This window comes from Rattus norvegicus, chromosome X, assembly GCF_021556685.1.
Source record: "Rattus norvegicus strain SHRSP/BbbUtx chromosome X, alternate assembly SHRSP_T2T, whole genome shotgun sequence".
In the NCBI taxonomy this organism is placed as follows: domain Eukaryota; kingdom Metazoa; phylum Chordata; class Mammalia; order Rodentia; family Muridae; genus Rattus; species Rattus norvegicus.
The window spans coordinates 28,455,014-28,560,265 of record NC_141554.1 but is presented as its reverse complement, the minus strand read 5'-3'; the positions used below and the strand labels follow the sequence as shown (position 1 = coordinate 28,560,265).

Genomic DNA, 105,252 nt, shown 5'->3' with positions numbered 1-105,252 from the left:
AATAATAATATTATTACTAATGGCCGGGCAGTGATGGCACATGCATTTAATCCCAGCACTAGGGAGGCAGAGGCAGGCTACTCAGTGAGTTCTTGTCTCAAAAATTATGGGCAGACCTGGTGGCATACACCTTTAATCCCAGTACTCAGGAGGCAAAGGTAGGTAAATTTCTGTGAGTCCAAGGCTATCCTGGTCTACAGAGCTAGTTCCAGGATAGACAGAACTAACTAAACTCCATTTCAAAAACTCAATACTACTACTACTACTACTACTACTACTAATAATAATAATAATAATAATAATAATAATGTAACGTCATAGAGCTGGACAGGAGACAATGAATAAAAGTAAGGTTGGTAAGTTTGCTGTTCCTCATTTTGCTTTTCAACCCGAGGGACATCTCTGTAAAGAGTAAATAACTGATCAAGCTTTTGTCTTGGCACCACCCAGCCTTCCTAATGTCCTTAGCCCAGACATACCATGGGGCAAAAGGAAACTGAGCACTCTTTTACGCCAGTGATGTCGAATCCATTAATTTGTATTTGTGAAAGTCATACTATGCAGCAGGAACTTTTATGAGCATATGGAAATACAAAGGGATGCCTTCCTGGAATAGGTATTTACTCACTGGGACCTGCCAAGTACCTCACGGCCCTGACCCTTGATTTTCTTGTTCATAAAATGAAATTAAGTAATCCTTTCATTACTTAGGAATATTAGAGATAATGGTGTCTACCTTTCTTTAAGAGCCAAGTGCTGGAGAGTAGTATTCTCCCCATCTTGCAGATGAGACGAATGAAGTGGGAGAGCCAGAATTCAAACCTACAATTGTTTGATTCCAGTAAATTCTGCCTGTGAAAGTCTCAGATGAAACTCAGATGTGAAAGTTACTTCCTACACAGAAAAGTGTTTAGGAAACAAGTTCCTTTTCCAAGCTTCAAGTCTCGTTGAGGAACAATCAGAAACTGGGCATTGTGGGCTTCAGAATTTGGAAGCAACAGGCATCTGGCCTTGTGGTGAAAGCTGATGTGGCCTCACTCAGCCATCTGGGAGAGAAAGGCTGGTATAGAATGTATGCAGAGCAACAATGCAAGGTCTTAGCGAAGTTCCCAAGCACACCCTTGTCTCTTTTGTAGATGAACTGCAAGAAAATGATACAGCTTTGGTGGTAGGGATAAAACCCAGTGCCCTAAACATAGAGCTTCATAGCCTCTAAATGGGTGCTCTGCTACTGAGCTCTAGTCCCAAACCCTATGGCTCTTTTTAATTTTGGTTTGTAAAATTCCAAAATAGATACAGGTTGTCTTTGTCATTGGGTTTTTTTTTTTTTTTCAGAGCTGGGGACCGAACCCAGGGCCTTGTGCTTCCTAGGCAAGTGCTCTACCACTGAGCTAAATCCTCAACCTTGTCTTTTGTCATTGTTTGTTTGGCCTTTGTTTGCTTGTCTGTTTGGCATGAGGTTTCACTTGTTATGTGGCCAAGGATGACTTTAAACCCCTGGTCCTCCTGTCTCTACTTCTCAAGAACTGGGCTTACAGGCAGAAGTCTCCATTCCCAACTCTCAAATAGCTCTGGAATCCATCTCCTTCCCACCTCTACCACCCTCCTCTACATCACGTGTGAATCATTTACTATCCCTTTACCATGGATTTTAAAAAGTTTTTATTATTATCATTTTTTATGTGTATGGATATTTTGCCTGAATGTAGGTTTGTGGTTTTGGAGGACACTGAATCCCCTAGAAATAGAGTACCATACAGTTGTGAGACACTGAGTGCATACTAGGAATTGAACCTGAGTCCTCTACAAGAGCAGCCAGTGTGCTTAACTGACGAACCTTTCTGGCTTCTTTTCTTTTCTTTTCTTTTCTTTTCTTTTCTTTTCTTTTTCCTTCGGAGCTGGGGACCAAACCCAGGCCCTTGCGCATGCTAGGCAAGTGCTCTACCACTGAGCTAAATCCCCAACCCCCCCCCCTTTTTTTTAAGATGGTGTATCGCTATTATGTTGATCAGGCTGGTCTTGAACTTGTGTACTCAAGCAATTCAACTATCTTGGTATTTTGAGTAGGTAGGGCTATAGATATGTACTACCACATCCAGATTCTACCCTGAACTATTTTAAGGATCCTAACCAGATATATGTGATAGTGAAAGAGTCAGAGAGAGACATACTCAGAGAGAAATATAGGTGTAGAGCAATGTGCATAATACAGATACTTAACTATAAAGTCATGGGTTAGAGAGATGGCTCAGCGGTTAAGAACTCTGATTGCTCTTCCAGAGGTCCTGAGTTCAAATCCCAGCAGCCACATGGTAGTTCACAACCATCTGTAATGGGATCTGATGCCCTCTTCTGGTGTAGCTGAAGACAGCAACAGTGTACTCACATACAAATAAATCTTTTAAAACCGAAAAAAAACAAAAAAAAAAACAAAAAACCTAAAAAAACATACAATTAAAATAATAATTCAAAATGAATTTTAACAGTAGATTATAAATTGATTAAAATATGAATTAAAATCCATATCCCACACTGATATAAATGGCGAATGTTAGAGAAAAGGGAAAGTTTGTTTATTGTTATTTTGGTTTTTTGAGACAGGGTCTCGTGTAACCCAGGTTGGTCTTGAACTCCCGATCCTCCTGCCTCCACCTCCCGAATTCTGGGATTATTATGTGCCATTACACCCATCTGAGAACATTTAGAATTCTAAACAAAAAATATAGAAGAAATAATTGAGTTAGGAAATTGTCAACACTGAAACTTTTTCCAAATAAGATGACACTATTAACATAGATGTATAACCTGAATGCCCAAATCTTAATCTTTCTCTTTTGAGGGGAGAAAATGAGACAGGGTCTCACCCTGTGCTAAACTGTCCTAGAATTCACAGTATTCCTCCTGCCTCATTCTACAAACTTCTGGGATTAAATTTGTGAGACACCATGCCCTATCCAAGCCCTGATTTCCATTTTTTTTTTTACCGGAATCTTTGTTTAAAAAAAAAACAACATAAAACAAAAAACAAACTTAATCTACTCGTTCTTGGCTGTGGCAGGGGAATTATAAGATTATCTAAGGCCAGGTGGTAGTGCACACCTTTAATTCCATCTCTCAGGAGGCCGAGGCAGAAAGTCTCTCCCTGAGTCTGAAGCCAGCACTACAAAGTCAGTTCCAGGACAACCAGGGCTACATAGAGAAACCCTGTCTCAAAAAAAAATTAATAAAAATAAAAAAATAAAACAAAAAATCAAAAACAACCCCCTCCAAAACAAAACCAAAACAAAAACAAAAAGTGGTGCTCAGTCAAAGGACAGGGGAGCTACTTAGAGTCTTATCTAGAGGCCAAATCTGGGCCATTTTATGTTCACTGATTTTTTTTTCTGTTCGTTGTTTGTTTGTTTTTACAGTATTTGGGATTGAGCCTAAGACCAGACAAGCACTCCTATCACTAAATTTTATTCCTAGTTTATCTTCTATATCATTTCCTTATTTGTTTGTTCTGAGACCAGGTTTCTCTGGGTGGCCCTAGTTGTCCTGGAACTCACATCGTAGACCAGATCCAACCTGCCTCTGTCTCCTGAGTGCAGGGTTTTACAGGTATGCACCACCACCACTAACACCATGCAGTTTTATGCCTTTTGATTTTTAAGACCAGGTTTCAGAGCTAGGCACCTTCTCTGTGAGCTCAAGGCCATTCTGGTCTACAAAGCAAGTTTCAGACCTTGTCTCAAAGGTTTTTTAAAGGGGCAGGGAGGCTGGGGAGATGATTTAGTGGTTAAGAATGCTGGCTGCTGGGGTTGGGGATTTGGCTCAGTGGCAGAGCGCTTGCCTAGGAAGCGCAAGGCCCTGGGTTCCGTCCCCAGCTCCGGAAAAAAAAAAAAAAAAAAAGAACCAAGAATGCTGGCTGCTCTTCCACAGACCCAGATTCAATTCCCCATGTGGCAGCTCATAATTGTTTGTAATTCCAGTTTCAGAGGATCCAATGCCATCTTCTGGCCACAGGTGCACATGTGTACAGACATACATGAAGGCAAGCCACCCCTACACATAAAATAAATTAATAAAAATAATTAAAGACAGGGTCTCAGTTGCTCAGGCTTGTCTTGAACTCACTCTACAATTCAGTAGCCCAAAGTTGAACTTGTGGTCCTCCTTCCTCGTCCTCCAGAGCAGGATTACAGGCTTGTGTCACCATGCTCAGCTAACTCTGGGGCATTTTGGATATTAAAATATTGGTGTTAGTAGAGCCAGGTATGGTGGTATATGATTATTCCCAGAACTTGAGAAATTGAGACAAGAGATCATAAGTTAGAGGCCAGCCTAGGCTACATCCTGAGACCCAATCTGAGAAATTGAGAGGAGAGGAGAAGGGATGGAAGGGGAGGAGACAGGAAGAAAGAAAGAAGAGAGCTTGGGGAAAGGGAAGGAGGGAAGGACTTGAAGGAAGGAGGGAGAAGGAGAAAAGAGAAGAGAGAAAAATATTTGCATCATTAAAAAGAGGCAGTTTGCATTAGGATAACAAGAAAATGCCATAATGTTACACCAGAAATTGGTAGGTTCCCACTAAGTACTGTAGTAGTGCCTTAGTAGTAAAAGTTTGCTTTAAGAAAGATGGGTGAGAGGGTTGGGGATTTAGCTCAGTGGTAGAGCGCTTGCCTAGGAAGCACAAGGCCCTGGGTTCGGTCCCCAGCTCCGGAAAAAAAAAGAACCAAAAAAAAAAAAAAAAAAAGAAAGATGGGTGAGAGTTTAAGCATAGTGGGTAAGAGTGCTTGTTTCTAAGCGTCCCAACCTGAGTTTCATCCCTAGAACCCACATGAAGGAAGGAAAAGGCCAAGTCCCACAAATTGTTCTTGGAACACCACATGTGTGCCATTGTTCCCTCTACCCACACACACATCATGCACACAAAACACAAATGAATACATAATTTTTTTAAATTAAAGAGACCTGGGGGTTACTAGACAGTGCTGGTGCATGCCTTTAATCCCAACACTCAGGAGGCAGAGGTAAGCAGATCTCTTGAGTTTGAGGCAGAGCCTGGTCAACAGAGAGAGGTCCAGGGCAGATAGATAGGTAGGGCTACACAAAGAAACCCTGTCTCAAAAGAAGGAGGAGGAGGGGAGAGGAGGAGGAAGAAGATGAGGCAGAGGGGCTGGGGAAAAATTGCTGAGGAAATGAATCGTATGGCACAGTGCTTCCCATGGAAGCAAGAGGACCTGAGTTTTATTTGCAGCATCCACGTAAAAAACCAAACATATTGGTTCATGCCAATAATCACAACACTGAGGCAGCGACAGGAGGATTCTTAGAACTGATGGATAGGTATAGTGAAAAACCCTATTCCCAAAATAAGATGGAGAGCAATTGGGGAAGATACATGACATCAACCTCTGCTCTCTCTACACACACCTACACACACACACACACACACACACACACACACACACACACACACACACACACATCCTGTGGCTCACTGTTCATACATCCTAGGAAATATTTTCCTACACTCTGCCATTCTGGTACTACAAGACAGGTGTGGTCCAAGTCTCTCACCCTACAGTTGACAGCAGAAGTTGGCCACCCTCCCCATGACGTTGATTAATTTTGGTTTGGTTCAATTTGGGGCTTTTTGAGCAGGGTCTTATGTGTATCTCAAACTTGCTTTGTAACTCAGGTTGCCTTTGAACTCCTAATCTCCCAACAGAAGGGGCCACAGGGGCAGGGCTTTCCAGGCCTATATCACATTGTGATACCACATGACCTCGACACCAGACAGAGCATAATGTTCACCCTACTGAGTTTTCAGCCTTGTTTGGTCTCTCCCTCCTTTCTCTTTATTCCTCCCTTGCAGAATGAGAATGTTTATTCTTTACTGCTTTGGAACTCTGTAACTTTTTAAAATTTGTATTAAGTGTGTGGGGGGGGGCATTGAGATTGGGACTTTGGAGATCTTGGCTAGGGCTGCTGTGAAAGATTCCTACCTTTTGCACTTATTTCTGTAGGTAGCTGAGAACACATGACTGTGAAGTCTGCAATGAAGTAGGCTTTTCACATGCATTAGCAATTGTCCTGCAAAACTTTTATCTCTGTTCTAGAGGTCAAAAACTAGGCTCTAAACATTCAGGTGAATTGCCAAAGAAGCACTTGGTCAGTGCCAATCTCTAGCTGAAAGTAGAAAAAGAGGGCTGAGACCAAGGATAACCTAGCTTAGTCCACCAAGGAAGAAACCAAAACATGCTGAGAGGACTCCCACATCTGGGCTCTTAACTCAAGTCTAAGTCATAGAGAAACAGCAAATGCTTCCATGGCTTTAGCTGCTGCTCTTGCTAGCTGTCTTCCTTGGTTAGCCTTTCAGTGTGCTTTGCCAGGAAGAAAACAAAGGTACTGATTCAAGAAGTGTAGGGTCATATAAACCGTTCCTTTTTTAGAGACCTTTCAGATTGTAGGAAAGCAGCAAAACTATCAACTGAACACTATGTGTAGGGACACTGCTGACTCTAAGAGCCATTGCTCTGCCTTGTCATTCTTCCCGTGCTAGGTTGAAACCCAGGGCATAATTATTGGTGCTAGAAATGAGTCCATTTTACAGAGAAGCAGCTTGGGGCAGTCAAAATGGGTTTGGGCTACAAGTCAAGAAAACCTAATCGTGACTTGCTGTGTGGCCTCTTTCCTCATAAATGAGAGATGGCTATTAGTTACTTAATATCCTAAGAATACATAGAGCTCATACAAAGTATCTAGATCTGAGCCTTTCTGGCCCATGTCACCTCCCTGCCCTCAAAAGCAAAAATATGGCCAGCCACTTCATGGAGGGTCAGTAGCAGAGGTTTCAAGACAAAACCAGGCCAGTCACAGGAAGAGGGAGAACAGAGGCCACACATTCTCCAAATATCCAACTTCTACAAAGATGATGAGAGAATTGACTTGCTGAATACCTGCTTCACCCTAGCTGCTTGGCGTTCATTACTACACAGTCATCACGATTCCATGCAACTGTTTAGACAGCCTGGCAGAATTGAAGATATTCTTTTTCTAAGGGAGTGTATTTTTAATTATGTATATGTGTGTATCCATACATGAATGTGTGCAAGCTTCATGGAGAAAGCATAACAACACATGGCCATCCCAAGTGGTAAACTGAAGTAACAAACAGTTGGAGGATGATCCCCTGAAACTCTTGTGCCTAAGTAAAACCTACAGGATGTGAACTGGATCAACCCCAGAGCCCACACTCCTGCCACCATCATACAGGAAACATATGAAACAGGAAAACCCTCACCATCATCTACCCTCCTACCTAACCAAAGCATCTTGCCCACACAGTTGCCTGAATTACCGTTAGAACCTCCCCGGACTAGGATCTCTCCATGGGCTCCATGGCAGTGAAGGGATCATAAGTAGGAGGCAGAGGCCAGAGGTGAGCACAAGGTCTTTTATGAGGCATCAAATATACATTCTTATATACAAGGAGGGAAAAAGACAATGTCTGAACCCCAGCTCCTCTCCATAAGTCCCTCCCACCAACACCCTCCCACAACCCCAAGCCCCAGGGACCCTTTGACATAGAGGGTCCATCTGTCTGTCTGTATTGCAGCCCATACTGGACAGGGGAGAGAAAGGCAGGGACTGTGAAAGGAGCTGAATGTAGGGCAAGAAGAGGAGCTGGGACTTGTAAAAAATATATTTATAATAAATAAACAGGGTGCAGAAGGGCTGGCGAGGCAGTGGAGATTTTGATGAACAAGAGGGGCTTGGGCATTCTGGCTCGCAGCCCCTGCTCTGATGGCTTCAATCTCTGCCTCAGGAAGGACATCTTGGGCTCAGGGTGGTCCTCTGGGAGTCTTTCCCCAGGGCTGATGCTGGGTGCCCTGCCCCAGTGAGATATGTGTGGGTGGTATCTGTAAAGTGCATTGTCTTCAGTTGAAGGTGGGAAAAGAAGGAAGGGGGGGCATGCAATATGGGTGAGGGAGGGCAGTACCCTTCTCATCCCAGACCTGAGCCCCCCCCTCCCCCGCCTCCAAAGTAAAAACCTGTCTGGACTTTGATCAGGATAAGAACATTGCAGGGCAAGGCAAGTTCCTGAAGCCAAAGAGGTCTGGGCTGGGGCCTATTAGGAGAGAGGGCACAGACTGGCTCAAGAGAGGAAGCACTGCCCTCATTGGGGGCCAGCACAAGCGGGGTTCCACCCACGGAGTGCACTGACTGACGGTCTATGTGTCCTCCAGCAGGCAGAAAGACACATGGAGGTGTGTGGCTAGGCCCTGAGGTCAGAGGGCTGAGCCAGCTGAGGTTTGGCCACAGCTCTACAGAGCTCTCTCCTAGCCCCACACAGCCAGAGGAGCTCTGGGGAAAGCCTTCACCTCTGCAGCTCCAGAAGCCTGCCTTCTCCATCAGCTTGCAAGGAAGCTCACATTTGTCCAGAGGTCTGAGGTCACCAACTAGACCTCCAGGGACAAGAAAGAGGAGAGGAAGACAGGAACGGGAGGACGAGGGCTGCTGAGAGGCCCTTACCGCTTCCCAGCACTGCAGTGCCCTATGCTCAGGCTGCGAGTGGCAAGGGCCCTCCAATCTGAAAGGAGACCCCATGGCAACTGCTGGGGGTTGGAAGAAGGGTCTGGAGATATGGAGGAAGTGGGAAGAAGGACACTGCTGAGTGTATATATATTTTGAAAAAAACGAGGAAGAAGTGAGGGGCAAGGTCCCTCTCCTGTGGATTTCCCCAGACTATCCTGTTCCCCAGTACACTCATCCCATTCCTCAGACCACAGTGCTGATCCGGCTTGGCTTGGCCTTGGGGTTTGCACTGGGTGGATTAGCCGTGCCAGGGGGCCCAGAGGCGTGCAGTGGGCCATGGGGGGAGGTGGGTGGTAGGGGTGAATGTGGAGTGTGAGGTGAGGGTGGGGGCAGGGGCGGGTAGGAGGGGTGAGGTGGGATGGGTGAGTGTGGGGACAGTGGTGATTGGGGGTGGTGAGGGTGGGAGTAGGATCCCCCTGGTGGCCGGGACCCAGGGCCCCCAGCTGCACCTGCTGCTGGCATCATCTGTGGGTGGTGACTGAAGATGAAGTGCTTGGGGCCCTGTTTATGGGCAGGAGGGTGCTGTGGAGCAGGACTGTACAGGGGTAACGGGGATGTGGGCTGGTGCAAGGGGTGGCGGCCATGTGGAGCAAACTGAGGGTGTCCTCCAGCCCCTCGTCTTGGGGCTCTGCCTGGCCGGCCCAAGGTATAATGCTGGGGTCCTGGAACTGGGCCATGGGCATGGAAGTGTCGATGTGGCCCCACAGGTGGGGCTGAGGCAGGTGGTGGTGGAATGGAGCCCAGCTGGGGCAGGGGTGGAGGCTGCTGAGGGGGTGGAGGCAGAGGGGGTTGCTGGGGTGGGAGGTAGGGTGGTGGGGCAGGGCCCGGTCCTTGGCAATACTGGGCATGCAGGGCCTGGAGCTTGGACTGCCCATCAGGTAGCACCCCCAGGCCACCATGGCTGTGACCATGGTGGTGGTGGTGATGGTGGTGGTGGGTGGAGGAAGCAGATGAAGACGAGGCAGAGGCCTGGCCTGTTGGCGGTGGTGGCATCTGGAAGGGCCCTTTGCCTCTCTTGCTTCCAAATAGGGAGCCCAGGAAAGATGAGGAGTTGGAGACTGGCCTCTGGCTCTTGTACTCCTCTGGCGGCGGGGGTGGGGGCGGAGGTGGCATCCTCTGGTGAGGGCGTGGACTGCTAATAACAGACCCCTGAAAGGGGGGAGGGGGGGAAGTCAGGCCAGTCTAAATATCCTAAACCCCCAACCCGAAATTCCACCCCTGTCCCTGAAGCTGTAGCAACAGGGATTCCAAAGTACAGTGGAAACCAAACAGCAGTCCTGTGTTTGTGGCCAGCTCTGCTCCCAAGTTCTGCTGCCACATCCACTAGCTCAGTTGAACCTCAGAGGGCAGAGGAAAAATCAGTAGGACTTCCTTCGCATGGCCATTTCTCAGGCCAAGAAAATGTTAGGCCTAGAAAGGCAGAGTGACTGGCTCAGGGTCAAAAAAGCAGGATCTGGAGGTTAAAGTTTCTTGAGGCCCAAATCCAAGGGCATCCCTATTTGGAGTTGGCCCTGGGGTTGAGAAGGGGCATGGGAGAGTGGAAGACAGACTGAGAGACAGGCAGAGTGAGGACAGACAGAGTTGAGGACAGATGGAGAAAGTGGTTGGCTGGGAGAGGCAGCCATATGGTTCCCAGCACGGAAGAGGGGTAGACAACAGGTCCCCCTCCTCCTCTGGGGCTCTATGGCCAGGGCAGGGCTCATGCAGAAATGAGTGGGGCAGGAGCTGACACTTACTTCGATGGTGCTGTCCAGCGATCCCACGCTGTTACGCCGCCCCCGCTTCCCTGCACCCACAAGCAAGGAGCCCAGCGTCAGAGCAGCAACCCTCCCTCCCCACCCTGCTGGGCTCCAGAGCTGGGCACCAGGCCTAGGTCCCTCCCAGGGACAGACACCCCATTGCCCCCTTCCCCCATTGAAGAGGGGGAGGTAGGGAGGAAGAGAGGTTGAGAAGGAGGAAAGAAAGGAGGAAAAGATGGAGGAGAGGCAGTAAAGGAGAGACAGAAGAGGGAAGAGGAGAGGGGCTAAGTTTGTGGCCCCACTTTATACTTCCTGGCAGAAACCCTGGGCCCCACCTGTTCTGACCTGGCTACCAGGCCCCCTGTGGCATAGTGTGTGTGTGTGTGTGTGTGTGTGTGTGTGTGTGTGTGTGTGTGTGTGTGTGTGTGTGCTGGAGGAAGGCTGACAGCCAGTGAGAGGAGGCAAAGAGGACACCTGGTCCCGCATCTCCCCAGCCAGGACAGGGGTCCAGAACACTTACCTGCATCAGAGAGGTCTCGCAGGGAACTACTGAGTGCACCCCGCTTGAGCCCATCGCCTGCCCCATAAGTGTCCTCCAGACTACTGCGGGCCAGAGTCCCATTCACTGAGTCCTTGGCTCCTCCAGGTTGTGAGGCATTAGGCCGCATCATACCTTTCTGCTTCTCCAGCTCCGCTGGTTAGCAGTGAAGAAAATGGGCAAAGGTCAAGATGAGCATTAAGAAAGAGCCCACCTGATTGACTACAGCCTTCCTCTTTTTTTTTCCCCTTCCTTCTTCTGGTCCCCAGGCTTCCTGCCCACTTCTACCCCCTAGTAGTAATTGTTTCCCCCAAACAGCAACTCTAGCTTTAAAGGTCCTTAGGTGCCTAGCCCAACCTATGCTACCTACTCCTTCTTTGTGCTCCCTCCCTATGAGTGTAAGTGCCCCCTCCCTGCTCCCTCTCCATCTTCTTAACCTTCATTTTTTTACCCTTTTGTGTTGCTTTGCAACACATGGCTCACAGTAAGGATGGGAAGGCCCTTCTAGCCTATGGCAAAAGACAGTTCTTTTAAAGTTCACTCAGTTCTCACATGCCTTGCTTCAGAGCACAGGAGCTCTTGGAAGAACAAGGACATGAAACTGAATGGGAGCAAACCCTCTAGCGAACGCTGGGCAGTATGCTGGGAACAGCGTATGCTTGATCCCTCTCATTTCACATTCTGAACATCATCTACATTGTGCAGAAGAAACTGAGAATCTAAGAAGTCACAGTTTGCTCAGGGCCAGAATGTTGAAATTTGTGAAGCGAACATTCTAGAAGCAGATCTATTCTATTCTCCTGGTTCCCCTATACCCCCAGTGAGGTCAGGGAAACTGGTTTATCTGGCCTCTTGTTCTCTTGATATGGTTAACCATTTACATTTCCCCAGGGGATCTAGAATCCACTGAACTGATAGTCTGCCTTGCTGAAGACCTATCAAGGAACTGACTACGGCTTCTCTTTCTCTCTGCCTTCTTTCTCCTTGATGCCATGTTACTTAATTGGGACTGCTTAGTTTAGAGAAGAAAAGAGAAAAGAAGAGAAGACCTGGAAAGCATCAGGAAGAATGAGATATAATTACTATTTTCCATTGTATATGATGAAGCTAACTTGGTGCATTGCCTAGGGATTAACCTGGATCTCAGCTCAGGCACTGATATTGGGGAGAGAGAGGAGACAGGGAATGGTATTTATTGAACACCATGGGTGCACTGGGGACACTTTGGCATCTCTCTTCTCTTCTCTTCCATTACCTTCCCTTCCCTCTTTTCCATTCCTTCATCTTCAAGTTCTCTCTCTCTTCTCCTCTTCCTTCTTCCTCTCTCTTTATGACAGAGACTCAAAACATAGTCAAGGCTTGCCCGTGAACTTGAAATCTTCCTGCCTCAGCTTCCCTAGTGCTGGAATTATGGGTGTGCAAGGACTGTGCCTGGCTCCTTGTCAAACTCTGTGAAGATTTCTTTATCCCTGTTTCATCTAAACAAAGGTTCAGAGGGCCACAGAACTCACTTGTTTGCCCAATAACAAGCAGCATACATGAAATCTGAAGCTACAGTCCTATCTCCTATGCCCTGAATCTTCTCTCTGATACCGTTCAATAGAAGAAAGAATTGGCTCATGGTTTAAGGATGGGTTTGGAGGCACAGCATAGACTTTCAATGACTAGAATAATAATCTGAAGTTAGGAAGTAATCACCTTCTTGTCACTGAAAGCATTCAGACAGAAACTGAAGGGTTCCTGAAATAAGGGTAGGAAGGTTGGGCAAGCTAGCCCTCAATTCTATGGTTCTCAGAAGACAGGATTCTTGGTGTCTGTGAGGCACTATATCAGGAGAGGGGAAGTTGTAGCTACTCACATTCCACACGGTACTTCTCCATCTCCTGCACCTCAGCAATGGACTCCCGCAGGTCAGAGGTAAAGCGTAGCCTGTCTTGGAGACTAGGAGCATTAAAGATAATGAGAACTTTTCGTTCCCCTCCAGGTACCGCAGATAGTAACTTGATTCCAAACTGATAATCTGTGACAATGAGAAGGGACAGAAGAAGTTGGATATTTCTGTCAACTTTGAAGCAAGGTGGATAAGACAAGAAACTGAGAGATGATACAATCCTCCTACACACACACACACACACACACACACACACACACACACACACACACTGCTGCCAACCATCTCTGAGACACAGACACACTGTTTGGCTAGGCTAATCTCAAACTCCTGTGCTTAAGCAACTTTTTTGTCTCTGCCTCTCAAATGCTGTCCTACAGGCACACATCACGCTGTCCAATTGGAGATGATTTCTGTAGCACCCAACTCTGAAACGCCTTTTCTGTGCTCAAGCATCTTCAGTGGTTTCCCTTTGTCCCCAAACTCCTGGTAGCCATGGCAACCTTATTCCTTATACTCCAAGATGTAAAGGCAAATTCTGAACTGCTTTCTAGAAACCTTTTCCATTGTCTCTCTGTCTCTCACAGTGACTCTGCTCTCTTGAATTATACCCAATCATGCTCTTCTCAATACATGACTTCCAAGCACAGTGTGACTGCGACCTCTTCTGCCTACTAAGGAACACACAAACATTGTTCTGTGTTTTCCAGGAGTCACACCCAAATCATACTCCATTCTAATCTTCCTTTCATCCTCAAACCGGTAGATCCTTTGGGGACCTTCCCCCAACTATAGAGGACTTCAGTGGCTGGAAGCTAGTATAGCTGAAGGGTGAGTATGGGCTCTGATAACCCCGTCCCCCCCTGGGATGCATGCTAGGGTTCAAGAGGGAACTCACATGAATTCTGGAAGAGCTGCATATGCATTTCCACCAGGGGAAAGGACTGACGGAAGCTGTATGTCACCAAGATCTTCTTCTTCTGGAAAATTTTGGTGACCTTTGGCAAACAAGGGTGGGAAAAAGATAAGAGGCAAGGTTTAGGGTGGGGGATTTCCAAATAATACCCATTTCTAGTAACCATCTTCCCCACCTATTCCCAGTAACAGGCATATGCACATGAGCACATATACCCACAAGGAAGAACTGAAACTTTAGGAGTGGAGAGGTGGGAGAGAATGCAAGTTTGTGATATCATGACCATGCACAACAAGCATTTGCAACTCTTTTTCCCGACCCCCCCCCCCCAGGACCAAACCCTGGGCCTTTCACTTGCTAGGCAAGCGCTCTACCACTGAGCTAAATCCTCAACCCCAGCATTTGCAACTCTTAAAGGAACTAAATGTTGTTCCCTCCAGGAAGCCTGTCCTAATACCTCACATAGATTTCTGTCTCCATCTTCTGAGCTTCCAAGGTGTTGCTCTCATACCTCTTCCCTTGTCAGATTTAAATATGTGATTGCCCCTGCTAGCCTGGAGGGCAGGGGGTTTGGTGGGTCTAGTTTTCAGGTTTTCTCTCTTACCCCAACTCCCACCATCCAAAACTAGCTTATAATGACAACCTCTGCAGCGCCCCTGAACAAGGTTAACGATCTCTCAATGACCAAAAGTCTTTATCAAGTATGTAGAGATTTTAGATTCATCCCTAACTTAAGTTGGACAATCTACAAATGGCTATTTTATTCCATGTATTTTGTTTGCTGGGGAATGAAACCTGGGTCCAGACAATTGCTCTATCATTAAGCTACAGCCTCATCCACTACAAATGGCTCTTCAAAGGTTTGGTTTAGATTGGTTCCAGTGGTGTGGTGTGGGTGGTTGAGACTAGACCTCTGTCATGTAGTCCACTCTGATTTCAACATTCTGTTCCTTTTGCCTCCACCTCCCAAATGCTTATAGGAGTTTATCAGCACACCATGTTGCAAAACGCATTTTAGGCCATTTGTTTGTGAGTCCTTGAATACAAAGGCTTATGGATATATCTCCATGTACTCGGTGCCTAGAACAGAGCTAGATAAACAGGGGTGTTGGTACATGAAGGGCATCTAACAGGGACTCAGCATCCGAGTGGGCCAGGCACACCTGGTTTGAGATGGAATCATCTCTTCCTCACCCTCTTCTCTCTTATAGTGCTGGGAATGGAACCCAGATCCTTGCAAGTGCTAAGTAAGCACTCTACTGCTGAACTGCATTGTCAGGCACTGACTTCCTGTTTCATCCTCTTGACAACTCTAGGAGATAAGGGTTAGCACCATTTCATGAAGCAAGACACTAAGGTTTGCAGAGGGTGTTGGAGGTATGTTGTCTAAACTCATGATTCTCAACTAGAGATGATTTTGAGCTGCTTCCATAGGATACAGAACAACATCTGGAGAAGACATTGCTTTCTTTACTTTTGTTCCTTCCACCTTTTCTTCCCTGAAGATGTTCCTTCCCCTCCCACCCTTCCCCTTCTATTTCTTTTTCTGCTTTTCTCTAGAGAACACATTTTTGGTTGAAGGTTTGCTGCTCCCTTCTAGTAGGTATCCCACGGTGCTGCTAAACATACTACGATACACAAGACAGACCCTTGCAAGAAAGAATTGCCTTGCCTCAAAATAACAACAGTAGTGACAAGACAGAGAAATGCTAATGTGAAGATGAAAATACCAAGAAGGAACAAGACTGCTGGTCTCAGGAGTACTGTCTCGGAGCAGAGGGAGAATATTTGCTCTTTGTGACCCCAAGAAACAGTGGAGAATGTAAAGTAAGACCGAACCACATCAGGAGGCAGATTCGAACCAGGTGTATTGGCACACACCTGTAATTCTAGCTAAGAGGCAGAGGCAGGTAGATTTCTGTGAGTTTGAGGCTAGCCTGGTGCACATAGTAAATTACAGGACAGCCAGAGCTATTCAGTGAGACTCTTTATTTTAAAAACAAAACAAAAAGCAGTCCCCCCCCCCAAAAAAAAAAACCAGATTCAAGCAGTTGGGGCTAAGCCATCTTGGAGAGTAGCTCTTGCCTAGGGAATCCTGAAAAATCCCTTTTGATATGTAGAATCCAACAAATTCTATCACTAAAAGGTGGGTATCTCTGTACCAGTGGTGTGCTTCATTTTAATCACTTCCAACATCAAGAAAACTGAGAGGTTCCCAGAGCCACAGATTCACAACTGTGCTACGGTGCAGTGGGCAGGGACATTTCCTACCACTTCCCAGATTACATATCTATTATTAGCCCCCTACTAATGTCCCTGTGTGGTTCTCACTACATCAAAATGAAGGAAACGGAGGGACAGAGACCTTACTGGAGACCATGCAGATGGCATGCTGGAGCACTGTACCAAGCACACTGCACACAACACAGTTTGCACTAGACCCAGCAGCTCTGCTATCTCCCTCCCATTTCCTTCTGCACAATGCCCATACCACAAGGAGGTCATTGAAGAGGAAGACCTCCCGCTGATGCAGCCCCAGCCTTTGGGGGCGATTTGGATCTGGCACCTCATAGAGCTGGCAGCAGCAAACCAGTCGACGGTGAGGGAGCGACAGGACCTGGACAGGTGTGGAAAAGTGGTGGTCAGTAAGGCCACCCCATCAGTTTCAGGCCTCTGGTACCTTAACAAGGCATATCTGTCACTCTGACACAAAGAATATAAACAACTAAGTCCTTTAAGCTTTTCTGCTACCTTGTCTTTGTCCCTCTAGAACCTTCTTGTCTGAAATGTCTTTCTTGCCCAGGCCAGCTAAATTTTGTCCTCTTTCACACCACAATTCCCAAGTTATTTTCCAAGAAGCCTTTCTGACTTCCTTTGACTTAAAATGGCCTCTCCCTGCTTTCTGTTCCTCTAAATTAGACTAGGAGGCAGAAGTTTTATTTGTGTCTTTGTCTGGGAACCTCACTAATCTTTGAGTACCCCTAAAGACAGCAAAATGTTGGGATCACTGGTAAGACAGTCATAAATGTTTGCTGGCAATAGGGTATCTTCTTAGCTATTACAGCTTGGCTCTCTTTACCTAGATAAAAAGAAAATATTCATACCACACCTCTGATGGTCGGAATGGTTTGCAATAAACTAAAGGCACTTATGTAAATCTATACCATGATTCCTAAGGAATTATCATATTTCCCACTTTATTTTATAGGTAAGGGGAATCTGGGGCTTAGGAGGCCAGTGACTTACCACACAAGGATGCCTCCTATCACCCCAGTCACTTACCGGTTTCTTGCCAACAATCATGCGCTCCACAGCCTGCACCTGGGACACATGGTCATCGTTGGTCCTTAGTTCACGACCTTGGATGCGCTGGTAGATGCCTACTAGGAGGTCTCGGGGGATGTCTTCACCATTGTCAACTCCTACATGGAAAGTATTACAAAGGAATATGTCACATCAATACAGAGGGTTGGCAGTAGAGGGTTCTCCATAATACCCCACGCCCAGGCATAGGGACAGGAAGATGCCTTTCAACAAAACAGCCCATTGCTTTTTTTAGCCAGGGTTGGGATTTTATCTAAATGATTTATAACACACTGTAATTAAGACATCCAGGTACTACTTTTTATCTTTCTTTTGCTCCTCTGAATTGGGAATATTACTTTCAAACGATATATAGAGTAAGAGTCTGCGCCAGTTGGCATGTCTACTGATGTCCGTTTCAGAAATGAATCTAGCAAGAGCGTTAGGTATTCAATCGCATCAACTCCTTTCCAAAACATATATCCTAAGGGATTATTCAGATATATTTGTGAGATTGATGTCAAAGAATGTTCACCAAGTGGTATTTATGGAGAAATTCCTAAACAGCTTAATTTCTAACAATAGAGAAATAGCTAGGTAAAGTTTATTTGTAAACTTGATGTTTACCAAAATATTTCAAGAGTGTGAGAAAATTCTTGTAGCAAGTTAAGTGAAAAGAGGAAGATAATAAACTACTTGAGAGCCAGAGAGATGACTGAGCAGGTAAGGGTGCCTGCTGCCAAGTCTGACTGCTTGTGTTCCGTTTCCAGAATCTACGTGGTGGAAGAAGAGCACCAGTTCTTGCAAGTTGTCCTCTGACCTCCACACGAACAATTATGGCAATGTGCATGCCCACATCTCCAGCATCCGCACACCCCCCTCACACACAAATAAACAAGCAAATAGATGTAATAAAAGAATCATTTTGGCACTGCTCAGCATTAAACTTGGGGCCTCAGCATGGCATTATTCCTAAAATAAACATGTATTACTTTCATTTATTTGTTTGCTTATTTGCTTATTTATCAATAACTAAAGGAAATATATAGTCATGTATGTACACACACACACACACACACACACACACACACACACACACACACACAATCATCCCTCCAAGACAGATTAATAAAATGAAATTGCCAGATGGTGACACATGCCTTTAATACCAGCACTTTCGAGGCAGAGGCAGGCAGATCTCTGAGTTAGTCTACAGAGCAAGTTCTAGGATAACCCCTATCTTGAAAAACAAACAAACAAACAAACAAAAAACAACCCTATCCCTCTATATCCCTGGGAGACTGGTTCTAAGATCTTCCATCAGTACCCAAATCCAAAGATGCTCATGTCTCATGTATAAAATAGTATAGTTAAGAATGGTAAGTGGTCTATTATAGCCAAGTGGTAAGGTGTTGGTCTCAAAAAAATGGGGGAATATCTTCATATAGCCTACACACATTTTCCCATTACTTTAACTCATCCGTATATTACTTATAATACCTACTGCAATGTTAATGCAATGTAAATGGTGGTCTTACTGTATTATTTAGAAAATAATGACAAGAAAAGGGGTTGTACATGTTCAGTACCGACCCAAGTTGGGTTTTTTTCTCAGAACTTTTCAATTCACAGTTGGTTGAATTCTTGGATGCAGAGCCCACAGATATGGAGGACTGACTGTATATATGGTGAGCATATGTATATGGATGAATGAATGATGCCAAGAATACAGGAAATAGGTCTGAGTGCCCTCTGATAAAATTCCCCTTCTTAAGTCTACCATCTTTCTCCATTCTTGACTGTGTGCTAAATGCAATTTTCTCAGTCTTCTCTTTAAGGCCTCTGCTAGGAAAAAAAATAACCTCTCCTTTGGAAATACTATACTTCTTCCCTGGACAAGTGCTAAAGACCCATTCTTCTCCCTGTTATCTTTTTCACCTTAGCTTCCAGACAGCTTAACTACCTACATTACAACAGTCAACAACTTTTTGTTCTCTGCATCTCTACTTCCCCTTTTCACTTCTTTCGAAATAATCACAATGTCTGTGCCATTTTAAGTAGGCTGCTTTTTTGGTGAGAGCTAGGGCTTGTCAACAATACAATAAAGCAAGAGAAAAGATCAGAGTGATGCCGTTTATCTGACATTGGAGGATCTCAGATAGTGGATCTATTTGACCTTCCCAAGGATTCATCTACCCCATCTCAGTTGTTTCTCTAAAGAACTTCACATTTTCGTCTCCCTGGGCCTTTGTTGTTCTTTCCACTAAGTGAGTTCTCCTCAATTTTCAGTTTCTCACCTCAAAGTCTCACCTTAAAGAACAAGCCCTGCAGGAAGTCAGTAGGAGATGATTGTTCCTTCCTCTGGGCTCTGGTTGTTTTTTGGCCTCTTTGACATCACTGTTTACTTTCTGTCTTACCTTGGTTATCTAGGCTCTACATTTCAATGTCTCTAGCAAGCAGGAAGCACTCAGAACAGAGATTATGGCAGCCTCCCCCCATTGTCCTTCGTACTCATTTTACTTGGTACACATATTATCCAGTGAGAGTCCACTGGCTGAGTGGTTGGTTGGCTAAATGAATAAACAAATGGAGAAAACGGTATCTAAAGTAATCAAATGAGTTTTTATGAGTATAAACAGGAAAGACAAGGGGAGAGATAATAAGGAATGGATGAAGGAATAACTGAGTGAGTCAAACGGTTTAAAAGCCAGGCAGTTTGGCTTTGTTTTGTTTTGTTTTGTTTTGTGAGACAGTCACATTCTATGGCCTGAGTCAATACTTAGTAAATAGTTGATGTGAGGGTCAGTTCACGGAGAGATAACTATTTTTCTTTGCAGTGCTGGAAATCAAACTCAGAGCCTTGCACATGCTAGATAAGCACTCGGCTGCTGAGTTACCTATACAGCCTGGGAAATGACTTTTGATAAATTTGAGTGAATTAATAAGTGATTGCCTTGGGGAAGTCTAGCCATGAGCTAGAGTGGCAGCATAGAAGAAGGCTAATTTATAAGGCCATCTGGGATCCCTCTCACCCCACTCCCATCCCCACTGTCTTTCCTTTTCTCAGATGATGTGCAAGAAAAATAGATGGGAAATTCTGGTCACCTCTCAGGTTCTTAATGAAGTCATCCAGCTTCATCTTGCGTTCAGCCTTGACACTGGGGCTGTACATATCGGTATTGAGGAGGATGATGGCAAAAGCAAGGATGAAGATAGTGTCTGGGTTCCGGAACTGTCGTACGAGGGCAGGGTTACAGACACAGTACCGCTGGCTGTGAAACAAGAAGGGTCAAGTCCAGACTCAGGTGCCAGCAATTTCCACATACCCACCCAGGTTGCCATCACAAACCTTCCCTTCAAGAATCACTCCCTTAGCATCTGAAGTCTGTCCTTTTCATTTTCTCCAACACCACCAGGAAAAATCATAACCACTACCTTCTTGGAACTTTTCCAGGAGTCGTATGTACATTGTTTTACGCAATTCATCACAGTACTGCATGAATGGTTTTTGCCCACTTCTTTCTGCTTGTAGTGCTAAGGACTGAGCCTTGGGCCTTGAGTGACCTAAGCTCTACCACTGACTCACACACACCTCCAACTCCCAAGCAGTCCCATTTTACACAGGATATAATGAAGGCTTGAAGTGGTAAGGTAACGTGCCCAGGCAACAGAGCTGGTGAATGGGAAAGCCAGGATGAAAACGATCATCTGGCCTCAAGGCAAATCTTCCTCCACCTCTCCTGAGAAAAGCTCCAAAAGGGTGGAGCAAGATTTAGATCCAGCTTTTTCTGATCTTCAAAGCATTTAGAGCTGAGCACAGATAACATGGAGTTAGTTCAGCTAACTTACTCTAACACCCCTGAATTTCAGATTTGTCATCTGCCAAATGCAAATGCCAGTAGAAGAATCCACCTCACAGAATGGTAGCCTTTCTTTCTTCAGTACTGGGCACTGAAACCAGAGGCTCATAGTCATAATAACCAACAAATGCTCTATCAGTGACTTACACACTCAGACTCATGACTGCTATCATTTATTGCTGATCTTGTCACTTATTACTATGCCTATATCTCAATGCTGGAGCTAGCTATGTCATATTCACTGACTCTGAACCTTACAAATGCCTCTTAAGATGGTATTTATCATTTCTGAACTTTTGTTTGTTTGGTTAGGTTTTGGGTTTTTGTTGTTGTTGTTGCTGTTGTTTTTGTTTTTTGTTTTTGTTTTGTTTTGTTTTTGTTTTTTTGGAGACAGGATCTCTTAGTGTCTAGGCTGTCCTGGAACTTACTATATAGACCAGGCTGTCCTTGAACTCAGAGATCTACCTGCCTCTTCCTCATCACACCAGACTTTTGTTTCTGTTTTATGGTGAGAAAATTATAATGCTCAGAGTGTAGCTTCTTGTGGAAATAGGGCCCCAAAGTGGAAAGGGGCAGCTTCAGGAGTGGGAAGCAGGCACACCTGAAAGCTTCAATGAGTCGCTCCACTTTCTGGGCCTCACCCTGAACTCGGATATGGGATTGGAACTTCCTGAGTGCATCGTCCAAATCCATAGAGGAGAAGTCCATCTCATCCACCACACAGCTGAAGGGTAAAGAAGCAGGGTGGGTGGTGGCAGTCTTCATTTCTCTACACAAACCACTGACTCACCCACTTGCACAAGCAGCCCAACACTCCCACTGACAGACTCCCATACTTTGGACCTACGACCACAAGTATAACATCTGAAGACAAAATGTTTGAAACTCAAGTAAGAAAACCAAAGGCACATGGACACTAAGAGTGTTTTCCCTTAATCTATTCATTTCAGTGATGGGAAACTAAGACCCAAAGCAAGCTATTAGATGAACGTGCCCTGCCCAGAGCCACCCTTAGGAGACTTTAGGAATAGGGTCAAGAAAAGTAAGACCCTTTTGGAGCAGAGGGGTATGGGAACGGGAAATATCTACTCATCTTGTTTTGAAAAGTTCATCTGAGCCGAAAAGACAGACTGCCCCCTTCCCCCCTCCTGCCTTCCTTTTTCCAGGAATCCCTGGCCCGCCTGCCCCATGCTGGGGTCCTCACTCCAACACATCTCTGTTGAACTGCTTCTGTCGATTCCCCAGGAATTCCCCTATCATCTGCCGACTCAGGCCTTTCCGCTCCAGGATGAAGTGAGCCACCCCCACAGGAGTGTCTGACAGGAAGCCTCGCTCGATCAAATACTGGATACCCTTCTCTGGCTTCCTGCAGAAAGAGAGGAGGTAGATGAGATAGTCGTTCCTCTGGAACTGCACGTGGTTCTATTTCTAGAACTGATTCTAGAGAACCAAGGATGGATCATGTGGTCAATTCCTTCAGGGTACAGAAGAAAACATCAGAGCACAAGAAGCAACTACTTTCCCATTCCATAGAATTTCCCAATTCCAAGGTATCACTAATTTCCTCTTTTATCTGACCCATATCACAGTTAGGAAAACAAAAATCAACATCTAAATGAAAGGATGCTCTCTGCCAGGAATTATTATAGGCCCAGTAATCATCAGAGTCTTGAGAGGGTGCCTGAATTCTAGACCAAGACTGCTTCCCTGAGTCACAGACCCTCAAGGCAGGGAAGAAGTAAAAAGGTTACTGTGTTAGATCTCCTACACCCTACCCAGCCTCCGAGGACTGTTTCTACAGAGGAGGCACCTCCAATGTTTTCGGAGAGTGGGGCCAAACTCTTCGTTGGAATTGTCCCATATGCAGAACTTGAATGCCTTAGGCGGGCGTCCATAAAACTAAAATTTGCAAGTTTGGATTTTGATGTTCTAGGAGTCTCTGACCAATCACTTTAAAACTGCATGATTTTGGACAACCTCTTTCATTTCTCCGGGTCTCAGTTCTTTATCTCTAAAATAAGAATATTACTATGAACCTCGATGAAGTTATTGTGAAAATTAAATATAGGTGGCAGTGTTTAACAGACTATAAAGATGCGAAGAATTACATTAAATGCCTTCCATTATATCTAATGTTTTCTAATTGTATTTTATGTTTTCTAATTATTTTCTAATCAAATGCCACACTCTCATCCCCATTCCTAAGTACCTGGCACAGAACCAGGCACCTAGAAAGAGTTTAGTCACCGTTAGTCACACCAGCCTGCCACCAAATACACAACCTACTTATGGAAAGATTAAAAAAAACTGAAGCCCAAAGAAGGAACACAAATTACTTAAGACTAGACAATGAGTGAGCCAAGGCAGACAGGGTCTTGGTCTAGGGTTCATTATATTCCGAATTGCCTACCCCTCTACAAGGGGGGAATAGGGAGGACAATTCCTGGAAGCCATCTTGCTCAAAATTATACAAACAGGTACTGAAAGCACTAGGACCTGAACTCAGGCATATTGGGAGCCTCTCTGTTTTGTAACCCTGTTTTGTGTGTGTGTGGTTTTTTTTTGGGGGGGGGGTGTTTCCTTCTTTGTGTCTTACTTTGGTGAGTTGTCTTTTGAAATAGGGTCTTTGTAGCCTAGACTGGCCTGATGGTCACAACAGAGCCCTGGTTATCTTCTAACTTGTGGCAATCCCTTTCACTCAAGCCTACAGAGTGCTAAGATTTACAAGTGTGAGTCACTGCATCCATCTTCTGCTGTCCTTCTCATCCCTGGACATCAGGGGAGAAATACCATTTCATCAAATGCCAGGATGGCTGACCCAAGGTCACTGCTTGGAGCTAGCCTTTAAAACAAGGTGCCCATGCAGAGTGGGAAGTGGCGATAAAGCTAGAACTGAGAGCACATACTTATTGAAGAGGTTGAGGCCAATTCTGTAATGCCTTCTTTGTACCACGTCATTGTTGAAGGCTGGCGAGTCCCAGCTGTGCCTTGTCTCCCGCTGGTAAGTCTGCTTGCACAGGCCAGTGGCTGGAGGTTCCCTCAGGCTATCCCGAGAGGAGGAGCCAGAGCTGCAGTTGATGGTCTCATTAGAGTTGCTGGAGCTCTCAAGGCTCTCATTGTCTCCACCATCAGAGTTCTCACCTGCTGCCTCACACTTTCCCAACCTCCGACCTCCAGCCACACCACTGGGCCCAGTACCACTATTGGGGGCTGGTGGCAGGGGCCCTGGTGGGGCTGGAGCTGGACCCTCAGGGGCAGGGTAGTGGCGGTGTGGGATTGGGGCCCTGCCTGGTGGCCCCTTGTGCTTCAGGGTCCCATGGGGGCTGCAGCCATCAGCCTCATACACCAGCTGGCGGTGGACAGAGCCGCGATCTGAGCGGTCACTCAGGTCTACAGAACTGTCACTGGGAGGCTCAATGGTGAGGAGGGGGAGGTGTGCAGCCCGGAGCCGGAAATCCCGGCACTCCAAGCACCCAGGACCCCTTCGAGTGCCTTCCTCACGGCTACCATCTTCCCGGGTCCCTGGTGGCATTGGTGGAGGAACTGGTGGGAGGGGAGCTGGTGCCCAGAACTCAGGGCGGCCTTGGGGTGGGGGCTCTGTGCTGGGCAGTCGCTCAGGTGATGGAGGAGGAACTGGGTCATCCAAGTAGAGGGGGAGGTCACTGAAGGATGTGGCTGAGCTGTCTTCTTGCTGTTCCTTTGATTCCCGCTTCTCCAGTTGGGCTGACCCTGGCTCCTCAGACATAGGCCCTGATGGGTGGCAGTTCAAGGCCTCATCAATGGATTCAGCCAGAGACTTTACCTGTACACAGTGGAAGGTGAAAAGAAAAGGGAAACACCCAAGTTAATCAAGATGAAAAAAAAAAAGAAATGTAAATAAGAAATACCCAAGTTAATAAAGATGAAAAAATAAATAAAAAAAGAAAAGAAAAGGGAATCATAAAGGGAGGAATGGTACAAGGGTCAAAAGGTGAGAAGAAAGGAAGGGAAGGCAGGGCAAGCTTCCTGGTGTGTCAGCCAAGAAAGCAGATCCTTTGCCATAGGTTCTTTATTTTAAATGTTTAAAATACATACTTGTTTAGTGTGTGTATGTGTGGTGTGTGTGTGTGTGGGGGTGTGGTGTGTGTGTGTGTGGTGTGTGTGTGTGTGTGTGTGTGTTTTGCCTGCATATGTCTGTGCATCACATGTGTTTCTGGTGCTAGGGGAGGCCATCAAATCCCCTGGAACTAGAGTCACAGAGGGTCATGAGCCACCATGTGGGTGCTGGGAACCAAACCCAGGTCTGCCACCTCTCCAGCTACACACACACACACACACACACACACACACACACACACACACACACACCACACACACACCACACACACACATTTTTATTGAAAATAAAATTTTTCATATAATGTTTGGATCATAGTTTCCCCCAATTCCTCCCAGATCCCTCCTACCTACCCAACCCCCCCATGTCTTCTTTCTCTCTTTAGAAAAAAAAGTAGAAAAATAATTTTAAAAGGACAAAGAAGCACATGCAGAGACATCTAATAAAAATCCATAAAACACAAAATTGGAAACTGTAATACACAAGCGAAAGACCAGTAAGACAAAAAATTTTTTTCAAACAAAGCAGTATGAGATAAAAAGTCTACAAAATACCATTGAGTTCATTGTGTGTTGTCCAATCAGTTCCTTATTTGAAATTTTATTATTTTAAAAGGTTGCAAAGAATCCCATAGGTTCTTACTAGTTTATAAAATAACTCCCAGAGAGTCACTATGAGTTCACAGAGTCTAGGACTAACATTGACAAAATGCCTTCTTGGGCACTCCAGTATCCTTGTCTCCGTATCAAATACTCCCTCCTCCCTGATTCAAGCCACACTCTTATCTCTGTCATATAGGCTCAGTTCCCATCCAGGGAAAACCCCAAATCTCAGCTTCCTCCCAGAGCTCTCTGTGTGAAACTCTCTTAGGAAATCCATCATATTTACTCTTGAGAAAATGAACACCTAGTAACTCTGTCTCCAGGTGTACTCAGCTTCCAAACTGGCCCCCAGTGATCTCTTCCTCCTGGTATTCATAATCTTAGATATCACATTGTGCTAGAGTTGTGTGGCCCACAACACACCGTAGAAATGAAGGCATATGATTCTGGAATGACACTGGCAAGTACCACAAATTCTGTCTTCTATGCTCTTAGACCTGTACTCTTTCAGACTCTTCATCGAAGGGGAGCCACACTGTGGACAGTCCTGAGAGAGACTGCCAACAAAGAGGTATTTGAGCACAGAAACAGACCTGTTAGCCCCAGTCCAGTCTTCTGAGACTGGGTCCTACACAGATTAATGGCAGCCTCCTGAGAGACAATCATCCAGCCATACCCCTCTCAGCTTCCTGGCTCTCAGAAACTGCATAAGATAATAAATGTTTGTTGTTGGGGTTGGGGATTTAGCTCAGTGGTAGAGCACTTGCCTAGCAAGCGCAAGGCCCTGGGTTCGGTCCCCAGCTCCGAAAAAAAGAAAAAGAAAAAAAAATGTTTGTTGCTGTGTGTGGTGACATACCTGTAATTATAGTACCCCAAAAGCTAAGCCAGGAGTTCCTCAAGCTCAAGGCCAGCCTGGGCTACGCAATGCTACTCTGTTCAGGAGAAAAATAAAGAGATCGTCTGTTGTTTAAGCTCAGTTCTAATCTCAGGTTCTTTGTTTTAAAGTCTGTTATTACTGTATGTGTGAGTACATGATGTATGGGTGTAGGTACAGAAGCCACAGCATGTGTGTTGAGTTAGAGGACAACTTTGTGGCACTTATTCCTCTCTTTCCACCTTTCCATAGGTTCCAGGGATTAAATTCAGGTCTCTAAGCTTGCACACCAAATGCCTTTACCCACTGAGCCAACTCACTGAATCTCTTTGACTTGTACTCTGATCCCTAAGGTCAAACTTAAATTACTAAATTTTAGGGTAGTTTGCTGTACATACATTCCCCCCCCCCCCCAATCTGTCTTAGATATAGCACTGAGTGCTAGGATCAGGCCTGGTTCTTCTCCCTTTTCCATCACATGGTATTTTCCTGTTCTCTATTCTTCCCTGGAGGGATAGGTGCGAGCCCAGTTTCTATTTTAGATCAGTTACCGCTCAACATAGAAAAGATGCTTAATTATCACATGATGCAGACCTTCCCTTCATCTTTCCTTCCCTCCATTTTACTAGCCTCAGCAAGTGTAGACCAATGATAGGGTCACATAAGAGAGTTTAGATCACAGGGATATCTTCTTTTATAAAACTTCATTCATTCAACAAGTTCTACCAAGTACCTCCTTGGCTCTAGGAGAAAAAAAATAACAACTAACTTAGCAGCTACCACATACCAGGTACTTTCGTGTATGTCACCTAATTGAAATGCATCCAACCGCTCTGAAAACAACACTAAAAAGAAAGCTTCACCTCCATTTTACTGATCAAAAAGTGAAACCATTTGCCCGAGATCACATAGCTGGGAAATGGCACAACTGGGGTTGTCACACAGGGAGCCATGTTGAAATCTCCCCAGTTTAGAATGACCTCTCATCCCTCTCACTGCCATGTCCAGTCCCATCATTCCATGTTTTAGTGATGCAATCACAGTGCCTGGGCAAACAATGCACTTTTCAACGTCTCTGACTAGCAACATCTTTTATGTCCCATAAGGCCTACTTACAATGCTATTTTCTCCAAGAAACTGATCTGGTCTTCCCAGAATCCCTTCTGGTTCTGAGAACACTCTATTTTAGGAGATGACCATGCACCTATATGCTTCTATTGTCTACCAGACTGGGAGAGCCTTAAGAATATGTACCAGATCACATGCCTCAGCCTCAGTCTCCTCCTTTATAAAATGGGGACAGAATCTCCACACCACAGATCTACTGTGAAGTATACATAATACCTGGCAGGCACCCAACAAGGGCTCGTTATGTTAGTAAAGGCTTTACTTGATATATATCTAGTTTCAAAAAGTAATGCCTTTTTGTTTTCTTATTTGTTCTATATATTCGTATTTTTAGTTTTATTGCTTTATTTAGAGTGTGCGTATGTGCATGTGTGCATATGTATGCATGCACATGTGCTTGTATGTGACAGTGCATATGTGCAGGTGAGAGGTAAACTTTCAAGAATCTTTTCTTGGGGCTGGAGAGTTGCCTCAGCGGTTGCCTTAGTTACTTTTCTAGCCCAAAGTTTCAAAGTCCTTCCACAATCCTCCCCCAAACATGGTCAGGTCTGTCACAGCAATATCCCATGAACCTTGTACCAATTTCTGTTTTAGTTAGAGTTTCTATTGCTGTGATAAAACACCATGACCAGAAGCAATTTGTGGAGGAAAGGGTTTACTTCAGCTTACAGCTTGTAGTCAGTCGATCATCCAGGGGAAGTCAGACAGGCTAGAAACTCAAGGCAGAGACCTGGAGACACAAACTGATGCAGAGGCCACTGAGGGGTGCTGCTTACTGGCTTGCTCCCCACGGCTTCCTCAGCCTGCTTTTTTATAGCACCCAGGAGCACCAGTCCATGAATGACACCACCCACAATGAGCTGAGCCTCCCACATCACTCACCAACTGAAAAACTGAACCATAAGCTTGCCCACAGGCTGGTATGACATGGCCATTTTTCTCAACTGAGGTTTCCTCTTCTAAAATGACTATCTGTGTCGAGTTCATGTAAAACTAGCAACACAACCATTAAGAGCACTTGTTACTCTTACAGAGGACCTAAGCTCATTTCCCAGCACCCACATTCATAAAGTTCCATGGAATCAGATACCCGCTTTTGAATGCAACAGGTATGAGGTGTGCACATGGTACACAAACATACATGTAGGCAAAACACCCAAACATATAAAATAAAATAAGTAAATGTTTTTATAAATAAGTTTTGGGGGACTGGAGGAATGGCACAATGGTTAAGAATATATACTGCAAGAGGACCTGAGTTTGGTTCCCAGCAGCTATGCCAGATGAGTCACAAATGCCTTTAACGCTAGCTCCAGGGGACCTGACATCCTATTCTGACCTCCTTATGCACCTGTACACACATGGCACACACACAGAGATACACAGACATAAAAATAAAATATTTAAAATAAAGAATCTGTTCTCTCTCCTTCCATAGCATGGGTTCTGGGGAATCAAACTTAGGTCATTAAATCTGGCGGCAAGTGTCTTCAACCACTGAGCCACCTTACTGGCCCTATGGCACCCATGTTCTAATATGCTTATTTTAGCAATGTAATTTTTTAAAACAGTGCTGGAGATGAAGCGCACAGTGTGGCACATGTTAAGCAAGTGCTCTACTACTGAGGTACATCCCTGTCTTTGGGGATTTTATTGGTTGGTTGGTTGGTTGGTGTTATTTGCCACAGGTGTTCCCAATCCTCCTGCCTCAGTCTCTCCAGTGCTTCAGTTACAAGTATACGCTCAGCTGTAATTTTTTCTCGTGTTAACAGTTCTCTCTCACCACTCTCCAAGTCTCAGCTCAAATCACTGCTATTTGTTGCTGTTAAGTGCTTAATAGTGCAAACACTTGCAGTTTGGAAAATAGATAAAAAGCAGTAGAAGCAGCCAGAGCCCAGGAATGGAGAAGAAAAGCCCCTTTCAGGGCTCCTGACCTGTTTGGAGAAGGAGTCCTCGAGCTCTGTGATGTCATTAGAAAACTCTCCAGATGTGGTGACTGAACTTCCACCACCATCGATGCCCCCACCACAGGAGCCTCCATAGGGGAGGCCCCGTTCAAGCCGGTGGCTCCGGGCTCCAGCCATTGCACCCTCATCCAATGAGGCAGGCTTGCCTTCGAAGTATGCAGGGTTCTGTGCTTTCTCGTACTCCTCAAAGGAGAACTGCATCCGCATGTTGGACAAGATGATGCGGCGGGACATGCGGCTCTCTGAAGCCGAGCTGCGCAGTCGCTCAAAGTTCTTATTCATACGATACTGGCGAAAGGCTGTCTGGATGGTCCTGGCAGCCCTGCGGCTCAGGAAGGAGCCCCCATACTTCCTCTCCAGCATTTCCACCTGTCAGAGGAACAAGTTCAGAAAGTTGCCAGAGCCTCAACCATATCCCAGTCAAGTCACAACCAATTGCTGGAAGTCATGACAGTCTCTGTGCCCAGTGTTTTCTCACTTCTAATCCTGACATGTATATAAGGGGGTGGAATATGTATATTTAAAATCAGAAAACACTTAGAAAAAACAAGAAAGAAAGAAAGAAAGAAAGAAAGAAAGGGAGAAAAGAAGAAAGGAAGAAAGAAAGAAAGAGAGAAAAGAAGAAAGGAAGGAAGGAAGGAAGGAAGGAAGAAAGAAAGAAAGAAAGAAAGAAAGAAAGAAAGAAAGAAAGGGAGAAAAGAAGAAAGGAAGAAAGGAACAGTAAATGAAGAGAAGGAAGCTGAAGGAACAAAGAGAATCAGAATAACAGAAAAGCAGGAAGGAAGGAAAGAAGGGAGGGGGTGAGGGAGGAGTCACCTACAGTCCGAACATCTAGGCACAGCCATAATTAATGTGTTGATAACTGCCCTTCCAAGTCCTATTTTTCTTAAATCTTGTATAATGTCCTCCCCTCCCTCCCCCTCTTCCCTTTTCTCTCTTTCACACCCCAAGGCAGTGTATTGCATCATACTGTGAAACTGTCAAGTAATGTGTGTGCCTGCCCCCTTAGATTGCATGTCGTTGAAGGCTGGATGCAGGTCTCATTCCTCTTCTGGATCCCATTATCTGAGCTCGATAATGTTTGCTGAGTGAATAGGGGGCTCAGTGCATGTGCAGTGAATGTGTGAATCGCCTGTACAATGAGAGGCCCTGGAGCCTGTCTTCTCCAGTTCCAGCCTTACAGTCCCTCCCGGAATACCACCCTCAAGTGCCACACCCCAACCTCCCTCCTTTGGCTCTCTGTATCCCACGTATCCCACTCCCACTTTCAACCAGAGCCATCTCTTCTGCACCTTCTTGTCCTGTAGGTCTGTGGAGAGTTCATAGCTGTCTGACAGGGCCTTGGAGCGCTTTATCTCCTCCTCCTCCTGCTTCCTCAGGGCGACACTGGCTGGCTGGAGGCGAGCCCTCTGAGACCAAGGTAGGCCCACGCCAGCAGGGGGGCCCCCCATGTGGCTGCTGGTTGGGGGCAGTTGGCTCAGCCGGTAGGGGGGTTGGCTCCCAGGACTATCAACCGCTGTGCTCAGGTCACTGCCTGGGGCATCACCCTCCACACTGTGGGGATGAGATAAAATGAGCCAGGGTGTGGCAACAGGAGAGAGGCTTGCTAGGCCCAGTCAGTGAGTACACTAGATCCTGCCCCCAACCCCATCCCCTCCCACTTTCCTCAGATACCTAGGGACTCCAACATTTAAGAGACCTTCAATCTGTCTCTTCACTGCCTGCACAGTTCATTCACTCAAGTGCCCTTGTTTTTTTTCTTCATTCCTTCGCAGTTCCTTCCCATCAGAGAGCCCCATCTCCATAACCCCTTTTTGAGACACTGTTCCCTCAAGGGTGTCTTCTCAGTTTTATCCTCAGTCCTACCCACCACCCCTCACAATCTGGACCAGTCATAACTTTACCTCTAGTCTCCTCCCACTCTTGTCCCTAACGGCTCCATCCCCTGATAGCCCAGTTGTTCCCTCCCCAGACCTCTTCTCCCAGCTAACTCCTCATAACCCCATGCAGTGATTTCCCCTATAATCCTATTCCCAGAACTACCTCAGACCAGTTTCCATGACATATCGCCCCCTCCCAGCCCCGGTTGATGATTCCTGCCCATCCAGGTCCTCCCTCCCCCACCCAGTCCTGCCCCTGTGCCCTGCCCCTGCCCTTAGCAGCCTGGAGTCCAGGCCTGGCCAGTTCCCAGGGTTCCCAGGCTCCTGCTGCTGCTGCTGCTGCTGCTGTTGTTGTTACTGCTGCTGTTGCGGCTGCTGCTGCTGCTGGTGAGAGGACAGGGTGAAGGCACAGGCTGGGCCACTGTGGGAAGCATCCTCACAGGTAAAGAGCTGCCCTGCGGGGAAGCTTCCTTTTTCTCCTCATGTCCTCCTCTGCTCAGCTCCGGGAGGAGGGCAGGGGGCTCTCAAGCAGAAAGGTGACAGGAGCTGGGTCCCAGGTCTTGCCTGCTGGGGTTACCTAGAGCTGTTGTTCTGCCAGACCTGCTCCATAGTGCCATGGCAACCAGGCTGCCAGGGAACCCAGGTGGCAGCAGAGCTCCAGGGCATGTTGAGAAGCACAGAGGTGGGGTGAACCAGGAAGACTGAGGCATGGAGGAGGTTGTGGGAGAATGGGTGTGGCTGGGGCTAAAAGAATTTTTTTTTTTTTTAAATCAGGGAAGTAATATAGGCTGTGGGGTGGGGAGCTCTTGGCTAGTAAAAGGATTAAAGGGCTACTCCTCCACCTCTATTGGGAAAGGGCAGGGGGAAGGCAAGGGCAAGTTGGGTGGGTAGAAGGGGTTACCTACTGGCAGAAGTGCCTATGCTGTTTGGGGTCTATCTGCCCTCTGTGCTGAGGTCAGGGGCAGTAGAACTGGGCTCTGCCCTGGTGGGAACTCTCATTCACTATTTATCCTCCAACCTCCCAAGTACTAGTCAGAACAAGACTGAAGGGCTGCTTTGCACCCTAAATTTCCTTAATCTCAGACCTCAGAGGCTTCCGACGCCACCTTCCACAGGTTAGACCCAACCCAGTCCAGCTTCAAAGACACTCCTCTTGTCTCCATCAGGATGGCTGGATCCTGCTCACCAGCCTCTCAAACATTGTCCCTTACCAGTACACATTTCAAACCCAGCTTTGAGCAACTGTCTCCTCTATCCACATTCACAGCTCTCACTGTCTATAAGTTAGTCCAGTTTCCAATCATTCTGGCATTGAAGTCCTCTCAAGGTTCAACAGACAATGCTTCTAGAATACTTAATATTTAGGTACCGTTTCTTACCACTTTGTACTTAATAACTTGGCTGTTCCTTCCAACAATGTTATACAGTTGTTATCTGTCTTCATTTTATATAGCAAACAAAGCCTGGAGAGGTGAGCTACCAACAATACAAGCAGGACTCAACTCCAAGCAGAGTGACTTCAGAGTTCACACCGTCAGTCATTAAGTAATCCCCTAATCTAATTCACCCAGCCCAGATTCTGTTTCTCTTAAATGTTCCTCAGGCCCCTACCTCCCAAACTGCTCATATAAGATTTCCCACCCCCAATGCTATCCCCATCATTTCGGCTAGTGCAACCTGAGAAATGCAGCACATGTCAGTGCTGTTAAGATTCAAGGTATTCAAGGCCCCTACTGAGATGCCCCCTGGATCTTACCACCAGCCAGAAATGACTGCTGATCTTGCTCAGACCCTCTATCTTTACACAAAACTTCTTTTTTTCCTGGCACAGATTAGCTTTGGCAAAGAATGCAGGACTCTCACTATGTCAGCATAGGAAGAGAATTTAGTGATCTCTCTGCCAGACACAGGACATGGGCCTAGACCAGTAGATGTTTCTGGTGTAAGTGAGTCAGTGAATGTTCTTGGTGGCTGCTCTAATAAAACTCTCACTCAAATTTATACCACAAACTTCAGGCTTATTTGCAGATCTCTTCTCTATCCTGTGGATAGAGAGACTGTTGAAACATACAAATCAGCCCATCTACCTTTCTCATCCAACCCTGCCACAGCTTCCCATAATTCACTCAATAAGCAGCAACCAAGCACTTTCCATGGATCAGCACTAAACACCAGTAATACAATAAAAATCAAAGCCACCAAATTATTTCTTCAGGAAGGTGGTATTATAGTGAGGGAATACAGACAAGAAAGAAAGAGGAGGGGTATCATTTTAAATAAATGTTGAAATAGAAAAAAAAGCAGAGTGTTAAAAGGTACTGTTTTAATTGTGTGTGTGTACATACGTATATGTGATAGAGAAAGACAGAGGACAGAGAGAGACAGAGGTAGACTAGGGATAGAACTCAAAAAATTATGCAGGCTAGGCAAGCTCTTTACCACTGAACCACAAACCCAGACAAATTTGCTATTTTAGATGTGATGTCCAGGAAAGCCTTGGTTGGGAGGAATGACACAGAAGCAGAATCCTGGTGGAAATGTGGGAGTGAGCTGTGTCTGAGGCTAGAGAGTAGAGTCAGTACAACATGTCTACATGTTTAAGGAACAATTAAAAAGACAGTATAGCCAGAACCTAGCGAACAAGAGAGAGTAATGAAAAATAAGATTGGACATGTAATGAGAGTTGTACCAGTTAAGTTTTTGTCAACTTGACATAAGATAGCATCACCTAGAAACAGGGAGCTTCTGAGGATTTGTCTCCATCAGATTGGCTTGTGGGCATGTATGTGGGCATTTTCTTGATTGTCAACTGATGTGGGAGGGCCTAGCCCATTGTGGATGGTGCCACCCTGGGCAAGTAGTCCTGGGGTGTACAAAAAAGCAGGCAGAGCAAGCCAGTAAGCACCAAGGCTTCTGCCTCCAGGTTTCAGCCCTATCCTGCTCTGACATTCCTAATGAGTAAATAAATCTTTTCCTCCCCAAGTTGCATGGCCCATATTTTATCATAGCAACGAAAAGCAGACTAATACAAGGGAAACCAAGCCTATCATAAAGACTGGCTTTTGCTTTGATTGAGATGAACTAGGAAGGATGTAATCTAACTTACCATCAATAGAACAGCTTCCTTACCTGTCCTGGACCCTGTACCACACATAAAGTTGACTACCTTCTGCTCACATCACACTTCAACATTTATCTTAGGCGTGCCTTTCCATACCTGCTTGTCTACTTCGCACATGTTGCCTTACATACGTGCCCCTCCTTCATGTTAGTGTAGGGCTCTGCAGTCATCTCTCCCCCCTGCTATTCCTTGTAGCAGGCTCTGTTAGCCGTCTTCATAGTGAAGAGAGGTAGAGTTGATATAAAAGTAACTCAAGGTCATATATAGCTATTAAGTAAGAAAGCCAAATTGCAAACTCAGAGCTCAGACTATCCCCTAATGATATTTCAGCACCTCTCCTATTCCCAACCCTGTGTTGCTCCAGGCTCTCTACTCCTTGGTAATCCCTCTTGAGAACTTGCTCCATTTTGATTGCAAAGAGAACCGTCCCAGGAATTGTAGGGTGGCAGCACAGCCTCCCATGGGAGAGACTGGCCACAAACAAGGAGATTGCTTGAGAGGATGTTTTTGCTATCATACATACTGCTGAAGAATCTGTGACTAGAGGTGTGGAACCCTTCATGTCAGAGCCCTTGGAACACTTAGCAACAGGCCAATCACATGGAATCCCCACCCCCACCCCACATATGGACAAGTATAACATCACAGACACAACCAAAGGCCAACAAATCTAGAAACAAATATACACATCCCTATTCACACGGAAGTAGACATGAATACATGTAGACCAAACAGACATTGCCTGTTGGACTATTCTTTAGGGGGAATGAGAGCATCCTTTGTAGAAGGGGAGAATAAGCCATGCTACACAAATAACCACAGAACAAAGTGGAAAGTTATCAGGGGTGGGGAATACAGGAAGTGATGGGGGAGTAAAGGAGAGAGATTCCTTCTGCTTGGGGGTGGCTGAGCAGAATAAAAATAAACTGGCACTTAACTATGCACCTACCCTGTGTCAGGCATTTTCCACACATTATTTAATCTGCATGGCAAACACAAGGAAAGACTGAGGATTTCTGTTTTACAGAGGAAGAAAGCAGCTCTAAGAGGGAAACTGACTGACAAAGGTCACAGAACTAGCAAATGGCAAGATAGGGATTCAGACCCAAAGCCTGTGCTGGCCCTCCTGCTGTCTTGAAGTCTTCCCTGGGAGAGGAAGCTCATGGACTGTGCTTTGCCTAGGAGGAGTTAGGAGAGGTGAGAGTAGAGCAATCCTGTAAGCCAAGGCTCTAACATGGGGGAAGAAGGTTAGGATGCTTTCTAGAGACTTGAGGCTGGTCTGCCCATGACAGAGGGTGTGGCACGGACCCTTCCCAGATGCTACTCCTGTTTAGTGGGGGTGTCTTTTCTCCCTCCTCTTTATTGGTACTGCCCAGAGCCAGGAATTCAGCTGGGGAATGGGAATCAGAATGCAGTTGCCATGGAAATGAATGGAGACTGTTGCTATGGATACCATAAGATGAGGGCAAGAGGAAAGCAAGGTTGCTGAAAACTATCCCCATGACAACTTAGGTTAGAAAGGGAAAGGACTGGAAGTGAGATACAAGAAAACAAGGAGGTCAGGGTGTGTAGATGGAACCAAGGGCTTTAGGTTCTAGAAATAAAAGGTGGGGCAAGAAGATTGGAGCTGACAGAGAGACTGACAGGAGCAGTGCCTTTTGCTGTCCAATCCAGTGCCACATAAAGTCCAATCCCAAATTCAGCCTGGATTAGCTAACTGCTGAGGGATAACCAGGGAAACAAAGGCAGATTCTGGGAGCCCAAAGACCTTGGTTTGAATCCTGGATCTGCTCATTTGCAACCCTAGAAAAATATTAGTTATAATTTATTCTTTTCACCAGGCCTAGCACCTGGGCAAAATCTGGCTTTTCTCACTAAAGGAGATACAACATAGGTGGGGAGATGAACTCGGTTGCAAAAGGTCTCAAAACTAAGTAGTGGAGAACCCAAGACTCAAAAGAAAGCAGATCTGAGCACATGAGACTAATAGTATGGCTAAGTGGGAAAGCATTTGCCTAGCATCTCCAGTTTAGGGTTTGATCCCCATCTACACACACACAGACACACACACACACACGAAACATAGAAAAGTTCTTGCTCTTCCTGTCCTCTTCCACAGAGGAGTCCTTGTGCTACCCACTTCTCCATTTCTTCACGTAGTGGTACACAATGGACGAGACCCTGGGGGAAATATTTGTGGAGCGGTAAGTGAGGAAGCAGGAAAGGCTGAAGTCAGATGGGAAAAGCTCCTGTATTTAAGAACAATGACTCATGGATTTGTTCAGTCCACGGAGTTGGAGTGAATTTTGCAAACAAGTTTTAAGAACTATCCAATCCCCATAGATGCCAAGTGAAGCTCAGGCAGTGAAAGTGACTTTCTCTCGAAAACTTCCCTATCTCCTAGACAAAAGTTGCACTTTGAGCTACAAATACCCATGCCACCCCCACCACTTCCTATTGCCTCTCACTCTGTTCAATATGTTCCAAACAGGGAACAACAATAGGCTACTTGCAATTCGCATGTAGCAAGCTTATCCATCACTTTTCTGCACTCAAAGACTTGCTTTATTTTTCTTGTCCAAAATGTCTTTTCTCCTTTTTACCCTTGGACTCAACTGGCCTAGATGAGCTCATCTTCATTTTGAATACCGTGAACAGGCAGAACTTCCAGCCAAGAGAATTCTGACTCACTCTCACCCTACCAGCACCCGACAGGATCAGGTACCGTCTTCTCTGTGGCTCATGCCCACCCATCTCATGGTACCACCAGTCTCTCTTGAAATATGTATTGTCCACTCTTGATCCCCATATCTGTTTTTTCTTTTAAACAAAAAAAGATTTATTTATTATATTTATATGAGTACACTGTCACTGTCTTCAGACACACCAGAAGAGGGCATCGGATCTTATTACAGATGGTTGTGAGCCACCATGTGGTTGCTGGGAATTGAACTCAGGACTTCTGGAAGAGCAGTGCTCTTAAAGCTGAGCTATCTCCCCAGCACCCCCTCCCCCACATCTGTTTTTCAAGAAAAGTGACCTGGCATGATTCACTTTCACAGGGCTACCATGCACAGGTCAGGGCCTAAGATACCTTGCTCACCTACCATGTCCCTAATTAAAATCTACAGGTAACATATGTCTGTATGTGTGTCACCATGTGTCTGATAACTGTTACCCTAAGAGCCACAGCCCCATGTTTAAAAGCCAACCATATCCTACCCCTGTGATTAATTCGCTGGGCCCATACATTGAATCTTCCAGGTACAGAAAGCCAGACCTCATGCAGACACCTCATAGTCTCAGGACTTCTCATACCCAGTGTCACATAATTACACTTCCTTAGATATACAGCAGCTCATGCAGTCTCTCACTGTGAGACCCGTGTAGCCTCACACACACGCGCACATAGATGTACAGACACACTGAGGCATATTTTTCTCACAACAGATATAGGCCTGCTCCCTTCCTACAGTATAGCCCCCTCTGTTCCAGTCAATGCCGTTGTCTGAACAGGTGTCAAGCATTCTTACAGTTTCCAATCTGTTCTTGACTTGCCCTCTTCATTCAGTTAACCCCTGCCCACTTCCTTCTATTTCCACTGAAATAAAGTATAGATGGTGTTCTCCTGGTCACAGGTCATCTAGATTCACACATCCTGGAGAGACATCTGAGCACAGTAATTACTCACCATTCCCCAACTTGACCCTGGCACATATCGGTGGGTTTTTTTTCTCTATGTGGTCCCTATCCCCTGAAATGTCTTCTCACCTCCTGCCACCTAATCAAATCTTTCCCAATACCGGAGACCCATTTTTTTATCCATCTTCTTCCAGCAAGCCCCCCTGGATCCTACCACTCCCCACCCACTTTTCCATTTCCTAACATAAACACATAATGGAAGAGGAAGCACAAAATCACAAAGGCCTCTGTCTTCTCTCCCAGGAGTACCTTTAAAAGCAAACAATATTTCTCAACCTTCCTAATGCTGTGACCCTTTAATACAGTTCTTCATGTTGTCGTGAACCCCAACCATAAAATTATTTCATTGCTACTTCATAACTGTAATTTTGCAGCTGTTATAAATTGTAATGTAAATATCTGATGTCTTAGGTGACCTCTGTGAAAGGGTCATTCAGCCCCTAAAGGGATCACGAGCCACAGCTTGAGAACTGCTGCTTTAAAGAGTCTGAGCTTTCAGCTAGGCTAAGGAAATGATTGCAGTTTTGTTGGGGTAATGGCTTCCTCTCTGAGATCCTAAAGTTACAGTATCAGAACCAAGGAATCCTAATATTGAAATATTAAAATCATATCATCAGATTTTTAAGTGGTAGAATTATGAAATCTAAAATCATAAGATTGGGGAATTGTAGAAAAAGAAATCACAGAAGTGCATGAAATATGTCTCAGAATCATAGTATCTTCAAAGCTCATAATTACAGCTATAAAATGGTAGCATCTCAGATTCCGAATGTCAGAGCTGGAAGAATTCTGGTGACCCTGGTCAAACCACCCTCCCAATTTTCCAGATGAGTAAACTATGTATTGCAGAAGTCAAGGGCCATGTCCAAGATTAGCCAGTTCAAAACTGCCCCAGGCTAGTGCACTAAAGAAGGCAGTAAGTGTGCTCCTGTCTGGAGACATTCACACATTTATTTTTGAATGACTTTTAGGCATTGACAAGCCACAAATCAAGCCCTATTCTGTCTTCCAACCCTTTCCCAGCTCTGGATAGGAAAGAAGGCAAAGTTCTGGTGGGGATGGAGACAGGGAGATGGGGTAGGGTGGAACATACATCAGACAGAGAGAAGAGATCAGCTTTTATTGATGGAAATTTCTTTATACATAGCAACACACATGCTGAAAGGCCTTTTCCTCCTAATCATGTTTACAGAGCGCTATGGGAGTGATAGGGGTTGGGAAGAGGGTATGAGGTGAGGCCTTCAAGCAGTGGAGAAAATGGCAGCTATGGCCACAGCAAGGGAATGAGTGACGGGGAACTAGGCAGGCTGGGTTCCTGCTCCCGTCTGGTCCTCTGAGCCCTAGGCACCCTGCATCTCTGTTTGTGCTCACAGAGAACAGAGGTAGGTCCTTGGGGTGTCATTTGGAGACCTCTCCAGAAGTAACAAGCTCCAGGGTGCCTGGGAAGTGGGTGTATAGGTGCAAGAGGGTCCAGGTTGCAAGCTTCAAAGCTCCAAGCTCTGCTTCTCCCATGTATTAGTAAAATCTAGGACTCCAGCTCTTTAATTCAGGGGCTAGAGCCTAGGGGAGACAGCAGGGGCGGGGAGGAATTCCAAGAAGGTTGGGGAAAAGCATGATGCTTGCCCATCTGGTTCCTGAAGCAGGGGACAAGGTCCCATGAGGGATCCACAGAGGCAGGGGTGGGGGCTGGTTAAGGCTTTTGCTTCTGCATAGAAAATGGCCCTTGTCCTCTCAGTTACCGAGAGGAGGGACTACTGCATTCGGAGGCCGGACAGCAGAACTGGTGAGCGTCTTCCTCTTCTTCTTCCTCAGTTTCCTCCTCCTCCTCCTCTTCCCTGGGGCCAGGAAGGGCAGGGTAGAGGCCACAGGCAGGGGTGACAGAGAGAGGCAGAGACATTAGTTTGCAGAGAAGGGGAGAGACATGAAAGGGCCAGAACTGGGAGGTTGGGCTAGGATGGGGGTCTAAATGGGGTAGGCAGCATGACACATTATCTAAGGCCACATCCAACTCAGTCTTCAAGGAGGAAATAGCCCTCCCCAACCCAGCCTTAATCTTAGGGTCACCTTCCCAGTATAGAAACACAATTTCTGACTATGACAATTGCTATTATTTCCTATAAATAATAGCCACCTGTTTTATGCCAGAACTTAGTATACATTATCTCATCTAACCCCTGCAACAACTTTGCAAAAGCATCATTTTAGAGATGATGCTTAATATCAGAGATGTTAGATAAGTTGGGCATAAAATACAGTCAGAATTTAATCTAGAGTTCTTAGAGCCTCAGGTCTCACCCTCCATCCTTCCAAGTTTTGCGTTAAAAATCTACTCTGTCCTTATAGGACAAAGATTTGTATCATTAAGACTCAAGGTCAGCAAAAACAAGAAGATGCTTATAAATAAAGTGTGGAAAGTGCCCAGCTTTAGAAGTGAAAAGACCTGAGTTCATGGGTAGGGATGGAGCCCAATGTAGAGCCTAGCATATGCAAGGCCCTAGGTTATACTCCTAGAACCACAAAAAAAAAGGAAAAAATAAAAGGAGAGGAGAGGAGAGGAGAGGAGAGGAAAGAAGAGAAAAGAAAAGAAAAGAAAAGAAAAGGAAAGAAAAGAAAAGAAAGATCAGGGCCCAGACCTAGGCTTTACAACTGCTTCCATGTTATGTGGCCTTGGGCATTGTATTGCCCCTCTCAGGAGTTATTACTTCATCTGTAAAATGGGACTTATGGTTCCAACTCCCAGGACGTTGTAAGGCTTAGGACATATATCATATCCCTAGCACACAATCACAATGGAAATAAGAACAATGGGGTTTTGTTAATTGTATCAAAATCTCATTTCTAAGAGGCCAGACTGCATATGACAGCCACTTGAGTGGAGTCACAGTATCATGGAGTATATGGACAGACAGTAGGGCTGGGAGGGGATCAGATGCCTCATAAGTAAAAAGGTGGGTCTTTTGGGCACAACCAAGGAAATGGCAATGTCCTTCCCAGACTCAGTTCAGAAAATGTAAGAAGTATGGAATCCAGGAAAGAAAAGGGTGAGGAAGAAGTGAAGATGAAAGATGGACAAGCAGGGGAAGGCACTTTGGTCCACCTGGCAGACAAGCACACACACGAATACACATACTTACACATGTGCACGCACCCTTTTCCAATTTGGAGATCACTCTGACACACTGTTCCACACACTGAATCATCAAAATCACATAAACCAGGTCTCAAAGCCCTGAGCCTTGGTTTTCCCAGTCCTCATTTCTACAAGGTGATAAAAATGCCATAATTCTTTTTTTTCTTTTTAAAGATTTGTTTATTTTATGTATACGAGTACACTGTTGCTCTGTTCAGACACACCTGAAGGCGTTGGATTCCATTACAGATGGTTGTGAGACACCATGTGGTTGCTGGGATTTGAACTCAGGACCTCTGGAGGAGCAGTCAGTGCTCTTAACCACTGAGCCATCTCTCCAGCCCCAAAATGCCATAATTCTTAAAGTTGTCATAAGAATGACAGTGCAGTCTCACTGTGCATTTTCCTATTACCAAGGACAGGGTCCTGCTCTTTCTCCCTGGGACAATCTCCTTCTCCTTACATTTTAAACCTCCTTAAAAGTTCACTCTAAGCATCAATTTCTTCTGCTCACATACCTATCTTGGCTCTTCATTGTCTGCTGGATAATAAAGTTAAGACTTCAAGTTGAATTGAAGTCTCCCTCATCATATGGTCTCACTTGGCTTTTCTGGACAGATGGACTCAAACAAGCCTGACTTTCAAAACCAGCCCCACGACCTACCACCTTGGTAGGCTGGGATCCATTTCTTAACCAGCCTGGGATTCATTTTCCTTATCTGAAAAATGAGGAACTATCTATCCCACGGGGTATGGTAGGACTAAATGAATCCACGGATAGTTTGGTGCTTAACACATGGTAACATTATTATGGCCGCCATTGCCAGTGGCATCCACATTGTTATACTCAGTCATGCTGAACTGTCATCAAAGGAGTTCATTATTCTATCTGTATGCCCAGACTTTTCACTCCTCTATGCCTATGCTGATTCTATTCATGCTGAATTTCATGTACCTGATCAAATGCTGCTTCCCAAGAGCTATTCTCCCCGACTCCCAGACATAGATTAGTCTTTGCTTCTACTTGGCTCCAGCATTTATGTGCTTGGTCGGGGCTCTTTGTTGATTTCTTTGAACTTCTTGAAGCATTCCTTTTACTGATCTCAATGCACCTATATGCCCACTACCACTACTACTTTTCCTCTCGAGAGAAAGAGGGGTCCCTTATACTGTTTAAGGCCAGTTTCCACCTGCGCACTGGGGCCTATCCCTGCTCTCTCATCCACAACAACCATCCTTTCTATCTCCCACATTCTCAACTGTTCCCTCTTTGTTGCCTCCCTTCCTGTCCTCATTTATAGAATCTCAAGTCTTTCCCATCTGGGAATCAAAACCTTCTACCTGCCTCCACATCTCCCTCTGTCCCTCTTTCTTCTTCACAGCTAAGCTTCTTGAGAAATGTGTCTACACTGGCCATCTCCATCTCAGTACCTCCTACGAGTTCTGCAACCCACTGCAATCTGCCTCTTGCAGTCATCGCTGCATGGAAAATGGTTTTTAGAAAGGTTGCCCAGGACTTCATGATGGTTGAAGCAATATATTCACTCTACCCTGAACTTAACTCTTCAAGATTTAATACTCTTAACAAGGCCGCTTTCTTCCTTGGTGAGTCCTGTCACAGTCAGTTTTCTACTATTTCTCTGGCCCAGCCCTCTACCTCTTCTTGGGACCACTCTTCATGTTGGAACCTCTTCCCAAGTTCTTCCTTCCTATTCTCTCTCATGCTGCTTCCCTTTAGTGATGTTATTTCCATTTTGTAACTTCAGGTATGGTTCCATCTAGCACAGATCTTTCTGCTGGGTCTAGGCCAGCTCCAACAGGCCAGCCTGTACAGCCCATCTAGCCCTCAGATGCCAGAGGGACCTCTCCTACAACCTTATAATGTAAGTATGCCTTGCCTCTCGCATCCCCCACCTTAGTGAAAACTATTGCCTTACACCTAGTCACCTGTGCCTAAAACACACCTTGGAGTTACCCCGCCAAGCAGGTCCAAACTTTTGACATTTTGACATAATGACACCTCCACAGTTTATACTTAAAAAATTGTGCGATCACATTACAAGGAAAAAAATGCAAAAGGTCTCAACAGTGTTTCAGGTAAGTTTAACATTTTGTGTTAGACCAAATTCATAGCTACTATTAGTCTAACGTGGCCTACAAATTGGAGATTGGACACATATGCTTGATTTCTCCTGCTTCCTGAGCAAGTCAGAGTGACTGACTGGAACTTGCTCATTCTACCACCTAAATAGCTCTAACATTCTGTATCATCAGCTGGTGGCACCTTATCTTCTATTCCTTTTGCCCCTCATTCAGCCTTTCTCAAATCACATCATCCTTCCCACTGTTCTTCAAACACACACACTGTCTGGAATATCACCTAAATTTGTGTATGGCTTTGCTACTTGACTTTCGTCAAGCCTCTGATCAACAATTCATCATTAAAGAGTTAACTCCTTAAAAGGCACACAACAGGGCTGGAGAGATGGCTCAGCAGTTAAGAGCACCCGACTACTCTTCCAGAGGTCATGAGTTCAATTCCCAGCAACCACATGGTGGCTCACAACCATCTGTAAAGAGATCCGGTGCCCTCTTCTGGTGTATCTGAAAACAGCTACAGTGTACTTATATATAATAAATGAATAAATCTTTAAAAAAAAAAAAAAGGCACACAACACCAACATCCTCTACTCCTTTGGCACACACACCCTATTGTTTGTTATTTGTCTTATGTACAGTAACATCCACCAGGGCAGGCATCTGTCCTGCTCGGTGCTCCATTGCTCATGCCTAGAACAGTGCTTTAGTAATTATTCACATAATAAGTGAGTCAATTGCTAAGCCTGAAGACTCCAACTTACTATGAACTCCATTCTCAATCATGTCCACCTCCTCCTCCATCTTTCCTCAGGCCCCCAAGTCTCTGACTCCGGTACTTTCTTCTGCCAATCACTTCCCAGTCCATCTCTTCTTCTCTAAGCTTATTGTTACTTTCTTTGTTTCTCTTTTCTTGGATGACTGCATTAGCCTCTTCCCACATCTTCCTTCTAAAATGTTAATTTGATAATGACACTTTCCTATTCAAGAACTGATCAAACCTACCTAGCTGTCTACCCCCTTAAAAAAATAACAACGCTATACTCCCCCAGACAACTGCCTCTGCTCCACTAATATTTTTATTTGCTCTTTCTTATTTCTAAACCCTGTATAGACCCTCAGAGCATCTTCTATCTTCTATCTTTAGCCTCCCTTTTTTTTTAAAAGATTTATTTATTTATTATATATAAGTACACTGTAGCTGTCTTCAGATACACCAGAAGAGGGCATCGGATCTCTTTACAGATGGTTGTGAGCCACCATGTGGTTGCTGGGAATTGAACTCATGACCTCTGGAAGAGCAGTCGGGTGCTCTTAACCGCTGAGCCATCTCTCCAGCCCTAGCCTCCCTTTTTGAGACAGGATTACTCTGTATAGCCTTGCTGTCCTGGAACTCCCTTTGCAAACCAGGCTGGCCTTGAACTCACAGAGATCTGCCTGCCTCTGCCTCTCTAGTGCTGGGATTAAAGTTGTGCATCACCACAAACAAGCTATCTTTAGCTCATGACGCCATTATGGATCTTGAGTAACTAGCTTAGATGTTACTATCTTTGGAAAACTTTGACTCACAACTAAGAAGCAATCAATAGCCCCCTCTTTCCATCTCCTTGTTCTGTTCTCTAATCCGCAGGAAAAATAAGTGTGTCTGCTGTTACTTGGGATCTCTAAGAACAAGGACGAGATGGAAGTTAGTAATTAGTGATGAGACCAAGGACTTTGTATGGTGGGTGAGCGCTGATCAATAGAAGTTCTTGTTTCTTGTACTAGTATCCTGGACTGATCTATAACCTGCTGTCTGTCATCCTGTTAATGTCTACTCACTTGTGTCCTCCTACCCCTCACCTTTGCTATCTATGATAGTTTATATCACCAAACAGTTGAATTAAAGCTATCTTAATAACAACTCTCAAAGGAATTGGATTCCAAGTTTTGAAGTTAAAATGCCTCTAAATGAATGGTGCCCACCAGAGTTACACAATGTGCTAACAACTTGATGCTACCTTTTCTATGACAATCCCAAGTCAGACCTCACACTGGCCTCTATGCACACAATCCACTTTTTGTATCTCTGGCTGAACTGTAACTCTCCATATAGTCAAAGACGGCTTCCTGATCCTCCTGCCTCTACCTACCAAGTGCTGAGATCACAGGTGTGTGCCACCTTGCTACAATTCATTTATTACACGAACTGGTAATATGACAGTTCTAAAACAAATTTTATCAAATGATACTCTGATTTCAGATTCTTTCACGTGATAGTTTGTTACCAAACAATTTTGGCTCTCAACATTTCTGAGGGAATACAAATCTCTTTATACCTTCAATGAAAGCCACAAACTGTCTTTTTCATAAAATTATGTGCATATAGTTATAGACATGTAGCATTTTGATCCAATTTCAGGAGGATCGTGGGCCTAATGAAGCTTATCTGGGAGCCATACACTCTTGCTCTATCTAAAAACATCCAGTTCTTTCACATATGCTATTTCTTCTGCCTAGAATATTCTTCAGTACTTAACCCATCTGGCTAACTCTTACTTATTCTTTAAGACCCAGAACTCAGGGTGAATTTATCTGTGCCAGCCCCAGACACAGGGACGGATCTCTTCCTTTGAGCTCCTATTCTCTACCCTCTACATCTTGTTTTCTTTTCTGTCACAGGCCTTCACAATCTTCCTCCAAATAACTGGATTCAGAGAGGACAACAGCTATTACCTTCCAGAGACTGTACTCTGTAAATGTCTACTGAAATAAGTCCCAATGATTACAACTCTACTGAGTACCCATTATGTTCCAGGTACTCAGTGATATGAATTCTGAATGCACTCATTTGAATGAGATCATCTATTCCTCAGTCACTAAAAATCCATAATGCTGTTCATAGTATTCTGTCCTGTTCAACAGAAAAGACAGTAGATTAAGAGATATATGAAGTTGTTCAAGTGACAGAGTTTGGACAGAGAGTGCCATGGATATCATGGCAAACAGTGGTATACCATACCCAACTGCTCTGAACTGTGTGATTACAAGAGAGTATCATCAAAAGAAGAGGATCAAGAACTAGGACCAGAGCTCTGGACCTGGGTTCCAATTTTCAACACACCTCTTATTCTAATTCTCACAATAGTCTTGCCAAGGTCAGGCACCTGACACTGTCCTTATGTTTCCTCCTCTTTCCCAAAATCCTGCCTGCTATGTTCAGTGCCAGCCTTTGTTTCAGAACCGTGGTCACACATTAATAATGTTGCACACTTTCTTAGTAGGAAAACAAGATCTGAGTAGTCTTTCCTAGTCTTTATTGACAGTCACCCTGCAGTTTCACACGGACCATCTCCAATCCTAAAAACAGTCCTGAGAAGCAAGTAGGCATTAGCTTCATGACTAGATTGGGGAAAGAGAGGCCCAGAAGCTAAGTGACTTACCCCAAGTCACAGAAAGGTAAATGGAAAAGGTTTAACTTGAATAAGCTGACTCAACTACTTTTCCCCAATGAGGTCATTATGCTTGGAAGAGGTAAAAAGACAAGACCACGTATCATAAAGGAGGAAGATGAAAGAGAATTAATATTTTTTCAACTCATTACAAATGTCACCTATAGGAAGCTTTTTCTAGGAGCCAGATGGAGTTGCATGTCTCTATTCTGGCAGTCAGCTCAGCATAATTCAGTCCCATTCCAAAGTACACTGTGCCTCTTTTCTGCCTGCTAGACTAGAGCGCCCTGAAAGTAGGACCAGATACACTCCATTCCAAAATAGTAGCACATGCGCTTAACCACTGAGTCATCTTATCTAAAGTGATGATAAAAGTTATTTCCATTATTTTAAGTGTATAGACTAAAGGTAAAGGCTAGTCAAAAATCCTGTCTTTATTTAAGGCATACATTATATAACTTTTTAATGAAAACGTGGTCAAAGGGCTGGAGGACCAGAGTTCTATTCCCAGAACCCATTATCATTTATAACTCTAGTTCCAAGGCATCTGGTGCCCTCTTCTGGCCTCTATGGGCACTAAACATGCAAGTGGTGCTCAGACACACATGCACATAAAATACCCATGTACATAAAAAAATTACAAGACTTGGTCAAGAGTATCATTTGAGGCAGGAAGGATGGCTTATGTATTAAGACCATGCTGAGGACCAAAGTTCAACCCTTAGCACACATATCAGGAGCTCATAACCTAGATCTCCAGCTCCAGGGGCATCCAATGCCTCTGGCCTCTAAAGACACTTGCAAGCACCTGGTCTATATAGTGAGTTCCAGGACAGATAGAGTTATGTAGTAAAACCCTGTCTTGAAACAAAACAAAACTAAACAAAACAAACAATAACAAAGACACCTACACTCTCAGGCATATACCCATACACCAAAATGCGTACACGGGTGCGCACACACACACACAAACACGTGCGCGCGCGCATGCACACTTGCACACATCCACCCACACAGCTAAAATTAAAATTAATAGTTTTTTTAAGGAGTGATATTCTACAAGGTATTTAATAAGGAGTTTCACAATAGAGCTCATGCTTGAAATTTGAATTGGATGTTTTAGGGAAGGTTTTTGTCTGGCTACCTAGGTTTTCTGTCACTAAATCCTCAGAAAGATCTTGCTCCAAGACATGTTTTTCAGCTTGAAAGAATGTGTACACTCATGATTCCCATGCCATGATCTTCACTATCACAAGCCTGTGATGCCATCACTCAGAAGGCTGAAGCAGGAGAATCAAGAGTTTCAGACCAGCTGGTGCTATCAGCCAGACACTATCTCATAAATCCAAAAAGGAAAAGACAAAATTTCCTGGAAACTGACAAAGTGGCCCCATAAAACAAACAAACAAAAACCTTTATTAATCTGTACTTCAATCAAGGTATCTAAGAGGCTCTGTTTTTTCATTATCCTTCTGATCTTTTAAAATTTTTAGACCTAAAAAACAGTTTGTTATGGTTTCACCTCAGTTTGTTAACCAATGGTAAGGTTAATGTACTTATTAGGCAATTAACTATTTTATTGTTGAATCATCAAATCATGTTATTTGAACATTTTATTTTACTTTATTTGGGACAGGATCTCACTCTATAGTACAGGCTGTCCTGGAACTGACTACTTAGCACAGGCTGGTCTCAGACACACAGTTCCTTTTGTCTCAGCTTCCTGAACGGTAGGATTACAGTTGAAAGCTACCATGCCCAACCTATTTCTCCATTTTCAATGGATTGCGTATCTTTTTCTTACCGACTTCCAGGAGACTATATAGATTTAGACAAAGATAGCAACATTTCACCTGTCATAAACATTTCATCTGTGTCGTAAAGATACTTTCTAGTGTCTTGTTATTTATGTCTTGTATGCATCATCTTTCTCCACATGGAAGATTTACATAGTAATGCAGAAAAATATTATTCTATTTGATGGTTCCTATTTTGTTTTTTGTTGTTGTTTTGCTTTTTGAGAAGGGATCTGGGATCTCACTATGTTGCCCCTGCTAGCCTTGAACTCCTGACATCATGAAATCCTTCTGCTTCAGTCTCCTGAGTATGTGGGAATGCTGGCATGCACCATCACAGTTGGCTTGACTAATAGATTTTATTTTCATTGCTGTTGCTGTTGACTTTTCAAGACAGGGTCTCACTAGGTAGCTTTGGTGATCCTACATAGTGACTCTGTAAATCAGGCTGGCTTTGAACTCACAGAGATCCATCTGCCTATGCCTCCTGAGTGCTGGGATTAAAGGCGAGTACACCTTTAATCCTCAGGGTCTTAAAGCCTCACATTGCAAGGCTCTCTGAATATTATAATTAAAAGATTCCAGATTTCTTTCTTATAATTCTACAACCATATCTTCTTATGTGTCACTGGTCTGAAATGTCTTCTTTATCACAAACAAATTACCCATTTCAACATATGAGCTTACGTCTAAACCTGCCACTTCATTCCATTTGTATATTTCTCTATTTCTGGGAGGATATAATATTTGTAATTACTGTAGTCTTACATTTTTGACATGTATTTATTTTATTATTTTATGTGTATTGCACATAACATGTATGCCTTGTGCCTGTGGAGGTCAGAGGAGGGTATCAGAACCCCTAGAACTGGAGTTATGGATGGTGGTGAGTCACCATGTGGGTGCTGGGAATTGAACCCAGGCCTTGTGTGAAAGCAACAATTCCTTAACTGTTGAGTCACCTTTCCAGTCCATTAATGTGCACTTCTATGGTAAGGTTTGGATCCACCAAATAGATAAATCTCCTATATTATTCCTCTTTTCCAAAACTTTCTCAATTATATACCTTTTCAAAGTAACTTCAAAGTGCAATTGCTCAGTACCACAGAAAATATCACTGAAATTTTTATGCCAATTGCATTGGGCATTTTGATCAAATTGGGAGAAAATATCCTTGTTCACCATACTGAAAACCTTTTCATCCTCCGATAGAAGATAATCCTTGACGTAGTCAAGTCTTACAGCCTTCAGTAAAAATTTACAGCCCTTTACAAAAATATTTCCTGTTTCATATAAATTCTTTAGGGAGTTTGTAAGTTGTTTCTACTACTGTAAATAGCATCTTTTTTTTCTTTTAATTTTTTTCAAGACAGGATTTCTCTGTGTAACAGTCCTGGCTGTCCTGGAAATAGCTCTGTAGATCAGGGTGGCCTCAAACTCAGAGAGCTGCCTGCTTCTGCTGGGATTAAAGTGCTGGGATTAAAGGTGTGAGCCTCCATCGCCCTGCAAAAGTATCTTTTTCTATTCTGTCATTTAGATACTATTGGTATCTAGAGACGCTAATGTTTTGGGTACATATTTTCCCTGTATGAACCCATCACACTGGAATTTCTTAGTTATTGAAAGAAGCTTTCATTTTACTCTCTTTGATTAAACAATCATATCATCTTCAGATAATGCTAATTATGATTCATTCTAATATTTACACTACTCATTTCTTTTTGATATCATTGTTTATAATTGTAATGAAATGTATACTGTATGAAATCATCATATAATAAATTCAATAAAAGTTAGTATTAAAATCCCAGTTTAAATTTTTGAAAAATTATTAAATAATACTGATAACAATCATCCTTTGTTCTTAAATCTAATGGAAATGTATTAAATGCTTTTCATTGTTACATCTGATTGTCTCTGATTTCTGATAAAAACAAACCTTTACCAATTTGAGGAAATTTTCACTAATTCCTAGCTTAGTGTATTAGCTATCTTTTGCTATGTAACAAACTATTCCGTTGTAGCAAGAGAATATATTGTAAATGCATCAGAACATTTTCTAGCGTTCATAAAAAAAAATCTTTCCTATAAAAGAGATATATTGTGGGGTTGGGGATTTAGCTCAGCGGTAGAGCGCTTGCCTAGCAAGCGCAAGGCCCTGGGTTCAGTCCCCAGCTCCGGAAAAAAAAAAAGAGATATATTGTAATAAATTACAGTAGCAGAGTTCCTGATATTTATCATTATCATTATTATTTTAATGTATATGGATGTTTTGCTTGCTGTATGTCTATGCACCAAATGCATACCTGGTGCTTGTGGAGGCCAGAAGAGGGCATCCTCTGGAAATGGGGTTACAGAAGTCTGTGAGTTGCCTTGTAGGTACAGGAAATCTAACCCAGGTCCTCTGGAAGAACAGCCAATACTCTTAACCACTGAGTCATTTCCCAGCCCTCAGGGTTCTTAATGTCGACAATCCCTGCACTCCTAGGAAGCTTTTACTTGTTAAGATTGTCTGCCTGTCTGTCTGATGCAGTCTAGATTTGTTTTCAAACTTACTTATGTAGCCAAATCTGACCTTAAGTCCTCCATCTTCCAGCCTCTACCTTCTATTCCAAGTGCTGGAATTACAAACCTGTGCCACCAAGCCAAGAGAAATATACTTTTAATACTCTAACATTTAACATTCTATTAAAATATTTGCTACATCAGGTAAGGAGGACAGGCCTGAAATCTCAGACATAGCTCAGTCTAACAAATCCCTGCATCTAATTCCCAGTTCTGATAGAAAACAAACAAACAGTTCCTCACTGATGTATAATCTTTTTGTTGTGTTGTGTGTTTGAGAGCAGAGGGATTAAAACCCAGAGCTTTGTGTTCTTCCATTTAGCTATATCCCCATCCCTGTTCTGCTTTGTTTTTGAGAAAGGGTCTCTCTCCATTCAAACACCTACCCTAACGCAGCATTCTTGTCTCTGCCTCTTGAGTGGCCCAGGGACTGCACTGAACAGCAGTTACCGACCTAGCCTTACAGCATGAACTGGGAAGATGGTTGTCTTTTCCTATTATCCAACCTTGCAAGATTTGCTAGGACTTTCAGGACCTCCAGAAAAACAACTGGACATGGCATTATTTCTCAAGAGAAAAAAATGACCAGTTTTTTAATGTTTTTTAATTCCTCCCTTTTCCATCCTAATCAGGTTTTTTTTTGTCCTTTGTAAGTAATTGCAGTAATTTACATGTTCCTAGAAAATCACCCAATTAAATTGCATTTTTTTGTGTTTCTTGGTATAAATACACACACATACACACACACACACAGCATTTCTTTTAACTTTTAAATTTTTTCCTCAAAATCTATGGTTTCCTTTTAAAACCTTCCTTTTAAAAAATCTTATTTCACTTACAATTTTTGTCTTTTCCACAGTCATATCTGCCAGAGGATCAAAACTTTTGTTTTTTGTTTCACTGATTTCTGGCTTCATCTACAATTATTAGTGTATTCTGTTTTCCTTTTGTTGTTCTTTTTCTAGCTTTTTAAGGGGAATAATTAGTCCTGTCTTGTTCTCTAATAACAGCACCAGGAGAGCTGGGAATAGAATATTATAGTATTATTATAGAGTATTTGCCTAGCACTTGTGAGGCCCTAAGATCTGTTCCCAGCACCACACAAAATAAAGTACTGGACACTATAGATTTTCTTCTAGAGACTCTCAGGACATACCTCATGAGCTGCGAAATGAAATTGTCTCATCAATTAATTTATTCTAAATAGTCTATAAATTCCATTTTTACTTCCTTTTAAATGCAAGGTGTTTTGTTTTGTTTTGTTTGTTTAATCTCATTGTGTAGTTCAAACTCAACTGTGTAGATCAGACTGGCTTTGAACTCAGACATCTGCCTGCCTCTGCCTCCTGAGTACTGGGACCAAGGTGTAAGACACCACACTGCTAGACCTCCCTTTTTTGATATTGCTGTTAATACTTCCTCTTGTTGAATTCTAATCAGAAATATAAAATACAGTTTCTGATTAACTTGAAAATAATGTAGGCAGATTCTTCTCTCTGCCTAAAAATCTTTCCACGGTCCCCAAATGGCAGTCTCCTATTCATACTTCAGAACATCCTTTAGATGCCACATATTCCAAGACCAACCACTCCCAGCTTTGGAGGCAGGCCTCTAAGAATGGATTTCTTTAAAAAAAAGTACAAACAGATTCTGAAGGTTATCTTTAGTCTCCAGAAACACATTCAGAAAAGCACTCCACAGTCACACGGGGGACTAGGGGACACAGGACAGGGGTTGGGGGGTGTCTGGCAATGATGGTGCATATTGGTTTGGAAGGGGGAAAGGACTAGGGGAGGATAGGTCTAGCTCTTACCTGCTCTCTGCCAGCCTGCCTGAGGGGGTAAGCTTCATGGAGTCAAGGACCTGAGTAGGACAGCAATACTGGTGTAGAGTATGAGACGCTGTGGACCTGAGAGACAGCAAGAGACAGGGAAAGAGAGACAGAGAAAGAGACAGGGAAGGAGGGGAGAGGCAGGGTGGGCAGTGGGGACAAGAGGGTAAGAGTGGGTGCGGGATGGGGAAAGGGAAGGCTCACAGGAGAGGCAGCGGAGAAGAAAGGGAGGCGGGATGGGAGGAAGGAAAGGAAGGAAGATATGATGGGAGGGGGAAGACAGGAAAGGAGTGTGAGAGGGAAGAGTAAAGGGAGGAGGGAGGAAGAGGAAAGGAAGGGAAGGCGAAAAGGAGTGAGGGAAGGGGAAAGGAGGAAAGAAGAGAGGGAAGGAGAAAGGGAAGGAAGGAGGGAAGGAAGGAAGGAAGGAAAAAGAAAAAACCACAAAGTCAAGAAAGAGAGGACAGCACTCAACCACAAACAGAACACAATGACAACAGGGGGCAGTAGAGACGAGAGCCAGGCTTGGGCCTCCTGTGTTCCAGGTGACTCCATGGGGACCTGGGTCACTGAGAGACGCTGGGACACCACAGCAGGGAAGGGAAAAAGGAGCCCTCCTCACACCAGACACCACAGGGGAAGGTAGGAAGGAAAGCAGAAAGGGGATGAAAGAGAAGGAAAAGATGTGTGGGTGGATGCAAGGGTTCCCCTTAGAGAAAAACCCCTCATATGAAGGGAGAAGAGGAGGGAAGAGGGGTCTGGGGTAGGTTAGGGTGGGGTGGGGCACTGAAGGAGCAGAGGAAAAGACAGAGAGAAACCGAAAGAGACAGAGGAGGAGAAAGAGGAAGAGGGAGACAGAGAAAGGGCTAGACAAAAGACACAGAGAGAAGACAGGGAGAGCCAGAGAATATCAGAGCAGAGGGGGCTGAGGGCAGAGAAGACTGACAGTGGTCTTGGTGACAGGATAGGACTCAGAGCTAGAGGTGGAAGGGCAGGCGAGGTAGAGGACAGGGTGGTTCCAAGGAGGAATCTTTTGCTTCCAAGGCCACTACTGTCCCCCACACATCCCAAGGCTGGGCCCACACTCCACCCCTCTGCTGCACCCCGCCCCCACCCCTAGTGCACAGTCTAAAGGCCCCTCGGGCACCTGCTTGATGTGATTAAAGTCCAGAAAATGGAAAGAGGGAAGAGGAGGGACAGTAAGTAGGGGGGCTAAAGGCCTTCTCCCTGCCCTATCCAACGCAGGTGGCCACAGTCAGGATGAGCTGAAAGTGGAACCTGCACCTCCAGGTCAGCCAGCCCGTCTCCATAGGCCCCTAAAGGGAGATGGTCAGTATTGGCCATTCAAGAGTACGAGCAAAAGTCAGAAACGGGGCTATCGTTCAGGCCGGCTGACCACTCTCTAACGCATTACAAGTCAGAAGATACCCAAATTTTTACAGAGAAACTTTGAACACGAGAATCCATACCCGAAACTCCAAATAGCTACTGTTGTCAGAGTGGCTGTTTCTCCAGTACCTTCTATGTGTCAGTCACTACTGGTCCTAGATTCAATGTCTCACTGCATCTGAGCCTCAGGCACCCTCAGGCTGCTGGAATGCTGGCATCAGAATGTCAGTGGCTAGAGCATGCTGGCTGCCGGTGGTGTGCTACGATAACGCCAGGGCAGTCAGGAAGGTCACCTCTCTTAGACCACGGACTGTGCTGCTTTGGGCTCCTAAGTCCTTACCAAGCTGGCTTTCAGTTGCCCACCAACTCACCCACTCAAGTCGGCTCCCTCTCCTAAACCAAAGGCCTTCAAGTGTACAAAAAGGGAGCCAGAAACCAGGAAGCTAGAAGGCAGCTGAATCAGCAGCCCAGGCAGTGGGTCTAGGTGTGAGCAGGAAGAAGGGGATCAGGCTAAGTGGCTCAGGTTCCTACCTGCTGCTCTTCCAGGGGGGTTCCATGAGTCTGGACCTGTCCCAGGGGCAGTCCCCCTCCCTACCCCCTGCCAGTGCTGCCGGGTCACTATTCCCACCCCTTCTTTTTCAGCCCTTCCCTAGAAGGAGGAGCCAAGGAGGAGGGGCCAGGCCAGTTGGGCTGCAGGCCAGGCTGCAATTGGAAACTTTGCTCCTTCCTTGCTCTCCAAGGGCTGGGAATTCCTAAGAAGAGGAAGCAGTTTAGCGAGCTCTCTTCTTCCTCACGGCCAAACTTGGGGCTGTTTCCCCCACCATGTGCGTCTCCTCTGCAATCTCCACAAACAACTTGTCTCATCCTGAAAAGCCTGTGTCACAAGGCCTATTTGAATACCCTCTACAGACAATTGAGATACAAAAGTTTAGTAGTAGTAGTAGTAGTAGTAGTAGTAGTAGTAGTAGTAGTAGCAGAACCCCAAGATTAGGGTTTAATTTGGCTATTCCAAAATCTGAAATCTGCACCCTCAGCCTTATTACTATTTTGTATACACAGAAATCTTTTAGCAGAAGCTTTTCACAAGCATCATTTCATCACATTTACAGAAATATATAGACTAGAGCAGTCCACATCAAGGAAAATCCAGATCAGTTTTCTGATATGAGGGCGAGGCCAGGAACACTATTCTTTATGATTATAATAAGCTCTCATTTGCTTCTCTGCTATTTTCTACACTGGCAAAAACAAAACAACTGAAAAAGCACATGCCATTTACAATCAAGAGGTTGTTCGTCCAGGAAGACTGTCCATCCTGATTCTATAGGTTCGACAACTGAAGTCTGGATAAGAGCAAAAGACTCTCGGCAATGTTGATGTATCAGGGCACTCTGTCCACCCACATGGCAGTCTCTACTGTCTATAAGGGCAGTATCAGAGAAAACAGAATTTTGAGGGTCTGAAGGATGGGAACATTCCTTTCAAAGGAACATGGGTTCAGCTCTGAGCATTTCAGCCTTTCATGGCCCCAGAGCCCAGGCTCCTGGCTGTTCTGAGCAGAAGGCTCCTGGGAAGGGCCAGGGTGGTTAGTGATCCAGAAGAAATAGGAGATGACAGGCCACAGGCCAGGCTTCCTGTCTCCCTACCAGGACAACTAGCTCATCTGAAGAAAGCCAAAGCAGCTAGGAAGAGAGAGGTCCTCCAAACCACTACCAGCCTGGCATCTGTGGGACCCCTGCGGTCTCCTCTATTCTGTAGATCACTCCTTTGGTTACCTATAGAAAAGCAATGACAATCCCCTACTCCAGAGGTTTGGTTGGGTTTGCTTTAAAGAGTCTTGCTCTGTAGCTCAGGCTTGCCTCCAATTCATCATTCTCCTGCTTCAGCCTCTCAAGTCCTGAGATTGCAGGTTACCTACCATGCTCAGTTACCTCATCCTCAACTCTCTCAGATCCTGCAGCTGCTTCGCCTCTGGCCCAGACCTTCGTCTTAGCCCGGCAGCAGCTGAGGACAGAAATTGTAGTCCTGACTGTAAGGCTGCTGATATACAACTTTGGGCAAGCCTCTTACTCTCTGAGAAGTCTAAAACCTGCACTGTGGAGCCTAGTAGGTTTAATGTAATCATTTGTCTGGGTTTATCCCCGAGACTCTGGTTACCTATAGAAGAGGACTGACAATTCCCTACTCCAAAATTCGACTGGGTTTGTTTCAAAGAGTCTTGCTCTGTAGCCCAGGCTTGCCTCAAATTCATAATCCTTCTGCTTCAGCCTCTCAAGTCCTGAGACTGCAGGTATGTGCTACCCCACCATGCTTGGTTACCTCAGAGTGCTGTTCTTTTCATTTTGTCAATTTTTGAGACGGGGTCTTGCTACAAAACCTTGGGCTGGCCTGCTAGTTGTTATGTAACCCAGACTGACCTCAGACTCACAGCAATGCTCCTGTTTCACCTTGCTGAGTGCTGGAAATATAGGCATGTGCCACCACAACTGGCTTACCTTGTAGGCTCTTGTCAAGATTCCATAGGCTCAAGTATGCTCATGATAATGGAAGAGTCTCACTTAAGCAAGAGAATCAATCTGACCCTTCTCCCAGTGGACAGAGAGGGACTTTTGAGAAGCCCATTTGCTTCAGGGATAGGGAAGAATTCTAGGAAAATACCTGTTAATGAACTGCCTTTGTGTGATTCAGGCATATCTAAGCATGTTACATAAACTTATATAATGAATCACAAGGAACTGAATGAATTCAGAGTGAGGAGTTTTTCCCAGCCACAGGGTACTAGTGAGTCCTTTTTTCTGGCAGATACTGTGGACTAGGCACAGTGCTGGGTACTAAAGGTAGATAATGTCCTGTCTTCAGGAAGCTTATGTGTGAGAGAAGACAGACACTATGTTCACATGGAGATAGGAAGGAGAAAGAATTCTATGTAGAAGAAAAGGCCTGAGGTGCCACTTCCAGGAACTTGAAAAAGGCCAATGTGGCTGAGGGGAAACTACAGAGACATGCATGAGGCTGGCTGGAGGTGCAGAAGGGGTTCAATATTGCAAATCTTTGGAGGCCGAGATAGGCTTTCCTTACTTATATATAGTATGGTTAGTTTGGAAGTCTGTGGTTCGTTGGTAGGCATGGGAGGGAGTTGTATGGAAAGTATTCTCAGAGAAATATATTCTCTAGATTTCATCAGATGCTAAGAAGGATGTATGATTCCAAAGGGTAAAGAAGCTTTGAGCATGGTTCCATGCTTTAAATCCCCAGTAAATAAGCTAGTAGCAGGTATCATAGATCCTTAGGTGACATAGCTCCCATCTCCCACCTCCAGCTAATCTTCATCTTCCCTCCATTAGTTTTTTTTTTTTTTTGAGATAGGATTTTGCCTCAAAGCCCAGGCTGGCCTTACACTTGAGCTCCTCCTGCCTGCATCTTATCAGTATTATGGTTACAGAAATGTACCATATTTCCCCACAACCTGCACTTCACCCAGAGAGAGTTTCTTCTAATTCCAGGCATACACAGCTGCTCCATGCTTCACCTTAACTCGTGCTCTCCCTCTGGACCCCCAGAGCCACCTCTCCCCCTGAATAGTCTTCAAAAGTCAGCTAGAAGCTGTGTCTTCTGGGAACCTGCCCTCATCCCACCTAGGCAGGGTGTATCACCTCCCTAGTGCCCTTCCACCCTGATCGTGTTTCAGTCACCTTCTCTCAACACTGTTCACAGTTTCATCTACTTAATTTGGAAAACTGTAAGAGCAGGTGTCTCTACTAATCCCAATCTAGTACAGGTCCAGTTGGTTACATATGTTGGTGGGAAATGATGTACTACAACCAATGGACACTAGAGGGCACTAAAGCCACTATAATATAGCAAGGATGCCGTACAGACCCACCTAGGAGGTGGCCTGGCCCAGTACACATTTCCAGGAGCCCAGGAAGCATGGAAACACCTCTACTGAGCCCTATAGCTCCCTAGTAATGGGTACAACTGACCAGGGCTCCAGTTCCAGCCTCCTAACGTATACTCTTCTAATTTCCAGATTCTCTTAACAATCCACTCCCACTGCAGATGAAGCTTTAGTTCCTCACAAAGCCAGGTGCCAGCCACGCCTCCCACAATTCTAGCCTGTAACACGGTCCATGTCATCTCACACCACCTCATCCTCCCTTAGATCACATCTGCTCATCCTCCAAGTCTCAGTTTGGACATCAGCCTGGGAACCTTCTAAGACTGGGTTAGGCATACTTCCTTGATGCTTATGCACCACATCACACTTCTCTTACAATTGTGGATCATTTTCTGTTTCCTAGCCAGACGGTGGAGTCCAGCACAGGGCCCATCACTATACTCTGCGCCACCTTATTTGCCACATTGAATCATCTGGTATTGGTAGGTACTCCATAAGTCATCCTTGAATGAAGGACAAAATGCATGAATGGATGGATACATTGATGCTTTGGAGAGTCTCTTCACCTCCTCTATGCTTCCCCACCTTTAAATCACCCCTACTTGGCAGAATGGTCATGAAGACCAAAGATAATGTGTGTCAAGTAGTCTCTAACACTACCTGAAATTCAATAGATATTTTCGGAATCAAAGCAATAATTAATATTTGGAACAATAAAAACAAAGGAAGAAGAGGAGCTGAAAGAGACTCTACCCGGGCTTTGGATAATCTCTGTCACTTAGACTTAACAGTAATAATAGTGATCATATTTATTAAAAATAATATCAGCATCTCTTGCTGAACCAGAACCAGAAGGCCCCAGATGAGGTGGTAAGGAGACTCTAGTTTCAGCCAGAGAATGCTAGGTCAGAGTCAAGTCCAGAGCTATGGGCGTGGCCCTCACATCTGGAGACCAGTCATTACTGGCACAGCTGGTTCCTACCTTTACTAATAGGTGAAAACTTGTCTAAGGTGTCATTAATTCCCTCTGTAATTAATGTAAAAACTGCAGGGTTTATATTAATGGAAAAGTAAGCTCAAGCGTCATGCTGGTAATATTGATAATGTGTGTCTGTAATTATATACTACAAATAACTATAAATTTAGTCACTGAACCAACAAAACAGAAAAATCTCTAAAGTGACCATGAATTTGGTAGCAGCTGTAGCATCAGGAATATTATGCAAATGTTCTGGGGCTAAAACTGCCCCAAGCTGGTAGCAATGGCCATTTGCACTGTGCTCTTGAAAGGCAATTTTGGGCTGGCATGGTGGCACATGCCCTTATTCCAGCACTCAGGAATGCTCTCAATGTAGACAAGGCCAGCTGTGTCTACATAAAGAGTTCCATGCATACATAGTAGGATTCCATCTCAAAAAATGTTTAAAAGATATTTGGACTTAAAATAAAGAAGCAGGATACCTCAGGAATAGAGTATATGCCTAGCATGTGAGGTTCTTGGTTCAATACAAACACCAAGAAAAAAAGTGAAGAATAGTTTTAGATATAATAGTGTGTTTTGATATAAGAACATGGAATGTGGAAACGGAGAACAAAGGTCACCTGGAAATGAGTAGGGACCAAAAACTTGATGAACAGGCACTCTTTTTCTTTCTTTTTTTTTCCCCCCAGAGCTGAGAACCGAACCCAGGGCCTTGTGCTTGCTAGGCAAGCGCTCTACCACTGAGCTAAATCCCCAACCCTGTGAATGGACATTCTTAACATCTGATCTCAAATTTTTGTTTGTTTTCTGAGACAGAGTTTCTTTGTGTAGCCCTGGCTGTCCTAAACCTCACCCTGAGGACCTGGCTAGCTTCAGATTCAGAGATCCTCTTGCCTCTGCCACCCAAGTGCTGGGATCAAAGACATGTGCCACAATACCCAACTCCTAATCTCAATTTTGCGCCTGTAAAAACCCTGCTCAGCACAAAAACACCAGGTTCTAAGTACTTTACCATCTATCTGTACCCTCATCCATTTTCAAAGGAACAGAAATCCACCTTGCTGTCTTGTATTACAAGAGGCTGAACAGGAAGGATCTTTGCAGTTAGATGGCAGGGACCTTAAGTCACATAGCTTCTAGGTTGTGACCATGTTAGGGTGCACAGCAGCAGAGGAAGCCACAGAGAAGAGTTAGACGGAAGCGGGGGAGGGCAGGGAAGGGTCAAGCAGGCTATGAGGAAGAAAAACAAGACAGGCCCAAGAGATCCACAGAGTCAAAGAGCAATCTTGTTCCTTGACTTCTGGTCTTGATTTTGGTGGCGAAAAAGCATGGCTATCATTAATCTACTGTTCTTACTTTTGTGAGGCGTAGGCTCAGGATAACCCTCCCCTCTCTATTCTTGAGCTGGCTTGGTTAAGCTTCTGTTTCCTGCAACAAGATGTATCCTAACTAAGGCAAGTGAAATTTGGGAATACAAGTGCAGGGCTGGTATAAGGGAAAACATCAGGAGAAATGACTGCAATTATTATGGCATTTGCCTTTGTTAGCCCCAAAGCTCCCTCCCTCATTTCCTGACACTTGCTATCACAGCTGCACACTACAGCCAGACGTTCATACAGAGAGACATTCAGTGACACACAGAGACAAATGCAGCAACCACCGGAGTTGATTATGTGCAGACTCCCTGACATGCATGGCCTGGAGTCAGCATGCAATGTTCCCCTGCACTTTTCTCAGCAGCAATGATGCAGATCCTCTCTGACATGCAGTAATACACACCCACACATATGAACACAGTGGTGCTGCCTGTAAGACTCAGGGCAAGAGTCGAAGCTTAACTGGGCTCTGCATAGCCTCCCTCCCCAGCTGCCAAGTGACTCATCCCTAGGGCTGCTAATTAAAGCCAGGACAGAGGGGACAGAGGCAAGGGGAGGGAAAGAGAGGGAAGGCAAGTTTATTTTGGTGCCAACTAGGCACTCAGCCAGCTTAGGGGTCACCCACTTCCGGGGGCTGGGCCAAGAGGAGGCAGGAGAACCCAGAGAGGAAGGGGAGAAGAGGAACCATTTGCTCTAACTCATCTCTCTGGAGCTTCCAGAAAAAGTTCCTCCTTTGGGAAAATTACCCAGCTCCCCTCGGTCCTTCCTTTTGTTATGAGAAGCCATATCAACCCCTCCAGACTCCTGTTCTTACACATTGGCATCTACCTTGTCACATTCTAAAACTAACTTATCTTTGTAGCAACCCTAGACTAAGAGTTCCTTATATGCAGAGGTCCCCCAATTACTTCAAAACAGATCGTCCAACCCAGGTCTGCTACTTAGGAAATGAATGTTTTCCATGCTTCAGGAAAGCAATCAAGCTAAATTCACAACACTGTGGTAATTACAAATCTGATGATCTAGATTCCTACCTTAATTTTTGCCGTGGGGCAAATTAACTTAGCTTTCTAAGCCTTAGAATTTTGGTTTGTAAAATAACACGAATATATAGCCTTTAAGAGTATAGTGAAGACAAAATGAGAGACTACATATAAAGTACCCGGCCATCATTTGGTAGGGTTGCCAATGCCCAAGATGAAAACTCACACCTGCACCCCAGGCTAGGGACAGAAGGAATGATACAGAGACAAGTTCTAAACCTGGATCCCCCATAGGGTACCAGAAGGGCCTCAGACAAACCCCAGGAGCTTACCCGATAGTCTTATGTAAAGTGGGGAATCACAATATGTCACCATTAAAGGTACCTGCCAAGTATCATGTGGAAAGCCCAGCTCTTAGAAATAGTTCAATAAATTGCAACAGTGATCACAAATAGAGTGGGGTGGGGTCAGACCTTTGACATCCGGGAAGCCTAGGATGGAGGAAGCAGTCTAGGTGGATGGGGTCAGGCTTCCCACACTGTACAGGATGGGAATTGCTTCCCCCTCCCAGGCAGAGAGCATGTTGCAGGCAGTAAGTGAAAAAGGCTGGAGGGACAGGAAGCAGTAGGAACAGAGAGTTGGGCAGGGTGGGTAGCCAGGCAGAGCTAAACAGGAAGCATATGGGAGGGAAGGCCTGGACATAACTGGGGTGGCTCTGGGGATTGGTTATAGTGTCTCAGATATGTGAATGGGGGAAGCCAAGAAAGGATTGTAAGGTCTTAGTCATTCTAGGAGGTCAAAACAAGGAAGAATCTGCAAAATACCTAAACCAAATTTTCAGTGGGACAGATAAGGGACACTGAGGCCCGGAGTGGGAGGCCTCCTCTGGGAACAGAGCCAGCCATTGCTCCTCCTCCCACTTCTCCAGACACCAGTGGCTTCTGTTGCCATGGGGATGTCCCTGGCTCAGAGGGTGTCAGTGGCTCCCTAACCCCTCCCTCCTTCCCTAGCAACAGGCCACCTTCTCTTGTTCTTATCATTGCATACCTAGCAACCTCAGCCTGGTCCCCAGGGTCATGGAGTTCTAGCCTGACCTCTTACAGCCATGATTGCCTCTGGGACATCTGGGACTCCCTCACCTTCTGCTGATGGGATCAGTCTAGCTTCTCCTGCCAGCCTGCTTTTAAGTTCTACACTTGTTCACATTTTGCAGCATGACTTCATATCATATGGCTACGAGTTAGTTTAAGGGAGGCTGTAGTGCAGTTGGTTGACCTGCTACTTGATGTTGAGCATAGGGTTACTTCAACTTCCCTCAACTCAGTGGAGTCAGAACCATTTTATAAAAGAGAAACAAAGGACCAGAGTATTTAAGTGATGGCAAAAACCAGATAGCTGGGAAGCAGCCTATGCTGATAGCTTTGTGACCTTTAACTATGGCCAGTCTTAATCTGGGCTTTGGCTTAAGGTGCCTTTAGGTCTGACAAATTCTGTTGGATCTACAGGAAACCCAGACATTCATCTTGGCCCCCTGCCCCACTGTCAGCTGTTCAGCTTTAATTATATCCTTGCACTGAATCCTGAGGGGTCCTAAAGCCTGGGCCCCAAACATGAGTAATTTGCCGTCTACCTGCCATGCTCACTCCTTGCTGTTCAGTTTTCACACTAGCTGAGGTCTACCTGTCTACTTCCTGCATTTTTTCCCCACCACCTAATTCTTCTCCATTCACACATGCACCCATGGTGTACACACTCATGAATGCCGGTGTGTACCGGATGAAGAAACTTGGGATTTACAAGAGACAAACAAATTTGCCCAGTCAAATAACTGGAAAGCAACCTAGCCTAAAATGGAGCCCTTAACCTGGATCCAGTGTTTCTCCCCGTTTTCTGTGCCACAGAGCCTACTTTCCTTAGCTTCTCACCACTCAGGTGTGGGTAACTTGCAGGTTGGAAGCCTCCTGCACCCCAAGAGAGCTATAAATGATGCCACCACAAAAGTATGAACTTACTTAAAAAACATTATGAGATTGGTTGTCTGTGTGTATGTATGTGTGTGCACGTGCAGGTGTGTATATGTGCATGTGAGTTCACAAGGACGTGTGTGTGTGTGTTTGTGTGTGTGTGTGTGTGTGTGTGTGTGTGTGTGTGAAGGCCAGAGGTTGAAAACAGGAGACTTCTTCAATTGTTCTTCTCTATTTTAAGACAGGGTCTCTCATTGTTTGTTAGGATGGCTGGCCAGTGAGCTCTAGGAATCTCTCTCCCAAGCACTGTGATCACCAAATCATGCCATCATGCTTAGCTTCTGCGCATCAGCCAGAGGTCCTCACACTCACCAAATGAGCCTTCTCCCCAGTTGAGATTTTTTTTTGCGTTGTTTTGTAAACTTCAGTTTACAAGGTTCCCCTGTGTGAACTTTGTACATGACAACATCATGTCTTAAAGTCAAAAGGCTGGACACATCCTTGACCCAATCATGGTTCTTACCTTTAGAAGTGCTTTCCTGCTCATGTCTGTTTTAGCCCAACTGACTGGTCCCTGGCTTTAAACACACCCCTTGCTTTCCTAGTCATTCTGATTCTATATCCTCGGACTCTCCTTATGTAAAGTCAGTCCTGATAGCCCTGCCTGCTTAGATACCGTCTACCCAATGAGCACTCCCTAACTGTAGTGAACCTGAGAACATATGTATGGGGCCTAAATGTATCCTCAGAGAGCCCCATCCAACTGTGGTCCCAAATTAAAGGGTCTGCTATTTCACAAGACCTTGCCTTATATGTGCTATGGCTATAGGCCCTTCCCGAGTTTGGTCTGCCTCCTGAGTCCTCAAAGCTGTGAGAGCATCCTTGAATATGAACCTAGTATTCAACACCAGGAAGCAAACCTGAGTAAAATCAACACTAGCTTCAGAACCAGAGACTTCAGTGTATGCATCAGAAGAATGCCACCCCAACCCTGGTTAAGGTTCTGATCCTCTTGGGATCTCCTTCCTTGTTTGCTTTTGTTTTTGAGACAAGAGTTTCACTATGTGGCCATGGCTGTCCTGGAACTTGTTCTGTAGACCAGGCCAGCCTCGAACTCACAGAGATCCACCTGCCTCTGCCTCCCGAGTGCTGGGATTAGTGGCATGTGCCTCCATACTAGGCTCCTTTTCTTCGACTGCAGATCAGACATCATAATCCACAACTAATGCAGCTGCTGTGAGCATTAAATAAGATTATATTTACAGTTCTTAGTATATGAAGAATCAATGATAATTATTATGATTACTAATATTTGGATGATGGTGAGGATGATCATCATCTACAAAGCTGTTATGAAGTCCCACAGTGACAGTCAAGGCAGGAATCTGGGCTTGGTGCCAGGCTGACTGGAGTTTGAATCCTGGCTTGTTTCCTCAACTGTAAAACAAAGATGCTAAGGCCAGTGCAGGCTCTACCCACAGTGTCACTGGGTGGATCAAATAAAGCAAATCCTCAACAAGTTCTGTTAAGTTATAAAGGCCCAATCTATTCACCACATGACTCATGGTTATGGTCATTTTTAAATACCATGAACTAAAGATTCCAGGAGCTCCCCAGCTGGAAGGAGTTGACAACTAGAGATGTGTTCAGTCTGGTTCCTCTACAAGTTAGCAGGTACATCAACAGAGTTGCTTAAGGGAGGCCTGGGCTTGAGGTCATTCCAGGTTGCCTTTCTCCAATCCCGCAGGAAGGACATTGAGATCTGTGTCCTTTCTTAGACAAGTGCCATCCTAAGTGCTAGAACAAGCTGTGCCTGGCCATGCTCCTTGGCCGCACGCAAGGATTAATTATGTGCCATCACAGACCTCTTGCCCAGACATTAGGACTGACTATATCTACCGCATTCCCACTGATTTAATGCTGGTCTCCGCAGGTGTCCATCCTCCCCCTTGGACCTGGGCACCAATTTGCTCGCCCCAGACCTCCTGCAAAGGATGCTAGGACAAATTCTGTCTGTACACAGACAACTTCTGACCCAGGCTCATGTTCAGTAATGTGCATGGCACAACAGGAACTGTGCTGTTACATATGGTTGGATGAGCTGTCCCTACTCAAGGGTTTACAGCTGAGAGGTAGTGAAAAGGGGCTAACATCCCATTTGTGCTTTGTTCACCAACCTAGAAAGCCTGGTGAGCAAGGCTCACAAGAAAGGGAACATCTTTCCAATTGATCCATTCAGAAGGAAGGATAGTTCCTTAAGTGATCTGTTTTCTAGCCAACACAAAGATGTCATATATACTAGTGCAAGCCTAGCAAGCGTAGACAGCACAGACTGTCCCCATTGTATGTCTCTACTGCCTGGGCCCATCTTATCTCAAAAGTTATAGTTCCCAATCCAGATGCTAAGACTAGACCACACCCCAAACCACCTCACCATCCCTACATTAGCCCTATTTCTGACACGTCTGTTTTCCTAAGGTTTCTGACGGAAGAGGTCCATAGGCATGCACAAAGGGTCCTGGTCTTACTCCAGCTTTAGTTCTGCTTCCTCAAATGCCAACAAATCACCTTTAAACCTTTCCAAAGCTCATAAACTTTTAACCGGGCATGCAAAACTGCTTCCTTGTCACCATCTTCCTTCCTTCTTTCCTTCCTCCTTCCTTCCTTCCTTCCTTCCTTCCTTCCTTCCTTCCTTCCTTCCTTCCTTTTGGGTTTTTCATGACAGGGTTTCTCTGTGTAGCCCCGACTGTCCTAGAACTCACTCTGTAGATGAGGCTGGCCCTGAACTCACAGATCCAACTGCCTCTGCCTCCCAAGTGCTAAGATTAAAGGTATGCGCCACCACCACCCATCATACCATATATGTTTCTAATATCTAGAATGTATCACATCTAAAGTCAATGTAAGTCCTATTACTTGAAAGAGGAAATAAGACCAGGCAAGCCTAGCATCCATTGTTCCCTTCCCTCCTGGAAGAAGAAAACAGAAAAATTCTTGGGTCTAGAGCCGATGTCTTATGTGCCCTGAGGTGTGCAGCAAAGCTCTCAAGTCCCCTAGGACTGCAAGGACTGAATGACAGACTTTAACACCATCATCTCTAAGTCTGCCATATTCTCCCCATCCTCCCTTCCATTCCACGCCCACTTCTAATACCAATGGGGGAATGAACCCTGCCATTGACCACTACCCATGGATCCCAAAGTAACAACCAGAAAACACCCCCTCCCCAGGCCCAGCCCCACCCCCCCAAGTACTACTAAAGAAACGAGGTACTGACCTGACTGTTCTGGAATTCTCACCATCAGATCTGAAAGAGAAACAGGGAAAAAAAAACAATGGTCAATATAGGCTCACCACTCTTTCCCCTTAAAACCACGTTAAGGCCCACTGTCTGTTTTGAAAACACAAACACACATGTTCCATTCATGCATGGAGAGCAGCAAGTGCAAAGACCATGATGATGAGTGCTTAGTTGGAGCAACAGGGAGAAGGACTGGTGGGCTAGGTGAACAAGCAAAGGGCCATTGAAGGTGTGTTGGGGTCAGAGAACTAGCTGCGATCATAATGAGTGTGGCTTTCCTTGGAGTGTGGCTTGAGAAGCAGCCAGAGACAACCAGGGTCAGATATTGTCTCTACTACTTACCATCCCTATGACTGAGGCAAGCTACTTCATTTCTCTGACTCTGAGCCTCAGTTTCCCCATTTGTAATACAAGGTTGATCCTCACAGAATTGTTGGGATGATTAAGCTCTTTGGAACCAAGCAAATGCCAGACATTATTAACAAGACAGGAAAGGCTTTGCCAACTGCCTAGTCCGACCTGCTTATTTTCCAGAGGAACAGACTCAAGCTGAGAGGGTAAATGAGTCAGCTGCTAGGCTCCTTTCTACTGTACTGAACTGCCTTCTTCATTATGCATGGCCCCAGATGCAAAAGAAGGGTGAAAGAGAATGGAGTGAGGGCCAGCTCTGTGGAAAGCCAGGAAATGAGCAAAACCAGGCCCCCTCCTCTCCCTTCTCACTCCTCCTCCCTGAGAAGAGTATGTGTTGTATAGGCACACATGCCTGGACAAGTGATTAGTCACATGGATAGTATGTGTGCATGTATGTATGCACATGTACTTGTGTAATGGAGGCTAGGACAGAGAAGCTACTGTATTGGGAGCAGAAGAGGAGAGAAAGGAAAACTGGGGACCCTGGAAGTTCGAGAGTATGAAAAGTAGTCTTCCTCCCTCTTCACCCCACACCTCAGGTCCTCTCTCAGGCTGAGCTGTAAAAGGCACAGAGATGAATACATGAGGCTCTGTCTTCAGCTGAGAGAGCCAAGATATATTCTTAGGTTTCTTGTGGATATTATCCATATCTATGTTGAGAGGATGATTTTAAAAGAGCATTTGTTGAGAGAATGAGCATACTCAAGCGCGCGCGCGCCACACACACACACACACACACACACACACACACACACACACTCCAGCAAGGTAGGGCAGGCAAGCATCAGGGTCTTTACTAGGGTGCTAAGTGAGTCTGACTGCTTGCTAGCCACATTATCCTGAAGAAGTCACCTTGCTAGCTAAGAACCTCAGATTTTTTTTTTCACTCAGTAAATGGGGCAGTATGGGGCAGTGGTGAGAATCCCTCCCTTCATGGAATGGTTTTAAGGCTTAAAGTGCCTGACACCTGGTGCATGTTCAGCTGATAACAGTTGTCTTTTTTGTCCCCTTAAAGGAACAGAGAATCAAGGCCACAGCAGACTTTACTGCAATTATTAAAACTCTCCATTGCACAAGACAGCTTCCAAATTCCAGCTCAGTTATTCTCAAGTATCAAGTATTTAGCCAAACTTCAATGACTCCCCAGCTGCTTACAGAATGGAAGCCAGAACCCTTGGCATCTCTAATACTAATCCCCTGTCCAGAGAGTCTGGTTTCCTTACAAGCACCCATCTCAAAACCCAGCACGCATTTTATTCAGTTGACCATACCCTAGGCTCTAACCTGGGAAGACAACTCCCTGCTTAAGGAGTTCAATTGCATCATCATCATCACCACCACCACCATCATCATCATCAACAACAACAATCAATGAGCATCTACCGTGTATCATTTATAGTATTTCTGCTTCCAAAGTATTTCTGTGACGTGTTATACTTCTCAAGATGGCAGTGGGGTTGGAGGGGATGCCCAAGTCCTGATGCAGAGTGTATTAGCCAAGTCTTCTCACAGAGGACTAATTCTTCCTCTTTTGGTAGAATATAGCACCATAAGATCCAAAGTGAGGGTGCGTCCCACCTCAAGGGTCTATCACTAAGCATTCAGTATGTTGTATATGGATAACAATTGTGCTGGTCAGTTTTTGTCAATTTGACACAAACCTAGACATTTTGGGAAGAGGAAATCTTAACTGAGAAAATGCCTCCATTAAATTGGCCTGTAGGCCAAGTCTATGGGACACTTTCCTTTCTCTCTCTCTCTCTCTCTCTCTCTCTCTCTCTCTCTCTCTCTCTCTCTCTCTCTGTCTCTCTCCCCCCACACATCCTTTTTTCTCTCCAATGAGAGGAAAACTCCAGTTAATTTTAGATTAGTTTCTTTTTTAATCTATGATACTAAATGAGAAAACAATAATATTAAGCCCTTAAAAGCAAGATGCATCAGAATGCATCTTTTTTATTTACCTGTGCATCCCTTAGCTTCTGCAAAGGCTTTTTACAACATAGTAGACATCCACTGCTTTAAAGAATGAATAAATGAATGAATAGATATGATGACCTCTGATTATTTATCAATACAGGAAGACTGGGTACTCGATACACTTCTCCAAGAACCTGGGCCAGGTTTTGAATTAATCTCATACTATATTTTCTTAAATTTCTGGTGAAAGATAGTGGGCAAGCTGAAAGGTAGAATAAAAAGTTGCAGGTAAACTTAGCATAAAAGTGATTTTGTTTAATTTTTATTACATATGCCACCTATTCAAAGGAAATAAATATAGTTGAGCCACCACTGGTGTGAAAAATATGTTTTTTTTCTTATGTGTGTGTGTGTGTGTGTGTGTGTGTGTGTGTGTGTGTGTGTGTGTGTGCGTGTGTATGCCCATGTGTGGGAGGATTTGTGGATGTAAATACTAGAGGCTGGCTTTGGGTGTATTCTTCTGTTCTTTTTTTTTTTTTTTTTATTAACTTGAGTATTTCTTATATACATTTCGAGTGTTATTCCCTTTCCCGGTTTCCGGGCAAAAATCCCCCTCCCCCCTCCCGACACTTTCCTGATTAATGATTGATATATGGAGGCATAGCCTGTTAGGGGTGGTGCGACTCCTGGGCAGGTAGTCCTGGGATGTATAGGAAAGCAGGCTGAGCAAGTCAGGGGGAGCAAGTCAGGGGGAGCACGCCAGAAAAAAGCATTCCTCCATGGCCTCTGTGTCACTTCCTGCCTTGAGTTCCTGCCAGGACTTCCTTTAGTGATGGACTGTGTGTAGAAGCATAAACTGAAATTAAGCCTTTTCTTCCCAAAAGGTTTTATCACATCAATAGAAAACCTAAAACAACAAACATCAATATAGAGTGATCTGGCACCTTTTTGCCTTGAACAATGGTCAATCTGCTTCTTACTTCATGAACCTAGGCCACCATTTTGCTGAGAGGGAGTATAAAGTGGTAGGAAGTTAGGATGTATTATGATTTGGTTTGTAGTAGGCAGTGTTAACTCTGGTAAGTCACCTCTCTGAACCTTTGTTCCTCATCTGTAAAATGATGGAGCTGTGTTAGTTGAGTTCTAAGCACTCTTTAGGCTTTAAAACATCTACTTTCTGCCAGGCAGTAGTGGCACATGCCTTTAATCCCAGCACTTGGGAGGCCAGCTTGGTCTACAGAGAGAGAGAGTGTTCCAGGACAGTCAAAGCTATGGAGATAAACCCTGCCTCGAAAACAAACAAAAAAATTTATTCTCTTCAAACTCTAGTGTTATTTCTCTTATCAACTAGTCTCAGCTGTCCACATGTGGGACCAAAGACCCAGGGACCACATTCTACTTTCTTACTCATGTCTGTAGAAGGAAATACCTATCTGCCCATTCTTCTTTCTATCTATCTGTCTGTCTGTCTATCTATGTGTGCATAGATACACATGCATACCAGCCCATATATCATACCCTGTTTGTGGCCCCCTCCCTTGCTCCTTAGGCTACCCTTGGGCCTAATGAATAGACTTTGATAATAAGACAATACAATTCCTAAAAGCTTGAGAAATCTAGACAGGAAATTTGGGACCTCAGATACCCAGAGTATAGTCTAGAAGGGATGGGGTCCTAATGGCCATAGCCTCACAGATACTTGCTTTGTGAGGACGAATCTCTGAAGTTTGGAATCCAGACCTGTGTTTCTTGGGGCAGTCTATGACATTGTGATTTGTAGTAAACTGAGACCCAAGAACCTCGTCTTTTTGTTTCCTTAGCTAAGTCCTGCTTTGAAATCCAGGTATGTCCCACAGGCCAAGACCTACAGGATCGATCTATGGCCAGTGCACCTTCCACTTCAAACCCTGCTAAGCAAATGCACTGATTCTCAGACTATCCATTGGGGTATTTCATTCTTAGGTCTTTCTGTACACTGATCTTCAGTTCTGCATGGCTTTTTAAAACCTGTGCACTGAATGCATTCTTGCATTAGAAAATCCATGAAAACCTTGGGAAGGAAAGGAGAAAAGTATGCAGAATTACAACACAGAGGCAGTAACAACTCTGAACAGTTGCTCTATCTCTTTAGTCTCTGCATTTCTTCAAGTAGTTAAAAATGATTTTGCATTACATGATTTTTATTGCATTTTCCTTTACATGTTTCCGTACATAACTGCATATTCTTCATTACCAGTATTTTGAGTAATCATGATATAGTCCAGTATCCTCTGAATGTACAGAATGGAAGCAGGTATATTTTTGCATTGGCTTAAACTGTGCTTAGGAAGACTTTCTTGAAGACAGCTTTAAAAGCAACACATGCCTTTTAAGAAACTAACCTTGTATCAGTACAATTGCACCCAACTTATTTCTCTTTCTAGATAATCATTCCCTCTAGCTATGTCTATATTCATTCATTCATTCCAGTGGCACATATTCACTCTGTACTTCTATGAACCAGATCCCAAGCTCGGGCTATGGGAGCAAATGAGGCATAGGTCCAGATCACTATTAGATGGGTCTCAGTCATGCCTGAAATAGGCAATTTCAGAACATTAATGGCTGAGAGGGAAATAGAGGATATCATAGGAGAACAGAGAAGGGTCCCTTAACCCACCCTACGAACATGAACATAAACTCTTTGGAGGATATGGTACCTATATGAGTCATGGAAGATGACTAGCAGCTGGCTAGAATAAAAAGAAAAAAGAAATATTCACCTAAACACAATGAGTTGATTAAATTGATTTGTCTCTGTTCCCAAATCCTACCAAAATGTGAGTAAATAAACAACAGAAAGAGACAGAAAGAGAAGGTCCAGGATGCTGACCAGAAGTAAAGTATTCAGCTTATAGAACACCTTCAGTGCTGAGGATTTGCAGGTACTGGACACCTCAGAAGGCAGACTGAGGTATAAAGCTAAAAATAGTGGATTGCAAAGCTGTCCTCAATGCTGTCCAGTCAGATTCTCTCCACTCCCAGCACCAGACCAGCAACCGGAGGCTTTGCATTTGAGAACACCAGGTGCACTGGCAGATGGGGTGAAACGGAGCTAAAAGCAAAGGAATCTTCCTTAGGAAATGCTGGTACCCTAACTTCCTGCTTCTAACAGCAAAGTCAGGTGCACCTGTGTAGTGTCATGGGAGCTAGTTTCAAAGCAGCAGCATCCAGAGACACGTAAGGGTTTCTGTTTTTAAGATTTATTTATTTGTATTTTATACATATGAAGGTTTTGTCTACATGTATATAAGCGCTGTGTGTGCACTGAGACTAGAAAGAGGCTGGATCACCTGGAACTGTAGTTATAGATGGTAATAAATTGCCAAGTCGATGTTGGAACTGAACCCGAGTCCTCTGCAAGAGCAACAGGTGCTCTTAACTGCTGATCCATTGCTACAGACCCCAAGTTTATTTTCTATTAAATAAACCTTAATAAAATTCATTATTTTTAAAGGAAACAAAGTTCTAGGCAGTCAAAGATGACTGTATGCTGCAAAGCTGTGTGAGGAAGACCACCAACGTGGAAGGCAGATGGACAAAGAAAACAAACTTAAGAAGGAATCTGAAAGGAACAAAGACACTGAAAATAGAAAAAATCTGGAGAGTGAAAAAATAGTGAGGGGCTGGAGAGATGGCTCAGTGGTTAGGAGCACTGACTGCTCTTCCAGAGGTCCTGAGTTCAATTCCCAGCAACCACATGGCAGCTCACAACTGTCTGTAACTCCAAGAATTTGACACCCGCACAGTCACACACTCACACATACATGCAAGCAAAACACCAATGCACACGAAATAAAAATAAACTGGATAAATGTTTTTTAAAAAAGAAGAAAATAGTGAGAGCCAGAATAAAAATGTCGCTGGGGTTAGAAAATAAAAGGAAAGAAAATAACAGAAGAAAGAGAATGACAGAAGGGAAAAGATAAGAAAATTGGAGGATTAATTGAGGAATTCCTCCATCTAACAAGAGGAGCTCCAGAAATAGAAGCTGGAGGAAACAGCAGGACGGAAATGCTCAACGACACAGTATAAGAACGTTTCCCAGAACTGAAGGAATGAAAGGCCACAGAGCAACAAAACAGAGGCCCACCTCAAGATATGTAGGTATGCCATTTCAGAATACTGAGGGTTAAAGAGAAAGATGTTAAATGCTTCTAGAGAAAAAAAATACATATGTATAAAGGCTCTTTCTAGAATGTCACTGGCCATTAGGTTTTCTATAGTCCTTGTTCACCATAACTCTCTGAACAAGTCTGAAATCATAATAAAAGATGATGATAGTGATGGTGGTGATGGTAACAATTGCTTCAAACCTTAGACTAAATATTTGTCTATATTTATTCTTATTTTTCTGAGACACGATTTCACCAGGTAGCTCATGGCTATCACTTTTTAAATGTCATGTTCCAGAACTAAACAGGCAAAGATCACTTTATATTTAGATCTTGAGAAAAACAAAGACTACAACCAGAGACTTAAAGGCTAGGTAACAGAGTATCAGCATTGCCCTATAATTGCTGGGAAGCTCTAGGGAGGCTTCACACAAAATATGCCTCCTTTTAATCATAAATAAGTATTATATAATCATAATAAATATAATAAGCAGGCATTATTGGCCTATATCATAGCCAAACTTACAATAACCCAAACCCTAACAATGCCACTATTTATTACGTGTTTACAATGGTCTGGGACTCAAGCTATCATCCTGACATCTGTACGAGGTAGTTGTTCTCGTCATATGGGTTTAGAAACTGAAGCTTTGTGGAACAATGTGATTCATGCACAATTGCCCAACTAATAAGTGGTGAATCTGAGTTTAAAATCTGTACTTGACTGATTGCTAGGGTTTTTTGAGACAGGACTTTGCTATGCACTGAATGCTTGTGGGCAACTTCCTGCCTCAGCTTCCTGAGTCAGCATGTGTCATCATGCACGCGCACACCAAATGCCTCTTTAACTGCCACAACTTTTGCTCCTTTCTGTCACAGTAGAGCCAAGAGGCACTTCATCTCTCATACTAGCCTGCAGACTTGACCTGCCTTCCTTCCCTGTCTCCTATCTCCCCTCCCATAGCATAGCCCAAGACATCCTATAACCAGAAACATTTAGCAAGCACTTTTATTTTTACTTATTTTTTAACTTTACATTAATTTGTTTTTGTTTTATATGTATGAGTGGTTTGCTTGTATGTATGTCTGTGCACCACGTGCCTGCCTGGTACCTTCAGAGGCCAGAAGAAGGGGTTGTAAGCACCGTGTAGGTGCTGGGAATTGAACTCGGGTCCTCTGGAGGAGCAGCCAGGGCCCTTAACTGTTGAGCCATCTATCTCTCCAGCTACAACAAGCACTTTTAGAAGGGGCAAAAAGGGGTTCACACAAAAAAGAAAGTGGTGGTGGGGTACAAATATTGCAAATGAATGAAGAGGAACAGGAAAATGGAATTGGTTCTATTGGTCTTACATTTCTCTGCTGGAGGTTCAGGAGTAAGTGTTCAGCCAAGATGAAGCAGTGCCTGCAGAAGGGTAGGCAGCTGGAGCAAGTCTTCTGTTGCAACTCTAAACTCAGCCTCTGAGCCCCTTCCAGTATGCTTAGGGATCATCTCTGGCCTGCCTGCTTTCATTGCCAGGGTAAAGATGGGCTGCTCTCCAAGCACTTAGCCAATCCTGGAGTGATTGCTCACAGCAGACCAGAAGCCTATCAAGTCACAGACAGAGCACCCAGGGAGGTGAAGGAGAAGGTCTGAAGGCTTCCTAAGGATGCAATAGCCAGAACAGGGACAGAGCCCAGGTATCTGTTCTTCACCCGATGCTCCTTGCTATGGTCTAGGTAGAGGAGGTTGGGGGAAGGGATGTGCCAGGGCTGCTAAAGGAATGTTCATGACGCTGGCTTCAACCAACAATAACATAGGGTCAAGATGAGGTCATCCAAGCTTGGCTACTGAGAATGTGGAGTTACTAATATTTCCAGTTTAAATCAGGCTTAGCTGGAGCCAAGGCCTATAACTCAAGAGCATAAATATGTACCGCCTTTCCTCCAGAACTGTAGTAAAACACAAGTAAAGGAATAAAATAAAGTATAACTATGAGATCATATCAGGAAAGGGGGGGAGAGTAGCATCAGCGAGGAAGAGATTTCACCAAGTTTCTGAAAGCAAAAACAAGTTAAAAAGAGGACTCCAGGAGTTGAAGGATCTCGAAGAAAACTTCAGAGGGGAATGCTGTTAAGGAGGGAGCAACTTGGGCCAGGAGAGGCTGAGAGAGATTCCAGATGTAGCCTTGGTATGTATCAAGAAAAAATAGACATAACTAGGGGGCAAAAGACAGGGGATAGGGGTTGGGGATTTAGCTCAGTGGTAGAGCGCTTGCCTAGCAAGCGCAAGGCCCTGGGTTCGGTTTCCAGCTCCGAAAAAAAAAAGAAAAAGAAAAAAAGACAGGGGATAAACTGACAACATACAAAATCCTTTCAGGCTAAGGGAGATGGCTCAGCATGTGAAGGTACCTGCCATGCAAGTTTAATGACTTGAGCTTGCTCCCTAGACTCCGCACGGTGGAATGAGAAAACTGACTCCTGAAAGTTGTGCTCTGACCTCCACTTGTGCACCATGACACATGAGTGCTTATGCACACGTGCACACATGCGCACACACACGTGCGCACGCAATCATCATCATCATCACCATCGTCATCATCATTATCGTAAGCAAAATCTTCCCTTCCATCCTTGCCACTTTAAGTACTGGACTCAGAACACAAGCTGCCTGTCATTTTCACATAGGCAAAATGTCATAGGGCTCCTGGAGAAAGGAATTACGCTCTGAGGAATGGTGACATTTTAGTGGTCCCCAAATAAACTGCTTTTCATTTTGGCTTTTGAAAGACATCCATTATAACAATCAGCTCCCCGTTGAATCACCAAATAAAAGCAGCAAGTGGACAAGCGATTCTGGACATACAGAGAGTAAGAATTTATATTAAGTCATTCATAGTCTGTAAGGCAGAGAATAGGAGAAAAGGGTACGTGGCAAATCAATCTAGTATGTCCAATATCCAACTTACCAACGTGCTAGAAAAAGAAAGCAAAAAGAAAATGAAGTGGAGGGAGCTGACAAAGAAAGAATGTAACAGATAAGTGCATGCTAAAAAATGTAGGGTAGTAGTAAGATGGCTCACCTGGTACAGGCACTTGCTGCCAAATCAGATGACCCAAGTTTGGTACTTAGAGCCCACATGGTGGGAGAAGAGAACAGACTCCCTTGGGTTCTTCTCTAACGTCCATAAAAAATGCTGTTTGTGTTCATGTGCATGTGTGTGCACGTGCACACACTAAATAAATGTCAAGTTTTTTTAAAAAACAAAAACCATAAAATAAGAAAAGACCAAGACCTTCACATTGGAAAGCTTTCCCAAGACCAAGTAAACTGAGAGTCAGATCTTGATCTGATTACTGGTTAAGTCAGTGTTTGGTTTGCATGGTTTTTACCATTTGTGATATGAGCACTTTTCTGTATGCATATTGTGGTTCAGGATGAAAACAACATTTAAATTTTTTTCACTGGCTGGGCCTGATAGCATATGGCCACAATCCCAGCACTTGGGAGGCAGACTAGGTAGGATCATAAATTCCATACCTGTGTAACTACCTAGTAAGACTCACTCTCTCTCTCTCTCTCTCTCTCTCTCTCTCTTTCCCTCTCCCTCTCCCCCTTTCTCTCCCCCATACACACAAATAATAATAATAATAATAATAATAATAATAATAATAATAATAAAAAAGAGAAATGAAGTTACTATCAGAAAAGCTAAATGATAAAAGTGACCATATACAGCTAGGCATGGGAGCTCCTGTCTATAATCTCAGTACTGGAGTCAGGAGGAACAGGAGTTCAAGGTCAGCCTCAGGTATATAGCTAGTCTAAAGCTACCTTAGACTTCATGAGATCCTGTCTGAATAAAACAGCTAGGTGTGGCAGAAGGACAAGGATGCTTGATAAAAACTACTGCAATATTTCAAATGAGCTAGTAGACAGGGTTTTTAGTGTTCCCAATACAAAGAGATATAAATGTTTGAGTAGGTTAATAAGTACCCTGACTTGATGATCACATATTGTATACATATATTAATGTGCCACATTATGTATAATAAACATGTATAATTACTGCCAGTTAAAAATAAAAAATATTGAATATATACATTGCTTTGATTTGTGCTGACCTTGCTTCTCTTGTATTTGAGATGAGGTCTTGATAGTGTTGCCCAGGTTAGTCTTGAAATTCTGTGCTCAAGTAATCCTCCTGCCTCAGCCTTCCAGCTGAGCTGGGTGCCACCTTGATTGACTGGTGTGCTTTTTAAAATCCTTAAATCAAGTCCCTTTCCTTTTTGGGATCTCTGTCTTTCATGCTGTACATACCAAGCAGAGACTGTGTTGATTCTCTTGATATGAGGTTCTGGTCTCCAGTGTTTGCTTCTGTTTAGGGCAGAAGCAAGAGAGGTGGGTACAGGATTGGACACTCTAAACTAGCAGCTTCTTAACCTGTGAGTTGTGACTCCCTGGAGGATGTCAAACAACCTTTTCACATGAGTTGCCTAAGACCATCAGAAAGCATAGATATTTACATTATTATTCACAATAGTAGAAAATTATAGTTAAGAAGTAGCAATGAAAATACTGTTAATTATGGTTGGGGGTCACCAAAACAGGATGAACTATATTAAAGGGTCACAGCATTAGGGAGGTTGAGGACCACTGCTCTAAACTAATACTTTTGCTCCCTACAACCATCTATACCAATGCCTTTTCAACCTAGCTCAGCCTCTTCAAACATCACCATGACCATTCCAAACCCCTTCAGCCTTCCATTTACCCAACTATTTATACTCAGCTATTATTTATACCTGCCTGAGTCACGAAGGATTTAAAGTTTCTTATTCCAAGAGCACAGATAAGGACAGACAAGAAATTGAACCAAAAAATAAGAAGATCGGAGAGAGAGAGAGAGAGAGAGAGAGAGAGACAGAGACAGAGACAGAGACAGACAGAGAGAGAGAGAGAAAGAGAGAGAGAGACAGAGAGACAGAGACAGAGAGAGAGAGATCAAAACAGATATTCAAGCTATATTTCAAGTTAACTGGTGGCTGAGGCAGAAAGAAACACACAATGAACTATGACAGCCCCATATTAGCCAGGAAAAAATATACCATTTTCAGGAAAAGCAACGCTTAGCCTAGCCCTGTATCCTTCAAATCACTGCCCACAGGAGATTTCAGAAAGAGAACGAAAATGATTGTTTACTGAGCACATACAAGCATCAGAAACTGCAAGTCAAATGATCTCGGTTAATGCTGAGCAGCGGGCATTGTTATTCCATTTTAAAGACCAGGAAATAAAAGCTTAGAAAACAGAAAATGGTTTCACTGAGGTTATCGACAAATTGAAGCAGAGTTTATATTCAAACATGAGTCTGTCTTTCTCAAAAGCACAGCCCTACTTTATATGAAAATTGAAACGGGAACATGGGGGTGGCCAAGCCTGGCTATCAACTATCAAGCCAGAAATTGCCTCTGAGCTGCCTCAGATACACCAAACAAATCCTAGCAAGACAAAACAAACAAACAAACAAACAAACAAAACAAAACAAACAAACAAAAAAACCCAGTAGCAAAAAGTTTGGTCCTAAAGAACCAAATTGGAGCAGAAGCCCAGTCCACCATTCAAGCTTCATCCCCAACAATCTCTTGGAGTCCTAGCTTTCTTCTTTCTTTCATTTGGGTTTTCTAGAAGTAGAACACAAAACAATCTCACCTTCCTTAGTGCAGGAAACAGCACATTAGAGGGAAGCTGCTCTGAACATTGGCATCAATACTAGAGAGACTCTTCCAGTCAGGAATGCTCTCCCCCACTCACACCTCAGATGGCCATAACCAGTCTTTTGTCTCTTCTGGTCTCGGTGTTCTCGCCTGTAAAGTAAACCTCCTTCAACCTCACACTTCAGGCCCTTCCAGCTCCAACACCTGACATTTACAACCCTTTCAGATCCTGTTTGATTGCCACATCTCTAGGCTGCAGCGGGCTCTGTTCCCTTGTTCCCTTCTGTGATGGCACTTGAAGAATTTATTGTCATTACTATTCTCTCTCTCTGGCACCCAAGTGTGCAGGTCTTTTTTTTTCTTCTTCTTTTTCTTTTAATGAGATCTACTATCTCAACAAATTGTTTTCTTTTTAAAAGTAGTTCCATTGTGCTGTTTTTTCTTCCTTCCTTCCTTCCTTCCTTCCCTCCTTCCTTCCTTTCTTTTCTTTTAACCTACAGAGCTATATAGTTTTGGCTCTCCTGGAACTCGAGATTCATCTACCTCTGCCTCTAGAGTACTGGGACTAAAGACTCATTATATAATATTCGCACATGTATTTTTGTCCTTTGCTCATATTTGTCCCCCCAATGCACTCTCTTACTTTTCTCTCCTCCCTCCACTGGTCCCTGGAGGTCCTATTCCTGGCAAATAGTCCCATTTTACCTTTCATGTCATATATGATGGTGTATGCTCTTGTTCATGTGTGTGTGGGCATGCATGAGGTTGATGTTGAGTGTCTTCCAAAACAGCTCTTCACCTTATCCTTGAGACAGGGTCTCTCACAGAACTTGGAACTCACTGACTGATAAGGCTGACTAGCTGACAACATTCATGAATCCTCCTGTCTCCACCTCCCCAGCACTGGGGTGACAGGGGTGCACCAAATACCAAGCTTTTTAGTGGGTGCTGGGAATTCTATCTCAGGTACTCACAATTACACAAGCATTTTACCCACTATGCCATCTCCCTACCCCACGTAGATCTCTCTCTCTCTCTCCCTCTCTCTCTCTCTCTCTCTCTCTCTCTCTCTCTCTCTCTCTCTCTCTCTCATCTATCTATAGATAGATATTAGTGTAGATTCTGCATATGAAAAAACATACAAAATTGTCTTTCTGAGTCTGATTTATTTTGCTTACCATGATTCCAGTTCTATTCATTTTTTTCTTACAAATAACAGTAATTCTTCTTAGGGTCAAATACAACTGCACTGTTTATATACACACATTTTCTTGATTCATCTGTTAATAGGCATCTGCACTGCTTCTATATCTTGTCTTTTGTGAAAAGGAGTGCAGAACTTACTGTCTCTCATCTAGACTGTTATGTGACTTCTTCACTAGACGTTTTCAAATCTATCTTATGGCCTGCACTTCTAGGGAGATTGCTCCAAAATATGACTCTCAATACACTGTGCAAAGGACACCTTTCTCCCTAGCCTAAAACCCTAAAGTTCTTATGTCCTCATGATTTAGGCTGATCAATCCTTCAGGATGTCTTCCTCTTTGATAAACCTCCCTGTCTCTCAGTTGCTGCTGTAGTTTGGTTTGACTGATAAAAGTCTTCCTTCTCTTTGCACATACTTCATGTATAAGTTTACTTAGGCTGATATTCCTTCCTTAACCTCCCATTTGTCCCCCAGTTCCCAGCAACATGCACATAGTCCTCTTTCACCTAGTAAACTCCAACGTGTCCTCTAAGCCTCCATTCAGAGACCAACTCCTCTAGGAAGCCTTCCCTGATGGTCTGGGTAGATACCAATCGTTAGGTACTTCCTGTCCATCTCTCTGGCAATATCACATCGAATACCACCTTGGATTCATCTGTTTCCACAATTGCTTTCTGCACCCTGAACCCAGAACTGTGCATCGCAAATACATCGAAGGCCACAAGGTGCAGCGTGCACCAGACATACAAACGTTCACTGCATTAACCTGTCCCTTAGAATTGTGGAGAGTGCTTACATGGCCTCTTCCTCCTTCCCCTCAATAGCACAGAGCTTTACACAGTTCTCATTAGTAATAGTGTGTATCAATGAACAAACACATACTGTGTGCTGAGATTGGCTATGTCATACTCAATTTTCACAAGCACAGTTGAATTGGGTTACTCAAGAAGTGGCTAACACAGCAGATGTACCGTTGTGTGAGGTACCAGTTAGGTATATCACATCATATATAACAATAACAAATTTTTCCAATGCTGGGAACAACCTGAGCTCTATCCTAAAGAGAAAATAACTAATTTATTCACAATTCTTCCTCATGGCCAATGTTTATTATTCTTCAGAATAAAATAGAAAACGAACATAGTAAGTGAGGACTACACCATAGTCTCTAATGACAGTGATTCTAACATAGTTATATAGAAGAAAACATTGGCTTGGGTGGAGGTTTAAAAGAAAATGGCCCCCATAGACCCATAGTGAGTGACACTATTAGGAGGTGTGACCTTGTTGAAGGAGGTGCATCACTTGGGGACAGGCTTTGAGGTCTCAGAAGTTCAAGCCAGTTCTCTTTCTGCTGCCTTCAGATCAAAATGTAGAACTATTGGCTTCTCCAGCACTAAGTCTGCCTGCATGATGCCATGCTTCCTACCATGACAATAATGGACTAACCTTCTGAAACTGTAAGCCCCAATTAAACACTTTCCTTTCTAAGAGTTGCTGTGATCATGGTGTCTCTTCATAGCAATAGAAACCCGAAGACAATTTGATTCAGATGAGTGTAATACACTGTATCCTAGGATCCAGTAGGAGATCGTAAGACCTCATCCTAACCTTTTAAGAAAGCACAAGAATCATACAACTGCACTCTTATTTCCTTGTGCCAAGTAAAAATAAATGAAACTTACAGTCTAAAAAAAGTCACAGAATGCCACATAAATGCATTTTCTGTGAGTGTAGGGTACCTCTCCGGTGATGGTGGGGATGAATTTACATCTAAAGCATAAAAGGAACAATCTCAATCAGTCATATAACTGGCTAGCCATCTTTGTTTTGGCTAAGATATGATGGGACTGTTTTCATGTTGTTTGTCACACTTCGCCTCTAGGGGGCAGGGAAGTATCATCTATTCTTGTCTAGCTTTAGCTGTTTTCCATTCTAATCAGAACCTTGATGAGCATGAGGAGCAGGCAGGAAACTTTCTGATATGCGGGGCCAGGAGGGTGGGGGGGTGTTTTAGCATGAATCATACATATTAGAAAATGCAGTTTTATCCCTATATCTTACTGGGAAGGGGGGGGGGGACAGTTCCTGCAAGTAAAATGATGCTTAGAGTCTCACACAAAGCCTACATTCCAGGACATCTTACTTCCTTCAGATTCTCCCAGGGAGTAATCAGAGCTCCTAGGCCGCAAGGAGCTTGAGCTACTACGTGTCTGAGATGGACTTCCTGTGTATGTGCTTTCAAGAATCAGAAAAAATGGACACTTGGTGAGAGAGTAGAGACCAGCAGGAAACTAGACTACTTGGCAAATCATCTTTCCCTAAACAGATCTGCACCAAGAAGGAAATAAGTCATCTACTCACCATTCTTCCCTGTGATACTGGTTCCTGCCAGGGAAGGAACCAAAAAGGCTGAGTCTATTCTCACCCCCAAGATGCTGTGCATGGCCTGGGGTATATTCTCGATAAAGACTGGAAGGATATAAAAAGGGAAAAGAAATGGGAAAAAAAAATCTATAAATGAACAACTTGTAATCGGACTTGGGTGAACTGCATACAGGCCTTGTACAGGATTGCCTGGTTCACTCAGGAGAGCAGATTTTGTCCAAGGGTCAAGAATGTGACATGACACAGACATGGTATGCTAGGGAGATATAAAAATAAGCAGCCAGCCTGTAGATCTCTAAAAGTCTCCTCTAATTCTGTTTCTCTGTCACTATATGAATTGGGAGACCACTGGTAAAAGGCAGAAAAGTTATAAGCCAAATGCCTCCAGGGAGCAAGTGGAAAAGGCCAAGAGAATTTTGAAGTTGACATTTCTCTCCAGAATAAAGAAAAACTGAGGTACTGGGCCATTAGCTCACCAGGACTTAATTAGACATTCGTATGTCTACTCAGAATTGACTGAGCAGCTATGTGTTATGCAAAGTACTTCAAAGTTCTTCACTCCTTTGTTATGCCCCCAGCACCAAGCACAGATATATAACTTGTACTCAATACATGTCAGTTAAGTCTAACTCCTTTTAAAGCAGTGGTTCTCAACCATCCTAATGCTGGGACCCTTTAATACAGTTCCTCATGTTGTGGAGATCCCCAACTATAAAATTATTTTGTTGCTACTTCATAACTGTAATTTTACTACTGTTATGAATTGTAATGTAAATATCTAACATACAGGATATCAGATATGCAATCCCCAAAGGAGTTGCAACCCACAGATTGAGACCCACTGTTTTAGAGGCACGAGATGTGAACAACTATGAAGATATTGTAAAAAGCTGGAGCTGGGGCTAAAGAGATGGTTCCGTGGTTAATAGCATTGGTTGCTCTTACAGAGGACCCAGGTTGAATTCCCAGCACCCATAATCTGTGACTGCAGTCCCAGGGAATCTGATGCACCTCTTCTGGTCTCTACAAGCAGAACATGTACCCAAGTGCACAGACATGCAGGCAAAACTTCCCTACACATAAAATAAAAATAAAGGTTAAAAAAGAAAATAAAAAGGCTAACCTGCTCATTGCAAAGGTCAGAGATACACTGAGCATTAAGAAGGACCAACAAGGGCTTGGGAGACGGCTCAGTAATTAAGAGTACTTGTTTATCTTCTAGAAGACTCAAGTTTGATTCCACTGCAACTCACAAGGCTTCAGTTCCAGGAAATGTAGTCCCCTCTTTTGGCCTCCATGGGCACACATGTGGTACACATACATACATTCAGGCAAAAAAGTCACAAGCATAAAATAGAATTTAAAAAAAAATTAAGGACCAGCAAATAAACATAGGAGAGGTTTCAGTTAGGTCTGTGGACAAGGGACTCGCAAAAATGAGAAGAAGGGGAATCTGTAGACAAAAACAGAAAGACAGTGAAAACATAGGAGCCAGACTGCAGACATGGCTTGGCTCCAGCTAACCAGAGGCTTAGCAGAAAGACACGGTGGTGGTAAAAATCAGCAGATAATTGTAAGAGTGAACCTCTGTCAGAAGAAAGTCAGAGTCATGTCTACAGTCCACGTTTCTAAACCCCACCCACGGCAGGTAACGGTGTATTGAAGGATTGAGAGTCATAGAATGCTAGGTCTCATCAGTGGTTTACTGCTCCTCTCTGATTCTCCATTTCCTCATCTGAGGATAACAGTAACACCCACCTGGCAAGGGGTCTGTGAAAATGAGATAAGAAATGGGGCTGCCAATGGGTAAGAATGTCAAGAATGCTACAGACTCTGGAGCCCAGCCGCCTGGATTCCTAACTAGCTCTTTTGCAGTCCTGCCATGCATTTGCTTAGGGACCTTGGCTGTGTTGCCTGAAGCTGCTAGATCTCAGTTTCTTCATCCATCAAATGGAGTTAATAACATTTACATGAAGGGATGCAATGAATGACTACATGGGAAACACTTAGAACGAAGTGTCCAGCACACAGTAAATGCATTAGAAAAATGTTAGCTATCATCATATAAAGCTGTGTGGTAGGATAGTGCCTACCACACAGAAAGCTGAGACTCACAATGAATAGGGCCTTTTCACCATGCTCCAGGTTTTTACTCTGCCCCCAGCAAATTTAGAGGCCATAGTAGGTAGGGGGTGGACAGCGAAAGAACAGGCAGCGAACATCAATTGGACACCAAGGGACTATGTACATTTCTTCAAAGCACCTTCCTCTACTGCACAGGTCCTCAAACAGTGGCCTTGCTCACTTTGGTCCCTCTTTCCTCTGAGGAACCCCACCCTTTCTGCTCACTTTGTCCTCTGTAGTGTGTCTATGGCCTGACTAAGCCCGCAACCCTGTCTTCCTGGCTGGTGGGAAGAGGGCTCTGCAAGTGCCAAGAGCATGGTGTTTGCTCAGCCTGGTGGCCCCTCCTGCTCTGTGAACAGAGCCAAGAAATATTTGTGGATGACAACAACCCCATTCTTGCCCCAGATCTAGACAGAGAAAGCGAGACTCCCAATTTTACTTAAACTTAACATTATCATTTTCTCCCATTCCAGCATAATGCTCACAACACAACATGGTGGAGGGGACAATAAATAGTTTCTCTCCTCAAAGGAAAGAGAGGCACCCTAGAAAAAGAATCCAGCATGCCAAAGGAGCCAGACTTCCCCCAGAGCCTCTCCCTGGGATCTCTGTCACTTGTTCATTTTCTCAGTGGCCTGGGCCCCTATGGGGAACATGCTGACACTCCACCACACACAGATGATGATAGTTCGGCAGTGAAGTGGTAGACCATGCATCGCCCTGGGTGTCAAGAACACCACGCTGGCGTTCTCTAGGTTCAGCGTCTAAATGTGAGCCAGCTTGCACAGGCAGGGGGGGAGGGAGGCGAGGAGAGACAGTTACCAGCATACTGGCTTCAGCCCACCACTGCATACAGCACAGACAGAGCTAGGCCTATACAGAAAATGTAGGAACAGAGCTCTTCAGCAAGGGGCACTCAGCAGTGGGTCCTAGCCTCTCTAAATCATTCTAGGTGCTAGAACTGTAGTGTGTGGGGCGGCGGTGGTGGGGAGACCAAGCTTAACAACAAAAATATCTCGTTTTAAATCATGGCAGGAGGTGACAGCTCCACATAAAAAGATCAGAGCGTTAGTCAGGATCAACAACTAGTAGGCAAACAACTAAATCCTCATGGACCAGTGACCAGAAGGAGGTAGGGACTCATGTTGCTTTCTGTCACACTAGGAAGACCACACCCAGAGCCTGGCAGCAGAGATTCTGGCATCCTGGAACCTGTCCAGAGGAGCAGTGGGAAAGGATGTGGGAGTCCTGGGTAAGTATCTGACCATGGATGGGTGATGCCCAAAGCAAAGAAGGCTGAGTTCACAGGAAGGCTAGTAGTTAGTGTTAGTAGCATGACCTCTGATGGACATCACTGCTCCGAGCCCTAGGTTTCTTATGCTGTGACATGATGATAGTGACAGATGCACACAGGGCTGTTGGGAGAACTGAGTCGGAGGCAGAACAGGCCCCCAACAAGCTACATCTTGACCCAGGCCCTTGTCTTCCTAGTCTGTCCACCAGAGGGAGCCGGGGGCCCAACAGAGCCCAGCCTGTACCAGCTCTGCCTGTCCTCCCCCAATGCTGCAGCCTCAGCTGCTGAACTCCCACCCTGCCTGCCCGCGCTTCCAACAGCAGCCTTCTCACCCACTCCTTACAAACCCAGAACAGGCCTAGCAGGGGAGTCGCTTGCAGCAGCACTGGTTACAGCAATGGCTACAGGTTCTCCTGACACCCGGGAAGGAGGAAGGTGGGAAAGAGGAAGATAGCTGTCTTTTCTCCTCATCAACTCCACTCATTCCAGACCTATCTCTTCTAGTTCAAAACCTGGAGATACCTAAGGCTCTTTTGGCTTTTTTCAATTCAGTACCTCAGCAGGTCCTGAGGCCAAGATTCCTAGGGGTAGTTAGCTGTAGGAAACAAATAACACGCCTTTAAGACAGACAGACTTAGATTCTAGTCCCAGCTCTATTAGCAACTAGTAGCATAACCTTGAATAAGGAGCCTTCATCTTGAAGCCTCAGTTTCTCCCTCTCTGAAATGGAGCTGCTAATGCTCACTGAGTGGGCTTGGCTGTGAAGTCCAAAGGAAGCAATCACAAATAGGCAAACAGTTAATATGTGGTTGAGAGAAATCCAAAGTGCTATTTAAACCTCTTTATTAGCCAGTAGGAAATGCGATGCAAGGGATTCCAACAAGCAACCTGGAAAGTGTACAAAAAGAAGGAAGGAGTCAGAAGCAGGCCCGCAAGGATGGCAGAAGGGCAAATCGGCTTCCAGCCAGCCAAGAAATCCAGACTTATGTCTGCAGGGTGGAGAACTGAGAGCAGTGGAATTCTGAAACCGAGAAAGATTCAGATCTTTTCACTGGGCTTCATGCCCAAATCAGGAACTATATGCTTCCTCCAGCTCTCTCAGACCCCCTTTTAGACTTCAACTGGACCAGTCGGGGCAGACATCACCCCCATCCCTTGAGGCAATGTACTGCATCACAACTGGCTAGGTTGAAAAGTTCTCTTGATTTTATCTGAAATGTTCCCTCTGTCCCTGGATTTGCTCCCTGGAGCCATACATATTGAGGCTTCCTCCATCACAGGCCCGACCCCTCTAGAGAAGTCTGCAACCAGGCTCAAGGGCCACAATGCCCCATCCAGTCTTTCTCTGCCCCTCATTCTGGGGCTGTCCCTCCACCCCAACACTCAGCTAAGGGTGCACTGCAGTGGAGCCCAGCCAAGCCCTCAAGCTGCAGCTGCTGCTCCTGGGGCCCAGCCATCTCAACCCAGCACCCCAGCCTGCTGCCTCACCATGGGGGAGTTGCAGAGAGCTGTCTCCCGGCAGATTTCCTGAGGCAGAAGGCTTCCCCACCCCCAGCCCAGCCTCCAAGAGACACTCCACTAGTTGTGGCACATGGTAGGACCAGCTGAGCTGTGAGAGGAGGGGGAAGCCTGTCCATTTGAGAAAGGACTTCAGACTTTGGTGTGGCTGGCTTAGTAACATACCCATGGAATCTCAGTTCGCAGTCCTTGCCTTTAAAAGAAATATAGGGGAAATGATGGGCTGACAGAAGGGACTCAGTCAAGGTCACAAAGCCAATCTGCAACAGAGCTGGAAGGGGAACCCACTTCTCCTATCTCCCAGTTCAGTGTTCTTTTCAGTATAGCAGCAAAGCAATAGGAGGGCCTTTAGGGCATCCCTGAGAGCCTTTGTGCCCTTGACTCACAGCCTAATACATTTATCCCAAACAGCACACAATGGGATCTACATGGGAAAAGTAGACCCTGTCCATGTCCCATCAACTCAGGAAATATTCCTAACCTGTCTCAGACACATGCACAGGCCCCAGCACAGGAACTGAAGCTGATCCAACAGATGGGAGATCTATGGACTTCCCTTCCTGGTAGGGCTCTTTAAATGGGTGTTGTTTTTCTTGAAGGGTGGAGACCAGCTGGACTTTGAGAAACTAACCAAGGGCCTAGCCTCCATCTTTGCTCCCCCATCTTTGCCACCATCACCCCCCCCTCCCCACGCCAAGATGTGCTGCAGTTCCCCTCAGAGGGATGTCTAAGCAGCCAGAAGCCGTTCTGGTCCCCACCTGCCTCAAGACAAGATCACTCCCCCCCCCCAAAAAAAAAGGTGTGTAGGAGTGTTTCTCTCTTTGGGGGTTTTGAATTGATACCACCTCTGTCTAAAAATTACTTAATCCATCCTCTGGAGAGGATACACCTAGGGGCTGAAGAAGTGGAAGGAGGCAGTGGGGATTGTTTTAGTCTCTAACTGGCCTTGGTTCTACCGGGAAAAAAGAAGCAGCCAGCCCTCATCTGACCAAACCAACGTGTGGTGGCTAGGGAAAGCATGTCAGCTGCTTGAAGAGAACCTTCTCCCGATTGGGACAGGCGAAGCAGGAAATGGGATCAGACATGGGCTTCATATACTTTATCTGCCAGCTAAGTTGGAGAGGGATCTAGAGGGGAAGGGATGGGTGGGGTGGGGGCTGCAAACACATTCCTTACTTTCTCTGGAGGGTTGTAGCAGGGCTGGTGCTGGTACTGGTGCTGTGACCTCCGCCCGCGCCAGGGCTGGAGCTTCTGGATGCGCCACGGCTCAACTGGCCCCGCTCCCGCGGTGGCCGCTGCCCCACGCCCACCGCCGCGGAATAGCCGGCTTCCTTCTCGCGGCCCGGGTGCGCTGGCCCAGCCTCCCTCCCGCCACGCTCGCGACCCAGGGCTGGGTTCTCATGGTGCAGGTGGCACTGGGCCACGTCGCGCTCGCGGGCTGTGTAACCGGTAGTGTCCTGGAGCTGATAGGAAGCTTCTCGCTCCTTATCCCGATAGATAGCTTCCCGGTTCTGGTAAGCGCCATCCCGGTTCGGGTAGCCCACGTCCCGGGACGCCTGGTGGAACTGGCTCTCCCGCAGCTCGCGGTGGTGGAACTGGGTCTCACGCAGGTTCTGGTACTGGCTCTCGCGGCCAGGACTATCCCGCGCGCCAAGGGGGTCCCGGTGCAGTTCCCCACGGTGCAGCTGGCTCTCCTCCCGCAGGTCGCGGTTCTCCTGGGTGAGCTGGTCCAACTGGCCCTCCAGCTCTTCTATGCGCCGCCGCTGGGTCTCCAACAGCTGCTGCTGACTCTCGATGATGTTGTTCAGCTCCAGCAGGTACTCCACCGCCCGGTTGGGGCTCTCAGATCCCGGGCCACCCGGGGGACCGGACCCCGCCTCCATCCTGGCGGCCCAGGGACAGGGGAACGGGCAGGAGAGCCCAGTCCCCGCTCGCTCACGGCGCCACCCTCCCCCGGGCCCAGCCGGGGGAGGGGGCCGGCGGGACGCAAGGGCGCGCACCGGGCTCGGGGGCCCGGGGGCCCTAGGGGGCCCGGGAGACAGCGCTGGGGCCGGCGGCACGGGGCGCAGGAGCTGAGGCTACCGCCGCCGCCGCCGCCACCACCGCCACCGCCACCGCCAGGGCTCGGAAGGACGCGGCCCACGGCGCTCCGCCCGCTGCGGAGTCACTGCGCAGCGCGGCCGCGCGGGACCGCCCCGGCCGCCGGCCCGCCCCCCGCCCCTGCCCCCACCCAGCTCTCCCGACCCGCCCCCGCGCGCCCCACCTGCAGTCGCCACCAGCACCCTAGCTGGACCAGCCCCAAGGCACTGGCACCTCAGCTGGATGGCAGCCTTAGCTCAGCCTGCAGGAGGTATCTCCATTCCAGCCCTCCTGGGGTCTTCACCTAACAGCCTAATGAAGTCCTCCAACCTCTTCTAACATGCACTGGTCCAAAAGGCCCAAGACCCAAGCCGTCACAACACCCAGCCCAGGCAGTCTCCAGACTCAGTCAACTTAAACTTCCAACCCCAGTCTGCCAAACCCATTCAATATCCCAATTCCTATCCCAGCTGGCTTCTTGTTTCATATTATCTCTTTCCAGCTCCATGACAATCTCTTGATTTTTCATTACAACTAGTCAGTCAGTCTATAGACCATTACTCCATCTCTGTACTTCTGTGTTTCTCTAGCCTTGTGAGCCTCCAGCCCACCCAGTCTGTAGTTCTCTATCCAAGGCAGTCCCTGGAATTCAACTCTCTCACATACACCCCACCACTGTCCCCCACACAGGTAACTCTACAGGCATTTACCTTCGGCCAGCCTCTAAATTCTCCATCCAAATAAGTGCTCAGATTCCCAATCCTATCCGACTCCAGCATTCCCTATATTAGCCACTTACTGGGTTTTTTGACCAAGGCCTTTTTGACAAGGGTCTTTTGATCATTGATAATCAACTCCAACAAGCTCCAGGACTCCCCATTAGAGTCAGACTTGATGTCAAAACATCTTTCTTCAATTGTCATTTTCTAATCCCCATGGAAATAGTGTCTTCATTCATTCCACCATTGCCAATCAGTGAAGCTTTATCTTTCCATCAAGACTTGAATGAAAATTTCAGCATGGGTTTACAATAGCTGTGCTTGTAAAGTTGAAGGGGGGGGGGTTAGGATTTAGAGGCCAACCTGAACTAAGTAATGAGTTCAAACAAAACAAAGCAAAATGACAATAGAATGTTAAGAGCACTGACTACTCTTCCAGAGGACCTGAGTTCAATTCCTAGCACCTACATGACAACTCAAAACTATAACTCCAATTTGAGAAGGATTTTACTCTTCTGGCCTCCAAGGGCGCCAGGCACTCATATGGTACACAGACATAAATACAGGCAACCCCCACCCCCTTTTCCATGAGGGAGAAGGAGGAAGAGGAGAAGGTAGGAGAAAGGAGGAGGAAGAGAAACAGGAGGAGGAGAAAGAGAAAGAGGAGGAGGAGGAAGCCTTAAGTCAAATGCCTCTTTTTAAGTCCATCCCTGATTTTCCCAGTGATAAATGTTCTGTGCTTCTGCAAAGATCCTGAAGAGATTGGACAGAAACAGCAGAGTGAGAGGTGCTGAGAAAGCTGTGACTAACCAAGGAGAATGCTCAAGAACAATGGAATAGCCAGCTTTCTGGCATGGGGTTGAGTCCAGAATGATTAGACGGTATGGACAATGCCTTCTGAGCCCATGCAGAAGTTCTCTAGTGTGCTTAGCTAGCCACTGAGTACTGGCCTTCATTTAGCTGTCACTGCTTAGGGTTGGCTTGGTAGAAACAGCTACAGAGTGATGTTCTTAAGCTATCCTTCTATGAGCAGAAAATAAAGGTTAATGGAAAAGAATCACTTGCTTTGTAAAGATTTATTTTATTATTATTACTATTATTATTGTGTGTGTGTGTGTGTGTGTGTGTGTGTGTGTGTGTGTGTGTGTGTGTGTAAGTGTATGCTACATATGAACATTGGATCCCCGGAGCTGTAGTTACAGGTGGCTGTGAGCCTCCTGATGTGGGTGCTGGGAACTGAACTTGGGTCCTCTGGAAGAGCAGCAAGTGCTCTTAACCGCTGAGCCCCTAAACACCAGTTTCTTAAATATACACAATAAGATACCACATCTTCTGTAACGGCAAACATCAAAGGGATTTACGATTTAAAAAATGTTAGCACAAATATGAAGATATTGGAACTCTCATTCATTGCCAACAGGAATATAAAATGGAGCTGTTTCTTTGTAAAGTAGTCTGCCTATTCCTTGAAAGGTTAAAAAAACTGAGCCAACAATTCTACTTCTGGGTGTCTGTCTAAAAGGAATGAAAGTGTACAACTATACAAAATTCCATAGAGTATTCACTGTTGCCTTATAAATAATAACAACTAAATACTAGTAACAACCAAATAATCAATTGCTGGATAGATAAACAAAATTCGATGTTTTCATCGAAAAGTTGGAATATTGGGTAGAGAGATGGCTTAGTGGTTAAGAGCACTTGTTGCTGCAGAGGGCCTGGGTTTAATTCCAGGCAGCCACACGGCATTTCACAATCATCCATAATTCTAGTTCCAGGGGATTCAACACCTTCTGTGGGCACCAGGCACATACATGGTACACATTACATACATGTAGGCAAAACACTGATACACATAAAATAAATAAAGGCAAAATTTTAAGAAAAATATTATTTGATGAGTGTAGTGTGTGGTATGTGCTTATCATCCTATGAAGTTGAGTCAGAATTGTGACTTCCAAGCCAGTCTAGGCTACATAGTGAAATTCTGTATAAAAACAACAACAGAAAGAATGAAGTATTAATACATAAAAAAGAGTGGGTGAGAAGGGGGAAGAAGGGGGCTGGGAGGAGTTGGGAAGGAACTGAGAGGAGTGGAGAGAGGAAAAACTGTGGTCAAGATGTATTGAGAACAAAAATAAATTAAAATATATGTATAAAAGAATGGGGATCCAGGGACTAAGCCACTACCCAAAGACTATAAATGAACTGACCGTGGGCTCCAACCTCATAGGTAGCAATGAATAGCCTAGTAAGAGCACCAGTGGGGGGCTGGGGATTTAGCTCAGTGGTAGAGCGCTTACCTAGGAAGCGCAAGGCCCTGGGTTCGGTCCCCAGCTCCGAAAAAAAAAAAAAAAAAAGAACCAAAAAAAAAAAAAGAGCACCAGTGGAAGGGGAAGCCCTTGGCCCTGCCAAGAATGAACCCCCAGTGAACGTGATTGTTGGGGGGAGGGTGGTAATGGGGGGAGGATGGGGAGGATGGGGAGGGGAATACCCATAAAGAAGGGGGGGGAGGGATTAGGGAGATGTTTGCCTGGAAACCGGGAAAGGGAATAACATTTGAAATGTAAATAAGAAATACCCAATTTAATAAAGATGGAAAAAGATAAAAAGAATTGGGAAGCTTAAAATCTTTATACTAAGTGAAATAAACCAGTCACAAAAGACAAATATTGTATGATTCCTTTTATATGAAGTTCCAAAATAGACAAATCTTCAGACATGGAAATTAGAGTAGTAGTATAGAGATGGGTGGTAGGGATGTAGAAGTGTCTGTTAATGTGTATAGGACTTTATTGCAGGGGATAAGATCTTTAAAGGTAGCTTGTGGTGATGGTAGCCCAACATTGCTTGTATACTAAAAGCCATGAAATGGTACTTTTTGAAAGGGCCCAGTTTCATAGCATGTCCACTTCATCTCAATAAAGTTGTTTATGATGGAAAGTGTTGCACAAAACGAGCACATATCAACAGCTATAATACTAGCAGCTTTACTGTTATGGTGCTTCCCATGTTCTGGGTACTGTGCTAAACAATTTAACTATATGAGCCTACATAATCCACATGACAAGGTTGGATGAAAGGTTCTGTTATTACCTCGGCTTATTACATAAGGGAAGTAGAATGAAGACTGAATGATTTGCCAATGGCCACACTGAGGTAAAATGTATTCAGCAGTTTCCTTCTCACTTCTTTGTATATTTTCCCAGTGCCTTGTACAAAGGTGGCACTCTATAAATGTTAAAGTAATATATCTAGTGAATATTTCTATTCATCCTGCAAACATTTGTAGAACATTCTTCATGTTTCCAACAATACCAATACCTGCAAGGTCATCCTTACCTGCATCTGTCACTCAAATTCCCTCTGTAGTTGGGGGCAGATAGGTACTAAGGTTCATTCACCAAATACTAAGTTTACTATGCTTTAAGCACTTCTTTAAACACTGAAGATATAACGACAAATAAAATAGACAACAATCTCCTAGTAATGTCAGAAGCTACAGCCTCAAAATCTCACCAACATGACTGCCCAAATGTGAGATAAAAAGGTATGACATTTGTAATGGCTATCCCTGGTTGTCACCTTGACTATATCTGGAATGAACTACAATCCACAATTGGAGGACTCACTTGTGATCCAGATCTTGAGGCTGGGAGACACAAGTTTCTGACCTGGATCTTGGCATGGAAATCTTGAGGCATAGTGGCTAAGAAAAGCTTAGGACCAGGCAAGGTAGTACAGGCTTTTAATCCCAGGAGACTGAATGAGGCAAGGAGATCTCTGAGTTCAAGGTCAACCTGGGGCAAAACAAGTCCAAGATACAGGTGTGGTCGTACACACCTGTAATCTGGGCCACACCTTCTGCTGGAAACCTACATAAGGACATAGGAAGAAGGAAGACTCACTCTTCTTTGCCTGCTTGCATTTACTTGCCAGCACATCTGTTGGAATCTACTTCTACAGAAGACCAGCTAAAGCAACTACCTCATGGGACTGAGCGACTACTAGATTTTTGGATTTCCCATTCACAGTTGGCCATTGTTAGTATAGTTGAACTACAGATTCATCACAACAAATTCCCTTAATATAGAGAGACATTCCATAAGTGCTTTGACTCTAGAGATCCCTAAGACAATATCAATGGACACCCCAAAGTGGATAGGGAAAGCCCAACCTGGAAGTCCTCAACCCTACACAAAGAACTATAGGCAAACGAGGAAAAGTGAGAGTGAACGAGGTAGCCTTCCTCAGCAAAGAGCACACCAATCAGCCAGTGCCAAATGGTGAGCCCTAAAAAAACAGAAGTAGCATTTATAGAAGTAATTATAATCTCAAAAATCCCCTACATCAAACAAAAAACAAGCTGTAATCTTATGGTGCTAACATTCTAATAAGTTAGAGAGACAATAAACAGAAAATGTAAAACGATGTTGAATACTGTTCTTTCAAAACCCAAGTCCACTCAGAATTGGTGAGTAACCTTATTTGGAAATAAGGTTCCTACAGATTTAATCAACTTAAGATAATGTCCTGTGAAATTGGTGTGTTCTAATCCAATGATTGATGTAATTTGAAGAAAAGGGAAAGGTCTGAGGATATAGCCCAGTAATAACACTTAATTGTCATACTAAAGTCCTAGGTTCAATTCTCAGCACTAAAAAAATTGGATAATTGAATACAAAGACACACACACACACACACACGCACACGCACGCACGCACGCACGCACGCACGCACGCACACACACACACACGAGAATAATGCCATGAGGTGAATTATGAGGAGTAATATTCATTGTTAACTTGATAGGATTTATAATCACAATAGACACAAATTTCTGGGAATGCCTGTCAGGGATTATCTAGATTCTTCAACCAAGGTAGGAAGAATCATCCATGGGCTGGCATTCTGGAGTGTTTAAATGGGAGAGAGAGAACTGAGCACAGGAATGCATCTTTCACTCTGCTTCCTGCCTGTGATGCAATGTGGTCAGATGCTTCAAGTTTCTGCTGACTTGATTTCCCTGCAATAATGGACATGTACCTGCAAAATTGTGAGCTTAAATAAACTCTTCCCTCCCTTAAATTGTAATCAGAGATTACAGCAACAGAAAAAGTAATTAATATATAAAATTGGTATTAAAAAGTGGGATTTTTTGGGTTTTATTTTGTTTTGTTGTGGGGTTTGGGGTTGTTTTTTGTTTGTTTTGTTTTGTTTTGTTTACTATGTAGCTCTGCTGACCTGGAACTGACTGTAGACCAGGCTGACCTCGAACTCACAGACATCGCCTGCCTCTGCTTCCCAAGTGCTGGGATTAAAGGCATACACCATGACACCCAGCTGAGGTGGGGCTTTTGCTATGTTAAACCTGACTATGTGGTTCTTAGGCCTCTGAGATTTTTTTATGGCTGGAATATGGAAGAATGTGGTACTTTGGGCTAGAAAAAGTCTAACATGCTGGGAGGAGGATTTAGTGGGCTATTCTCATGGGATATTGGAAGCACTGAGAGGAGTGGACACAGTGGAAACCTAGCTCATGAGATTTCAGAGGGGAACAAGGACTCTTGGAAAAGTGGGCCAGGGCCATTCATGTGATATTTTGTCCAAGAATCTTTCTGCATTCTGCTTGTGCACTAAGCACATGAGCGAGGTTTAACTTGAAGGCAATGAACTAACTTGCTTGGTAAAGGAAATTTCAAGATAGAATAGCACTTGAGCTATGACATAGCTACTATTTACCATTCTGATCCAGATCTACTGTAAGAAACAAAAAAGTGAAGCAGAAAGATATTAAAATTGTGTATGTTAGTGAGGAAAAAAGTGTGAGCAAGTTTAACCTTCTAGACAAGGCAGCTTTGAAAGTAGCTACAACTGTCAAGGAAACTAGCATCATTAAACAGAATCCCAGTGCTTTGCACTGGGACAGTAAGAATGGTGTCACAAGGATAGAATAACACCCATCAGAGTCTCCATCTTATAAAGGTACAAGTTCACTTGAATGAAGAATCTAAAGTGAAAGGATTCCTAGCTCCTCAAAGGCAACAGCCTAAGGAAGTGTTTTTGTGTGGTCAGCACACAGAGGTTGATACAGCTGTGATCCAAGTGAAACAAGCTACATTTTGAGCTAGCAGCAGAACTCAGTGGTAGCATCTGTGTGATACTAGCTTTAAAGCATGAAAAATGCAATACTCAAGAGGTCATAGAATCTTTCTTCATGGTTTCAGAGAGCCAGTCAATGTGGGCAAGGTTGGAGGCCCATCAAGGAGATCTCCGAGAGACTATTGCATGAAACTGTGAAGGTAAAAGTTGCAATGGAGACCCCAGGTTGTTGGAGGTGGCAAAACCATAGAATGTCTGCTGAGGAAAGCAGCAGGATATAGAGTGGACACAATCCAAGAGAGAGGCTATAGGTTCTGCATGTTGGAAAGCTAGGGAAGCAGAGCTCTCTACACCCTTTAGAGTCTGAATGGTTTCATCTGGAACCCCAGAGGTGAGATGTGGAGCTTCAAAATTTGGTATGATCTCTGCTGGGTTTTTGGTCTTAACTTCAGTCCAATCATTGCTTGCTATGCTACCATTTTTCCCTTTTAGAATGGGAATATTTATTCTGTGCCATATATGTTGGTAATATGTAGCTTATTTTCTAACGTTGTAGGGACTCACAGTTAAAGAGTTTGCCTTGAGTCTCAGATGAAACTTGGCTTTTATTTTTAGGATGCATTTTTATTTTATGTGTATGAACATTTTGCTTGCATGTGTATATGTGTATCACATGCATGCCTGCTACCTGCAGTGGCCAGAAGACATCATCAAAACTTCTAGAACTATAGATGGTTTTGAATTACCACGTGGGTGCTGGAAACCAAACCCAGATCCTCCGAAAGCACAGTAAGCGCTCTTTTTTTTTTTTCCGGAGCTGGGGACCGAACCCAGGGCCTTGTGCTTCCTAGGTAAGCGCTCTACCACTGAGCTAAATCCCCAGCCCCACAGTAAGCGCTCTTAACTGCTGAGTTCTTTCTCTAGCCCCGACTTTGGACTTTTAAACACTGTTAAAATTTTTAGACACTTTCTGAAGACTTTTGACTTGGTATGTTTTGCATTATGAGACACTGTGAGTCTGAGGATAAAGGGGGTAGAAGGTTAATGGCTTAAAAATTATGTGCTTAGGTCTCAGGTTGACAAGAGGCAGAGTTGTGATTGTTGATAATGATTGTCAACTCAATAGGTATTAGAACTACTGTGAGAAAAAGATCTCTGGGGATGTTTATGAGAGATTATGGTTATTACGTTAATTGAGGTGAAAAGGGAAGACATACACCCCACATATGTGGACAGTACCATTCCATGGGTTAGAGTCCTGGACCAAATACAACTAAGAAACAGAATTGAATGAACAAGACTGTGTGCCATGGCAGGAGAGGAACAGAGTCAGGAAAACACAGTATTTTGGGAACTATGTCTGTCTGTCTGTCTGTCTGTCTGTCTGTCTGTCTGCCTGTCTCTCTGTGTGTCTGTCTGTCTGTCTCTGTCTCTGTTCCTCTGTGTGTGTGTGTGTGTCTGTCTGTCTCTGTCTCTGTTTCTCTCTCTCTCTCTCTCTCTCTCTCTCTCCCTCTCTCTCTCTCTCTCTCTCTCTCTCTCTCTCTCTCTCTCTGTGTGTGTGTGTGTGTGTGTGTGTGTGTGTGTGTGTGTGTACATGAATGTTGTAAGGGAGAATAGATGGAAAAACATTGCCGGATTAAAGATTCTATTGCCAAGCTAAAGAATTTGGGCCTTCTCTTACAGGCAATGAAAAGTTTTGAACATATTTTGAACATGGCAGGTGGAGCATGGGTATTGTAGGCAGCAAACATACCACACTACAAGATGACTTCAGTATTGGTTTGTTATTGTTATTCAGCAGAAACCATGGTACTACATCTCTCTCTTTTTTTTTTTTTTGCCTGCCACCACCCAGAGTCATTTCCCAGAAGCCTCTGTAGCCAGTGAGATTGTTCCAATTCTCCTTATCCAAAGTTTATCTTTGCCAAGGAATGTGTGCTAGAGGAGGAAAGAACCCCGCCCCCCAAACCACTTCTCACCACTGCCAGGATCCAGTCAATATGAATTTGTCGAATTTGTCGTGATGTTGAGAGCCATGAAGCACTTTCCTCAGATGGTGGCATCTGTTCAAATTGGGTCTTGTCTACTAGATTCTCACAGCTCTATCTATGCACAGACCTTCTCCTACACCTGTTAGCTGCCAAGTACAAAATGGGAATATAAAGATTAAAAAAAAAATCAGGATCTGGAGGTGTCTCTCAATGGTAGAGCATGTTCTTAGCATGTGCAAGTCTCTGGGCTTGCCAGTCATGGTGGCACACACCTTTATTCCCAGTACTTGGGAGACCAAATAGGCTAGCTTGGTCTACATAGTAAGATCCTATCTTAAAAAAAAATCTTTCCCTCAGAAAATTTAGTATCCAGAGGAACTCAATTTTGTGGAGAAGACATTGAGAACTAGAGAGACTAATGGTACCTATTTGCTGAAGCCAGTGACCACTAGTCTAGGAGATTGCTACTTTAATGCTTTGCTTGGACAATTTCCTAGGGTTTGCTGTTCCAAAGAGACAAGAGGCATCAGACTTTAGAGAGCAGAAAGGTAGGAAAGTAACCATTTGTGTGGAACACAGAAGGAGAGAAAAGGACTACGCTTTCCTCTTGGGTATCCTTACAGAGATAGCGGTGCTTAAAACTAAGACAGCTTTTAGCTAATTAATTAACTACGCTGCCAGCCCCCTTCCCCCTAGTGGGGATGGGGTGATATGTAACCAAAGTACTTGTCAGCCTCTAACAACTGCAGAGAGCAAGCCTAATAGGGCTGCTGTAGAGTTTCGTTTTAGGAGAAATTTTCTCTCTGAAGATGATGTGTAAGCTTGATCCTGTCAGAACATAAAACCACATAACCCATCATGTTTCCAATTTTGTCCTAGCTGCCATAAAACTTTGAGCCAAATTCAGAGTCCAATTATAATCCAGTTCATTTTAGGTACCTGGCAACATCTATTTGTGCTTCTTTTCCATAGTTGCTGGTCTGTTTTCTTCCATATTTTTATCCCCAATTTTCCTTCTTTCATGTTATAAACTGATGAGTCGCCTAATATCCTCTTTAATGTAGGCGAGATATAAATCTCACATAAACTAAACTATATTTACAGATGCTAAGGGGATTTAAGACAATGAAGAACATTTCAAGAAACAGATGATATTTGGCCTAAAGGAAAGCAGGCTTCTAAGGAAGTGATTACGATCTTCAAAATAGCCAATAGGCTACCAGGAGGGTAATGTAGTACAATTATTCTACATAACTCCAAAGTGCACAGCCAGAAGTAATGGGTGAAAATTACAGGGAGACAGAGCCCAAAGGAAGAAACCTCTTCCAGGGAGGCCTCATCAACAAGACGAGTTCACTATCACTGGAGGCCTTCAGATAGTGACTGGATGGTATCATTTGGAAGGTCTGTTGCAATAGAGAGCGGAAACATTAATAGGATGGTTTCAAAGTCCCTTTACAGTCCTAAAATGCGCCGCCCTAGCTGTAAATTAGAAGACAAGATGGAAAAGAGGAATGTATGGAGGGAGAACAGGAAAGACGCAATGATTCACCAAATACTGGGATATTCTAGCCAAAATGAACCTTGACCACTTCAGAGACACTTATAAGAGAATAGCAAGCTATAAACAGAACCCAAGCCTGCACTAAGCCAACCCTATTCCATATGACTCTTCTAGGGGAAAGGAAATGAAAAGGACTTTCCATTGCTCCTTACACCATAGGCTGGTGTAAGAAACAAAAGGCCAAGTGTTCGGAGTTTAAAGGGAACCTTAGAGATCATGTGGTCCAAATCCCTCATTTTATGACCCAATAAAGAGACTCAGAGAGAGCTGACAGTGGCGGCTCATGCCTATAATTTAAGCATCTGGAGTATTACAAGTTCAAAGCCAGCCTGGGTTTATAGAACAAGACTCCATCTAGATGGGCAGAGAGTAGGTAGGAAGATAGATAGATAGATAGATAGATAGATAGATAGATAGATAGATAGATAGATAGATAGATAGATAGATCGATCAAGGTAGACCTTGTGGAATGGAAGGGACTAGTCAACCAATTGCTCATTTCACCTCATTAAGAGCTGTTCAAGGTCAAAACCAAGTTTTCTATCTTTCAGTTCTTCAATAAGCCTTGATGTTGTTTCCTTGTACATGGTGGGTTTACAATTAGCAGTTGGGAACTTGAACTCAGCAGAATTGTCCCAAAGTGCTAAAACTAGACATTAGGCCTTCTAACACTGAGCTACTTTCTATGACAAAATACCATTCATTTCTAGTCAAACATTTTCACATCTGTTTCAGAAGCCTGGAGCCATACAATTGTAGACAGGAGATAAACTGTGCCCTCAAGGAACAAATGTTCTGCCTATGGGCTGTCCGTTTGCTGTCACAGAAAGCTTCCTTCCCACTTTTGCATACTTACTGCCTGCTTATTCTTCAGATCTTAGTTCATCAGCTGTTCCTTCTCTCCTTCTCAATGTAGGCAGGTCCCTCTGATAGATGTCTGCGAGTCCTTTTCTTTGCCCAGCACAGCAAGTTTATAATTGCATATTGACTGGTGCAGTTCTTTGTTGCTTACCATCTGCTTCCTTCTTTGAACTGTTAGCATGCAAGGTTCAGTGTTCCTCTGTCCATTGTTACAGTCCATGTTCAATGTCATAGGTAGAGTAAAAATCCTGGTACATAGTAGGTAAGCAATCAGCAATTCATATTTGTTGGATGCCTGGACTAACACCCTAACATATAGATAGATATATCATAATTACAATTTAGTATGATAAGGGATCCAAATCACTTCCTTAGGAGGGAGATAGCCAATCTGGGCATCAATGGGACTAGTCTAGGATGGCCTCATGAAATGTCTATGCTGCTAGGCAACCATAAGGAGAACAGCACTCACAGCTTTGTGAAAGTGTCTCTTTTTCAGACAAAGCCAGGTACATTTCAGAATTCCTTTATTTCCCCAGTCCCTCAAGAAGCAGACTGTTCTGCTAGAGTGAAATAAACTGAGCACAACTAGCAGTCGACCACAGAGGGCTGCCCCAGGAAGCTTAGAGACTCAGGATTCGTGAATTGCTCTGTTCTTTAGCATTCTCATTTATAGGAACAAGACTGAGAACAATGATTGGTTCTGGATTCAGGAGACAGTTCTGAACCTTTTGGTAGGGTAAGACCTACTCTCCAACAGAAGAGTGTTGCCCCCTGGTGGTAATAATAATGATAATGATGATCAAATGATCATTAGTGGGCTTGATCTTTGCTAGAGTGACCAACCTTTCCAGTTTGCCCACAATCGTTTTTAGTCACTAAAGGCCCTAGATCCCACTGAAGGCTCTGAATGCCAGGTAAGCCAGGACATTTGGCCATGCTACTCCTCCAGGATGTTCAATATACCCTGCATAACATGAACTCACTACAAGATTCACGACTCCCAAGGCTAAATTCAGTTTGGACAGAGCCTTCAAGATCCAGCCCATATTCCAGATGAAAAAAGCAAACTCTGAAAGAATGAGAAAAAAACCTCTGTCTTTAATATCTTGTTACGAATTAACAGAAGAACCGATTATAGCATCTAAGCATGCTGACCTCATGTTCTCTGCCCATACCTGGCCCCTCCTCAGCTATTTGTCAGTTTGTGAGGGTCTCCTATTTTCCAGGATGTCTTTCCCAAGTCACCGGCACTATTCCCTCAGCCTTTCAAAACAAAACAAAACAAAAACAAAAAAAACCCTTGCCCCTTTAAAAAATAGGTACTGTTTTCCCCCCTCTAAATGTGTAGCAAGGAAAATATTTCCCAGGGAAATAAGCCAAGAAGATGGGGCAGTGCCCACACATTTGCCCTGACAGACCACGTTGACCTCATATGCTTCCCCTCTCTTGCTTCTTTACCCCTCCCCGCTCCCACCGTTTTTTTAAAGTTTTTTTTTCCAGCCCCGCCCCAAATCCCATCCCCAGAAATACTAGAGAGGAGATCAACTATAGCTTAGGGCAGTCTCAAGTTTCTCCAGTGGCCCAAGGAAGGGCATCTGGCATGGCAGATACAGGAGGGATGGGGAAGGAGGCTTCCGAAATCACCAGGTGGGATGGATTTGAGAACAGGAAACTGAAAGGTAAGAAGGCATCCGTGCAGCTGCACTGGGAAAGAGGACACCTTGCCAGACTTCCTAACCCTACCGAGTCTGTCAAGAAGATAGGTCCTAGTTTCCTGATCACCTAAATTTACATGTCCTTCTTTGTTCCCTTGATCCCTGACAAGGACCCCCCTCCCCAAAAAAAATCAGCTCCTGCTTCTCCCCTCCACTGAGACAAATTTGCAAACTCCCACATCTCTGTGGAAACGGCAGAGAGCAGGAGAGAAGAAAAAAGGAGAAAAATCCACCCACATGCCAACAAACTGGAAAAAAAATAACCCAGGCCTTGTCTCACTCAGCTGTTGGCTTGCCTCTCCCTCCCACTGTGGCGGCTGCTCCTGCCTCCTGGACAGAGACCTGGAACTGTTCAACTTTCCTGTTCCAAGCTGGCTTTTGTCAATATCCCCTGCCTCCAACCCCACCCCAGCTACCAGAGTGAGAGTCCTGGATTCCAGGAGCAGGAGAGCTAGAAAGGAGAAATAGCAGAGCCACTAAGTGTTTGTAGCCGGCTTTGGATCCTAAGTTCCCAAACCGTATGGGGTCCCTCTTCTTGTCCCATGAAAAAAAAAGTCAAGGAGACTGGTCACTACTTACAAGCTCTCCCTGCCAGGCTCTTTGCTCTCAAAAGCTCTTCCTTGCCTTTTCCTGCCTCCTTGCTACCCTCTTCAAGCTCTGTATACAGTCTGACTTCATATGCTTCTATTTTTTTTTTTTTTTTGGGCTGGGCCCTCCTGTTTCTTCACCTCTCCTAGCTCTGGACACCATTTAGAAAACAAAAACGAACAGGAGTATGCTACTAGGAAGGAGAGATCTGGAAATAGTTAAGAACTATTGAGGAAAATGGGAATGTTTAGCCCGTGGGGAGGAGATTATGAACAGCACAGGAGGATAGACTCGAAAAGAGGGTTTACCTTACCAGATGAAGTGGCTCAGAGACAGAGATATTATATGGACAGTTCCCCACCCCACCTACCCACCCACCCACCCACCCAACCCCACTACCCCTCTGGGCCTCCAGGAAGCAGAAGGAATAGTGAGTGAAAGATGCAAGGCAGGAGATTTAAATGGCAGTTTTGTTTCTTCTTTCAAATTCTTGTTATTTCATTCCCTTGTCTTCCTGTGTGGGATCTCTAGAATGGGGAGATACAGGTTTTACTGTAGCTACAGCTAACAAAAGAGACAAAATGGGCATCTTTGTTACTCATCTAGAAGAAAGAGAGCTCCCTACTTTACGATTACATGCAATGCTTGATGTACAGTTTTGAAGGCTTTTTTTAAAAAACCAAGTTAAGGAAATTTCTTCTTATTCCTAATAGCTAAGAACTTCATTTGTCAAGAACATGGTTAAGTCTTATTGAATACTACTTCCTTAGCATCTTTTCTAACAACAATATGTTTTTTTTCTTTTCTCTTCTATACACATTTTCAATGAGCTAAGGGACAGTATCATGGCTCAATGGGTAAAGATGCTTGCCACCAAACCTGACAACCTGGGTTTGATTCCTGGGTACCACATGGTAGAAGGGAAGACCCAACGCCCACGAGTTGTTCATTGACCCCCACATGCATGCTATGACAATGGGCATCCCTTCAAAAATATAATTGAACAAAAGAGGCTCAAAATGAGCTCAAAAATAGATAACTTATAGTACACAAATTTATCCTAAAGAGACACTGTCTAATTTAGGGGCAAGGGTCATTGAGGGAAAAATGTCCCTGGAATTATTCAAAGAGGTGTGTAGCTGTAGCATGCACAGTGACTTATACATGTTGTCCTAGAACTAGATTGTGTGAATTCAAGGATGGCTTTTTTTTATTATTAACTTGAGTATTTCTTATATACATTTCAAGTGTTATTCCCTTCCCCGGTTTCCGGGGAAACATCCCCCTCCCCCTCCCCTTCTTTATGGGTGTTCCCCTCCCCATCCTCCCCACATTGCTGCCCTCCCCCCAAAAGTCTAGTTCACTGGTGGTTCAGTCTTAGCAGGACCCAGGGCTTCCCCTTCCACTGGTGCTCTTACTAGGCTATTCATTGCTACCTATGAGGTCAGAGTCCAGGGTCAGTCCATGTATAGTCTTTGGGTAGTGGCTTAGTCCCTGGAAGCTCTGGTTGGTTGGCATTGTTGTGCATATGGGGTCATGAGCCCCTTCAAGCTCTTCTAGTTCTCTCTCTGATTCTCAAGGATGGCTTTATCTACATAGTGAGCTCCAGGCCATCCTGGTATATGGAGGGAGACTCTGTCGCAAAACAGCAACAGCAAATCATCAGTCATAGAAAAATCCAAGCAATCTGTAGAAATCTCCAAAGAATCTAGATTTAAAAATCAAATTAAATCCAGAAACTAGTAAAAGAGTGTAGCATAATCATAAGAGACAAAGTCAACATACAAAAGTCAACTGCTTCTTATGTATTAGCAATAATTAGAACTTGACATTTTAAGACAACAAAACTATTTTCAATAGCATCAATGAAATGTTTATATATAAATATGACAGCATAATAGGTACACGATCTTAATGTACAAAACATTGATGACAAATCTAAATAAAGAATTGTTCTATATTCATGGACAAGCACACTAGAAATTG

At 44.5% G+C, this 105,252-nt stretch overlaps 1 protein-coding gene and 1 long non-coding RNA gene across 8 annotated transcripts; one reads left to right on the top strand and one right to left on the bottom strand.

The window, feature by feature from the left end:
• Positions 1-7,423: 7,423 nt before the first annotated feature.
• On the bottom strand, positions 7,424-89,778 carry Iqsec2 (IQ motif and Sec7 domain ArfGEF 2). 7 transcript variants are annotated; one of them, XM_087600801.1, is made up of 16 exons: positions 88,821-89,778; positions 66,914-66,943; positions 53,030-53,125; positions 30,787-31,048; positions 29,462-29,863; positions 23,734-24,629; positions 22,032-22,193; positions 21,429-21,551; positions 20,073-20,239; positions 16,947-17,086; positions 16,156-16,281; positions 13,647-13,746; positions 12,716-12,877; positions 10,840-11,013; positions 10,317-10,366; positions 7,425-9,729 (listed from the first exon to the last, which is right to left on the bottom strand). In XM_087600801.1, exons 1-16 carry the CDS (start codon positions 89,525-89,527, stop codon positions 8,764-8,766), a joined length of 4,563 nt encoding a protein of 1,520 aa, XP_087456927.1. In that variant the 5' UTR covers positions 89,528-89,778; the 3' UTR covers positions 7,425-8,763.
• Positions 31,270-49,892, top strand: LOC147998176 (uncharacterized). Its single transcript, XR_015646944.1, has 4 exons — positions 31,270-31,816; positions 43,094-43,210; positions 45,055-45,147; positions 46,086-49,892. It is a non-coding gene; the product is annotated as an uncharacterized LOC147998176 (long non-coding RNA).
• Positions 89,779-105,252: the final 15,474 nt, after the last annotated feature.

Coding starts and splice junctions, on each gene's coding strand:
- Iqsec2 (XM_087600801.1), bottom strand. CDS start 89,527: ATGGAGGCGGGGTCCGGTCCCCCGGGTGGCCCGGGATCTGAGAGCCCC. Junction 17,087..20,072: donor CTTCATTAAGAACCTGAGAG/GTGACCAGAATT, acceptor CTTTCCATGTAG/GAGTTGACAATGGTGAAGAC. Junction 9,730..10,316: donor CGCTGGACAGCACCATCGAA/GTAAGTGTCAGC, acceptor CCCCCCTTTCAG/GGGTCTGTTATTAGCAGTCC.